Below are 144,179 nucleotides of genomic sequence, written 5' to 3' on the forward strand. Positions count from 1 at the left end.
GTCTTTAAAAATGGCACGTTCTAATAAGTATTACGGACAGTTTAAATAAAAAGAAATCTTATCAACAAAGATATGAATGTATTAAGAAAGCCATGCAGTGTAAGCACACAGCAAAGAGAGAAGCATTTGACAGTTTATGTGTACAGAACCAAAAGGTGTACATTGCACAGCTGACTTAAACTAGAACAAAAGCACAGGAAGCATTACTGTCTCTTGGAAATATATTTGTTAGCGGCGTCGTGCGGAATTCGACATTCCGTAGAATGCGTAGGTAATGGATACTATTTCTAAAATCGATTGACAAAGTATGAAATATTTAATGTATTATACATTGTGTAGGCAGTAGACTTTTCCACATTGGAGGTAAATAATGTAATACGCTTAATCCTGCCATTTTTTCCCATCCAGCACTGCGGTGGCGTTCGGATCTTTGCTTAATGGTTGTGAAGAGAGCGTAGTGTTGTACGACTTTCAACCATCACGCCACGGATTTCATCATAATAGTTGTCCAGCAAATAACATCCGCTGAAGTTCCACAGAAGCTCTCCCCTCATCCTTTCCCGCCGTTCTTTCATCACCATTCCGGATGGGAGTGTAGCTCCAAGACAGGAATCACGCCATGCCGGCACACGACAACGGTTCTGCGATGAATTATCTCAAGTAAGAGACAGTGCTGCTAAAACTTGTGTTTTCCTAACCAAAACCAATTAAAAAATTGTTAGTCAACGACGTGAAAAAAGCTAACACGACCACGAAGAAAGAACCACAGGATTATTGGCTTCTGAAACATTATGGTGTAACGATGGTCTAGAATGAGACTAAGTTGATCTATCCGTTTAAAGAAGGTACGAATGCTATTCAATTTTGCGTCGCAGCCTCCGAGTTATTGGACATACTTTAAAAAGTTCATTTGGCTATTGGTCATGGAGGGAGAGACAGAGTCTTGAAAGAACTTTCATAGAAGTGTACGAACAACACCCGTCGTCCTATTGAGCTCTACATTCACCTTTGCGAGCCTTGCCAGAAAAAGCAAACTGCTGTTAAAGAATGTGTTTGTGGTCAAGCCAATGGTTTTTTCGGGATTCAGTTCCCGTTGTCAGATCGATCTCATTGATTTTAAGTCCCATCCTGAAAGACAGTACAAGATAATAAAGATCTACCAAGATTATCTCAAAAAGTTTCTAATTCTCCATCTGAAATCAAAGACAGTGGAAGAAGTAGCCAACAACCTCATCGACATATGTACGTTGCTGTGTGCTCCAACAATTCTACAGTTAGAAAACGGCACGGAATTTGCAAACAATATGGTGAGCAGCCTAAAGGAGCATTGGCCCAACGTAAGCAGCGGAACTAACAAAGTCAAGAGAGCGTCGAAAAAGCAGATCGAGACATTGAAAATCTTCTTTGTGTTTGAATGCGAGATGAAAAAACTAGCTGCTGGAATGACGGATTGCGGTGCGTCAAAGTTATGAGAAATAGATCTTTTCGTTCTGGGACCATGCGAAGCTCCATTCGGCTGAAAATCTAGAGTAGGTCTCTTGATGTATTCCCTGCCTGCCGACATTTTACAAGACGTAGAGACTGAGGAGGAACTGGAAAAAATAATAAATAGCGTACAAACAACACAACAGCAGAAAGGAAGACGAGATGAATCAATGCAAGAGGCAGATCTCTCTGCAGAAGCCGTAGATGAGAATCTACCCCATGACGGACGAAACCAAAATAGTGATGAAGCCATGATTATCAAAGAGCCTTCCATTTCTGTGGTTACCGAAAATCCTTCTTTTTCTGATATCTGATGGCCCAAATATGGACACCCTCCAAAAAACGATAACGGCAACGAAGTAGAAGGTTATGGGGTTAGCAATTTGCAGGGTGTTTGCTTCAGTATTAAGAAATCTGTCCAAAGTCAAACGGAATCGATTCAGACAAAAAGAAATGCAAAGGGATTCTCACAAAAATTTCCCCCTGTGTCTTTGGGTGCCACTGCGCGAGTTCCGTTTGCCTACGTCGACAAAGGCCTGGGTGCCTCACGCAGTCTGTTGGCAGTTGTTATGAACGGGACGGACGATGGCGTTTACCGACTTGGAACAGCAGAAGGACTCTCGAAGCAGCTCTACGCAGTATCGGAATTCACCGTATGTCCAAAGAACTGAATGATAATTGAAGATGTTCCTGACCACGGAGTACCTCTCTGATCTGCAGGTACTTCTCAGTCCACAGCAAGGATTCGTCAGGTGTATGTGTAACACGAAATGCCAAAATATTGGGTGCCTTAGTGTGAAAAATAAAATTAATTACAATTCAAAATGTCACTCTAGGTTCCCCTGATGCAACAAGTACCTCATACCAGTTCTGCTTTTATTGTTTTTCCCTAAGAATATCCTGTGCTTTATTTCGTAGTTTTGTTCCTTCAGATTGAGATGCTTATTCATTAATAAAGGCTTCTCATCTAGTACCCTTTTAACACTTTGCGTAAACGGTATTGGTCATTGCGTAAACTGCCCAGGAATTGTGTAGAACTCCCAAGAAAAGTAAGTAACATTTTCCCAAAAAACTTTTATTTCACGGTCTACCTAAAATCATCAGGCATTCTACACATTACCTAGGCATGCTATAGAACACCGGGATGAAACACAATGCCGGTAACGTATACATTCCTTGCTCACAACAGTCTCCAGGTGGAGACATGATTACATTTTAGCCTTGGAGGTGCATGTGAGATCCCCCTGTGGCTATTGCCTACCGCAGTGAAGGATTCCAGTGGGAGGAGCCGTTCTCAGCCTGGTTTTGATAGGCCTGTCCTCCCCTAACTCTCCTAAATGGGTAGTGGTCGGGGCTAACTGGACGGATCTGCAAGGACGGTAAGTTCCCGTGACGGCTTGTGTTTGCCAACAGACATCGCAAAAAGCTTCTAAGAGTCCTCGCAATATCGGCAGCTTACAGAGGCACTACAAATGAGAGCAGAAAACGGTCAATCAGCATGTCTACATACTGTTCCCGATTGGCTGAAAGGGCTAAATGTAAAATAGTTTCATGGAGTGTTGAGGGGCTCGTTTCGGATACTGGAGTCAGTCATTCTCATTAATTAAAGAGGTTATTTTTCCTATGCGGAGGGCTTACGAACATTCAAATGTGTGGTGCCCTGCAAGGGCGTCGAATTCTACTTAATCGAACTCTAGACGGTAAATTTCCTGATCCGTAATAATATTGGGCATCTATGGGCGATACTGTCAAGGGAAATTCCCAATCGCACGTCTCTCCGATTTAGTGGTAAACTAGATCAGTGCATTGTCCGTCAAAACCTGCACACAGATCAAGCATGGAAACGGGAGAAGGTGTACTGAACTGTGAAAAGGTTGGTTCAAATGGCTCTGAGCACTATGGGACATAACATCTGAGGTCATCAGTCCCCTAGAACTTAGAACTGCTTAAACCTAACTAACCTAAAAACATCACACACATTCACGCCCGAGGCAGGATTCGAAGCTGCGACCGTAGCGGTCGCGCGGTTCCAGACTGAAGCACCTAGAACCGCTCGGTCACTCCTGCCGGCGAACTTTGAAAAGGAAGCAAAATAGAAACAATGAACAGTCCTTGGTCTAGATGTGCATTGTCGAGCGAATTGAACTGACCCCGGCTTGGCGGCTATGTGACCACGATGCTGGAATGCCAAGGGGAAATCTGTATTCAAACTTCCTCGTGCCCATTTCCATTCTTTTTCACAAAATTATAAAATTCCCGTCTGGTCACTGACGTGCCTATTCGCTAAATTCAGATTTGTGTGTGTGTGTGTGTCGTAGTGTACTGTCCGTTTGCAATAGTGAGGTGTAACAAAGGGACCTCCAGACATACGGACTTCCTAATAGTTCTGTACAAGTACAACGTGTTATGACTCTTGCGTTGCGTTTTGGAACTTTTGACTCTTGCTTTCTTTTGTCGCAACATAGTTCACACCCGTTTATTTGTTGTTTTCATTTTTATGAGGAGGCCAAACGGCAGCTTGCTTGCTCGCAGTATCAGATTTGCTTGTGATAGTAATATAATATATTGTTTCCACATGACTCATACACACAGTGTAGAAGGAGAATAGACACGTCAATTACCGGACAGAAAGTTCATAATTCTGTGAACAAAAAAAAAACAAAAACAAAAATGGTCACAAGGGAGTTGAATGCAGATCTCCTCTTCGCAGTCCAGCAACGTGACGACACAACCACCACGCCGTGGCTCTTGCAATTCGCTCGATGTACACATCTTAAGCTTGGATCGCTCACTGTTCCTAGTTCGTTTCTATTTTGCTTCTTTTTTCACAGTTCAGTACACCTTCTTTCTGTTTTCATGCATGATCTGTGTCCAGATTTTGACGGGCTATCCACTGGGCATTTTACCACTGAATTTGGGGGGGGGGGGGAGTGGGTTGCGATGGGGAGTTTCCTTTGTCAGAGGCTGCGCAGTAATACTGAGAACTTCAGAAACTTTTGAGATATATTCCACTGTCCGAAAATATTGTACCATCTGCAGGTGGACAGTACTGACAAAATCCTTGTTTGTCTGTGACATGCTACAGGCTCTGCATAGTTCTTTGTTTACTGTTCGTTGTTGTATTTATAATGAGTTCGAAACAACATGAAAGGGCATTATTATTAAAGGACATGGAAATTTATAAATCATTGCCAGCATTGTGAGATATTTCTGGAGATAAGTACCAAGAGAATGAATCGTATGATTTGTTGCTCACACTTTGTAGCGAATGGCCACGAAAGACGATGGTTTAAAGAGAAATAATTGATGCAGAGTTGTGCATAAAAATACAATGTTGTTGTGGTGGTCTTCTGTCCTGACACTGGTTTGGTGCAGCTCTCCATGCACTCTATCCTGTGCAAGCTTCTTCATCTCCCAGTACCTACTGCAACCTACATCCTTCTGAATCTACTTCATCTCTTGGTCTCCCTCTACGATTTTTACTCTCCACGCTGCCCTCCAGTAATAAATTGGTGATCACTTGATGCCCCAGAACATGTCCTACCAACCGATCCCTTCTTCTAGTCAAGTTGTGCCACAATCTCCTCTTCTTCCCAATCCTATTCAATACCTCCTCGTCAGTTATGTATCTACGCCATCTAATCTTCAGCATTATTCTGTAGCACCACATTTCGAAAGCTTCTATTCTCTTCTCGTGCAAACTATTTATCGTCCACGTTTCACTTCCATACATGGCTACACTCCATACAAATACTTTCAGAAACGACTTCCTGACACCTAAATCTATACTCGATGTTAACTGTTAACAAATTACTCTTATTCAGAAACGCTTTCCTTGCCATTGCCAGTCTACATTTTATATCCTCCCTCCTTCGACCATCATCAGTTATTTTGCTTGCCAAATAGAAAAACTCCTTTACTACTTTAAGTGTCTCATTTCCTAATCTAATTCCCTCAGCATAACCAGACTTAATTCGACTACATTCCATTATCCGAAAATGCCTATAGATGGATACTTCTGTGTAAGGTAACAAGAGTTTCTAGTTTCTGTTGGACCATGAACAGGTACACACAAAGTTATGATAATTTTCTTTTTTTTCGTACGTGAGCTTTGACGCCGCTTAAACAAATTTTTCGTCAACCATCGTTTCGGACTTGTTCCAAAGTAGAGCAATTATAATAGCAGCAGTGTTTGTCGTCGACATTCCGATCGTATTACTGAGCAGCCTATACAGAACTTCAGTGTTATTGCACAAGGTCGCACAATGTTATTCATCGTCTAGAGAGCGCTTTAGGCTCTTTTCAGTTCATCTCGGCGTGTGTAGAAAGAGGCCTCAGAACAGAGTGCGTAACCATGAGCTTCCTGGGAGTGCTGCTGGATGAAAGTAACGTAATTGTCTAGGGTTTGTAAATACCAATAAATGTCATTTGTTTCCGTGCAAATTTGAGCGTGGTGTTTTTGTAAAACTTTTTCGCTATTGACTTTCAACAGTATTCCCATGTGGTTGTTTGTGATGGTGGTTATAAGAGGGAGTGCTAGTAACCAGTAGGGGTGCACGCATTCCATTCTAGTACCTAGATCTCAAAACCTTACCTGAATGTAGTTAAATAGCTGCACGTATTCCATAAATTGACTTTGGAGTATTGGGATGCTTAACCCCGCCTCTCAGGTGCAAGCGATGCCCTTATTAAGACTGACTGAGAGTATATCTGTGCAAGGATTTATCCGGAACCAGCAGTATACGGTTCCGATTAAATCTGCGGAGCTGCAAATTGTGTAATTTGTGCCGTGCGCCCCAGTTTTCCAAGAATGCAGGGATGGCTGCCTTGGCCGGGAGGGTGATTTCATGCGACGCTACGAAAGCTTTGAGGAACGTTTTAATATCATCCAGCCAAATACGCCTAAAGCTTCATACAATATGACTAGTCGTGTGTGTGCTGATCAGTACTACTCATAGAGTGTCTTTTCACTCTAAGCACCTCACAATGTATCAAGGTCGACTCTATGCTTACAAGGACTCGTAATGGAAGGGTGTGTAGGGCACGACTTGGACTTCAACACATGCAAATAGGAAGGCACGACACTGCACCGTTTTCAAGAAAATCGAGTTTGAAAATTTTAGGAGAGCTTATATACCCTACATGGTCACTACGATTCACGTCGAGCAAATTGGCGTTTAGTTTAAGAACCGCGAGGTTGCAGCTACATTTTTATGAGACATTTGCACAAATACTCGGTGATACACTTCGATACGCGTGGTACGCCACGAAACTGTGTGGCTACCGACAACCGTTTATGACGGTAGATCGAGTTTGTTTTGCAACAGAAACACTGAAAAAAAAAAAGAACATGCATATCTAAAATTCAGCACTTATTACATGTGCTGTATAACCTAATTATTATTGTTTTCCATGTTTCTACGATTAGTATCATCCTGATTCGTGCAGTTCTTCATTGGTTATGAAATACACTTGTCACAAATGTAGATACAATAACGTAATTACGAGTAAAATGACGATACTCATTTGAAAGTTCTCGTGTACCCTTTTCTTATTTTCAGTGATCTTAACAATTTTTTTCTTCTTTTTTCAGGATAGAGATTACGAAAATGGTTGATGGAACAATAAATACTGATAATTTGCACAGTCATGACAAATCCGCTGTTACAGTTAAATGGGAATAAAGAACAAGCTACCGGCAGCGAGACTGGATCCAGAGACCTCGCGCTTATAAAACTAAGCCGTTTTTCGGTCGGCTACGGAGTTCTTGAACATAAGCGACCTTGAAAACTACATAAGCATGCATGACATTTTCGAACTCGATTTTCTCGAAAACGGTTGAGAGGTGTGTCTTCATGTTCACATATGTTCAAATGTGTGTGAAATCTTATGGGACTTAACTGCTAAGGTCATCAGTCCCTAAGCTTACACACTAATTAACCTAAACTATCCTAAGGACGAACACACACACCCATGCCCGAGGGAGGACTCGAACCTCCGCCGGGACCAGCCGCGCAGTCCAAGACTGCAGCGCCTTAAACCGCTCGGCTAATCCCGCGTGCTGTTCACATATGTTTAAGTCCTGGTCATGCCCTACATGTCTTTTCGATATGAATCAGATCGGTGGGCGGGACCTTGCAGCATGCAAAAGAACAAAAGTAGTTGTCTTGTATGCTGAGAAACCGAATCTGCTACAATCTGTATAGTATCTTCAAAGGGATGCCTTCGAATGCAGAATGTTAAACCGCTGTGCAAACTCCGCGGCACGGTCCTAGTAATTTTAAGGACCGTGCGCTCGCTGCCAAGAGCTTTTCGCGCCGCGCGGCCGGCGGGGTCAAAGTCCAAACGCTCGGCGCGCGGCCGTAACTTGCTGTTGCTAACTCTATGAGTTGCAGGGGGGTTGCCTGGCGCGTCATTCGCGCTGCTGCTGTCGCACAGGCAACTGCATTGAACGCTGCCAAGATGCGGTATAGAAGGCTACGACGTCGCGCAAGACAAACTATATACAAGACAATAGAAGACGTTGAAATGACAACATCTGCCGCCGACAAGAAGAAGAACACAGTGAAATCTGTTGCAGCACACGCTTTGTTGGATGGACCATCTGTTTCTTGTGGTTGCAGATCGAATTTCAGTATTGATGTTAATGATACATTTACGGTCTTTCACAGAGGAAGACCGCACTGCAGTTCCTTCTCTAAATCCTCGCGGAAACGAAAAAAATGGCTGACATCGAAATAAATGTCCAAGGAATAGAAAAGCAACTGAAATCACTCAACAGAGGAAAGTCCACTGGTCCTGACGGGATACCAATTCGATTCTACACAGAGTACGCGAAAGAACTTGCCCCCCTTCTAACAGCCGTGTACCGCAAGTGTCTAGAGGAACGGAGGGTTCCAAATGATTGGAAAAGAGCACAGGTAGTCCCAGTCTTCAAGAAGGGTCGTCGAGCAGATGCGCAAAACTATAGACCTATATCTCTGACGTCGATCTGTTGTAGAATTTTAGAACATGTTTTTTGCTCGAGTATCATGTCGTTTTTGGAAACCCAGAATCTGCTATGTAGGAATCAACATGGATTCCGGAAACAGCGATCGTGTGAGACCCAACTCGCGTTATTTGTTCATGAGACCCAGAAAATATTAGATAGAGGTTCCCAGGTAGATGCTATTTTTCTTGACTTTCGGAAGGCGTTCGATACAGTTCCGCACTGTCGCCTGACAAACAAAGTAAGAGCCTACGGAATATCAGACCAGCTGTGTGGCTGGATTGAAGAGTTTTTAGCAAACAGAACACAGCATGTTGTTATCAATGGAGAGACATCTACAGACGTTAAAGTAACCTCTGGCGTGCCACAGGGGAGTGTTATGGGACCATTGCTTTTCAAAATATATATAAATGACCTAGTAGATAGTGTCGGAAGTTCCATGCGGCTTTTCGCGGATGATGCTGTAGTATACAGAGAAGTTGCAGCATTAGAAAATTGTAGCGAAATGCAGGAAGATCTGCAGCGGATAGGCACTTGGTGCAGGGAGTGGCAACTGTCCCTTAACATAGACAAATGTAATGTATTGCGAATACATAGAAAGAAGGATCCTTTATTGTATGATTATATGATAGCGGAACAAACACTGGTAGCTGTTGTGTCTAGACCATACAGCCTAGACACAATGAGGTAGCTACGTGCACGCTAAACTAACGCAGACGGGCTTGAAGTTCTGGAACATGAGACTTATTAATGAATTAGAAGAAAAGTACGTAGATGTTACTTAACTTTTATTCTCTTGTTGGAATACATCTCTTGAATAGTAGTAAGCTATAAGCACTGATACAAATGGCGCCTTGCTAGGTAGTAGCTATGGACTAAGCTGAAGGCTATTCTATCTGTCTCTCGGCAAATGAGAGGAAGGCGTCGTACTTCTGGTCGCAAGCAATGTCGTCCGTACAACTGGGACGAGGTCTATTCCGTGTCTTGTGACCTGCCATGTGGTGGCGCTAGGTTTGCGATTACACAGTGGCGACACGCGGGTCCGACATGTACTAAGGACCGCGGCCGATTTAAGTTACCACCTAGCAATTGTGGTGTCTAGCGGTGACACCACATTCCTCCCCCGCAAATCGGCGAACGGTCGTGAGATAAGGCTTCCGCCCGCCGGGGGGAGGACCCCATGGTGACGTATGCGATGAGGTGGGGAGCCTAACAACAGGCGAGGCTGTGCCACCCGCACCCGGCCATTCGGTCCGAGGGGAGCTAGGAAACGCCTGCAAACCTAGTCCAGGGTGCACGTCAACATGAGGTGTATGCGCACGTAAGGAAACAAGAGGGGCCGAAGGGTCGACCTCCATGTGGTCGGAGCACCCGACGGGCGAAGACGACATCCGGTCCGGAGCGGGCAAGAGGTCCATGGCGGAGGACGGCTGGTCACGGGAAGCGAGCGGCGGCGCGTGACCCAGGGAGGCGCCAGGCGGCTGCAGCGAAGCGTCCGCTGCGGGCGGCGCCGGCGGCGGCGGCTGCGGCGGCGGCGCGACGCCATGAGGCAAAATGGAAGGCAGCGTCGGTAACACCTGGGGATGAGGCGAGCCAGTAGATGGGTCCCCAGGGCGCTGACCTGACGGCACCGTCGCTGAAAGCAGACGGGGAGCGGCAGAACCCAGGCGACGACAGAGGCGCAGCTGATTGAGATGCCGACGCACCTCACCAGAGGCCCCCAAAACCAAATACATCGCGCGGCCGAGGCAGCGAAGAATGCGCCCTGCGAGCCAACGCTGTGAACCGCGATAGTTGCGATAATAGACAACGTCGCCAAGAGCAAAAGCAGGAGTCTGCCGCTGCACAGGAACCTGATGCGGCGGATGCAGCAAAGACAGCAGGGTGCGATGAGATCGACCATGGAGCAATTCAGCCGGCGAGCGACCATCGCGGGGCTGAGAGCGATACGAAGACAAAAAGAGCAATTATGCGTCCTCCCGAGAATGCGACTCTTTCAATTTCAACATCTGTGACTTGAAAGTCCGGACCAATCGTTCAGCGGCACCGTTTGACTGAGGCGAAAACGGCGCGGACGTCAGATGTTGAATACCATTGGCCTTGCAGAATGACTGAAATTCTGCGGACATGAATTGTGGGCCATTGTCGGAAACAATAGTCTGCGGAAGACCCTCAATGCAAAAGATAGCAGACAAGGCTTGGATTGTGGCAGAAGACGTCGTGGAAGACATCCGGACAACAAAAGGAAAATTACTGAAAGCATCGACCACAACCAACCATCGAGCATTCCAGAATGGACCAGCAAAATCGATATGCAAGCGTTGCCAAGGGGAAGTGGCTTTCGGCCATGCAAAGAATTTCCGCGGCGGTGCGGAGTGTTGTTCGGCACACGCCACACAAGAGGAGCACATATTCGTAATCCCATCCTCGTCGCCAAATAATGTTGTGTCTAGACCATACAGCCTAGACACAATGAGGTAGCTAGGTGCACGCTAAACTAACGCAGACGGGCTTGAAGTTCTGGAACATGAGACTTATTAATGAATTAGAAGAAAAGTACGTAGATGTTACTTAACTTTTATTCTCTTGTTGGAATACATCTCTTGAATAGTAGTAAGCTATAAGCACTGATACAAATGGCGCCTTGCTAGGTAGTAGCTATGGACTAAGCTGAAGGCTATTCTATCTGTCTCTCGGCAAATGAGAGGAAGGCGTCGTACTTCTGGTCGCAAGCAATGTCGTCCGTACAACTGGGACGAGGTCTATTCCGTGTCTTGTGACCTGCCATGTGGTGGCGCTAGGTTTGCGATTACACAGTGGCGACACGCGGGTCCGACATGTACTAAGGACCGCGGCCGATTTAAGTTACCACCTAGCAATTGTGGTGTCTAGCGGTGACACCACAGTAGCAGTTACCTCTGTAAAATATCTGGGAGTATGCTTGCGGAACGATTTGAAGTGGAATGATCATATAAACTTAATTGTTGGTAAGGCGGGTACCAGGTTGAGATTCATTGGGAGAGTGCTTAGAAAATGTAGTCCATTAACAAAGGAGGTGGCTTACAAAACACTCGTTCGACCTATACTTGAGTATTGCTCATCAGTGTGGGATCCGTACCAGATCGGGTTGACGGAGGAGATAGAGAAGATCCAAGGAAGAGCGGCGCGTTTCGTCACAGGGTTATTTGGTAACCGTGATAGCGTTACGGAGATGTTTAATAAACTCAAGTGGCAGACTCTGCAAGAGAGGCGCTCTGCATCGCGGTGTAGCTTGCTCGCCAGGTTTCGAGAGGGTGCGTTTCTGGATGAGGTCTCGAGTATATTGCTTCCCCCTACTTATACCTCCCGAGGAGATCACGAATGTAAGATTAGAGAGATTAGAGCGCGCACGGAGGCTTTCAGACAGTCGTTCTTCCCGCGAACCATACGCGACTGGAACAGGAAAGGGAGGTAATGACAGTGGCACGTAAAGTGCCCTCCGCCACACACCGTTGGGTGGCTTGCGGAGTATGAATGTAGATGTAGATGTAGATGAGACATATGTATACTGTATTGTGCACTCAAGATTTTTTTTTTTTTTTGTGGTGTTGCTTTAAAACGCACATCTGAGATTATGTAAAAATGTCTGTGTAATCTTATGGGACTTAACTGCTAAGGTTATCAGTCCCTAAGCTTACACACCACTTAACCTAAATCATCCTAAGTACAAACACACACACCCATGCCCGTGGGAGGACTCAAACCTCCGTCGGGACCAGGCGCACAGTCCATGGCTGCAGCGCCTAAGACCGCGCGGCTAATCCCGCGCGTCTGAGATTGTGTAACAAGTGTCTAAAATGTTAAAAATACTTAAGAAACGACAGCTGTTTTCCTAAATCAAGTTGTTGCAACAGGTTGTTGTGAGAGTTACAGAACAAGGTAAAGGTTCCTTTGACATGTAATTACGTGTGTAATTAAAACCGTTACGAAACCGGAATACAAATTTAAAAATGAATTAACTAACTGAAAATCCTCTTCCTTAACAGAAAAATAGTTAATAGCGGAAATGCGTGAAAGGTTTCCATAGGATTGCAATCTAAGTACCGCGCTGCTAGTACAAGAAAGTAGTATAAGAAACCTCCACTTTCAGTATTTGGTCAGTGAATGTAAGAGTGATGACCACGCTAAAATCCCGAAGGTCTTTCTGAATCTGGCGAGTGACTAATGTCGCGCATTACATTCCGATCCCCCTCCGCAGTGCCTCGTGAAACGAGGGCGTGAGACGCTCTTTACGCCGATACGTCCGTCGAAGGGGGACTTCAGGGTCGGCGGTCTCCCTGCCACCATTCGTCAGGAGTTGGCTACGTAGAGGCATTGGCATTTGCTCTCTTCCGTCTCTCAGAATTGTAGTACACAAGTATGATGTCACATAATACACTTATTCGTTACAGTCACCTACTAACAACACACATACCGAAGACACAATTCTCATATACTGCGAGGACAAAGAAAACATTTTTCGACTGAACAGTTGAACATCTATGGGTCTCCCAGCCAGCAATGTCATACGTTTCTTTCTTCACTCCGCTGGTTATTCTGTGCGAAAAATATCTTCACCTACCAGTAATTCATCCGTCAGTATACCACAAAGCGGACAGGCAGTCTAAATATCGTTCCTGAAGAGTGAGTCTAGGTCAGCTGTGCTTCTCTAAACTCGCCCATCTCACGCCACATTTCATTTTCATTCGTAAATGACGGGTTAACAGAAGGACTGTCGATAACCATTCTTTTCAACATTATTTTTGCTTTTGTGGCTGTTATGTTAGATTAAGTTTGATGATTTTTGTGGAGAATTTAGAGAACGTACAACATAAATCTATTACAGAAACGAAGGGATATTATTGGGAATTTCTGATCTTACCTGTGATCGTCCATACACGAATGCCAAGAATATGTAAGTCTCGCCACCCCTTCCTTGGTCTAGTCGGTTCTTGGAAGTTGAGGTAATATTGAGCAAATTCAAGGTATAAGTGGTTTGGAAACCGGCAGATGTAATGTACATTTACAGGCAAACAAATGATTACGATTTCATAAAAATTGGATGGTTTATCCAAGAGAAAGTGCTGTACAAATTTAGCAAGCCAGCAAGCAGAGTTGATACATACATACATACAAACATACATTAATCCTTGTTCCATAGATCATGAATGAAACATTTCGTAATGATGTGGAATGTGTCACTTTAACATAAGTTTTCTTTACACAAAATATTTCATTATTTTTTTACAATAACTACTAAATATCTAAGAATTCATCTATTGAGTAGAAGGAGTTTTCATTCATAAATTCTTTTAATTTGCTTTTAAATGTTGGTTGGCTACCTGTCAGACTTTTAATACTATTTGGCAAATGACCAAAGATTTTTGTGGCAGCATAATTCACACCTTCCTGTCCCAAAGTGAGATTTAATCCAGAATAGTGAATATCATCCTTTCTTCTAGTGTTGTAGCTATGGGTTTCGCTGTTATTTTTGAAATGGGATGGGTCATTAATGACAAATTTCATAAGTAAATATATGTATTGAGAAGGTACTGTGAATAACCCGAGTTAATTAAATAACCTTGGGTGGGCTCCAGCTATTATTCTGAGTACACGCTTTTGTGCAATGAATACTTTCTCTCTTAATGACGAATTGCTCCAAATTATGGTGCTATATGAAAACAGTGAACGGAAACAGGCATAGTAGGCTTCAGCACATCTTCGATGTGTTTCTTCCAATTCAATTTCTCGTCAATGCACACGCCCAGAAATTTTGAGTATTCTACTTAATGAACAGACTTACGTTCATATTCTATATTTATCAATGGTGTTATGCCACTTACTGTACACAATTGTATAAACTGTGTTTTCTCAAAATTGAGTGAAAGTCCATTTGCAGAGAACCACTTAATAATTTTCTGAAAGACGTTATTTGCAATTTCCTCAGCTGATTATTGCTTCGTGGGTGTGATTACTATACTTGTTCCATCAGCAAAACGAACTAACTTTGCATCTTCATGAATATAGAGTGGCAAGTCGTTAATATACACTCCTGGAAATGGAAAAAAGAACACATTGACACCGGTGTGTCAGACCCACCATACTTGCTCCGGACACTGCGAGAGGGCTGTACAAGCAATGATCACACGCACGGCACAGCGGACACACCAGGAACCGCGGTGTTGGCCGTCGAATGGCGCTAGCTGCGCAGCATTTGTGCACCGCCGCCGTCAGTGTCAGCCAGTTTGCCGTGGCATACGGAGCTCCATCGCAGTCTTTAACACTGGTAGCATGCCGCGACAGCGTGGACGTGAACCGTATGTGCAGTTGACGGACTTTGAGCGAGGGCGTATAGTGGGCATGCGGGAGGCCGGGTGGACGTACCGCCGAATTGCTCAACACGTGGGGCGTGAGGTCTCCACAGTACATCGATGTTGTCGCCAGTGGTCGGCGGAAGGTGCACGTGCCCGTCGACCTGGGACCGGACCGCAGCGACGCACGGATGCACGCCAAGACCGTAGGATCCTACGCAGTGCCGTCGGGGACCGCACCGCCACTTCCCAGCAAATTAGGGACACTGTTGCTCCTGGGGTATCGGCGAGAACCATTCGCAACCGTCTCCATGAAGCTGGGCTACGGTCCCGCACACCGTTAGGCCGTCTTCCGCTCACGCCCCAACATCGTGCAGCCCGCCTCCAGTGGTGTCGCGACAGGCGTGAATGGAGGGACGAATGGAGACGTGTCGTCTTCAGCGATGAGAGTCGCTTCTGCCTTGGTGCCAATGATGGTCGTATGCGTGTTTGGCGCCGTGCAGGTGAGCGCCACAATCAGGACTGCATACGACCGAGGCACACAGGGCCAACACCCGGCATCATGTTGTGGGGAGAGATCTCCTACACTGGTCGCACACCACTGGTGATCGTCGAGGGGACACTGAATAGTGCACGGTACATCCAAACCGTCATCGAACCCATCGTTCTACCATTCCTAAACCGGCAAGGGAACTTGCTGTTCCAACAGGACAATGCACGTCCGCATGTATCCCGTGCCACCCAACGTGCCCTAGAAGGTGTAAGTCAACTACCCTGGCCAGCAAGATCTCCGGATCTGTCCCCCATTGAGCATGTTTGGGACTGGATGAAGCGTCGTCTCACGCGGTCTGCACGTCCAGCACGAACGCTGGTCCAACTGAGGCGCCAGGTGGAAATGGCATGGCAAGCCGTTCCACAGGACTACATCCAGCATCTCTACGATCGTCTCCATGGGAGAATAGCAGCCTGCATTGCTGCGAAAGGTGGATATACACTGTACTAGTGCCGACATTGTGCATGTTCTGTTGCCTGTGTGTATGTGCCTGTGGTTCTGTCAGTGTGATCATGTGATGTATCTGACCCCAGGAATGTGTCAATAAAGTTTCCCCTTCCTGGGACAATGAAATCACGGTGTTCTTATTTCAATTTCCAGGAGTGTATGTTAAGAACAATAAGGGACCCAAGACTGAATCTTGTGGTACACCATTCTTGATACCTCCCCTTTTAGAGGACTCTGCTAGTTTTTGTAGACTATCTGTATTGTTAATTTCAACCTTCTGCATTCTTCCAGTTGAGTAAGAATTAAACCATTTGTGCACTGTCCCACTCATACTACAATACTTAAGCTTACATAGAAGAATTTCATGATTCACACAATCAAAAGCCTTTGAGAGATCACAAAATGTCCCTATGGGTGACGTCCGGTTATTCATTTCATTTAATATGATCCACCCCTTGCCCTTACGCAAGCAGTTATTCGGCTTTTCATTGACTGATACAGTGGTTAGATGTCCTCCTAAGCCGGGTGCTGTAGCGAAGCGGTTCTAGGCGCTTCAGTCCGGAACCGCTCTGCTGCTACGGTCGCAGGTTCGAATCCTGCCTCCGGTATGGATGTGTGTGATGTCCTTAGGTTGGTTAGGTTTAAGTAGTTCTAAGTCTAGGAGACTGATGACCTCAGATGTTAAGTCTCATAGAGCCATTTCAACCATTTTCTGTCCTCCTAAGAGATACTGGGCCGAATTCGGTCCAACTGGAGCGTTAGATTGTCAAAATACCGAGGTGGCTGGAAGTCCTGCACATAATGGCGACGTACCGTTGTGCTGTGAGAGTACTGCGCATGATAACCGAAGGGGACCAATTGTGAAACGACATGACGCCCCAGACCATTTCTCCAAGCTGACAGGTCGTATAGTGGGCGACACTCAGTTTGCTATCTCAACACTGTCTGTGGCGTCTCGAGGCACGCCTCTGCTGATCATCGGGGGCTGGAATCTCATTGGTGTCTGGACATGTGCCGCACCGGACATTTGCCACGGTTTTACCTGCTCCGAAGGGTTCGGTCCCTTGTCTCCCCTACCCCTCCTCTTCCTCCTCCTCCTCCTCCTCCTCCTCCTCCTTCTCACCCCCCAGTTTGCTTTCGAGGTTCCTATCGTGACCATCAGTATGGAAGTTATTACAACGAACAAGGGCAAGCCTCCTGCTCATTAGAAAGGTTACGCGTATCTTAAACAGAGGGAATCTTTCGTCAATAAATTACCTCTTTGAAGTGGTGTGTCGATATCGATTCTGTTCTTGTTACCATAGCTGTCTCAGCGAGGTTACGCGTGGGGCCGTTAGCGCGCGCGGTCTCGTACTTGAGTAGTTTCAGACAGCGAAGCGCGAGACGGGAATTGAGCGGCTGTGTTTGAGCTATGGTGGGGGGATCGACAGTGTGTGGTAAGAATGGGAGTTGCTGGCGTTGTGCGCCGGTGCTGTACGCTTGTGTTATGGGAAGCTCAGTTATGCGACAGGTACGACACCTGCGGTATGCGAATGCTGATTTTCCTAGCCTGCTGCACTGCAACGGTATAACCACACCGTATGTTAAGTTTGGCCGGCATTCCCTACTGACAGACTTTTGGTGAGCTCTTTCTTTCCGGTTTAATGTTAATAGTGAGGAGCGGCTGAGTTCATTCCGACTGGTTATTCAAGTGTCGAGTTCGTCAGTAGTAGTGTCAATATCATACTCGAGATTAGATAGGCGTTTACTGACATTTACTTGTGGATTAAAGAACTGTTGAGGCACGCCAGGCAGTTATATTTGAAACTTTGTAAGACTTGGGTGATTTAAGGGGATTTAAGACCACCGTGCCAAGGTGCGTTCTGCTAAGCGGTTTGTTAAATAATATTGCGTGTGTTAATACCTGTTGTTATCTGTCATCTAAATTTGCTGCGTCATCATTTTGTAGTACATGGCAGTGAGCACTGTCAGCTATGTGGGACCAAAACAGACACCCTTGCCAGAAGCGTAAATTCGCGTTCTAGTAATAGCGTTTTCAAAATGTTCAAATGTGTGTGAATTCCTAGGGGACCAAATTGCTGGGGTCATCGGTCCCCAGCCTTACACACTACCTAAACTGACTTATGCTACGAACAACATATACACACCTATTCCCGAGGGAGGACTCGAACCTCCGGCACATCACATTCAACCTTGAGTACAGGACCCTTCTATACAGTGGCATTCCGAAACTCCCCCCACTAAACACATTTCAGCACTTAACGTATGCGCACTACAGCTAGTGTGTGTCAATTATAACCAGAAAAAAGTTAAACGGCCACAAGGTGAGATACCCCAGCGGACTCCCACTAGTCGCTCCCTCTATCTCTCTCTCTCTCTCTCTTTCTCTCTCTCTCTCAAAGATTAATTTGATACAAACGCCGTATTCCGAATGGTTCATTGACACTACACATGTACTGCATATTTGTTTTTCGGCTAGTGGCGTGAACTCATGTGTCTTTCCCATCCAAGCTCTATGACGTTGAGGATGTTCCATGGCGCACGAGGACTTTACTGTACAATTGTTGGCAGAATTCGCAAGACCCCTCGCCTTATCGTTAGGCTGAACTTCACAGCTTTACTGTCCATGATGCAGCAAATGGTCAAGGAGACATAGTGCTAACAAGACATAAAACTTATTCCATACCGTCCTGGCCTGTATATAAGAAGGGTAGAAGGACGGATCCTCAAAATTACAGACCAATATCCTTAACATCGGTTAGCTGCAGGATTCTCGAACATATTCTCAGTTCGAATATAATGAAATGTCTTGAGACAGAGAAGTTGCTGTCCATGCGTCTTTCTTGAGACAGAGAAGTTGCTGTCCATGCGTCAGCACGGCTTTAGAAAGCATCGCTCCTGCGAAACGCAACTCACCCTTTTTTCACATTATATCTTGCGAACCATGGATGAAGGGTATCAGACGGATACCATATTCCTTGACTTCCGGAAAGCGTTTGACTCGGTGCCCCACTGCAACTCCTAACTAAGGTACGAGCATATGGGATTGGTTCCCAAGTATGTGAGTGGTTCGAAGACTCCTTAAGTAATAGAACCCAGTACGTTGTCCTCGACGGTGAGTGTTCATCGGAGGTGAGGGAGTGCCCCAGGGAAGTGTGGTAGGTCTGCTGTTGTTTTCTATCTACATAAATGATCTTTTGGATAGGGTGGATAGCAATGTGCGGCTGTTTGCTGATGATGCTATGGTGTACAGGAAGGTGTCGCCGTTGAGTGACTGTAGGAGGATACAAGATAATTTGGACAGGATTTGTGATTGGTGTAAAAAATGGCAGCTAACTCTAAATATAGATAAATGTAAATTAATGCAGATGAATAGGAAAAAGAATCCTGTAATGTTTGAATACTCCATTAGTAGTGTAGCGCTTGACATAGTCACTTCGATTAAATATTTGGGCGTAACATTGCAGAGCGATATGGAGTGGGACAAGCGTGTAATGGCAGTTGTGGATAAGGCGGATAGTCTTCTTCGGTCCATTGGTAGAATTTTGGGAAGATGTGGTTCATCAGTAAAGGAGACCGCTTATAAAACACTAATACGAGCTGTTCTTGAGTACTGCTCGAGCGTTTGGGATTCCTATTAGGTCGGATTGAGGGAGGACATAGAAGCAATTCAGAGGCAGGCTGCTAGATTTGTTACTGGTAGGTTTGATCATCACGCGAGTGTTACGGAAATGCTTCAGGAACTCGAGTGGGAGTCTCTAGAGGAAAGGAGGCGTTCTTTTCGTGAATCGCTACTGAGGAAATTTAGAGAACCAGCATCTGAAGCTGACTGCAGTAAAATTTTACTGCAGCCAACTTAAATTTCGCGGAAGGACCACAACGATAAGATAAGAGAGATTAGGGCTCGTACAGAGGCATATAGGCAGTCATTTTCCCCCCGTTCTGTTTGGGAGTGGAGCAGGAAGAGAAGATACTAGTTGTGGTACGATGTACCCTCCGCCACGGATTGTGGAGTATGTATGTAGATGTAGATATTCGTGCTGTTTAAAAAAACAGTCATAGGTTGCACTAAGTTCTTTATTAACTCAGAAGTGTTTCGCTTGTCATGAAGGTATGATACTGAATAAAACATACTACAAGTTAACCTTTACGAAAAAAAAATTATAAGTTAATTAAATAAAATCTCCGCGATCGGGCATGAGTAGAGAACGAAGGAGAAGCCGAAAAATGGGGGTGACGATACTCATAGCTACCCGGCCGGTGTGGTCGAGCGGTTCTAGGCGCTTCAGTCTGGAACCGAGCGACCTCTACAGGATAGGGAAAATTAGTTTTGTGCGATATTCTGAGCAAAAGTTACAGCCAGGTGTGGGCCAGATTGCAGTGAATTACGCATATCAGCAGTTTCAAAGGCAAATAGATGCCACAGGGGCGTAGAATGCTGGAGAAGGCACACACAGCTGTTTGCATGGCGCAAGTCGCAGGCAGAAGGGGCCCACTGGCCAAGCTAGCGAGTTATGTGTACGTGACGTGTAACGGCGCGCTTGGCAAAACAGAGGCACACAGCCCAGAAGAAATAGGTGCTGTTTTCTAACAAGATTCATTCAAGTGTGGCAGCTACCTTGCAACGAGGGAAGGGACACCTGAGTCAGTAGTGACGCAGACCGCTGAGCCAACTCCCGGCATCCTGACGACGACGCAACTCCGCTGGTGTACAAGGCTGGCTCGACACAGCATTGCATTACACAGGCTGCTGGGTTGCTTCCTCAGCATTGCGGAGCCCTTTGACACAGACCAAGAGCAACGAGGGCCCTGTAGCTAAAAAAACAATAAATCATCTGCAAAGTTCTCGCTGAGTTTTAATACAGCACCTCCTGGCAACCATCCACTACATTTGGTCATCCAGATACATTCGGTGGCAGAAGTCGCCATTACACCCCCAAGGGAGATGCTTTTGATCTGATTGGAATCATACCACACAAACACACACACACACACACACACACACACACACACACACACACACACATATATATATATATATATATATATATATATATATATATATATATATATATATATATGATGAAGACAGCTTCTTGTGACCTTATATATTCGGACTCTGTTGTACCACACAATGGTGCAAACTGTTGCTTGCATGCTATGATTATATATCCATGTTACACGCTATCCACTGCGTTCATCCTTTTCTTAGCTTGTCCACCTAACTGATACCCCATGTGGTTGACTGTTGTTTTATTAATTGTGTGGCTGTAAGTGTGATTGAATCGCCCAAACTAGTCACTCATCGTTAGTGTTCTCCATTCCCAATCACACCCTGCGTACCTCAGTAAACCAATTATGAGATCAATTATTTTACTACAAATATGACACTTGTTTGCGTAATGAATGTATTAAATTCGTTCCAGATATTCCCACCAGATCCCTGGCTCTGAGAGAATAAATGTGAATTACAAAATAAATCGAAACCCTGATGGTCATGCAAATGATTTCAGATCACCCAAGCCATTGCTAGTCCTAGGCAAATCATACCCCCTGGCAGCCCTCCCCCACCCCCACCACCCCAGACGCTGAGGCGTCCTTACACTTTGAATGTGGAGACTGATACTGGCCAAAGCTCTGACTGAAAATAGGAATGCAATGTGTAGGAAAGCCTAAAGCCGTTTACGACACGTTCCCCCTGATTACTCTCCTCCATTGCATTATTCGTTGTGCTATTAATTGTGGTCCCATCACATACTGTGCTGATAGATGTGGTACTGTTAAATGTTATGATGTCAACTGCAGTAATTTGATTACTGGGAGCGATCAGTGTAATGTTAAGACGAGCCATTAATAAGAGAACGTTAAGTGTTCACCCTCACATATGAGCTTACAACCTTCCAAAGGCTGTTTCCTACCAAAGCGAAGTAAATCGTTGTATGACTCGCACACTACGACTATTTTGTGGCTCTCTGCATAGGACCTTTCAAATTCAAATGGCTCTGATCACAATGGGACTTAACTTCTGAGGTCATCAGTCCCCTAGAACTTAGAACTACTTAAACCTAACTAACCTAAGGACATCACACACATCCATGCCCGAAGCAGGATTCGAACTTGCGACCGTAGCGGTCACGCGGTTCCAAACTGAAGCGCTTAGAACCGCACGGCCACACCGGCCGGCCGCATAGCACCTTTGTCGGGTACTGCGTCTTTTGTGAAGCAGGCAGATATATATGATGTAATAATGATGTAATACTGTTTTCTGCAGCATCACTGTTTCACAACATGAATTCATTTGCCGCCACTCTGCCTCAACGCGTTACATAAACTTCATCCCCTCCATGATTCCCCATCGCTCCCTCCCTCCCTCGCTGCGCAGATCAGCCTAGCAACGTGATGACTTTCACTATAAAAGCAGGTTGACACAAATCTGGTTGTGATTTTCACAGGAACAAATAATAGAATAAGATCTTATTCTGTTATTTGCTCCTGTGAACTTGAACGCGCTATGCAGGTCTTGGAGTCAGTCAGGATCTTATTAATAGGCGATTATGTATTACACGTTTAGTTGTTATACAGCGCTAACGTACTAGAATGACAAATATTATAACAGGTATTGATGGCCATGTTTGAGAATCGTCTTTCTGAGAAAAGATTGTACCTGTCGTCTTCAGAAAACTGCGGCAGCTGTCCTCTCCCTCCGACGCTTCGCCGACACTAGCTGTGGGGTAACGACGCAACGTTGTGAAGACTTTTACTAACATTTATCTCATGTAAACGGCTGTTCAAAATCGGTTAGAATATTTATTCTTCTCAGATATTGGAACATATCGGACAATATAACGTAACCAAAGAAAACTGTTTTCTGCAGCATCACCGTTTCACAACATGAATTCATTTGCCGCCAATCTGCTTCCTTATCGCCCCCCTCCCTCCCTGCGCAGATCCGCCTAGCAACATGATGACCTCCACTATAAAAGCAGCAGCTCGTTTATCAGGGCATCAGAATCCTACTGGCCTGCTCTAGCGCAAGAGACCTCCTGCAAAACGCAGGGAGCGAAAAATCTGAAACTCAAATTTGCTGCTGACATTTCTTACATCTAGAGGTTAGTAGCATATGATGAAACACTTCTTAATTATATATTTACTACAACTAAATACAACGTTTTCTGAGGTGCGTCTTGTCTCTTCCTGCACTGATGTGTGAATAGCACGATCGGAAAAACTCCCCTGTATAGCTCGCGAAGGAATATTTTGAAATAATGCTTAGTATTTTGGCCACAGGCTTATCCTTGACAGTTTCGGCGAAAACGCGATGGGGGAAATAGTTTTTGTGCCACTAATAATGCAGTCATGGCCAGACGCTTTGTGAGAGAACGTGTGGTGGGAAATCGCTTAATAAGTATCTATATTATATCCTACGTGTCGTTTTAGATTCATTTTACCTTATAAATAATCTGTAACCTACATTAGACACATGATCACCGAATTTGGAAGGTTTTAAGCTTATTTAAATAAGATAACATATTCCAATGCATGAGAAATGGCTCGTCTAAAATAAAGCGTTTTAGATGCTTTATCTGTCAATGATTTACTCAGAGAGATGCAGGATTTAAATATTGAGCACTGTTCAGATAATACAGCAGCATCTTCTCTGTCAAATTTATACTCGAAAATGGGTCTATATTCGAAACACTACCTGTATAAAGGAATTACTGTAAGTGTTTACTGTTGCAGTAAACATTAATAAAATGAAGTACTCTGTAATCATAATAATGTTTCACAAAATGGCGACTGTGAAGTTATATGGAGAGGCATTTGACAACAGAACTTAACTGCTTGCTCGATTGCACATGATATCCAAATTTAAGTGAGGGTATAATGTTTGGCGTGGTCATTAGTGAGTGCAGTATCCAGATTTGAATCGTTATTTCAGACAGTGCTGGTAGTTCTCAAGGGCGCCCCATGAATGATTTCAGGGATCTGAAAATACATTCATATGTCCGCATAAATGAGACTGTGATATACTTATTACGAGGTAATTTGTTAAAGTTAATTTTAGTTACGTCACCCTGGGAAAGATGATTTGAGAGGTGAATAGCAGTAATGGGCAGTAACGTTGGTCAAGGAGCTTTCCATCATCTAAAATTTGAAAATATATATTGTTTCAAAATGCAGTTAAAACTATTTTATACATTTAAAATAACACAGGGTGTTTCAAAGACATACATGTATTCCAACATCAGGTGGTAGGTTACTGCAGTGACATGCCCGGAAGCCAATTCCCGTTGGGGGATAGGTCGTCTTGTGACTAATATTAAGCAATATTCGGTGGTTCAGTCTGTCTTACTGTTGCAGTTGATTTCACATGTTTGAATAGTTGTAATTTTCAGGACATTGTTAGTGGCGCTGATGTGAGTCAAAACAGTGCAGCAATCTGCTACCTCAGTCAATTGATGTTACACTGCAGATGCGTTACCTTAGCTGAACGACTTTGTTCTGTGCAGTTCGCACATACCGCACTGTAAACAGTTCAGTGGAGCACATTTGTTTTGTAAATAAAAACGTCTTTTCTTGGTATACTGCAATTTATTTCTCCCAGACGCGTTACGCCTTTTTTTACTCTAAGACATCTTTATGGGATCGAGAGCGATACAGTTTCGTTTTGATGTTGTTATTTTTACATTATCAAACAGTTCCCGTCGCGTTTTTATGTAAATAAGTAATTACTTAAGTTTGTTGGCATTGCGTTTCCTTCCATGTAGTCTGGAGATGGCACTGTGTAGTAGTTGCGTGTCTGTGTGTGTGTGAGTGCTGTTTGGCTGGCGAGGGGGAGGGGGGTGGGGATGGGCGGGGGGGCGGGAGGGGGGAGGGGGGGAAATGGTTGGTGATTTGAGTTGTAGAGTGTTGAATATGAATGTAATAGCTGTTAGAGAGTGTGGTTGAAAGCTTTGGTGGTCAGCTTATTTGAGTTTTGGTTTAAATGGTGTTTGGAGGGATTTATGGATAAGTGAGTGAATAGGTGTTGGGTAGTATTATTATTAATATTATGATAACAATCCTTTTTTGGAGAGTTATTCTATTGTTTCATCTACTTGTGTATACAATGAATTATTTTACATCTGTGCTTGATCATTCAGCAAAAAACTGCAGAAGCCTTAGAGTAGAAAAATGGTGAAACGCTTCTGGGAGAAACAAAATTGAGTACAGTAAGAAAAGGCAGTTTTTTTAACAAAATAAATAATTCTGGGCTTGCTGCGGAGGATGGCCACCCGAACAAACTTGTTAGTTCAGTGGAGGCCTTTTATTTCACGAAGGAAATGGCATAAGGGGTATTCTGATATAGGTTAGCTGATGACCCTAATCGCGAGGTCCGTGAACTGTATGCCGGATGACTCCTAGAACGCGCTAGGCTATTGGCAGAAATGTACAGCAGGTTATTCCAGCGACTTGCACACAGTGGGTCATTCGCACCATGGACAATGGGCCATGTTAAGCCCCCCAGATTACGGACGCCAGTGACGAAGGAGCAGGTATTTACGTATGCAGGAGGTAATCCTCGAGCAAGCGTGCGAAGAACGGTAGCTGCTGTACTGTCAGCCACACCATTGCATGATCTGGTCAGCACGAACATGTGCTTTATCCCTGTCATATGCACTGCGTCCAGTATCTCCGGCCACCTGTTCACAGTTTTGGCAGTGCCTTCTATAGCCGATTGCTGAAGATCCACAGTTTACAGCGCGCATTTTACTTACAGATAAGGACAGTTTCACAAGATATGCTACAGTTTCTAATAAATTAATCAAAAATTGCGTCAGAGGATTCCGCAATAAGAAATCACCCTAATGCACCTAACGGTCTTGTCAAAGATGGCGGAAGGGCTGACAGACGTTCAGGGCACTCTCTTACCCTTGAGGTGAGAAAACTGCCCCTAAACGAGGAAAAATCAGCAACGATCAACGGCGTGAGGATGCAGAAGGCAATGGAAACTATTGCATTAAAGACACTTAATGTGTATCCAGATATCTACAGGGCCTGTGACCCGTAATTGAAAAAGTGTATCATTATCTCTGGATTGGCAAAAGATTTCATACTGGTCCCCCATTCGGATCCCAGGGAGGGGACTGGCAAGAGGGACGTGAACATGAGCAAATTACTGAATAACTAATGAAAGCACAACGTTCGACGAGTCAGAGTGTGGAATATTATAGGTTTAAACGTGGTGGGAAACCTAGAAAATCTGAAAAGTGAAATGCTAAAACTCAATCTAGATTAGCTGCAGCCAGTGAACTGAAATGGCAAGAAGACAAGGACTTCTGGTCAGATGAGTATAGGGTAATACCAGCAGCTGCACAAAATAGTATAACAGGAGTAGTATTCGTTATGAATTGGAAAAAAGACAAAGGGTGAGTAAATGTGAACAATTCAGTGACTGAGTTGTTCTCTTCAGAATTGACAGCAAACCAACACCGACAGCGATAGTTCAGGTACACATGGCGAAGTCGTAACTCGAAGATAAAGTGATAAAGTATTTTTTGATATTGAAGGGTAATTCAGTACCTAAAGGGGGATGAAAGTCTATTAGTGCGTTTGTAGGGGAAGGAGTGGAAGAAAGGGTTATAAGAGAATATAGACTTTGTACTAGGAGTGAGACAGGACAATGGCCGGCTGGAGTGGCCGAGCGGCTCTACACGCTACAGTCTGGAACCGCGCGACGGCTACGTCGCAGATTCGAATCCTGCCTCGGGCATGGGTCTGTGTGATGACCTTAGGTTAGTTAGGTTTAAGTAGTTCCAAGTTCTAGTGGACTGATGACCTCATAAGTTAAGCCCCATAGTGCTCAGAGCCATTTGAACCATTTGAACAGGACTAAGACTAAGTCAGCGTAAAAAATCTGGTATTGACGAATACATAGTTCAAGAATCACAAGAGGACGAGGTATACTTGGAAAAGACAGGGAGATACGGGAGGATTTCAGTTAGAATACATCTTGGTCACCTAGAGATTCTGAAGTCAGATACTGGATTGTAAGGTGTACCCAGGAGCAGATATAGACTCAGTGATGAAGAGTAGGCTGAAGTTTAAGAAAGTAGGCAGGAAAAATCAGTGCCCAAAGAAGCGGGATATGAAACTAGTGAGGAATGAGGATACACGGTTAAATTTCTCTAGATACTGAAATAGGGAATAGCTCAGTAGGCAGTTCAGTTGAAGAGGCATGGATATCTCTATACAGCGCAATCACAGGAGCGTAAAAGAAGGTACAAAGAAGGTAACTGAGAAGAAACCATGGGTAAAACAAGGAACACTGCAGCTGATCGATGAAAGAAGGAAGTACGAAAACGAGCAGAAAAATTCAGAAATACAGAATACAAGTCACTTAGGAATGATATAAATAAGAAGTGTAGGAAAGCTAAGGCAAAATGACTGCAGGAAAAATGTGAAGAGATCGAAAAAGAAGTTATTGTCGAAATCACTGACTCAGCATATCCAAAAATCAAAAGTATCTTCGGTGAAATGAAACTCATTGGTGGTATCATTTAAGAGTGCAATGGAAATTTCACTGTTAAATGCAGAGGAGAGGGCACATAGGTGGAGAGAGTACACAGAGGGCATCTATGAGAGGTGTGACTTGTTTGATGACGTGATGGGAGAAGAAACAGGAGTCGATACAGAAGGAATAGGAGATTCAGTGTAAAGATCAGAATTTAAAAGAGCTTTGGAAGACTTAAGATCGAACAGGTCGAAGGAAAAGATAATATTTCGTCAAAATTTCTAAAATCATAGGAGTAATTCGCGAGTATTCACGTTGGTGTATGAGCCTGGCGACATACTATCTTACTTTCGGAAAAATATCATCCACACACAATTCTGAAGAGTTCAAGAAACGACAAGTGGGAAAATTATTGCACAATCCGCTTCACAGCTCAGGTATGCGAATTGCTGAAAAGAATAATACGTATAATAATGGAAAAGAAAATTGAAAATGTGTTGGATGAAGGTCACTTTGGCTTTAGGACGCGTCTAGGCTCCAGAGAGGCAATTCTGACGTTGTGGTTGATAATGGAAGCAACACTGTAGAAAAATGAAGGCACGTTCATAGGATTTGTCAGCCGGGAAAAAGCGTTCGATAATTTAAAATGGAGCAAGACGTTGGAACTTCTGAGAAATATCGGAGTTAACTGTAGGGAAAGGCGGTTACCATATTATATGTAAAAAAAACCAAGTGATAACAATGAGAGTGGGAGAGGAAGAACGAAGTGCTGGAATTGAAAAGGGAGTAAGACGGGGATGCGGTCTTTCCTCACTACTGTTCAATCTATACATCGAAGAAGCAATGACGGAAATAAAGTGTTCAAGAGTGGGACTGAAATTTAGGTGTAGCATTTCAGTGTTAGGATTCGGTGATAAAATTCCTGTACTCTGTGTAAGTAACGAAGAATTGCAGGACCTGCTAAATGGAATGAAGAGTTTAATGAGTACAGAATACGCACTGAGAGTAAATCGACGAAAGATGAAAGTAATGAAAAGTATCAGAAAAGAGAACAGCGTGAAACCTGACATCAAGGTTGGTGATGACGAAGTAGATGAATTTAGGGAATTTGCTACCTAGGAAGCAAAACAACTTTTGATGGTCGGAGAAAGAGGACATAAAAAGCAGGCTATCACTGGCAAATGGGGTATCTTGGCCAAGATAAGTCTAATAGTATCAAACATAGACCTTGATTTGAGGAAGAAGGTTCTGATAATGTACGTTTTGGGCACAGCTTGTTACAGCAGTGAAACATGGACTGTGAGAAAACTAGAAAAGGAGAGAATCATCCCTTAAAACATTACGGAATAATTTCCGTGGTACTAGAGGGAGCTGTAGGGTGTAAAAACTGTAGAAGAAGACAGAGACTGGACTACATCAAGTAAATAATTGAGGATGTCGGTTGCAAGTACTACTCTGAGATGAGAGTCTGGCACAGGAGAGGAATTCTTGGCGGCCGTATCAAACAAGTCAGAAGACTGATGTCTCAAGGGAAAAAATATCTGTAATTTACGAAGTTTCAGGTAGCAGAGAAAGCCGAAGTCTTTCCCTTCCGTCAACCCCGTGGACATAACATGAGGCACCCGGCGTTCACGATGGCATGTTCCTATTGTCTGTGAGTGACCGATGTTGGTTACTGCCTATCGTACCTATCACCATGTCAAGTACAGACGCGATGCTGCACTCAGTTGCGCCGGTACCTCTCACCACCCCTAACGCTTGTGACACTTTCAGTGGCAGATGTCCGAGTTCCTCGATAATTATTCCCTCCTGTTGCTTGCGGACCATGTTGTCTTTTCTTGATTTTCCTTCAACCTTAACAGTTCTTGCACTTCTGCTGTGTCGCAGCTCGGTGCAAGGGACGTCCTGTCGGATCCCTTCTCTGCAATCTTTTCCGCTTCGCTGACTTTCCGTTCTATTTCATTTACTTTCTGTTTGATTTGAGAAGTTCCTTTATCTGTTCCGCTACTTTCGTAATTGTTTGTCCTTGAGTCCCTAATGCACCTGAAACTTTGTTATTAAATTCTGTCTCTTTCGTCTGGAAATCCTCGTTTGTTTTTTGTGGTTCTTTTATGTCTTTAGTTTTCTGATCCACGTGTTCCTGTGTCGCCTCAGTAAACGCATGTAATGTCGCCTCTATCTACCTAGCAAGTTCCTCTTATGACATTTCGTGCTTCCTGTTGTGTTGGCAGAAGATCCAACACCGTGTTACTAGTGGGGGCCGAAATGCACGCGTTTTAGCTCACGCAGGCTGGCGTGAGGAGGGAAGAACTATACTGACGTGAGGTCTGGAACATGACAAGGAATTAGAATTCAGAAACCGGACGTAATTAGTTTGAAACTTAACTTTAATCCATTAATGATAAACGTCGCTCTTGACGGTACTTGATTCACAATATTATCTATTCAGAATACATTCGTATTAACTGAATATGGCGCCATGCTAGGTCGTAGCAAATGACGTAGCTGAAGGCTATGTTAAACTGTCGTCTCTGCAAATGAGAGCGTATGTAGTCAGTGAACCATCGCTAGCAAAGTCGGCTGTACAACTCGGCCGAGTGCTAGGGAGTCTCTATAGACTAGACCTGCCGTGTGGCGGCACCTGGTCTACAATCACGGATAGTGGTGACACGCGGGTCCGACGTATACTAACGGACCGAGGCCGATTTAAAGGCTACCACCTAGCAAGTGTGGTGTCTGGCGGTGACACCACACATCCTACCACTTTTCTCGTCTCGTTCGTTCTGTAATCCGTAGTATGTTCACTGTGTTCTCGCGTCCGCATGTTACTCCTTCCACTGGAGAAATCATCACCGTTGGTTGGGGCAAATGTGTTTCCATGCCCTGTGTGTTTTCTACATTACCGCCTATCTCGTCACTCTCATCACTCATTGTCGCTGCCTGATCTCGATTTGCATGCAACAGGGTACCTTCCAAATTACTACTGTATTCCCCTTGAAACTGCTCCCCATTTATAGTCCTATCTGCAGTTTCGCCTGCTTCCTCATGAACCAAACCTCTGGGGGTTCCCATATTTCATGAGTATCTCGTCTGGCTTCTAGTACTCATTCGCTAAAAGAACCGATGCACCCGCCTATTCACATACAGTGCAGTGCGCAGGAACACTCAATCGGTTTATTACTGACATTGAAGAAGGAATACGAGAGAAGATGTGGACGGCACGCACAAGACGCTAGGAAAAATTTTCACAATAATGAAAAGCGATGCACTATTAACTAATGTAAAATGTAACCCCAAAAATTTAAACATATTCATAACAATTGCTTGTTCTTGTTCGTAATTCACCTGAGTAATCCACTCATATATTTATTTATTTGTGATTGAGACAAAATTGTATCTGATTATGAATGGAGGAAAGCAAGGTCGAATCCCGTACCCTGACAGAAAAGAAATGGCAGGGACGCCGATTTATGCCAAAAGCCGGGGAAGCTGTGAACACGATCTCTTCATACTGAATCTATTACCGCAAGTCATATAAAATGATACATTACTCTCATGAAGGTAATAAGCTGTTTGAAGAAATTAATTTCCGCACAGATCAGCGTTATTTGATAAGTTCCTGTACAATAATTTACCTTAATGATTGCTGAATGATAGAGTTGATCTGGTGAAATAATATTTATTCAAACCATATGCAAAAATCACTCAGGACTTAAAACAGTGGCGTTTATAAAACAATTTGAGAATGAATTTACATAAGTAGAGAAAAACAATGATAAGAAAATGAGTAGTCGTTAGGGTCACCACCAGTATCATATTCGAAAATGACAACGTTGGTGGCCAAACACATAGAGGGAATAAATTACGTTTTCAACCGTGATAGCATATCTATGTAATTACACAAACTAGGCATGAATACGAACAGAAACGCACAACAAAACAATAAATATACGACGCATCACAAAGAAACGCGAATAGGCGTGTGAGTTCCAAAGCCTTAATTCGCTTACGAAATAAAACATGAAAGCTTACGAAAATAATCCCTTTTGAAGCAAGAATCACCTCGCACAAAACCTTACATACCCATGCATGAAGCGCGTAGTTCAAACCAGAGAAACAAAAAGATCAGGAGCAAACCCCTCTAGCCCTTCCCCGTTTCCGAGGGTGGGGGTGTGCACTGCAAATGCGATCTTACCTTAACCGCTACTGACGTGGTACTTCGCGGTGCGCAGACCTGCGCCTGGCGCTAATTCTTCCTGAGCTGAGCTGATGTGACTGCGAATGCTGGATCTCATCATACTCTTGATTACAGGCTGACGATGCGCGTATGTTCAAAGTAAGACATCAAAGACTTGGCGGGGGTGCTGAAGTCAAGAAAAACACGTACAAGCGCAGAGTCCATAGTACCATCACCAAGTAGAAATTCGAATCAGAATACCCATACAAATCCCAATACCGACTCCGACTGCCTGTCTCAGCTTTTTATTTATTTATTTATTTATTGTTCCGTGGGACCAAATTAAGGAGAAATCTCCATGGTCATGGAACGAGTCAATACATTAAATTATAACACGATATTAGAAACAGATAAAATGAAATATAGAAAAAAAACATATTCAGGTGACAAGTCATAAGTTTAAATGAAGACAATCAACAATGTAACACTGGAATTTGCTTAATTTTTTAGCTCTTCCAGGAGCTCCTCGACAGAATAGAAGGAGTGAGCCATGAGGAAACTCTTCAGTTTAGACTTAAAAGAGTTTGGGCTACTGCTAAGATTTTTGAGTTCTTGTGGTAGCTTATTGAAAATGGATGCAGCAGAATACTGCACTCCTTTCTGCACAAGAGTCAAGGAACTGCATTCTACATGCAGATTTGATTTCTGCCTAGTATTAACTGAGTGAAAGCTGCTAACTCTTGGGAATAGGCTAATATTGCTAACAACAAACAGCTTTTGGTAGGTTTCCTTCAAACCTCGGAGAGGCACCTCGCACAATCTGTTCAAGCCTATAGGAGAAAAGGCCTAAATGCTCTTCCATTATTGATCTGGAAGTCCGTTTCTTGGCCCCCACCATAATGTTAAAATGTGACCGTGAATGAGATACGCGTATATGGAAACGCGAGACTAGTTTCGGCCTGTTCCCACGTACTGACCTGTTCATCGGTAATTCTGGGAACCCTGCTGGGTGTTTACACAGCGTTGATGATGAAGATGTTTGGTTTGTGGGGCACTCTACTGCGCGGTCATCAGCGCCCGTACGAGGTCCCAATTATTAAACAGTTCATTTTGTTTTCTCAGTCCAATCTAGTCGCTCTCACAAATGATGATGGTGATGATGAAATGATGAGGACGACACAAACACCCAGCCGCCGGGCAGAGAAAATCCTCAATCTGGCCGGCAATCGAACCCGCGACCCCGTGATCCAGAAAAGGACCAGCTAGCCTCTAGACCACGAGCTGCGGACTTCGCACAGCGTTCCCATGGGATGAGAAATATGCCGACACAGCAGTGGCTACTACAGACAGCAGGATAGCGGCATGTGGTCACCTGAGAGCTCCACCCAAAGGTTACTAACAAGCAGAGTTCTCACGCCTTCCATCAATGGTTTCCTGTTCTGCTATGGCGGACACCAGTCTTCCATTGTGCAGCTCATTGTCTGAGGACAAACACTGAAAGGCTCATTTGACTGTCCGCGCGGTCTGCTAGCGTACGAGCTGTAGGAGCTATCTTCTGAGTGACTGCCAGCTCTTACAAACCCTTTGAAATTTCCTACTGTTTTCGCCCGATGGAAAAGTTCACCTGGCCAAGACCAGATGCAGTGGGAATCAGAGCTACTACTCGAATGAAATGTTACGTTAGGTACAGAGAGGTGGTTAACCTACACTCTTACAAGCTACCACTAACCACTTATACGAGTATAATCAGAGTGCTGTTTGTTGTTGTGGTCTTCAGTCCTGAGACTGGTTTGATGCAGCTCTCCATGCTACTCTATCCTGTGCAAGCTTCTTCATCTCCCTGTACCTACTGCAGCCTACATCCTTCTGAATCTGCTTAGTGTATTCATCTCTTGGTCTCCCTCTACGATTTTTACCCTCCACGCTGCCCTCCAATACTAAATTGGTGATCCCTCGATGTCTCAGAACATGTCCTACCAACCGATGCCTTCTTCTAGTCAAGTTGTGCCACAAGCTCCTCTTCTCCCAATTCTAATCAATACCTCCTCATTAGTTATGTGATCTACCCATCTAATCTTCAGCATTATTCTGTAGCACCACATTTCGAAAGCTTCTATTCTCTTCTTGTCTAAACTATTTATCGTCCACGTTTCACTTCCATACATGGCTACACTGCATACAAACACTCTCAGAAACAACTTCCTGACATTTAAGTCTATACTCGATGTTAACAAATTTTTCTTCTTCAGAAACGCTTTCCTTGCCATTGCCAGTCTACATTTTATATCCTCTCTACTTCGACCATCATCAGTTATTTTGCTCCCCAAATAGCAAAACTCCTTTACTACTTTAAGTGTCTCATTTCCTAATCTAATTTCCTCAGCATCACCCGACTTAATTCAACTACATTCCATTATCATCGTTTTGCTTTTGTTGATGTTGATCTTATACCCTCCTTTCAAGACACTGTCCATTCCGTTCAACTGCTCTTCCAAGTCCTTTGCTGTCTCTGACAAAATTACAATGTCATCGGCGAACTCAAAGTTTTTATTTCTTCTCCATGAATTTTATTACCTACTCCGAGCTTTTCCTTTGTTTCCTTTATTGCTTGCTCAATATACAGTTTGAATAACATCGGTGATAGGCTACAACCCTGTCTCAATCCCTTCCCAACCACTGCTTCCCTTTCATACCCCTCGACTCGTATGACTGCCATCTGCTTTCCGTACAATTTGTAAATAGCCTTTCGCTTCCTGTATTTTACCCCTGCCACATTCAGAATTTGAAAGAGAGTATTCCAATCAACATTGTCAAAAGCTTTCTCTAAGTCTACGAATGCTAGAAACGTAGGTTTGTCTTTCTTTAATCTTTCTTCTAAGATAAGTCGTAAGGTCAGTTTTCCCTCGCGTGTTCCAATATTTCTACGGAATCCAAACTGATCTTCATCTAGGTCGGCTACTGTCAGATTTTTCATTCGTCTATAAAGCATTCGCGCTAGTATTTTGGAGCTGTGACTTATTAAATTTCACATCTGTCAACCCCTGCTTTCTTTGGGATTGGAATTATTATATTCTTCTTAAAGTTTGAGGGTATTTCGCCTGTCTCATACATCTTACTCACCAGATGGTAGAGTTTTGTCAGGACTGGCTCTCCCAAGGCTGTCAGTAGTTCTAATGGAATGTTCGGGGGCCTTGTTTCGACTCAGGTCTTTCAGTGCTTTGTCAGACTCTTCACGCAGTATCACATCTCCCATTTTATCTTTATCTACATCCTCTTCCATTTCCATAATATTGTCCTCAAGTACATCGCCCTTGTAGAGACCCTCTATATACTCCTTGCATCTTTCAGCTTTCGTTTCTTTGTTTAGAACTGGGTGTTCATCAAAGCTCTTGATATTCATGCAAGTGGTTGTCCTTTCTCCAAAGGTCTCTTTAATTTTCCTGTAGGCAGTATCTATCTTACCACTAGTGAGATAAGCCTCTACATCCTTACAATTGTCCTCTAGCCATCCCTGCTTAGCCATTTTGCACTTCCTGTCGATCTCATTTTCGAGACGTTTGTATTCCTTTTTGCCTGCTTCATTTACTGCATTTTTAAATTTTCTCCTTTCATCAATTAAATCAAATTTCTTCTGTTCCCCTTAGGGTTTCTACTAGCCGTCGTCTTTTTACCCATTTGAACTCTGCTGCCTTCACTATTGCGTCCCTCAAAGCAACCCATTCTTCTTCTGTATTTCTTTCCCCCATATCTGTGAATTGTTCCCTTATGCTCTCCCTGAGACTCTGTACAACCTCTGGTTTAGTCAGTTTATCCAGGTCCGATCTCCTTAAATTCCCACCGTTTATCAGTTTATTCAGTTTTAATCTACAGCTCATAACCAATAGATTGTGGTCAGAGTTCACATCTGCCCCTGGGGAAATGTCTTACAATTTAAAATCTGGTTCCTAAATCTCTGTCTTACCACTATATAATCTATCTGATACCTTTTAGTATCTCCAGGGTTCTTCCATGTATACAACCTTCTTTTATGATTCTTGAACCAAGTGTTAGCTATGATTAAGTTATGCTCTGCGCAAAATTCTACCAGGCGGCTTCCTCTTTCATTTCTTAGCCCCAATCCATATTCACCTACTATGTTTCCTTCTTTCCCTTTTCCTACTCTCAAATTCCAGTCACCCATGACTATTAAATTTTCGTCTCCCTTCACTATCTGAATAATTTCTTTTATTTCATCATACATTTCTTCAATTTCTTCGTCATCTGCAGAGCTAGTTGGCATATAAACTTGTACTACTGGGGTAGGGGTGGGCTTCGTATCTACCTTGGCCACAATAATGCGTTCACTATGCTGTTTGTAGTAGCTTACCCGCACTCCTATTTTTTATTCATTATTAAACCTACTCCTGCATTACCCGTATTTGATTTTGTATTTATAACCCTGTATTCACCTGACCAAAAGTCTTGTTCTTCCTGCCACCGAACTTCACTAATTCCCACCATATCTAACTTAAACCTATCAATTTCCCTTTTCAAATTTTCTAACCGACCTGCCCGATTAAGGGATCTGACATTCCACGCTCCGATCCGTAGAACGCCAGTTTTCTTTCTCCTGATAATGATGTCCTCTTGAGTAGTCCCCGCACGGAGATCCAAATGGGGGACTATTTTACCTCCGGAATATTTTACCGAAGAGGACGCCATCATCATTTAATCACACAGTAAAGCTGCATGCCCTTGGGAAATATTACGGCTGTAGTTTCCCTTTGCTTTCAGTCGTTCACAGTACCAGAACAGCAATGCCATTTTGGTTAGTGTTACAAAGCCAGACCAGTCAATCATCCAGACTGTTGCCCCTGCAACTAGTGAAAAGGCTGCTGCCCCTCTTCTGGAACCACACGTTTGTCTGGCCTCTCAACAGATACCTCTCCGTTGTGGTTGCACCTATGGTACGGCTATCTGTATCGTTGAGGCACGCAAGTCTACCCACCAACGGCAAGGTCCATGGTTCATGGGGGGGATCAGCGTGCTGTATCAGTCAAAAGTTGACAACTATAAACTGAATTTGGAAGTAAATGAAGCAAGAGAGTGTCGTATGCAAATAGGGCAAAATGTGAGGGGAAAAACCTAAAACATGCGACCACCTAACTTTTTTTTATTTATGTGCTCATCTGCCTCATCTGCTTCTCTGAAGATATTTCTTTCATTTCTTTAGTGTTGAATCCGAGGATTTTTGCAACAGATTGATTGGCAGTACTGTTGCCTAACTTTAGATCGTTACATCCTCTTCATTTCTGTTTAATATCTACGGCTGACATCATTTACACTTTGACCTATGCACTTTAGTTGTTGCCATTTTCTAGATTTTTTCCATTGCTCATATACTCCCTTCCACTATTGTAAGAAATATATGATTTGTGATCTTACTGCTCCCTTTGGCTATCAGGATGCGGCCTAACACCACGTTTCTAACGAATTATGTTTTTTCCTGTACTCAGTTCCCAGTGTCGAGGTCTGACAACCATGTACTGCCACACTCCAACAAATCATCCCCCGTTTTATCATAACTCTGTCGATTCCACCTAATGAACACTTGCAGTTACTGTGCCACATGGTTTTCATAAACATTTCTTGCAAACACTACAGGGTTCACTCATAATACATATGAAAGGTAGTAAGCTGTATTATACATTTATCAGTACATTATTTCTATAATTATCTTATCAAATTCTGAATAAGTTAATATTCACTGAAGAAGGGGGGGAATGTGCATTGCGGTATGGGTGCATGAACGTGTTTGATGTCTATTTGGTTATGAGTAGATATTTTGCAGAGAAACTAAGGTAACTTTCTGTTTAGTGTCATTAATGGCATCTCACAAAGCGTCTTATATGCTATGCATCACAAGTCTTTCCCAACACTTTTCCGCAGATGGTCATTTGTCTTGTGACAACGGCGTTGCCGCAGTAGGTACACCGGTTCCCGTCATATCACCGAAGCTAAGCGCTGTCGGGCGCGGCCGGCATTTGGATGGATGACCATCCGGGCCGTCATGCGCGGTTGCCAATTTTCTGGGTGCACTCAGCCTCGTGATGCCAACTGAGGAGCTATTCGACTGAATAGTAGGGGCTCCGGTCAGAGAAAACCATCATAACGACCAGGAGAGCGGTGTGCTGACCATACGCCCCTACTGTCCGCATCCTCAGGTGAGGATGAGATGGCGGCCTGAAGACGGAGTGCTTCATTAGTCTTGTACCAATGTTGAGCTAATTGGAACCATATTATTCTCCATAAAGAGTTGTCTGGCGTGGTAAGGTCCGAGCTTCGTAGTGGCCGTTTCAGTGGGTGCAGATGTTGATAAATCACACCCAATCCAGCGATTCTGAAATTTTTCATAAAGGGACTCAGGCACCCGAAGGAAAACGTGTGCTGCTGCTCTGTACTACTGTAGTCAAGAATGATATATGATGCCCTTGTTTTCGAGCTGAGGTATTAACCACGTCTGCAACATGTGCAAAGACAAATTTCCCATCACAAATCTTTCGAAAAATTATAGTCCAAAAAGGTATCGTGACGGCATTTTGGCCCAATTATGAGATGGGGAGTTTTCCCTTCTAACCTTTTCGTGTAATGATGATTTCCCTTAGATCAGAAAACTACTTTCCTCATGTGTGAACTACAATATATCGCACAAGTGAGGCGCGCAATTAGAAATAGCGCCACCAAGGTCTTCTTATTACTGCTTAAGGAAGTTATCAAATCATTCACAGACGCTATTTCATATCATTTCGTGTACATAAATCACACATTGTTGAACATTGTACTTGAAATTCAGCTCTTCTTTTGTCACATGAATCCCATTGTGATAGCTCAACTATTGAACTTTTTTCGAGATCGAAGTGTGATATCTCATCAATATGAAGAACAGTGTTAGAATACTAATTATAGCCATTTGGTTTCTCACGAAAGATACATTTCTGGCTCTGCACATAACCCTGGCTAGTTAAAACTGAGACACACACGCCGCTAAATGCTTCTCAACAGTGTATCTGTGTCTACTGATATCAAACAGCACCTATGGCATGTCAACTGAATCACTGCAATACTCAATCGAAACAATGTAAAACAGATACCTTCCACCACCTTCAAAGTAGACAGATGGATAAAACAGCTGTATATTTTCCAATAGTACGAAAGCAAGTGAGATGCGAAACTTCTTATATATATATATATATATATATATATATATATATATATATATATACTCCTGGAAATGGAAAAAAGAACACATTGACACCGGTGTGTCAGACCCACCATACTTGCTCCGGACACTGCGAGAGGGCTGTACAAGCAATGATCACACGCACGGCACAGCGGACACACCAGGAACCGTGGTGTTGGCCGTCGAATGGCGCTAGCTGCGCAGCATTTGTGCACCGCCGCCGTCAGTGTCAGCCAGTTTGCCGTGGCATACGGAGCTCCATCGCAGTCTTTAACACTGGTAGCATGCCGCGACAGCGTGGACGTGAACCGTATGTGCAGTTGACGGACTTTGAGCGAGGGCGTATAGTGGGCATGCGGGAGGCCGGGTGGACGTACCGCCGAATTGCTCAACACGTGGGGCGTGAGGTCTCCACAGTACATCGATGTTGTCGCCAGTGGTCGGCGGAAGGTGCACGTGCCCGTCGACCTGGGACCGGACCGCAGCGACGCACGGATGCACGCCAAGACCGTAGGATCCTACGCAGTGCCGTAGGGGACCGCACCGCCACTTCCCAGCAAATTAGGGACACTGTTGCTCCTGGGGTATCGGCGAGGACCATTCGCAACCGTCTCCATGAAGCTGGGCTACGGTCCCGCACACCGTTAGCCCGTCTTCCGCTCACGCCCCAACATCGTGCAGCCCGCCTCCAGTGGTGTCACGACAGGCGTGAATGGAGGGACGAATGGAGACGTGTCGTCTTCAGCGATGAGAGTCGCTTCTGCCTTGGTGCCAATGATGGTCGTATGCGTGTTTGGCGCCGTGCAGGTGAGCGCCAGAATCAGGACTGCATACGACCGAGGCACACAGGGCCAACACCCGGCATCATGGTGTGGGGAGCGATCTCCTACACTGGCCGTACACCACTGGTGATCGTCGAGGGGACACTGAACAGTGCACGGTACATCCAAACCGTCATCGAACCCACCATTCTACCATTCCTAGACCGGCAAGGGAACTTGCTGTTCCAACAGGACAATGCACGTCCGCATGTATCCCGTGCCACCCAACGTGCTCTAGAAGGTGTAAGTCAACTACCCTGGCCAGCAAGATCTCCGGATCTGTCCCCCATTGAGCATGTTTGGGACTGGATGAAGCGTCGTCTCACGCGGTCTGCACGTCCAGCACGAACGCTGGTCCAACTGAGGCGGCAGGTGGAAATGGCATGGCAAGCCGTTCCACAGGACTACATCCAGCATCTCTACGATCATCTCCATGGGAGAATAGCAGCCTGCATTGCTGCGAAAGGTGGATATACACTGTACTAGTGCCGACATTGTGCATGCTCTGTTGCCTGTGTCTATGTGCCTGTGGTTCTGTCAGTGTGATCATGTGCTGTATCTGACCCCAGGAATGTGTCAATAAAGTTTCCCCTTCCTGGGACAATGAATTCATGGTGTTCTTATTTAAATTTCCAGGAGTATATATATATATATATATATATATATATATATATATATGTGTGTGTGTGTGTGTGTGTGTGTGTGTGTGTGCGTCATAGTGATTATCTACGTAGGCTGTGATACAGTGTTGCATTCTGTCTACAGAACTGGTTCAGAGACGAGATAACATCATGGAGTCATCAACTGATACCCGAGTTCCTCCACCCTCATGGATAAATCACGATTTCATACAATCTGCCTTGAAGAATGCAGAACGAAAGAAAATTACCATCGATTCGATGAATGTCCAGTACGCAAATGCTGAAGGACTGGGCTATTCAAGTTTGATGTTCAGACTAACTGTCTTTCTGCGATATGAAGACAATGAAGAGACACAGAAGAAAACCCTAATAGTGAAAACACTTCTTGAATCTGGTGGATTGAAGGATCTAGTAGAAAAATTAGATATATTCAAGACCGAGGCAGAGATGTTGCATGATATAATACCACAGGTCCATGAGAAATTGTCAGCGCTGGAGAAAGAGGAGTTCCGGCCGCTGGCAGCCAGGTGCTACCAATGGGGTCGGCAGCCCGTGACTTTTCTCGTGTTGGAGGACCTGTCAGCGGCTGGCTTCAAACTGGCTCAGGCTGGCCAACCGCTAAACCTCAAACACTGTGCGGTCGTGCTGCGAGCATACGCCAGGCTGCATGCTGCTTCAGTCTATGTGCTCAACAAACAGCCCCATTACAAGGACAAATATAGTTTAAACCCGTTCACGGATGAAAGTACTTTGCAGTATCAGGCATCTCTAGCCACAAAGTATATAAATGGGTTAGCAAATGAGCTTGAAAAATGTCCTGGCTACGAACAATATTCAGAAAGATACAGGACATTTGCCAACCGCTACATGGATGTTACATATGAAAGGATGGAGCAGATCAAGAAGCAAACAAAGCTTCCAGTTCTGACCCACGGTGACTGCTGGAAGAACAACATGATGTTTAAGTACACGAATGAAGAAGTTTCAGAAGTACGGTTGGTTGACTTTCAGGTGAGGATGAACTTTTCTTGTTCAATAATATAACTCCTCATTTAATATTTTTGTTCAGTAATATAACTGCTCATCTAACGAACAATATTTTGTAATTTATTCGTAAAAGTGTCAGGGCAGAACACAACATAAAACACTTGGTTTGAAGTTTTGGCGAATATTGTTGTTGTATAGTAACTTACTCGATATGCAGTTGCCTACATGTATAGAGTTAATCCATTGAGTTCAGTATTTTCTAGATTGTTGGATATAAGGTCCGCCAGTTACGCAAAACCCCGTTATTTCAAAGTTCCCAAACATTTTTCAACACCTCTGTGCCATCGTCAGTGGGTTTCTGTTTTATTTAATCTGTAATGTGAACATTTTTACTAAATGATTACAAAATTACGGAAATATTTAATTCAAACAACTATTTGTTTCTGTTAGTTAATACCTTTACATTCGGTTTGCATGGTTTTGCAGGACCACTTGCGTATTATTTCGTACTGGTAGCTTGTCAACTGCAACCGAACGATGTTGATGAGAAATTGTGTTAGGAGTTAACCTATCATTTTATGCTTTAAGATGTAATTTAGTTCGTCGTGATATTTCGCGCAAATATTCGTTTTTACTTACGTTTTTGTATGGAAAACCCTTTTTCCTCAGCATTCTGGTGAAGTGCTCTAAAGCACACGTAATGTAACACATAATTCCAGAAATTTGGTCGTAAAAAGCACTTTACATTTCACCAAAACAGACTGTAATTGAGATTATTGTGTATCCCAGCTCAGTCAATGTTCATTTGTTCACCGGTGAGTCTGGCGCCAAGTTTCAATTTTGTTTATATTTTTCACGTTTATATTTTACACGTTTCAGGATACATCATCTTCTTGTATGATATTAAATGTTATCATAATTAATGAAATTACATTCGGTATTCTAAACGGCAGCTTCCAACAATGCCGCTTATTACAGTTCCGCTGCAATCATAATCTCCGCAATTGCTAAATCAGAAGTAAGCAAGCTTGTAGTACACGTAGTATTCCACATTATATCCACACAGTTTTTGTATCACGAGGCAGAGATAATCTCTCTCTATCTCTCTTTCTCGCAGTCCTAATGAGTCTTTGATCCATATGGACTATTGCTCAGTTACGCACAAACATTTGCGTCAAAAGACAGAAAGTAACAGAATATGTGTGATACTAAAATGCCATTTATGGAAGCAACAAATTTAAATGTCAATTAAATTTGGTTGCTACCAATTTAAAAGTTATTGTCGAATATTTTTAATTCACAGAAAATGAATGACTATTAACTGTGTTCATTGGAAACTAGACCAAAATTTGATACCTTAACCAACTGTACAGGGTTTCTCTATATTATGTTCAGGGTAGCTTGGATTCACAGAAAACTACCTCATTTGGTACAAGGTTGCTGACTTTCACATGTGGAGAGGCTAATATCTCACTCTACCACACTACCATGGAAGATCATACTAAATTCAGGTCTACTTATTAGGGAGCAGCATTGCAGAGCAAACCCCGGAATACAGACCTCAACATTAACCTATTCGCGATATATGGTTAAAATGGATAGTAAAATTTTGAAAATTACACTCAGAAAAGAGGAAATTGAAATAGCATGTAAAAATCACCATGGATGTTTTAAGACGTTACACTAATTTCGTTTGGTAAAGTGGTTGAATGTCCAGACTCCTAATTGGCATGAATAGACGGATTTGACGAAGCTTGATGGAGCTGGATGGAGTTTGTCGTCAGATGGATGGATGGATGCTGGAGGCTAAATGGAACTTTTGGAGGTTGATGTAGGACGAATCTTGCAGGAACCAGGAACCAGGTTGTACGAAACTGGGATGATCTCGAACCTCACGGCATCAAAGAGGACCAATAGGCCATGAAACTGTTTTAAACAATGGATCAGTCGGAGATCTTTATCTTAGATACTGCGAACGAATGGGCTAGTATCACATTTCTTCATCGGCTCCTTCATGAATTCAAGAGTTTCGGAAGAGGTATGGCCCATGTCAGTGTTCACTTCATAGCAATGGATTTTATGTATTTTTAAATAAGTCTTACTAAAGTAAATCACTGCTTATGATCATTTCATTACAAACGGGTGTTCTTCGGCTGTATGAAGTTGGTAGATCATCCAGTAACTTTTCTAACTTATACCAATAACTCGACGTATACTAATTTTTCATATGAGCCGATATTCAAGAAAGATAATTCTTCATATTAGGAGTCCTTCTCTCTATGCATCAATATCACATTATAATCCTTTGTAGAAAATTTTTGTATCTCCAAAATAAATATTCTACTGGGAAATGCTTCCGACGAAGACTATACATCACCTTGTCTTCTTATCACTTTTATTCTTTCATCATACATTTTTCACTTAAACTCCTATGCCTTATCAATTTCATTTCAGACCACGTCCGCATCTGAATTCACTTTAGAGCAGATAGATTCATTAATTCCATTTACGTTCGTGATCATCTGAAATCAAATAAATCACACAAACATATATATATATAAGGGATTTCATCTTCCTGAAAGTAAAATTCATTAAGATCAGAAATCATCAAATCAGTCCCAATCTACACCTTATATGCCAATCAAATTGCAACTGTACTAATTCGGAAGAATGAAGCAAAATTTAACTGTTCATTATCGATGATTCCTGCACTCCCTAAAATGTCACCATCATTAAAAATCTTAATATCTCCTTCGAGTAAGTTCAATCGATTCAGGTACATGCATGAATCTGTGTGGATAAAACATCCTACATTAAAACATAAATAATTAAAATTCAAGAGCACACAGCCATACAGATATATAAAGGGTGAAAAGTATTTAAACCGACAAACTCTGGGAGGTTGTAGGGGATATCAAAACAAAAATTTTTCCCTAGTTTCATTTTCTCCTATGAGGATTATTTAAACCGGTGGACGTTGTATTATGCTCTTGAGTTGTTAGAGGCAGTATTACGATCTTCAGCTGTTAGAGGGCGTATTACGCTCTTCAGTTGTAGGCAAGTGCTGTCCACCTGTGTAATAGCGTATTGTCTCTGTTTACTAACGGAGCGATACACCTGGAGTGAGTACACTGATATGGCTGGTGCGTACTACGTAGCGCACCACAACGGACTAGCTGCACAGCGGGTTTATCAACAACAATATCCTAATCGCCGTATCCCGCATCATATGACCTTTGCTGCAGTGAACCAACGTCTGCGTGACACTGGGTCATTTAGCAGATTACGTGGATAGGGACGCCGCCGCACGGTTAGAACGCTGCAATTTGAGGAAGCTGTCTTGCAGCATTTGGAGCGGGATCCTTCAACCAGCAATCGTGCCATTTCACGTAACATGGGGACGAATCAAACGAATGCAAGGTCCTTCGAGAGTAATTGTTACGTCCATTTCACTTACAGCGTGTCCAAAACCTGGAACCAGTTGATTATCCACCCAGAGCACAGTTTTCGCAGTGGTACCTGGAACAGTGTGAAATGCATCCTACATTCCCATCCTCTGTGTTGTTGGGATCTGTTTAATTGGGCCGTATCTGCTACCTAGGCCATTAAATGGCAGGCACTGTTACAATTTTCTCGCCAGAGCATTGCCAGAATTGCTGGAAGACATGCCGCTCCGTTCAAGACAACGCATGTGGTTCCAACATGACGGGGCCCCGGCAGATTTCAGTCGTCGTGTGAGTCGATTCCTGGACCGACGGCTCCCCGAAACGTGGATTGGCAGAGGTGGTCCTGTACCATGGCCTGCTCGATCCCCAGATATGTCCCCTCTGGACTTTTTTGTGTGGGGAGAGATGCGCAACCTTGTTTACGCAACTCCTGTTGCATCAGAAGAGGATCTGGTTGCCCGGATAGTAGCTGCAGCAGGAACAATTCAGGATACTCCTGGGGTTTTTGGCCGTGTCAGACAGAACATGATCCGACGGTGTAACCTTTGTTTACGTGTCAATGGAGGCATTTTTGAAAATCTACTGTAATTGAAATTGGGTTGTGTTAATGTGTTGTCTCTTGGTCATAAAATGGAAAAGTGTTTGTTGGTTTAAGTAATTTGCCGCCAGAGAAATCTTCCTTTACCGGTTTAAATACTCCTCATAGGAAAAAATGACATTAGGAAAAATATTTGTTTTGATGTCCCCTACTACCACCCAGAGTTTGTCGGTTTAAATACTTTTCACCCTGTATACACTCTTTCTAAAAATAATTAACTTGGTCGTCACTAAAAAAATTAATTAGTTACTAATTAGATAACCTACATTACTTCTCTAAAGTACTCACTATGTAGTATATCGTCTCTTACTAGTAACCTTGATCTAACTATAAGTGCGTCATAGTCCAACGCCTAACACAATTACTATAAATTTAATCATAGTCCACCACTCCTCACTATGTAATTCCTAATTACTATGAATTTAATCATCACAGCTCTTTTCACATGGTTAATCCGTTCACATGACATTTTTTAATATCCCTATGTTGATACAGTTATCTGATACGTAGAATTTCTAGATACGCCAATAAATACGTACCGGGGTTTGGAATCTTCACAATTACCAATGGTCTAGTCTATAATAACTGCCACTCCTTACTCTTTCTGGTAAGTAATGAAGATCACGGGTGTGCTCGCAGCAATACTTTTCGCCGATCCTGAATTTGCATCCGTTTGAGTTTTCTGTAATAAACCTCTTTGCACAGGGTTATGATACGTGAATTGGGATGGAAGTCATTACACCAAAGACGTTTTTCGTCGCGGCGAGATCTAATTACGAAATTTCAGTCACCAACTTTCTCTTCCAAATGCGAAAATATTTTGTTGGGCCCAACTTACGTAGGTAGGAATGATCATCAAAATAAAATAAGAGAAATCAGAGCTCGAACAGAAAGGTTTAGGTGTTCGTTTTTCCCGCGCGTTGATCGGGAGTGGAATAGTAGAGAGATAGTATGATTGTCGTTCGACGAACCCTCTGCCAAGCACTTAAATGTGAATTGCAGAGTAGTCATGTAGATGTAGATTTAGATGCAGGTCCTGGCCTTCTCGATGAGATTAACCACAGCTTGTCTAGTTTTCTCTTCCCAAGGTATGTCTGTATGTTCTACCTTCGGAATTTTATCTGTCCGTAAATTTCTTTCCTTTCTTCTAAACATCAGGTCATCAGGCGTGAAACTGGTTGAGTCGTGAGACAAGTTGTTCATAATTTCCTCTTCTGCAGGTTTCTTAAGACGCCAGGGAACCGGATATAAGCTGTGACAGTATGTCCTATGTAGCATAACGTCAATACGACAGACATATCTTTTAATAATTCCCAGTTTTCTTTAAAAGCAACCGAATGAGACAATTGGAGGCTTGATAACTGTTGCTACTATTCAGGAGTGAGGTGAATACATTACTTTAGTTTCTCGATTACTTGATCTGAAAATGCAGATGCTTTAATTGTGTTCAGGGAAAACTTTTTCGGCGTTCGTTTTTTGTGATGATGAAGCTTATGCGGGCCGCATGGTAATACCGCTCATGTACTCCCTCTTTCCTTATTAAGTCAACCTCCAATGAAGCACCGTCGATCCAAAATTTCGCTTACCCCGCTGAGAAGTCGGTGCCTCGGTCCCTCTCTGGTATGTTACTAATGCCCAGGATACAATCCACATCAATTTTTCAACAATCAGGGACGTGAATGTAATTGTTTCATTTCCCAATTTCAATTTCTAATCTTGAATCATGTTTAAGGCTCGTAAGATTCTGCAGTTCACCACTGGAATATTAGTAGTTTTTCTTTTCGCGACAGCTTTTCGAAAAAGGCGCTCGATATTACCTTAGCCGAATTTCCCGTGTCTAAAGCTACGGTGATTGACATCCCACGATTGTAAACACGATTTCTGACACTGGAATGGGAGAATTAAGCATGTCACACAGACATCCTCACATAATTACTCCGATAATTCCTTTCCATCGATGTATCGTAGCGCCAGCAACTGCAGGTCGTAGACATTGTTAGATCCCTGAACGCGTCACTGGGACTCGAGGCAGTCACGATTAGTTTGTTGGACGAACTTCACAGCCACTACTTGCGTCGTCTGTTACCTCCGTCATTATTGGTGTCTCTGTGGTGTCTCCGCCAGACACCACACTTGCTAGGTGGTAGCCTTTAAATCGGCCGCGGTCCGTTAGTATACGTACGACCAGCGTGTCGCCACTATCAGTGATTGCAGACCGAGCGGCGCCACACGGCAGGTCTAGTCTAGAGAGACTCCCTAGCACTCGCCCCAGTTGTACAGCCGACTTTGCTAGCGATGGTTCACTGACTACATACGGTCTCATTTGCAGAGACGACAGTTTAGCATAGCCTTCAGCTACGTCATTTTCAACGACCTAGCAAGGCGCCATAATCTTCAAGAATGTATTCTGAAAAGATAATATTGTGAATCAGGTACCGTCAAGAGCGACGTTCATCATTAATGGATTAAAGTTAAGTATCAAACTAATTACGTCCGCTTTCTGAATTATAATTCCTTGTCATGTTCCATACCTCACGTCAGTATAGTACTTCCCTCCTCACGCCAGCCTGCGTGAGCTAAAACGCGTGCATTTCGGCCTCCATTAGTAACACGTTGTTGGCTCTTCTGCCAACACAACAGTCTACATGTGCCAATCTCCTGGTGTGGTGCAGACTGCGGCTGATTATGTCTTTGCTGTTGCCGGAAGGTATTGTTCTAAAACTGCCTAGTTGACAGTTGGTGGTTGCTAGGTTGGACTGGATTATACCTCCGATCGTCTCTATTAAATTTGTTTCGGGCCCGTCGGAAGTCACAACCGTTTCCAGTGTTGATATTCCAACTATTGTTCGGATTACCATTTGGTACATTGCCTGGATTTGCTTTATCCATTTGGTTGGCCCTTTGCACATTATAACCATTTATGTGGCCAGTTGGTGAGTGATAGACACCAGTGTTCGCATTATTATACTCGTTATTCGATCTTGACGTGGACTTCATGGCTTCCTGCATCAGGTTGATCGAATTTAACACAAATACAAATTACTTCAAATTTTCGTCTGAAACATTAACCAGGTGATTTCTGACACAGGCCGATAATCTAGCTTTTAATATTCTCAATACATTCTGTTGTGTTAACACATCGTCCTAGTAGCGACAGTTATTAAGAAACTTATCGAAGTACTTTCTTAATGTCCCTTGCTTAAATGAGAATTGTTCAGGGTAAGATACTTGTTGATGCGACGGGTAGAATACTTCTTGATGCGACTTTTGTTGAGTTCCGCGAGACCAATATTTTACTGAGAATGTCGGTTCATATTTATTGTAAGTTCGACAGATTCACATGCGTCGGTTGCCTATAGGGCTCCGTCTTGAATACAACCTGATACATAGCTTATCTTTTGTGCGTCAGTCCAGTTCCTTGGCAGAGCTACCCTGAAGATTCGCACGAACACTACGGGATTTATCGTCCTCCTATAGGTATTAAATACCTGAAATTGCCGATACTCGGGCATTTTCTTTTCGATATTAGGTGTAGAATACATGTACTGGCCTGTAGCGTCTTATTGTGGCCAGAATAGGGGGCTGTATTATGGCGAATACACGTTTTTTCCGAAACTGGATGCTTCGCCTATACTTTGTTGTCGTGGGGCTTGATATATCTTGCTGCTACAGTTCACAGCCACTCGAAGCTATTCTAGCTTTCCTTTGGTCACCTTAATAGATTTCTCGACTTGTTCCTTCTAATCCTTTCTTAAAGAAATTCATCCGAGCATAAGGATGAGACAGCAGATTTTACACCATCTGTTATTGCCTGATTCAGTTGCTGTTTCTTCGCTTTTTCCCAGTTCTCGATCTCCTCCTCTTAAGTACCTCAAAAATTACACTACTTGCCATTAAAATTGCTACACCAAGAAGAAATGCAGATGAGAAACGGGTATTCATTGGACAAATGTATTATACTAGAACTGGTATACGATTATCTTTTCACGCAATTTGAGTGCATAGATCCTGAGAAATCAGTACCCACAACAATCACCTGTGGCCGTAATAACGACCTTGATACGCTTGGGCATTGAGTCAAACAGAGCTTGAATGGCATGTACAGGTACAGCTGCCCATGTAGCTTCAACACGATACCACAGTTCTTCAAGAGTAATGACTGGCGTATTGTGACGAGCCAGTTACTTGGCCACCGTTGACCAGATGTTTTCAATTGGTGAGAGATCTGGAGAATGTGCTGGTCAGCGCATCAGTTGAACATTTTCTGTATCCAGAAAGGCCTGTACAGGACCTGCAACATGCGGTCGTGCATTATCCTGCTGAAATGTAGGGTTTCGCAGGAATCGAATGAAGGGTAGAGCCACGGGTCGTAACACATTTCAAATGTGACGACCACGATTGAAAGTGCCGTCAGTGCGAACAAGAGCTGACCGAGACGTGTTACCAATGGCACCCTATACCATCACGCCGGGTGATACGCCAGTATGGCGATGACGAATATACGCTTCCAATGTGCGTTCACCGCGATGTCGCAAAACACGGTTGCGACCATCATGATGAGGCCGGCCGAAGTGGCCGTGCGGTTAAAGGCGCTGCAGCCTGGAACCGCAAGACCGCTACGGTCGCAGGTTCGAATCCTGCCTCGGGCATGGATGTTTGTGATGTCCTTAGGTTAGTTAGGTTTAATTAGTTCTAAGTTCTAGGGGACTAATGACCTCAGCAGTTGAGTCCCATAGTGCTCAGAGCCATTTGAACCATTTGAACCATCATGATGCTGTAAACAGAACCTGGATTCATCCAAAAAAATGACGTTTTGCCATTCATGCACCCAGGTTCGTCTTTGAGTACACCATCGCAGGCGCTCCTGTCTGTGATGCAGCGTCAAGGGTAGCCGCAGCCATGGTCTCCGAGCCGATAGTCCATCTGCTGTAAACGTCGTCGAACTGTTCATGCAGATGATTGTTGTCTTGCAAACGTCCCCATCTGTTGACTCAGGGATCGAGACGTGGCTGCACGATCCGTTACAGCCATGCAAATAAGATGGCTGTCATCTCGACTGCTGGTGATACGAGGCCGTTGGGATCCAACACGGCGTTCTGTATTACCCTCCTGAACCCACCGATCCCATATTCAGCTAACAGTCATTGGATATCGACCAAGCGAGCAGCAATGTCGCGATACGATAAACCGCAATCTCGATAGGCTACAATCCGACCTTTATCATAGTCGGAAACGTTATGGGACGCATTTCTCCTCCTTACACGAGGCATCATAAAACGTTTCACCAGGCAACGCCTGTCAACCGTTGTTTGTGTATGAGAAATCGGTTGGAAACTTTCCTCATGTCAGCACGTTGTATGTGTCGCCACCGGCGCCAACCTTGTGTGAATGCTCTGAAGAGCTAATCATTTGCATACCACAGTATCTTCTCCCTGTCGGTTAAATTTCGCGTTTGTAGGACGTCATATTCGCGGTGTAGCAGTTTTAATGGCCAGTAGTGTACTTTTTGATTTCACCTTCCTGTTCTGAGGAAACATCTTTCACTGTTTTTCTGAGGCTAGCCACCGTTTCTTCTACCTAATTCTGTCGATTCATAATTTCATTCAGACAATCACCTATCTTTTCGATCTCTATCGGAAATTTGTCTTGAGCCTGTTGCAACTCTAATAACTCATTCGACATGGCCTCGTGCTTTCCGATAAGATCAGGCATCTTTTCTTGCATTTAGTTCTGATTCTGCACGATCAGTGGTATTAAGTCAACCTGTGTCTAGATTTCAGACTGTGCCTGCGGCATGTGATCGACTATAGTTTTCATATCTTTTTGCGCTTGTACCATTGTCGACTATACAAGACGTACAAGACATATTAACAAATAGCATACTAAGCTTTTGCATAATTGGAGAGAAGGGATCAATCGCAGGAGCCGGGCATTTAGCTAGATCCTGCACAGCAGCTGACTGCATTTAGCTTTCTTGTTCCGCTCGCATTTTAAACTGCGCGAATGAAAACCATGAGATGTTGCCATCTGTTTCGTAAACTTTACTTGTATTACTAACACAGACAATAAACTTAGTCACTATTTTACACGCACTTCACAAACTACCGCTACAGAAATTTGTCTGCAGAATGATGGCGAAAATGGAAAAATATCCTTTACATAGAAGAGCATGAGGGTCCTTGCCACTTCTACTCACCACAAGACTCAAGTTGATAGCATAAAAGACGATGAAAGGTAACTGGTTAGGCGTCCTGCCTTCATATTTATCTTCCGTCGAATTTCTGGTCTGTAATTCGCATGTGTTGGACCTGCGTAATCTGTAGTACTCGTTCCGTTGTGGTATGGATTAATTTTGTATTTGACGTAACGAATTCCTCTTTTGCAGAAATATTTTTCTTGCTCTTTTATATCGTCTCTCTTTCGACCGACGTTAGTTATTTTGCAGTCCAATAGTGTTACTTTGCTGCCTCAATAGCAAAATTCATTTACCATTTTTGGTGTCTCATTCGCCGATCTAATTCCCACAGCATCGTTTGAATTTATTCGAGAACACTCCATTATTCTAGTTCCACTTTTATAAACTTGCAGCTTATAATCTCTTCTCAATACGCTATTCATTCCGTTAACTTCTCTCTAAGTCATTAGCCGTCTCTGACAGAATGTCATTGGCCAACCGCCGAGTCCTTTTTTCTTCTCCCTGGACTTTAATTACCCTCCAAATTCCTTCTTAGCTTCTTCCACATGTCGCTCAGTTTACAGATTGAATGACATTGGGGATAGGCTAGAACCCTGTGTGACGCCCATCTGAACTTTTGTTTAGTTTTACAGCTCTAATATGTTTTCTGTGCAAATTGTGCTACCTCCATAATCCCTGTGTTTCAGCCCACATAGTCAAAAGCTTTCTCCAAATCTGCAAGTGATATAATGGTAGGTCTCCCTTTATTCAATGTCTTCAAAGATAAGCTGTAGTGTCAGTACCGCCTCGCGTGCTCCTGCAGTTCTTGGGAACCCGAATTGATCCACCCTAAAGTCAGCCTCTACCAGTGCATTCTTTCTACTGTAAATACTTCTCGCCAGTATTTCGCAACCGCGACTTATGAAACTGATAGCCGGCAACTACAGTTTTTTTGTATTAAATTCTTCTTGCAATCTGAGGGTATTTCCACTGTCTCCCACATCTAGCACACGAAATGGAATGGTTTTGGGACTGGCTCTTCCAAGCGTATCAGCAGTTCAGACGGAATGTCATCTACTTCAGGAGCCTTGTTCCGAGTTAGGTCTCTCAGTGCTTTGTCAAATTCTTCTCGGAGTCTCATACCTCATCTTCACCTACTACCTTTTCCCTTTGTACATAATTGCCCTCATTTCCATTACTTAGACCCTCTACATATTCCATGTGTCTTTCAACTTTCGCTTCTTTGCTTAGCACTGATTTCCCACACAAGCTTTTAATACCCGTACAAGTTTCTCTTCTTACTCAAAAGGTATTTTTAATATTTTTGTAGGTGGTCACTACCTTTCACCTCATTGTACATGATTCTATAGACTTGCGTTTGTCCTATATCCCTTCCTGCTTAGCCATTTTGCATTTTCTGTGAGTCTTACTTTTAGTCGCCTCCATACCCTTTCGTCTGCTTCATTTCCATTTTTTTTTTTTTTTTTTTTTTTACATTTCTCCTTACATCAGTTACTTTTAGTATAGATGCGATACGCAAGGATTTTTAATTATTTTTACCTATTTAATTCTATGCTGCCTTCTCTATTTCATCTCTCAAAGCTACCCATTCGTTCCCTACTGCATTCCTTTCTCCTTTTCAGTCGGTCTTTGTCCTATGTTCACTTCTATACGCTCATCAAACGCTGGTTGTTTCAACTTATCAAGGCCCCCCGTCCTGAATTTCCTATCCTTCTGCAAATTATTTAGTTTTAATCTATAGTTGGTAACCAGGTAATTATGGTCAGAGACTACATCTGCCGCTTGAAATGTTCACAGTTTATAATCTGGTTCTGAAATTTCTGTCTTAGCAACAAATAATCTGATTGTGTAAGGTGGCTACAATTTTGCACCGTACAAGCACTCATCCACATACTTTGCCGTGATCTACAACCACATTATGTATTATTTGATAGGTAGCACATCATATATATGAATATATAAAGGAGACTGACATTGTCACTTACGTCTTGTAAATAAGTGTTAACGCTTATTGCATGAAAGGTGACAGAGTGGCATTATTATAAAAACGGCGTAATGAATGATTGCCTATACTAGTAGAGGTTCGAACGACAGTGGAAATGAAATGTCAGACGGAACTCAAGTCCTGGGTGGAACGCCCACAAAGGTGTGTTGGTCCTGCTTAAACGCAGCAAATAACAAGACGGACATTATAGCACCTAAGTGCTGGAGTACAATAGAGTCGCGACGGGCCGGTTGGATTATACATACTTTGAGACGTTATCTGAACTCCGTCCTTGTGGCTGGGAGTTCGAGTTTCTCGTCTGTAGAACACTCAGAGGAGAATACAGTATTAGAGTATATTAGTCAGAGGACCGCCTTCTGCCAACCTAGTGTCTGAAAGAGTTTATTTGTGGTTGGAATTCTTCCATCATCGGGGTCGAGTACGAGAACCATCACTTCGACGCACCGGACGCAGTACATACGGTGATATCGCAAATTGCTTCGGCTGTGATCATGCTGTGATCACGTTAGTTTATTTCCACTGAGGTCCCACACCACCATCTTTGAAAGTAGTGTCTTCTAGTGTTTGGTAAGTAGATGATGTTAGTCATTTCGCATTATTGATAATAATAAGGAGCAGATTTGAGCAATTGATTGGTAATTTTACTTGGGAAATGTAAACTGTGTAATATAAAGGTTTTTTCTAATCTACAACAAATTTATAAGCAGGAACAAAGTTTGTCATTTACTAGAATTAGTTGCGTATATCATTCATTTATGTTTAGATGGTAATTTATAGAATTCAGAGATTCTAATATCTGAAACTTCCTGGCAGATTAAAACTGTGTGCCCGACCGAGATTCGAACTCGGGACCCTTGCCTTTCGCGGGCAAGTGCTCTACCAACTGAGCTACCGAAGCACGACTCATGCCCGCTACTCACAGCTTTACTTCTGCCAGTACCACGTCTCCTACCTTCCAAACTTTACAGAAGCTCTCCTGCGAACATTGCAGAAGTAAAGCTGTGAGTTACGTACATTGCATAGGGTGAAGCAACACAGGGGGAATGCTACTAAGTACCACATTTAGGTTTCTAAAGTGTGCAGATATGTACGTGATTTGGTTATCGTTTTGTTTTTGATGTTCAGTAAAGTTGGGTGGTGGGTTCGAAGTTTAAAGGGACCAAACTGCATGGTCATCGGTCCCTTGTTCCATTGCACCAAGTACATGGGTTAAAATTGAAAACATACGATGATTGACATCACAGGAGTTCGAGAGGGAGAAAAGAAACACCAGGGACAACAGAAGACAAGAAGAGCACAGACATACAAGAAACAGGCAGAAGAGCTTAAAACAGTAGAGCAGATGACCCGGGCTGGCTGATCATGAGGATAAAAAAGGATGAACCAGCCACTCTGCAACATATTAAAATCTCTAACTTAAAATGACGAGGATAGAAAGCACGGGCAGACAAAAAACAGGAAATAAAACTTAAGCTGAGGAATAAAAATCAGTGTCACGTATAAAATGTAGAACCAAGTTAGCTGTGGAGGTATCGTCTCCTAAAATGGAAGGAAGGGAGTCAGGGAGATTAAAATTACTTCTTAGAGCGGCGAGATGTCTCCTAAAACAGAAGTAGATTCCATCTTAGAACGGCGAGATTTGGACAGTCCACCAAAAGGTGGGCCACTGTCAAACGTGAGCCACAGCGACAACATGGTGGGGCCGCACGCCAGAGAAAATGGCCATGCGTCAGCCAATTGTGGCCGAATCGAAAGCGGCAGAGGACCACAGATCCCTGCGAGAAGCCTGCAGAAAAGACTTTCACTCATTTGTGCTCTGCTTGACGGCGTGGAGTTTATTGGGCGTAACTAAGCTGCGCCATTCAGCATCCCAAATCCCGAGAACTTTGCGGCGTAACACCGATCGGAGGTCAGGTTCAGATATGCCAATCTCCAGAAGCGGCTTACCAGTGGCCTGTTTGGCCAGGCTGTCAACAAGCTCATTTCCCGGGATTCCGATATGCCCCAGGGTCCATAGAAAGACTACTGATCAACCAGATCATTCGAGAGAATAAACCGACTCCTGTATGGAAACTACCAGAGGATGGCGTGGGTAGCAGTGATCAATGGCCTGTAAATCACTCAGCGAATCACTGCATACCATGTAGGACACACTGGGGCAGGAACGAATATGTTCAAGGGCACGAGAGATGGCCACCAGCTCGACAGTCAAGACACTGCAGCCATCCGGCAAGGAGCACTGTTCGACATGGGCCGAGTGAGCATAGGCAGCGCCGACGCGGCCATCAACCAGCGAGCCGTCAGTATAGATGGCTTCAGAACCCTGGGATTTGTCAAGGATGGATAAGAAGTGACTGCAGAGTGCCTCAGGGGAAACAGAGTCCTTACGAAAGCGTGATAGATCCACTCATAGTTCCGGCCGAGGCATACACCATGGAGGCATTTGTTTATGGACCCGCATGAGACGCTGGAAAGGTAAGGACTCGAGTTCCAACAGTAGGGAACGAACACATACAGCGATCGTTATCCCTGACTGGGGCCACTGTTCCGGGAGATGAACCACAGTGCTCGGGAACAAAAGATGGTAATTCGGATGCTGAGGACAGCTATGGATGTGCACTGCATAGTGGGCGAACAGTTGGTGGCACCTGATGTTCCATGGAGGGACTCCAGCCTCCACCAGGAGACTGGCCACTGGACTTGTTCGAAAAGCGCCAGACGCTACACGGACCCTGCAGTGGTGCACAGGATCAAGTACCTTTAATGCCGAGGGTGCTGACGAACCGTACACTACACTCCCATAGTCGAGTCATGACTGAACTAGGGCTTTGTAGAGCGCAGCAATGTAGAGCGATCTGCCCCCAAAGTGGTGTTGCTCAGGCAGCGGAGGGTGTTAAGATGCCGCCAGCACTTTCGCTTAAGCTGACGAATGTGTGGGAGCCATGTTGGTCGGGCGTCGAAAACCAGTCCTAAAAAGGGATACGTTTCGACTACCCATAGTAGATGTCTATTAACACAAAAGGAAGCGTCAGGGTGGACAGTCCGTCGCTGACAGAAGTGCAGAACACAGGTCTTGTCGGCAGAGAAGTGAAACCCAAAGTCGAGAGCCCATGACTGCACTTTCTGAATGGCTCCCAGTAGTCGGCGTTCAGCAACACCAACGGTTGAGGAACTGAAATAAAGGCAGAAATCGTCAGTGTATAAGGAGGGCTGCTGCTAGGCCACTTATAGCGACCAAAAACAGTGGAACGCTCAATACAGTGCCCTGCAGAATCCCATTCTCTTTGATATGGGAGGAGCTAAAGGAGACTCCTACTTGAACTCGGAAGGTGGGAGGGAGAGAAAGTTCCATATAAAAATCGGGAGCAAGCCACGGAGGCCCCACTCGTCCAGTGTGGAAAGGACGTGGTTGTTCAAGGTCATGTCATAGGCCTTCCATAACCCAAATAACACGGCAATCAGATGTTGGCGCCTGGAAAATGCCGTGTGGACTGCAGACTCAAGGCACACCAAATTATCCACATTGAGCGGCCTTAGTGGAAACCGTCCTGGGATGGAGCCAGAAGGCCCTGAGACTCCAGGAGCTAACACAACCTCCGGATCACCATTCATTCAAGTAGTTCGCAGAGAATGTTGGTGAGGCTAAGGGGGCGGTTGCTGTCCACCTCCAGTGGGTTCTTCCCAGCTTTCAAAACGGGGATTACGATGTTCCCCGCCATTGCGGTGGGAACTCACCCTCAACCAAGATACGGTTGTAAAGGTCAAGGAGGCATCACTGGCAGTCCACTGAGAGGTGTTTGAGCATCTGACAGTGGATGCAAAAGGCCCGGAAGCTGTATCAGGGCAAGTGGCTAGAGCACTTTGGAATTCCCTGTCACTGAACAGAACGTTGTACAATTCAGGCTGGCGCGTTCGAAATGAAAGGCTCCGACGTTCCAACTGCTCTTTCAGGAAGCGGAAGGCCAGTGGGTAATTCGCAGAAGCGGAACTCTGCACAAAATAATCTGCTAAGCGGAGTCAATACAGACTGCTCCATTCAGTGAAAGCACAGGTATGCTGACAAGGGTCCGATAGCTGTAGAGGCGCCTAATCTTGGCCCAAACCTGTGATGGAGAGATACGGAGGCCAGTGGTGGAGATATATCTTTCCCAGCACTCCTGATAGTTTTGGTGAATGATGCAGTGGGTCCTTGCATGGAGCCATTTAAAGGCGATGAGGTGTTCCAATGAGGGATGTCTCTTGTGACGCTGGAGCACCCGCCTGCAATCTTTAATCGCCTCAGCGATCTCATGCGACCACCAAGGCACAGTCCTCCGCCGAGGGGACCCAGAAGAAAGGGAATGGCAGATTCTGCTGCAGAACTGAAGCCAGTGGTGACCGAGTGAACCACCGCATCAATGTCGTCATTAGAAAGAGGCCCAATACTGGAAATGGAGGAGAACAAGTCCCAATCAGCCTTATTCATAGCACATCTGCAGGAGCGACCAGAAGAGTGACGCTGTGGCAGTGACAGAAAGATCGGAAAGTGGTTACTACCACACAAGTCGTCATGCACACTCCATTGGATAGACGGTACGAGGCTAGGGCTGCAGATCGAAAGGTCGATGGCTGAGTATGTACCATGCACCACACTGAAATGTGTGAAGGCACCATCGTTTAAAAGGGAAAGGTCGAGCTGTGCCAATACATGCTCAATGATGCTGCCTCAGCCTGTTGCCTCTGATCCAACCCACAGAGGGTTATGAGCGTTGAACTCGCCCAGTAACAGAAAAGGTGGTGGCAATTGGGCTATCAGTGGAGCCAGGTCATGCTATTGGACATCACCATCCGATGGAAGATACAGACTGCAGACAATGACAGCCTGAGGCGTCCACACCCGAACAGCATCAGCCTCTAAAGGTGTTGGTAGAGGGACAGACTCGCTGTGAAGGGAGTGAAGAATGTAGATGCATATATCACCAGATACCCTTTTGTAAGCTGTCTGGTTCCTATAATAACCCAGATGGCCTCAGAGAGTGGGGGTTCACATTGGCAGAAACCAAGTTTCTTGAAGAGCAATGCAGAGGAAAGGGTGAAGGCTGAGAAGGTGTCGGAGCTCAGCAAGATGGTGGAAGAACCGTTGCAGTTCCACTGGACGATGACATTGTCCATGGCTGAGAAAGGCGTGAAGGGACTGTGGAGGCAGATTACGCTCCTGGGTAGCCTGATGACAACGCCAGAGTACCTGTGCAAGTTCCATTGATTGTGTCTGAGGGACCAGCAAGATCTAGGTCCTCAGTCGACGCCAGAATCTCAACCTCATCCTCATATGCAGAGCTTGAAGGTTGTGGTGGGGGTGAGTTCCACCTCAAGTTCCTCGGCCTTAGAGGTGTTCCACTTGGACTTCTTGGGTTTCACTGCCTGGGAGGGCTTCACCGATTCAGTCTCCGGGATGGAGGAGGATCGCAAAGCCCTACGAACAGCTGCTTGTGGGCAGTTATGCCACTCTTGGGCATCAGGCTTCCTGCTCGTGGAAACCTGGGAAGGGAAGAACCCAAGGGACCCCTCGTGAGCGAGAGGAGCTGAAGAAATGGGACACTTCTCCGGCTTAGATGCGGGGATGGACGTCCCTGATGGGTGTGGGGGTGTTGCTCCTGAGGTAAGTGGCGCAGGAGCAACAGGGTGGGTAGTGCCCTCCATGGGCAAGGGGTCATGTGGCGTTCTGGCTGGAATTCGCTAAACTGATGGGGTTAGCAAGGTTGTTGTAGTGGTGACATAAGTCATTTTCACAGGATGTAGTCAGTCATATTTCCTCTTAGCCTCAGTATAGGTCAGTTGGTCCAGGGTCTTGTATTTCATAATTTTTCGCTCTATCTGCAAGATCCTGCAGGCTGGCGAGCAAGGTGAATGATGCTCTCCGCAGTTGACACATATGGGAGGTGGGGCACATGGAGTATTGGGATGTTATGGGCGTCTGCAGTCTCAACATTTGAGGCTGGAAGTACAGAGGGAAGACATATGGCTGAACTTCCAGAACTTAAAGCACCACATCGGGGGAGGGATATAGGGCTCGACAGCAAAGTGGTAGACCATCACCTTAACCTTCTCCGGTAATGTATCACCCTCAAAGGCCAAGATGAAGGCAGTGGTAGCAATCTGGGGGTCATATTTCTCAGCGTTAAATTGAGCCCGAGAGCACTTAGAGATTACTGGCTGCTGGCCACCAGCGAGAGATGGTGTACCACGCTTCATTGTGGGTCATCCGCTCTGATGCCACCCACTCCGACCAAGGGTCCTCCCCACGGGCGCCACCCAGCCTCAGCAAGGGCCACATGGCGTTATGGCCATTGCCGGGAGTCCCGATACGCCAGGGAGATAGGTATCTACTCCTTGGCATACGTAGGGAGTTAATGGCGTAGGCATCAGCAGAGCGATCCCTATGTTGTCAGGGGGCTACAACCAACAGGATACATGGCGGCCCCACTACAATGGACTGGCTACCGCGCTGGATATTTGGTGAAAGGAAGTCCATGGTCGTCGTCTCCGAAAAAACCAACACTGCACAGTGCATTGTGGGAATCGCACCCAGGAAGGCATCCCCGCCCAAGAGATGGAGAGTTAGCAGGACAGCAATGCGACGACGAGAAATCTGGCAAAAGGTCTCAATGCACGATGGACAGAATGCGCCATGTAAGGTACCCTTATCCAATTGGATCGCTCTTCAGAAGAATTTGGAAATATGGAGGTCAAACCCGCTGTGGGACCAGCACATACAGGCCGAAACGTTTGAGACTGCTTCTAGTCGCCTCTTACGACAGGCAGGAATACCGCGGACCTATTCTAACCCCCGAACCCACGGGGGGTGAGTAAAGTCGAACTTATCTTTTCCTTCAGTTACGTTCCCCCTTAAATGAAGTCAATAAAATTTTGCAGATATTCAGATAGCGAGTAGTATAGTAGAACCTATGTTAGACCAGGACTAGTCTGCACTTAAATAACCTTGACAAGTGCATTTGGGCTAGAAATTTCATAGCTCTACTACCCATAATGACGCAAACCACACCTCCTTATCAATCACGTCACCACCATCATTTGACAAACTATGTCTTCCTACTCTATGACATTGTCACATTCCAAGAAGCCACACCTTGTTTCTTGGAACAGTGGCGGCCATTACAATGAAACAACCAATCACAGTCTACTATTACCATGGCCATTAAAATGAATCAGCCAATGGGAATACAGCCCTAGACTAACCATTTTGACCAAGCTCAAAAGTACGTGAGCCATAACGCTAGGCAAATTGTTCCAACCTTGTTGTAACATTGGTAGCTACATTTTTTGCTACAACATGAGCTGATTGAGTTTTTGTTGCAACATGGAGCTATTTATTGCAATATTTACTATAACATTGGCAAAGTATCAACCATGCATTTGGGATAATGGAGGTCACCTATTGCACTGTATATGTTACTGGCGTTACGTTGCACTTTTAATAACAGCATCCTGTGTCTCATTAGCTGACACCTCCAGTAGCTGATACCTTCAGCATCGGACACACCCCATAGCTGCACGCCAGTGGTTGACACTCACACACACACACACACACACACACACACACACACACACACACACACACATTGTCAGCTACTGGTGGAACAACCCTGTTTGAAGATCCGGGGAAAGACACACTGTCAAGCTGTGATATATACAGCGTCACATTATGTCACCTACTTTGCCATGTTCTGGTTTTAGTATACTACTTCAGTAATTAATGCATATTTGATTGTGTCAATAATTATTGTATGGCTTGCTTAGTACTTTATTTTCCACTTTGCATTAGGACAAGTTAGCATTATCATAAGAAGCTTACAAATATTTTGTACTGCATGATAAGGTTAACATCCTACCATAGAATGTTTGACTGTCTGTGTTAGTGGGATGCACGTGTTTCTTATCTATATGAATGTTTATTACTACTGTTCAGTATGCTATTGCATAGAAGTACCACTTAGTTTTCATTGTGAAAGCATGATGACAAATATTTTGCAGAACAACATTGAGTTAATACCCAAGCATGGAGTCACTACAACGTGTGCCTGTCTATGAAGCTGCGTAGTTAAAAGCCTAGAAACCCTCTTTTCTTACCTATAAAATGTGTATTACTACTGTTCAGTGTGCTGTTTGGGAAAATGTATCAACAGCTCTACCTTCTCAGAGGTTTCTGTTAGAGGTTTGCATGTGGCGTTTATGCTCTCTCGAATTACTTGCTGCCTGTAGTTCTACGAAAGTTCGACAGATATTTGCACAGCCACTCTTTCTGTGTGTAGAAACTGCAGTCCACCTCCCTGACGCTCACTCGAGGGTATCATGCTCGAAAAGCCTGACCATCTAATTTAGCTACTCGATCGCTGCTCAGTCACCCACTGTAGGATCATGGTACGCGAATGTGACACTAAGAAGAGTGTGAAAGCGAAAATTAATTCGAAAGAATATGCACAGAATGCGGAAGGTAATGGTCGTAGCAGTGATGGGCAGAGATTTTCAATAGATACTGATGAACTAGTGATGTGAATACGATACAGACAAGCTTCAGGCCGGAAACGGGGACTATGTGGAACAGCTTGTTTAGAATGCTACGTGTATAGTTATATACACTAAGGAAACATCAAGGATATGATGACGAAGAAAGATGTCTCTAAAAAAATTATTGGTTATGATAACAACGTTGAAACAGAACTCATGACGTTTACAGAGCCATTAAAAGAAGCAACAAAAGTGATCGAAGGCGAGATTTATCCTACTTTCAGTTTGTATGGTAATGTTGCATAAACCCCTACTAACACAGTGCCTGAAGATACAAAGGCACGTTTAAATTACTGTAGATCAGTTTTCTTGTCTAAACGTACTGTGTTCCAGAAAATGAAAAGTATACTTAATTGCAGAACGACTGTTTCACTGTCATTGGTATTTGACAGCAAAGTTCAACTGTCGCATTATCGTCTATTAACTATAGATACTAAGAGCACCAAAAGTGCGCTATTACCGTCTCGTAGAGGGGAGAGTCTATTCGGACATTGGCCTGAACAGTAGCATTCCTGTGGCCACCCTTCAGATTATTAAAAGTGATGTCAGTCTGTGCTAATAATGAGATATTAAATACTGTGCTTCAAATTTGTGATGAAATATCTGTTCCAGATAGGCTAGAAGAAAATTATAGCATGACAGCTATCTTATCCTGTTTTTGTGATATCTGCAAATATTTATTTTGCGTAATTGAGAGAATGTCAGCTACATTCACCAGTCAAAAAATCTATTCCCTGTTTTAGTGTGTTTTGACTGTGGACCATGTCATGCACAATCAACTGATGTGGTTGACTAGCGCTGATCCCAATTGGATAGGCCGGCCTGGGTGGCCGAGCGGTTCTAGGCGCTACAGTCTGGAACCGCGCGACCGCTACGGTCGCAGGTTCGAATCCTGCCCCGGGCATGGATGTGTGTGCTGTCCTTAGGTTAGTTACGTTTAAGTAGTTCTAAGTTCTAGGGGACTGCTGACCTCAGAAGTTAAGTCCGATATTGCTCAGAGTCATTTGAACCAAATGGATAGTGGTTAGGACGACAATCCACTTGAGAGGTGGAAGCGTAACAGTAGTCTATATCTCAAGCTGTCTAATTTAATGAGAACAACGTTTTCTTTTGTAGCCTCAAAAGCAGCTAGCGATAGGTATTTCAGTCTGCGGAGAACCTTAATTTGGACAGACGGAGCAGACTTGATCTGAAACGAGTAGACGATATCCTGTCAGTTCTTGTAGTTACGACGGTTACTGAGAATGATTAGGGGACAATTCTAATTTCTTATGTGGTAAGAGTCGCATATGTAATTTTGTATCAATAAAGGAGATAGTCTTATAAACAAAACAGCAAGATGCTCTCTTGGACCACTAAAATAAGGCAATGTAACACATTAATTAAGCGGGAGACACTAGCAATGGGGGGGGGGGGGGGGGGGGAGGGCAAACGGAGAAATTGGAAATCAAGGAGTGGAAATTTTTGAGGAAGATCATGAGTCCAAAATAATAAATAAGTTTTTTGTAGAAATGAAGCCCTCTATGCAAAGTCGGAGAGACTCTCGGAAACTATGAAGAAAAGTAGGATCGATTTCTATGGACACATACTCCGAATGAATCCCGACAGACTGACTAAACAAATCTTTGACTTCTTTAAAGAAAAAAAAAGAAAGCTAGCCCAATTGGTTTAAGGGAGTGGAAAAGGATTTGAGAGAGCTCCAGATTACCGAAGTCATATTAAGAATGGTACAGCCAAGACCGTGACCAAAGACAGAACTAAGAGGTTCCAAGTTAAGGTCAACATCAGGAAACCGTTACAGATATCAGAGGAGAAAAGAAATAAGAGATGAGATAGAATGAAGAAGTATTGGGAGAGAAACAGAGCACAAGCTTTTAAGAAGTGATTGATCTGACATACCCAAAAGATAGATGACTCGAAGTGAAAAGAAATGCAAAACACACATGGACACTATTGCTTATCTAAATTACAGCTTACACAGCACTTGTCGACAAGAATTAGCTCAATAATATGGGCACTGATAATATCATATACTTGCACTGATAACATCTTATGCTTGCAAAACGATGTTTTAATCACATCTCCATTTATTCATACATGTTGTCATGCTTGCAATGCATTTAGCATAGGAATATGATTAAAGTGACAACCTCCAACAAATTCTTTTTGTTGGTATGATAAGTGAACATTGTCTATATGAATAACATAAACTAGAAGTCTGCAAATGGGACAGTCTGCTCGCTCAAATTCGCTCTAGCACACTACAGCCGGGCTTGGCGAGTGTGAATACTCTGAGGGGGCAGGCTCTGGTTTAACGAGGTTCTGTGGTTTGGGGATGGTGGAGGTAAACCCAGTTGGTCCAGGTATTAGGGCGTTGGAAGGCACTACACTTACTGGTAATATCCAGGGGCCATCAAAATTAGCGGTGATTTATTGGTTTTGACGAAAAGTCTCGTTTCTGTTTGTCTCATTGTGTATATCTTCCAGTTTCCTTCAGTACTGTATTGTAGCAGTCCAAGTTTCAGCAAGCTATGTTACTTGTCAGTGACACATCATGAAAAAGTTACTGTTGTCCTTACATTTTGGACACCAGTGTAGCAGAATATACGAGGGTCAGTCAAAAAGTAATGCCTCCTATTTTTTTTTCTACGTTTAATTGTCAGGAAATTTAAATGCAATTACATAGGTTGAAAACCACAACATTGAGGATCATTTTGTCATTTTTCAATGTAATCTCCGCCCATCTCTACAGTTTTGGTCCATCTTTGAACAAGGGCATGTATCCCAGCACGGTAAAAATCACAGCTCTGCTTCCTAAGCCATTGACGCACGGATGTTTTGACGGCCTCCTCATCTTCAAAATGAATCCCACGATGAGCTTCTTTTAGTGGCCCGAACAGATGGAAGTCTGATGGTGCCAGGTCAGGGCTGTATGGGGGATGAGGCAAAACTTCCCATCCAATTTTGACAATCTCGTCAGAGGTGTGACGACTGGTGTGTGGTCTTGCATTGTCATGCAAAAGAAGAACATCTGCCATTGATTTTGTTGGGCGAACTCGCTGAAGACGTGCTTTAAGTTTTTTGAGGGTTGTGACGTATTGAACAGAATTTATTGTGCATCCCTGCTCCAAAAAATCAACCAGAATCACACCCTCTGTATCCCAGAAAACTGTTGCCATAACTTTCCCTGCCGATCGCACAGTTTTGAATTTTTTTCTTCCTCGGCGAGCTTGTGTGACGCCACTCCATTGACTGCCTCTTTGATTCGGGTTCAAAAAAATGCACCCATGTTTCGTCCCCGGTCACAATTTTTTTCAGAAACTCATCTCCCTCCAAACGGAAGCGCTGCAAGTGTTGGGAGGCTATTGTTTTCCTTGCCTCTTTATTCTGATCGGTTAACATTCTTGGAACCCACCGTGCACAAACTTTTGAGTACCCCAATTGTTTAATAATCGTGATCACACTGCCTTTACTAAGAGAAATAATGCGACACACTTCATCTGCAGTCACCCGACGGTCACCACGAATGATGTCATCAACTTGCTGAATGTTGTGTGGAGTCACTGCACTCACCGGCCTGCCGCTCCGCTTTTCGTCAGTCAACGGTGTTTGCCCTTCAGCTTCCTTACAACGACGAACCCATCGTCTAACAGTGCTGACATCCACTGTCACAACACCATACACCTTCTTCAGTCTTTCATGAATGCGTATGGGCGTTTCACCTTCTGCATTCAAGAATTCAATCACACAACGCTGTCTCAAACGAACATCGATGTCGGCCATCTTACAAACTTCTGCTGTGCTGCCACCTGTTGACACAGAAAGTTACTACTGCAGTGGATTGCAGAAGAAGGTTTGAGGAATGGCGCCAAATTCAAATTTTTCACTTAACTTAATTTCTTTAAGTAGAAAAAAAATGGGAGGCATTACTTTTTGACCGACCCTCGTAGTTGCAACTAAGCCATCATGTAACGGAAAGAAGTGACAGATACACAACGAGCAATCTTCTGTCATAACCTGAAATGTACCTATCTACAACTACAGTCACACTTTGCTGATTAGTGTAAAAGGTATGCCATGAGGTACTTTTTACACTACCGCTTACAATAAACTGTATTTCTCGTACAATTCAGGGGCACATCGCAGTTATCATAGGATGCATTCGCACTGTTGTTTTCCTCAGAATCTGTCGCAAAACAGCTCAGCGCAACTTCCGTGCTTACTTTTATTTTCAGCAGGCGTTCAAAACAATGTTTTTCTATGGTAAGAGCAGCAGGACACCTTCTGAACACACTACCATACAGTTGTCGTATTCCGGCTGCCGGTATTCTTGAAATCACAAGCTCAATACCGTCTTCTAACTTTTATAATGTATGGGCATTGGTTGCGCACACATTTACTCTTAACCTTCCCATAGATTAAAAAAAATCACATGGATTTCGTTCTGGGAAACGAGGAGGGCAGTCAACTATTCTACCACCAAAAACATTGCGTAATACTATCATAGACGCGTTCTGGGCATTGTGTTGTGTGAAATAAACTAAGGTATATACAGTAGTTGTTATTTCCCCAAAAACGGTTGCAGCAGATTACTCATACAAGTATGAGAAGTTTTTATTACGTCCGACATAATTGATACCCGGAACCTAAATTGGAAAAATATTTATTTACACGCTTATGATGAATGTGAACAGTTTTGAGCCTTTAGCGAAATATTAACAATAACATAAAAAAATACTTTTTGGTTTTCCAAAACTAATCAGTTAACATTTCTTCAGAATGCTTACTGTGGCAGGAAGAGATATTCTTGGACAATGTAGTAAGTAATACAGTCTACCAAAACGTCAGTAATAGGAAAATAAAGCATCAAGCCCCTTGCTGGCTGATGTAAGCCGTAGAACAAAAGTTCTGACGAGCACATTCATTGTGAATGGTAAGTCTGTGCCAAGCGCAAGTTAATGAAAAAGTTAATGTTCCTAGCTACAGCCACTGAAACGATGACGAAGGCGCGCTGAACTTGTAAGCCTGGTCCCCAACGGCGCTACGTCTTGGTTGAAGAGCGGTGGTGGTTGGCAGACTTGACGACGACAGCGGCGGCAACTCTGATGAAGTTCATCGGTTCCGGACTGGTGATGTCACTGCCTTCTCCTGCCCTGGCCCGAGCTTAAACCCTCGATGTGCAGAGTAGTACATCTTCATGACTGGCTGGGCCGCGCAAGCACCACATAGTCTTGATCGGCGCACGCCAATGCTAGCTATACGAGATGGATTAGATTTTGTCAAGGTCACTGGCCTGGTCCGGTCTCTGACTTCTTGGCCCTGCCGCAGTTCGAATGAAGCTACGGGCGTTTGAATGTGTAGCCGGTAGAAAATTTTTTTGGAAACTTTGTGGTAAGTTCGTATGGCACCAAACTGCTGAGGTCATCCGTCCCTAGGCTTACACACTACTTAATCTAAGTTATGCTAAAGACAACTCACATACCCCTGCTTGAGGGAGGACTCGAACCTCCGACGAGGGGAGCCGTGTGAACCATGACAAGGCGCCTAAGACCGCGCGGCTACCCCGTATCGCTGGCCGACAAAAATTTGGCCGCCAGAGCCCCGCGGCAGACGCGCCGCAGCGGTTATGGTTTGACAGGAAGTTCGGTCCAGTACGTGGTGCTGTAGTAAATGCGCATCTCTTTCCCGTTTCCACATCATGCAGAGCCTCCTGCTGCAATTGACGAGGGTTTTCAGAACTCTGCGAGTTCCCATATCCCCACAAATGAAATCATGCTGCATCAGAAAAGAGAGAGGATTTAAGGCTGGCGTGGCCAGTAATGGAACAGCTGTTGAGCAGCGGTCAGTCGAATGCACTTGTAAGGTCTCAGTTCGAATTTGCACACAGCTCTGGGACAGGTGCCACGGATACGTCAGCCTGAAATGCTAAATGGCAAAACTACGTACGCCGATGTCTTTCTGTGGCCACTTCTAACTCGTCTATACTCTTGGTTAAAAGATTTGATTTTTTTTAGACCTTTAACACGGATCCAGTCTCATGAATCTTTTCATTTACCTTTATATTATACAGTGATTACTAATGCATAAATGCAAGACGACATTCCACGTGAGACTGTATTCTGACGTAGCTCAACAGAAGGTGTCTTCTGTTGGTGCTTTATGTTATCTCCTGCAGTGATCAGAGCCTTCTTACGAGAATACTGGGTCCCGTGCAACACTGGAAAGGTGTGAAACATCGAATCGTTAGTTTGCTCTAGTCGCGGGGGAGGCAAAAGTGATTACTTGATAGTTGTGGAATTTAGTTTTCATAGTCTACTCGGGAAAATGAGTAGGAGACTCCGAAGTGTTAGGGGTTGATTATGATTACATGCTGTGAGGCTTTATTTTGGTACGATAAAAATGTGACATTTTAATGTTTCTGTTGTTATGTCTTTGGGGGTAATGAGTCCTGACAGCTACGGATGGCACAGCACTCCGTGTTCTAGTCGTCTAGCGTATGGCAACGTTCTCTCTGAATTAGATGTAGCTTTGGGTGTTTATATACAGACAGAGTTGCACAGTGCTGCAGTCATTAGCTTTATCGCTTCACATCAGTCTGTTGTCCACACTTTCTGCTATCGAGGTTGCGAGTGCGTATCTGTGTCTTTTTTTTTTTTTTCTTTATTGTATTTCAATTCCCCATCGGGGCGGGCTGGCAGCAGCATATGCGCTGCTCTTCAGCCGAAAGACATAGAAAAAAACAATAGCAGACATTTAAAAAAAGCAAAGGAGAGAATAAGGTGAACATAGATATAAAAAATGGGGAACATCATGGAAGGCAATAGACAAAAAAAAAAACGGGATGACTGTAAAATGGAGATAAAAAAAAACTGTTTAAAAGTACCACACACAAAAAGCCACACACTGCGACGATTAAAAGAACACGAGGCACAGTATGACTGGAGCATAGAGGTATCGACGGATGGCGTAGCACAGAACGTAACACTGACGGCGAACCTCAAGGCAGTACACAATTAAAATCACACCTCTTGATGCACAGGAAAAAACAGCACGAAGCACAACGCTGATGTGGCACACTGATGATGATCAATACAGAGGATCTGCCAGGTGCTAGGAGATGAGGGAGACCTGAAGAAGGGAGGGAGGGGAAGAGATGGGGGAGATGAGCGGGGGGCGCGCTGAAGAGGGCCAGGTAGGGAGGGACGTGGGAAGGGGAAAGTGGCAAGTATGGGGTGCAGGGTCTCATGGGAGGGGGGGAGGGAGGAAAATCCGCTCTGGGAGAAGGAGGGAAGAGGAAAAAAGGGGGCCCTGGGGAGGGGGGGGGGAACAAGGCCAGGTTACAGTTGGAAGGAAGGGTAGATGTCACGGCGAAGTTCGTCATCCGGCAGGGGGAGGCGTTGGAAATTGCCCTGATGAAGGAGATGGAGGGTGTGGAGGTGGAGAGAGGGAGGGATACAGCGATAGAGGCGCAGCAATGGGCGGGGGGTGGAGAGGAAAGAGGAAACCAGAGGGTGGGGGGGATCAAGCCTGCGAACAATGTAAAGGATGTGGAGATGTTGGAGGAACAGGAGGAGGTGGGGGAAGGAATCAGTTCATACAGGAGCCGTGTGGGGGAAGGAAGGCGGATACGGAAGGCAAGGCGGAGCGCATGGCGTTCAAGGATTTGGAGGGCCTTGTAAAACCGGGTCGGGGCGGAGATCCAGGTAACGCTGGCATAACAGAGGATAGGACAGATGAGGGATTTGTAGGTGTGGAGGATGGTAGAAGGATGCAATCCCCATGTCCGGCCAGACAGGAGTTTCAGAAGGCGGAGGCGGGAATGGGCTTTCTGCTGGATGGTCTGGAGATGAGGGGTCCAGGTGAGGTGTCGGTCGAGGGTGAGGCCAAGGTATTTCAGGGTTGGGGTGAGGTGGATAGGACGACCATAAAGGGTGAGGTAGAAATCATGGAGGCGAAAGGAGCGAGTGGTGCGGCCTATGATGATTGCCTGGATTTTGGAAGGGTCGTATCTGTTTCTCTCTGGACCTCATTTTAAATTGTTAGCACCATGATGGAAGAACAGTGTCGCGAGTCTGGGTCGGTTTCTTCCAAATATCTCACGAAATAAGCGTCAAACGAAAAAACTACAAAGAACGAAACTTGTCTAGCTTGAAGGGGGAAACCAGATGGCGCTATGATTGCCCCGCTAGATGGTGCTGCCATAGGTCAAACGGATATCAACTGCGTTTTTTTTTTAAATAAGAACCCCCATTTTTATTACATATTCATGTAGTACGTAAAGAAATATGAATTTTATCGTTGGACACTTTTTTCGAGCTGTGATATATGGCACTGTAATAGTCACAACCATATCGCTCACAATTTTAGACGAACAGATGGTAACAGGTAGTTTTTTAAAATTAAAGTACACAACGTAGGTACGTTTGAACATTTTATTTCGGTTGTTCCGACGTGATACATGTACCTTTGTGAACTTATCATTTCTGAGAACGCATGCTGTTACAGCGTGATTACCTGTAAATACTAAATTAATGCAATAAATGCTCAAAATGATATCCGTCAACCTCAATGCATTTCGCAATACGTGTAACGACATCCCTCTCAACAGCGAGTAGTTCGCCTTCCGTAATGTTCGCACATGCATTGACAATGCGCTGACGCATGTTGTCAGGCGTTGTCGGTGGATCACGATGGCAAATATCCTTCAACTTTCCCCACAGAAAGAAATCCGGGGACGTCAAATCCTGTGAACGTACGGGCCATAAGTACATCGCCATTCTGTCATGCAGTGAATCATCTTGTAGTAACATCGGTAGAGCATTACGTAGGAAATAAGCATACATTGCACCATTTAGATTGCCATCGATAAACTGGGGGCCAATTATCCTTCCTCTCATAAAGCCGCACCATACGTTAACCCGCCAAGGTCGCTGATGTTCCACTTGTCGCAGCCATCGTGGATTGTCCGTAGCCCAATAGTGCATATTATGCTGGTTTACGTTACCGCTGTTGGTGAATGACGCTTCGTCGCTAAATAGAACGCGTGCCAAAAATCTGTCATCGTCCCGTAATTTCTCTTGTGCCCAGTGGCAAAACTGTTTACGACGTTCAAAGTCGTCGCCAAGCAATTCCTGGTGCATAGAAATATGGTACGGGTGCAATCGATGTTGATGTAGCATTCTCAACACCGACGTTTTTGAGACTCCCGATTCTCGTGCAGTTTTTATGCTACTGAAGTGCGGATTAGCCACGAAGGCAGCTAAAACACCTACTTGGGCATCATCATTTGTTGCAGGTCGTGGCTGGCGTTTCACATGTGGCTGAACACTTCCTGTTTTCTTAAATAACGTTACTGTCCGGCGAACGGTCCGGACACTTGGATGATGTCGTCCAGGATACCGAGCAGCATACATAGCACACGCCCGTTGGGCATTTTGATCACAATAGCCATACATCAACACGATATCGACCCTTTCCGCAATTGGTAAACGGTCCATTTTAACACGGGTAATGTATCACGATGCAAATACCGTCCGCACTGCCGGATGTTACGTGATACCACGTACTTATACGTTTGTGACTTACTGCGGCCGGTCGGAGTGGCCGAGCGGTTCTAGGCGCTACATCTGGAACCGCGCGACCGCTACGGTCGCAGGTTCGAATCCTGCCTCGGGCATGGATGTGTGTGATGTCCTTAGGTTAGTTAGGTTTAAGTAGTTCTAAGTTCTAGGGGAGTGATGACCTCAGAAGTTAAGTCCCATAGTGCTCAGAACCATTTGAACCATTTGAACTCTTACTGCAGCATCTATCATAAACGGAAAAAAGTGGTCCAACTAAAACATTCATATTTCTTTACTTACTACACGAATATGTAATAAAAAATAGGGGGTTCCTATTTAAAAAACGCAGTTGATATCCTTTTAACCTATGGCAGCGCCATCTAGTGGGCCAACCATAGCGACATCTGGTTCCCCCTTCAAGCTATACGAGTTTCGTTCTTTGTAGTTTTTTCGTTTGATGCTTATTTCATGAGATATTTGGCCCGGTCACTATGAATGGACCGCCCTATATATCACTCGACAAGATCTCTGGAAGCGAATTCCATCATACAGGTTAGAGTAGCGGCATGATACACAGTTATAATACGTCATAAAATTGCGTCACGACCTCTGCAGGGAAAGGGGAACGCAAAGTACGTTAGTTCTGCGGTGAATGACGAAACAGTTTTCATTCACGACAAATGGCTTGGGGTACACTTGCTAGTAGTCTGTATCCACTCCACGTTTCTTCTTCCAGACCTGACAAATCCTTCTGTTTGGCAGGGCAGAACACTAGGTTCCCACTAACACTCTACATCTACATCTACATTTATACTCCGCAAGCCACCCAACGGTGTGTGACGGAGGGTACTTTACGTGCCTGTGTCATTACCTCCCTTTCCAGTTCCAGTCGCGTATGGTTCGCGGGAAGAACGACTGTCTGAAAGCCTCCGTGCGCGCTCGAATCTCTCTAATTTTACATTCATGATCTCCTCGGGAGGTATAAGTAGGGGGAAGCAATATATTCGATACCTCATCCGGAAACGCACCCTCTCGAAACCTGGACAGCAAGCTACACCGCGATGCAGAGCGCCTTTCTTGCAAAGTCTGCCACTTGAGTTTGCTAAATATCTCCGTAACGCTATCACGCCGCTCTTCTTAGGATCTCCTCCATCTCCTCTCTCAACCCGACCTGGTACGGATCCCACACTGATGAGCAATATTCCACTGTAACTACTCCCTCTGTCACTTGTTTGCCTATAGATGTTAAGTCCCATACTGCTCAGAGCCATCTAAACCATTTGAACTTGTTTGCCTATAAACGGGCTTCGAGCTGCTCGGTGATCTCCCACAGCTCTTCATTTGAAATCAGCTTTCACTGTTTGATATTAATAATTTACAGTAGCTGAAGTCGAAACGTAGTTCCAAAACTTCTACGCTCTGTACTTGTGAGAGTCGACGTACTCCGTAGAAATTTACCTAATAGCTGACTGTTTGGTGGCATTACAGCTTTCATCAGTAACCAGCCCGGCCTCGGATCTGCTGTCCTTCCTGTACTCGAGCGCCAGCGAAGACGTCCACCGGCACCACATGGAGGACCTGCTGCGCGAGTACCACAGCACGCTGGTGGGCCTGCTGCAGGGTCTGGGACTGGAACAGCAGGCGGAGGCCTTCACCTTCGAGGAGCTGAAGAAGGAAATGGACCACTGCTTAGTAATCGCCGTTTTCTTGAGTTCCTTGAGTGGAATGGCCCTAACTTCCGAGAAACACGGTGCAGAGTATGCAAAAGCATTTAACGATCCTGAGAACTTAAATGACGCTGTCCATAAGTCATTTAGAAATCCGTATACATTGTCCTACTTGAAATACCTTGCGCCACTTTTCGTTAACAAAGGCATTTTATGATCATATTGAAAACTCTTGGTCTCTTTTTAAAAGCATAGGATCTAGTCGTCGACATCTCTGAAAGAGATGCCATAAGAAATAATCGTCGAATCGTCGTCACTTACAAAAGGCAACTTCACTAGCGACCAACACAATTCGCTAACATATTTGAATAACGTAATTACAGTACGTCACCGCTAGTAAACTTCGCTAAGATGTCTGTGTATCCGATTTACATTCTCTCGAAGTCTATATGTGACAGAGCGTTTCCTATAGTTCATACTTAACAAGTGACTGCCAATTTTCGTAGGATAAAGTGAAACTAGTGTATATCTGCACTGCTTCACGACGACCTTGATCTTTTCTACTTACAATAAAACTAAAACAAATAAAAGATGATTAATAGAAATAATTTCTATGGATTGTATTTACAGCATGTATCTTCACTGCTTCCAGATGAGATTCATCTTTTCTACTTACAACACAATTAACACTAATGAACGTGTACTAATAGAAATATTTAGTGCGGATTGTACTTACAGAAATGTAACGAATGCTTGATCCTTTTGTTATCCCATTTTTAAGCAAATGACAATAAAGGTGAGCGTTTCAACCGAAACACTTACATGGAGACACAGTGTATGTGAGGTCAACTGACAAACTCCAGAGGTTACTGAGACAAGTCTGCTGAGTTGTACGACATACGGAATGTATGGGCTCCGTTAGTAAACAGTTTCCTTTCACGAGAGACTGAAAGAAACCAGCGGCACAATATTTATTGCACATATCATTGTGGTTACCTTACACTATGAACTAGTAATAATTAGTGTCCTTAAATCTGTCCAACTTTAGGTGGCTTCGAGACATTACACCTTCTATATTTGGATGACACTTGATGTACGGTACAGATTTTTGTATATTGCTCCTGTTTTCGGTGTGATTTTCGTGTCGCAGTTCTACCGCGTACAAAAGATAAAATGCTGAATCTCCCCTTTCACATGCATGGGGAAAGCCTTATTCACAAATATACATATTGTAAATTCTTAAAAATTTGATACAGCGGGCGAATGTACAAATGAATCACAAATATTGTTCGAGTATTTGTAATAGTCCATGGTTCGTTACTAAACGGTTTGTCATGACCATTCATGTAATTTTCTGAACAGCTATTTTCTGTAAACACTTCTGCACGGCAACAGAACAGAAAATTCAATATCTTCCCAAGAGTATTGCAATGGTAGCATGCGAATGTCCGCTTGGGATTCTTGCATTATTGCATTCTTGCATTCTTTTTGGTCAGCTTGGTACTAATCTGCCACTCTATGTAGGGCTTCCCAGGGGAGGGAACACAAGTAATATGTGAGTAGTTTGTGTTTGGTAGTAATATTAATGTATCGTATCCAATACTTACACTATCATCAAATTCCTTCACAACGTGAGTCTGGCGTTGGTAGGCTTCTACCAGGGATGTTCAATAAGCGATGCAACACACTTTTTTCTGCAAGAAAATTGTTCCTATTCAAGATTCCAATACACCATTCATTACCCATTCTTTTGGTTTCAAAATTCTATTCTTAAATACAGTCTCTTTCAATGCGACAGCCTTACTCCACCTTACTGTGTCAGGTCTGGAAGAAGAAACATGGAGTGGATACAGCCCTACTCCACCTTACTGGTCCAGCATACCCGGGTGGTACCACTCTACTGTTCGACGTCGGAGTCGACATTTTGCTACCTCAATAAGCTCCCCATCATCCACCTACTGCTTCCTGTGGAGTGTATCCCGCACCGGGCCAAAGAGATGCAAGACGAAAGGTGTGAGATCTGGACTGCAGGCACACGACTTTCAGCACCCCAACTGGTGGACGAGTGTGTCAGAACTACCAGCAGAGACGTCCAGTTGAACAGCGAGGTGATTGACTGTAATCCGTCAATCATGTCATTTTAGAGTATCCCTGAATTCCAACACTGAAGGAGTCAGTGGCCGCAGGGACGAAGAAGATCAGACACAATTGCGCGAACTTTAATTCACCAACAACCGTGAAAGTGAGCTGTCATTTAATTTAATTTTGACTACCACTTTCAGCATTCCGCTAAGCCATCATAAGGCACCATATGCATCGCTAAAAAACAAGCGATATAGTCTTACAGTGCCATATATTCTTGGACGTCGTGAATTGAACACCGCATCTCAAGTGCGTCATTCGGAGACCTGATTAGAATCAAGTATCAAGTACGTGGAAAGACCTGGTGGGATATATATATATATATATATATATATATATATATATATATACAGGATGGTCAGAAAATGTGTGAAATGCTTGTAGGGATGTTACAGGGCAGGTTGTACTGAGACATGAATGTTAAGAAAGAAATTCGATACGTTGCTCCGTTTCCGAGTTATTTAGCATTGAAGTTAGCCAATCGGGGCGTCGCGCGCTCACATTCAAGCGGCCTGCCAGGGGCGGTGTTGCCCAACGAGTGCTTTGACTCCTTAGCTGAAACTTGAATTTACGCGCGCGACGCCCCGATTATCTAACTTCAATGCTAAATAACTCGGAAACGGAGCAACGTATCGAATTTCTTTCTCAACATTTATGTCTCAGTACAACCTGCCTTGTAACATCCCTTCAAGCATTGCACACATTTTCTGACGACCCTATATATATATATATATATATATATATATCACAGAGATACCATATTTTAAAATCCAAAACATTTACAGATACAGATTTTGCTTTGCTCCTACAAGTAATGTACTGGTTATGAACTCCAGAGTACAACTGAAATCATACGCACTGCGTTCATTTTGTAGCATCAGCAGCCTATGAGATGAGAATAGGTAGAAATAGTGTGTGGGAATGGAGATGATAGCAATGCGAGTGCAGAGGCTCGTGGCCGAAAATTAAGGAAATATGAAACGGATTACCTGAAATAACACGAAACTTTCAAGAGTTCAAAAAGAAGAATCCATCACCGTTTGACTGAAAAAGGGGAAAAGAATACAAAAGGTACATCTGAAAGACAAAAAAGTGAAGGCAGAGGAGGATCAAATAGGAAAAAGACGATTCGTATTGGAACGTCTCCTATAAAAGATATTGAATTTAACTGACAAAAGTAGAAAATATAAAAATGTAGTAAGTGACCTAAGCTAAAGAATACAAACGTCTGAAATAAAAGATTGACAGAAACTGGCTGCCAAGAATGGCTAAAGGTTAAACACAAGGCTGTAGAGGCGGGTATGTTTAGATGAAAGATAGACTGACACCTATAGGAGAATTAAAGAAATCTTTGGAGAAAAGAGAAGCACCTGTATAAAATAATACCTTAGGTAGCAAGCCAATACTAAACAAAGAAGACGAAGTTGAAAGATGGAACCGCTGTACAGAAGCAACGAACTTGAAGACAATGCTATAGAAAGGAAAAAGGAAGTAGTTGAAGGTGAGGTGGGAAGAATTTGATAAACCACTGAAAACTGTAAGTATAAACCACGCTACGGGAATTGATACTGTTATGATCTGTAACAAAACTACATTGACACATGCTGCACGCCCAAGTGTAAACATATTCTTCTTGACTGTCAGGAGGTGGATCTCATTTGTACATGTAAACCGTGTTCTGCGTGTCAGAAGTTGTCTGTTATATTTACAAACGACTGTTTGTGGTCATTTTTATGTCATTCAGTATGAGTTATTATTATCCATGAGCCTCTGCACTGCCATAACTAGCATCTTCATTCCCACACAATATATCTTCCTAATCTCATCTCACCCTACTGTTGGTCCTACAAAATAAATTCAATGGATATTGGTATGATTTCACTAATAGCCCATTTCTACTTTTGACACCATCATTGTTGGTATGCATACCATATCTTCACCAAATGTGCATGTGGTAACAGTAATTATTGCCATAACAGGTGGAGGTCAATAAAGAGGGAATTCTCAAAGTTTCTACAATTCCTTTCAAGAAATAAAACATCAGAACATTAGTAGGTGCAGTCATGTCATGTCGAAAGTTCCAAGAGGAATTCCGTGAATGAGGCTGCTGTACACAGATAAGTTCCAACGTTAGAAAACTGTGACGAAAAACAGGAAGATCTGCAGAGGATCGACTCTTGGTGCAAGAAGTGGAAATAGACCCTGACTGCAAACAAATGCGATTACACGAACAGAAAAATTTCAGAACAATCACAGGAAGCAGTTACTTCCATAAATACCTGATGGTGTGCGCACAAAGCAATTTGAAATGGATCTCTCAAGTAAAATTCCTTGCCGCAATGGTAACACCGGTTCCCGTCAGATAACCCAAGTTAAGCACTGTCGGGCTGGTGTAGCACTTGGATGGGTGACCATTCGGTCTGCCGAGCGCTGTTGGCAAGCAGGGTGTTGTCAGCCCTTTTGAGGCAAACTGAGGAGCTACTTGATTGATAAGTAACGGCTCCGGTATCGTAAACTGACATATGGCTGGGAGAGCGGTGTGCTGACCACATGCCCCTCCACATCCATATCCAGTGACGCCTGTGGTCTGAGTGTGACACGGCGGCCGCTCGGTACCGTTGGGCCTTCCAAGGCCTGTTCGGACGGAGTTTGGAGAAATAAAATTAATCGCAAGTAAGCCAATGCCGGACTGATATTCACTGGAAGAATACACAGGAAAGGCAATCTATCAACAAAGAAAGTAGCTTACAAAATCAAAGACCAGTACGTGAATGTTGTTCGTACGTCTGGGTTATGTACCAGATAGGGTTGATAAAGGAAATGGAAAAGATCGAAAGAAGGGCAACACCTTTCATTTCAGGATCATTTAGTAAACGCGAAAACATCACGGAGATGCTCAGCAAACTCCAGTGGTAGACACTGCAAGCGAGGTGCTCTGCATCATGGTATGGTCCACTGCTAAGTTTCCAAGAGTGTATATTCATAGAAGTGTCAAACAACATATAAGTTGCACCTACGTACATGACTGAAAAAAAAAGAAGGTAAACTCAGAGAGATATGAGCCCCACACAGAGGCATACCAATGATTGTTCTTCCTGCAAACTATATGCGATTGCAACACAAAAAAGGGGGAGTGATACTGGTACACAAAGTATCCTTAGTCACACAGCGTAAGGTCTCTTGCGGCGTATAGATATACAGTTTATGTAGAAATATCATACATATAGGTAAAACGCTCACAGAGTCATCTCATATTAGTTCAGGTAACTACATTTATAACTGCATACATTAAACTACGTCCCTCCCCCCTAGATACCACCTTAACCAAGCTTCAGTTACGCTCCTAAATTCAACAACTGAATGACCCCCAAAACTACTGACTAACGCCTTTTATGGTTCATGACATGGCACATAACATGGATCATAATAAATAAAATCGAAGTTAACAAAATCTGCAAAATATGTGTGAAATTGATAATTATTGTAACACTGTCATTTGTTTACATCAGCAATAGATTATATTGGATCATAGTGTTACCTATAATATTTCTTTATCCACCACATCACAGACACTATATTTACTATCAGTGTTATACATAATCAAATATTTCAGGATTGATTATCTGTAAAACGCCATCCATGTTAAACACCTGATGAGTCGCATGATCTCACGCCTTGGTAATCTCCTTTTATCCTCGCATAAGATAAAAGTGTAAAACAATGGTTAACATCCTGAAACTCAGTCAAATTTTAATTTTTCATTATACAGGAATATAAATATGTAATACTCACTAAACCATATCAAAATTATTAATAGTAGGTATATGTATATACAGCAAAGATGGACCAGGAAGCACATATCAAAACCTGGACCAAGAAGCACACAGCAAGAACATCAAAAGATCAAATCATACATTACTATTCGGTACATAACTAAGTAAATCAAGCAGCTAAGGGAAAAAGACATCATTATTACACCAGTAACTTCAAGTAATGGTAATACTTATCATAAAAACACTAAGACAATACTTATCATAAAAACATTATCAGCTCACTCACATGTGTGGTCACCAATGGACAACTACATACTCATACGTTCACAGCCTGATATTTTGATCTTCCTTTTCTATTGAAAAATCACAACATGAAATTCAAAAAACAGTCAAACATTGTCTACTTAACTATTGAGAATAGTCGCAAAACCTCATCATTACTCATTATGTCATATCATACATATTTACATATCTTTAAATTGTCTTTCATTTTTAAAATCATCATGTAGGGCACTTGCCTTACTTCAAACGCGAGGTGGTTTAGCTATTTATTAATACTCATCTTCAAGTGCTCCTCATATTGTGGTCTCCATAATCTACATAGTGGCTGGTGGTGGCGAACTTTCAAGTCATGCAAAAGTTCATATAATCTCATAATGCGACCTCAACTGAAATGAAAGAGATTAAATGATCGTGTGATACTGAGGGCCGGGAGGCTCCATCCAGGGAAGCTCGGCCGCTAAGTTGTGAGTCTTATTTCAGGTGACGCCATATTGGGTGAGTTGCGTGCTGGTGATGATGAGATGATGATGAGGACAACACAACACCCCGTCTACTGGCAGAAAAAACTACACGGTAGGCAAACACATAACCACTCATCTAAGCAGGTGGAACCTCAACTGAAAAAGGTGTGTAAAAATCAAATTTCCATTACAGTCGAAATGGGACAATATGTTACCTGATCAAGAGAGGCTACCCCATTCCCTATCTTGTTTCCCTAAATCTACTGTCATACCTACGACCCCCCACAAATTCCTCTCTTGTGACAACCTCTTCATCTCAGAGTAGCACTTGATATATACGTCCCCAATTATTTGGTATATATATTCCAAACTCTGTTTTCTTCCACAGTTTTTTCTCTCTACAGCTCCCTCTAGTACCGTGTAAGTCATGCCCTGATGTACCATCATCTTGTCCCTTCTTCTTGTCTGTGTTTTCCACATATAGTAACTTTGACGTTTGGAAGATTACCCACGTGAACCGTTTCACATGTCAAGACATGACAGTGAGCAGAGCGCTTGGAGCAACAGCAAAAACGCTGTGCCAAGGCACAAAGACACATTTGATTATGAACACTTCCTCACTGTACGAAAGTTCAATGTTTTCCGAGATTTCACTAACAAAATTCATCCTATCACGTGACCTGTTCAGTCTATGTATGCGTTACCAGCAAATTGACCCCCTGAACACAAGCAAGAATTCATGTGTGAATACCTAGAAAATGGACCAGCAGTCAGAATGTGATCAATTATAAGAGACTGTCAATCAAAAAAGGGCTTACCAGAAATTTTTAACCAAAGCAGGATAGATCCAAACACAGTATAATCATATGGAACAGCTTCGAGCAATCGTAATTCTAAAGTCCACTACAGTATTTCGAGGACATGATACTGTGGAACCAATACCTGTATAATCTGCTCAGCCCACCCGAGTTTATTAGAATTTGCCTCACGAAATTACCTACCCATTTACGACAAAAACGAATTTTTGAGACTATTGCAAGAGTTGGAATTAAACAACGATCATGCTCTAACAGGAAAATCAGCTAATCATAAATTTGGTAATTATGACTGCTCATACTCACGACATGACGATAGCAATAAGCGTAGATCATATAATAAATTTCATGGTAAAAAGAATCAATAACACGATCATAGGCATCATCCTTAAGATACGCAAGTCTCGTACAAAGACAACTAAACAGACAGGTGCAGTTTCAGAAACCATGATTCAATTTCTTATTCCGGAAATAAACATCGTTTTGAAAAGAGTCATAATTATAACAAAAATAAAGATCATGGACATTCATGTACTCAGCAATGTAGTCGGTCAGGTCAAAACGACACCTGGCATAACATGGCAATTCCGGCAACAACAAATATCAGAGTACCAGTCAGGAGAACAAGTCTATATGACAGAACCCTGGTACGTTGTTACGACGACGGCAGGTAGAAATAGTCGAACTTAGATCACTGGCACCTAATGACAGACAGCGACAGGGTAGAAGGAATAAACAATGACTCTAACTCCTGGCAGCTGAAGGGAAATGACAGCGAACAGATGACTCTGCTGCCGTAACTATTAACGTTATGCAGCTCAAAGATACTAGGGACATTCTGCTCAAGGAAAACGAATTTGGACCAAAACAAATTGTACACCCCGTAATCAATATTTGCATTACTAATAATAATTTTACCGCAGTTTTGGACTCAGGTAGCACATATGTATTATCAGCGAGTGAGCATATAATAAATTTACAAAAACAATACTTTGCCTAACACTACGACTTAGGAAAATTAAAAATATAAGGTTCCATTTCGGAAAAACTGTTGATGTTCAACATGAGACCTTTCTGGAATTTACTTCTCGGAGACACAGTTTTGCTACTCAAATAATTTTAGGTGTCAAGTTCTTTAATCATTACAAAGCAGTAATGAACTTTAATGATGCAGAAATTAATCTAACAATTTTGGATCAACATGCAGCTTTAAAATTTGAAGATTGTTTAATTTCACAAGAAAAAGAGACCAACCGCCAATGTTTCCTGTGAAATGGCTCTTTACCGCGCTCACCCAATTCATATGACAATAGAACAGCTCATCATTGTACAAACAACGACGGTTATTATCAGGTTATCAATTTAATTACATTAATTCAGCAAATGATAGAGGAAGCAGAGAACTGTGTTGAACAAAACGGGAAAGAACATAGCGAAATTTTACAAGAAAATGCAGTAGGTTTACCCAATCAAAGGATTTAAATACCAGTTTCAGCTCACAGAGCACAACAAATTCTGTGTAAGACCTTATATAATACCGGTTCATTACCGATGGATGATGAAAGCTGACAAACAGTCAATGTTAGAAAACGGTGTTATTGAGCCACCTGTCAGCTCCTACAACAACCCATTGCACGTCATTGAAAAAAGAGACGGTTCAATAATGTTGGCCTCGGACTCGCATCAGATCAATACTATCATTCTTCTGGAAACAAACAGACAACAGACACTTAACGAATTGTTGCAAAAATTTCTATAGCATACAAGTACTCCCCGTTGGTGGGGAGGCTTGCGTGCCTCAGCGATACAGATAGCAGTACCGTAGGTGCAACCACAACGGAGGGTTATCTGTTGAGAGGCCAGACAAAAGTGTGGTTCCTGAAGAGGGGCAGCAGCCTTTTCTGTAGTTGCAGGGGCAACAGTCTGGATGATTGACTGATCTGGCCTTGTAACACTAAACAAAGCGGCCTTGCTGTGCTGGTACTGCGAACGACTGAAAGCAAGGGGAAACTACAGCCGTAAATTTTCCCGAGGGCATGCAGCTTTACTGTATGGTTAAATGATGATGGCGTCCTCTTGGGTAAAATATTCCGGAGGTAAAATAGTCCCCCATTCGTATCTCCAGGCGGGGACTACTCAAGAGGACGTCGTTATCTGGAGAAAGGAAACTGGCGTTCTACGGATCGGAGCGTGGAATATCAGATCCCTTAATCGGTCAGGTAGGTTAGAAAATTTAAAAAGGGAAATGGATAGGTTAAAGTTAGATATAGTGGGAATTAGCGAAGTTCGGTGGCAGGGGGAACAAAACTTTTGGTCAGGTGAATACAAAATCAAATAGGGGTAATGCACGAGTAGGTTTAATAATGAATAAAAATTAGGAGTGCGGGTAAGCTACTACAAACAGCATAGTGAACGCATTATTGTGGCCAAGATAGATACGAAGCCCACGCCTACCACAGTAGTACAAGTTTATACGCCAACTAGCTCTGCAGATGACGAAGAAATTGAAGAAATGTATGAGGAGATAAAGGAAATTATTCAGATAGTGAAGGGAGACAAAAATTTAATAGTCATGGGTGACTGGAATTCGATAGTAGGAAAAGGAATAGAAGGAAAAGTAGTAGGTGAATATGGATTGGGGCTAAGAAATGAAAGAGGAAGCCACCTGGTAGAATTTTGCGCAGAGCATAACTCAGTCATAGCTAACACTTGGTTCAAGAATCATAAAAGAAGGTTGTATGTATGGAAGAGCCCTGGAGATACTAACAGGTTTCAGATAGATTATATAATGGTAAGGCAGAGATTTGGGAACCAGATTTTAAATTGTAAGATATTTCCAGTTGCAGATGTGGATTCTGACCACAATCTATTGGTTATGAACTGCAGATTAAAACTGAAGAAAGTACAAAAAGGTGGGAATTTAAGGAGATGGGACCTGGATAAACTGAATGAATAAGAGGTTGTACAGAGTTTCAGGGAGAGCATTAGGGAACACTTGATAAGAATGGGGGACAGAAATACAGTAGAAGAAGAATGGGTAGCTTTGAGGGATGAAGTAGTGAAGGCAGCAGAGGATCAAGTAGGTAAAAAGACGAGGGCTAGTAGAAATCCTTGGGTGACAGAAGAAATATTGAATTTAATTGATGAAAGGAGAAAATATAAAAATGCAGTAAATGAAGCGGACAAAAAGGAATACAAACGTCTCAAAATAGAGATTGACAGGAAGTGTAAAATGGCTAAGCAGGCATCGCTAGAGGACAAATGTAAGTATATAGAGGCTTATTTCACTAGGGGTGAGATAGATACTGCCTATAGGAAAATTAAAGAGACCTTTTGAGAAAAGAGAACAACTTGTATAAATATCAAGAGCTCACAGATGGAAACCCAGTGCTAAGCAAAGAAGGGAAAGCAGAAAAGTGGAAGGAGTATATAGAGGGTCTATACAAGTGCGAGGTACTTGAGGGCAACATTAGGGAAATGGAAGAGGATGTAGATGAAGATGAAATGGGAGATATGATACTGCGTGAAGAGTTTGACAGAGCACTGAAGGACCTAAGTCGAAACAAGACCCCGGGAGTAAACAACATTCCATTAGACCTACTGACAAAACTCTACCACCTGGTGAGCAAGATGTATGAGACAGGCGAACTGCCCTCAGACTTCAAATAGAATATAATAATTCCAATCCCGAAGAAAGCAGGGGTTGACAGATGTGAAAATTACCGATCTATCAGTTTAATAAGTCACGGCTGCAAAATACTATCGCGCATTCTTTACAGACGAATGGAAAATCTGGTAGAAGCCGACCTCAGGGAAGATCAGTTCGGATTCCGTAGAAATATTGGAACACGTGAGGTAATACTGACCCTACGACTTATCTTAGAAGCTAGATTAAGAAAAGGCAGCCCTACGTTTCTAGCACTTGTAGACTTAGAGAAAGCTTTTGACAATGTTGACTGGAATACTCTCTTTCAAATTCTGAAGGTGGCAGGGGTAAAATACAGGGAGCGAAAGGCTATTTACAATTTGTACAGAAACCAGATTGCAGTTATACGAGTCGAGGGACATGAATGGGAAGCAGTGGTTGGGGAGGGAGTGAGACAGGGTTGCAGCCTCTCCCCGATGTTATTCAATCTGTATATTGAAAACGCAGTAAAGGAAACAAAAACAAAATTCGGAGTAGGTATTAAAATTCATGGAGAAGAAATAAAAACTTTAAGGTTCGGCGATGACATTATAATTTTGTCAGGGACAGCGAAGGACTTGGAAGAGCAGTTGAACGGAATGGACAGTGTCTTGAAAGGAGTATATAAGTTGAACATCAACAAAAGCAAAACGAGGATAATGGAATGTAGTTCAGTTAACTCGGGTGATGCTGAGGGGATTAGGGAATGAGACACTTAAAGTAGCAAAGGAGTTTTGCTATTTGGGGAGCAGAATAACTAATGATGGTCGAAGTGGAGAGGATATAAAATGTAGACTGGCAACGGCAAGCAAAGCGTATCTGAAGAAGAGAAATTTGTTAACTTCGAGTATAGATTTAAGGTCAGGAAGTCGTTTCTGAGAGTATTTGTATGGAGTGTAGCCATGTATGTAAGTGAAACATGGACGATAACCCGTTTGGACAAGAAGAGAATAGAAGCTTTTGAAATGTGGTGCTACAGAAGAATGCTGAAGATAAGGTGGGTAGATCACATAAATAATGAGGAGGTATTGAATAGAATTGGGGAGAAGAGGAGTTTGTGGCACAACTTGACTAAAAGAAGGGATCGGTTGGTAGGACATGTTCTAAGGCATCAAGGGATCACCAATTTATTATAGGAGGGCAGCGTGGAGGGTAAAAATCGTAGAGGGAGACCAAGAGATGAATACACTAAGCAGATTCAGAATGGTGTACGCTGCAGTAAGTATTGGGAGATGAAGCAGCTTGCAGAGGATAGAGTAGCATGGAGAGCTGCATCAAACCAGTCTCAGGACTGAAGACCACAACAACAACAACAACACGTACTGTCATAATCTTTCTACGCTTTGGGACTTGTTACCAGTTCCGTAAATTTGCCTTTTGGTTCAAACATTTCATTAACAGCAATTATTCGTGGACTAAACACTATCCTTCCAGACAACTAAGGAGACATCATCACGTCGATGATATTGCGATAGCAGCACCAGCTTAGTCTACACATAACAAAATCTTAGAAAATTTGTTACACATTTTCAAAGATTCAGGTTTGACAGTTAACTTAGAAAAATCACATTTTTGTAAGAAGAGTGTAAAATTTTTAGGCCATATCATTTCACGAGAAGGTATTGCCACTGGCCCGAAATAGTAGAAGCAATCAGAGCAATCCTGCCAGCTAAGACTAAATGGCAAATCAGAAGTTTTTAGAAGTAATAAATTTTTACCATAGATTTTTTAAAATTGAAAATTTTGACTCCACCAACATTATGTTCTCCGACAGGCAGGAACACTATTTGGCACAGAAACTATAAATCACCATTAGATTTCGATGTGCTGAAAGAGAGACTGCTCACTGCACGTACTTTAGCTCATCCTGGTCTCTCAAAAGGATTTCTGCTCTTCAGACTCTTCCAAAAATAGGACTTCGAGTTTATATATCCCAAAAGCAGACCGAGAATGGAATCATTGTCCAAAACATTATTGTATTTGCCAGTAGAGTGTTAAGAAAATCAGAAAGGAATTACCCAGTCACCAACTTAGAAGTCTTATCTGGGTGTTTACGAATTTTAGTTACTATTTACTTGGAAAGCACACAAAAGTTTATTCATACCACAAAGCCAAACAGTTTAACCATATATGTTAAACCATGAAAGATTACGTCGATGGGAACTGACATTGCAGGAATAAAATTTCACTATCAGTTATATTTCAGGAAAAGATAACATCATTGTCGATGCTTTATCTCGTCCCCCAACTGGTTTAGCTGATAATAACAGAGATACTTAACAGGACACAAATTTTAGCTTACTTTGTCACAATAAGTAGTTTTCGAAATTCTTATCTCAAAGTCATTACTTGATACAACAGAAGAACAAAATAAAGATCCCATTTGAAATTATGTTAAAGAAAAATGGAAAGACAGGAGAAACGTAGCTATCAGACACTTTTACTTGGTCAGAAACGGTAGTCGACGGTTTGGCTTTTTGACAGCGTTTACACTTCGCAAGTACTTTCCGTATTCTTTTCTCCATGTTGTTAAAGTACCACGTGGTCTGCAGTTTGTGGAAACACTTCCGTGGTCCGACATGCAGGTAGGTTAAGTGTGTGCCATATTAACTTATTGACAAATTACCCTGGAATACATACTACCCAAAGTGTACCATTTACAGTGCTGCGTTTAAAGAGCCTACCATTTCTGACTGTCTGCAGAGTTGCGTAATTTGAATTTGCCGCTGAGACAATTGTTAAGATAGCGGCAGACAATTGATAGAGAACTCTGAAAATCAAAACTTTGAAAATCTGACAGTATGCAGTAATGACAACACTGGTACTGACAGGGAAAAGATCGCAGATAATCTAACGGCAAATTTTAATGCACCAGAAGGAAGACCAAATTTTGGTAATCAACCGATATTACCAGAGCAATATGTGACACCATGGAACAATAATAGTGGAATAGAGTGTACTTGTAATAAAGTAACCACACCACCTGCGAATGATAGCAATTCCATGCACTTTGATGCATGAAGAAAGCCTGATTAAGAAGAAAGCAAGAAAAACATACATCCAGTAGTTTTCATCCGAAACTTCAAAAGTGTTCTTCCATAAACATGGTCGGAAGAACAGAAAACACAGTTTGTGGTTTCACATATTTCTGGTGATGCGTCGCTATGGGCATTAAATGCAGCAGAAACTTGCAAGACTTTCCACGACTTTGAGAAGGCGTTCCTTGATCAATTCTGGTCAGCGTCTACTCAAGAGCGACTCCGTAAATTTGTTTACAATACAGAAGTGTACAATCCGAAGTCAGGTTCCTTAAGAAAGTACTTTGAAAAATATATTAACATGACCAGGTACTGGGATGAGCCAGTAACCACCAGAGACTTATTGCGAGTGTTAAAAGCTAGATTACCCATACATTTTAGAGAAAAATTATTTAATGTTACAGACACCGATCTGAAAGAATTTCTGTCTGTAATTGATTCTCTGGATCTAGTGCAAGAAAACGCCAGAAAAAATTCTGACGTGATCAGCAATAATAATAGTCCTAATAGAAAAAATTCATGGAATGGAAATAATGGAAATAGGGGCGAAGGTAGTCCAAAGAAAAATAATAAAAAGCTTATAGTAACGGAAAATACAATAATAATAATAGTAGGAGGAATTCATACAACCAAAATTTTGGTTATCCTAATAATAATAACAGTAATTATCAAGAGGCCGAAGAACACCAAAAACCGAATGGTAATCAGAGGCCGTACCACAATGAAAACCCAAACAATAACAACAGCAACCGAAAGAAACGAAATGACAACAGGTCAGACAGTCCATATAAAGACAAGCCTAAAAATATGCGTGGTGACAGTGAATATTGGCGACAGCCAGGGCCAAGTCATTGGCTGCCGCAGCAAAAATCTATCAATTCAGGTCAGCCAATAAATTATGTACAGGCCATACCTATACCAAGCAATCAATATCCACCGTGGTGGGATCCAAGCAGGCTTCCTCCCACTGAAAACTCACAAAATGTTACAACAGTGGAGGTACCTTCGGAAACAAAACAAAACACTCAGAAGTCAACAAACTAATTTCGGTCCCTGTAGGCCTTCGCCAGGTGACCGAGGCCAACAATGAAGGCAATAGGTCGACAGAACAAAAAATAAACATGATACGGTATCAGGATGGCAACAGGATCGAAGATGAGCTATATCAGGAACCTGCTGTCTCTGATAAGCCACAAAGGGAAAATATCCAAGCAAGTGTCACCGGTGCTGTAAATGGTGTAACAACTACTATTCTGCTTGACACAGGTGCGAATGTATCAGTTATGAACACGCAGTTTTTCAAAAAGGTATCGGAGATAAGGAGATTGCCGATTTTGCCGGTTGCAAATTGTAAGGTTATAGGGGCATTGGGAAAAAAAGGCACAGAGTATAAAATACCAGACACAGGTGGAAGTTTCCTTGGGAAATGATCGCTTATTATGCACGTTCCTACTAATGGATAACTTGTCAGTACCGGTGCTTCTGGGTCTTGAGTTCCTTCGGGAAAGAGAAGCTGCAATTGATCTCGCCCGTGGGACATGTGCACTTAAGTACCAACAGCGACCCATAACATTAATGCTGAATCGGGAGTTCGGTGCGAACCTTCCGCTCATGCGAAAAATGAATCTATCTGTCAGCAAACAGAAGTTGTTAGTGTTGGATCATAAGCACCCACAGATGTGTCACAAAAATCGTTATAACGATGTACCCATGAGTGACATCGTCACAACAATAGAAGAGAAAGTACAGGAGGCAACTTGCATTAATGCTTCAGAAGCTAGACTATTAACAGAATTATTGTCCGGATACCTCGAAGTATTCACTGAACGCCCTGGAATTATAAAAGATTACTAGTATAATATGAAAGTATATCCGCACAAGACCTATTGCAGAACATCTTACTCAGTCCCCAGGACTAAGAAAAACGAAGTGAATGTACAAAGGACCAATCAGAAGTGCAAGTGCACTAACCCATAACTGTAAATATAATGTTTATGGTAACATAATTAGCAGTAATAATTTGATAATATTATGTAGGTATTAGTTTATAAGCTTTTATGTGAAGTATTACACTGTAATGTTCTTGAATTATTTGAACTAGGAGTAGAGAATCCCCATAATAAATAACTTGATAAACACTTGAGTGTTATTGCATTAAATGTGAGGAATTTTACCTTTCTATACGTAGGATAGAAATAAATAAAATGCTTAAATAATATATTTGTTCGTGTGTAAGAATGGATACAACAAAAATATTTTCATAAGATTGAGTCATGTAGTCCCACACACGTAGCGAGTGTTGGTGGTGTGTGAGCTGTGTGAATGAAAAATAAATAAATGAATAAATAAAAAGTAAAATAAACTGCTTTCACCACTAGTGAAGCGAAATCTGAATGTGTATTGATTTACGTATTCGGTTTCATTTCAAAGTCATTTAAAATGACATTCCGGTTAGATAAACCGAACATGGACATCTGTCCCAAAAACATGGTAAATAACAATCCCAATAAAAAAGTAAAAAATAGAAATATATAAATATATGTATCTGTAATAAAAATAAAAATGTACTGTTCACTGGACAGTTCAGTAATGATCTCATGGTCAAGATAATGTAGCAGATTTTGAAAGTTTTATATTGTCTCATGTTCATGTGACAGTGTGAAATTTTAAATTTTGTTATTAAGTCATGGTAATATGAACTTATGTGCAAGTGTAACAGACCTCATTATTTGAAAAGTGTCATTTTCATATAGATTGTCTGTTAAGTACTCTGGAAAACTACTGACAGCAATCAGAACAGTGAAACGTGTTTCGCAGGAACTAGTGGACGCGTGAAGAACTGTGATTTACATTGTGAATAATGATGAACAGTGATAAAAACTGTGATCACGTAACCTTATGAACGCTCTTGGAGTGTCAAAGTTAGCAGCAACGCTATAAACGTTGAGTACTGTTGACTGTATTAATAATAAATGTGAACTAATGACCTTTAGTAGTTTGATATGAAGCGTCTCCGCGTGCCAAATTTAATGTGAAAGACTGTACAGCCAGCCGCGTGGCAAAACAATAATGCAACGTTGGCTACGCAGCGCGTCGCGAAAATATTTACATTCCGCTTAAGTAAACGAAGCACACTACGGACACTTTTATGATGAACGGTGCAGTGTTCAAAATGTGCATATTGTGATAAACTTACATGTGAATCACTACATTGTGTTGAACAGTGTCAAAATACAGAACATACTCCAAAAACAGTCTAATTCCATTCGTGTGAATGCAAGTGAAATGGACACTAATAGACTTTTCCACAGGATGAGAATAGTAATTATCTTGTCACTGATGCTTATATTTTGACATTTCATGTACCCGTCTTAAACTGAGGGACGTGTGAAAGGAGAAACAAGACCTGCTGCAGCGCGACTTCTAGCCAGCAGCAGATCCAAACCACGATGCAGCCGACGGCAACCGACGCCCCACGGTCTTAGCCGGGGGCGGTCCAGCAGCAGCCGCTATCTGTCTGCGGTCCTACGGCTCGGCAGGGGGGCGGTCTTACGTCAGCAGCAAATTCTTATGACATTCGATAATTGAGTGATTTTGGAAATTATGATATACCACCATGAAAAAACATTCATTATCTCAGATGCTTACAACAGAGTCATAAATTTGCATTTTCCAGCTTTTTTTTTTTTTACATTCATTTCAAGCGTGACTGTTAAAAGTAGGTGTCTGTATTTTCTTGTTGCCCCTTCGACGGTTTTATTCCCGGTCCAGTGAACCCAAATGGGGGGGGGGGGGGATAAGTTAAACCGGGAAGTATCCGCAGAAATTTCCGATATAATACAGTCACTAAAATCTTTTAAAGTACTCGATTCAACTATAATTTTGTCATGTCTAAAACAACATTTGCATCTTGAGAGTAACAAATCTACGTGGATTACGTGGACTGATAAAAAAATATACAATAGATAAACTTTTTATTTTTCTCAGCCCAAGGGGCATTGTAACATCCACGTGATGGCTACAGTGCGACGAGAGGAAATTATGCCTCTAACAGTTATAAACATTATCTATTCGACGTATGAAAAAACAGTGAAAACTTATAAATATTAATTATTTATATAATATTCTATGATATAATTGGACATATCGATGTGTATCATACAAAGACTAATAAATATTAATTATTTATATAATATTCTATGATATAATTGGACATATCGATGTGTATCATACAAAGACAATGATAATTGCAATTGCAACATCCACGAACTTCTGTTCGGACTTGCTTTCGGATTTCCGAGGGAATGTCCTCCTGCATTGTTGCCACAGCGGTAGCCAAGGCTTTGAATTGGTTGACTAGTCCATCTACTTCAGTTTCAAGACTATTGACCTGAACTGGAATGTTTGTTAACGGTTCAATAGTGGTTTTTACTGCATCGATCTCCTGTTTTAAATGGGTAGTAATAGCATTATCACGATCGACCAACACTTGATTTATCCTACGGACAATTTCTTTATCTTTTTCAAGAAAAATATTGTTTATATCTTCCATGAATTTCTTTTCCTTTTCTTGGTCCCTGAGCTCCTGTTGCAGTTTTTCTATAAGCTTTTCCTGTCTACGTTTTTCCTTTTCCTGCTGACGTTGTCTTTCACGCTCCTGCTCTTTAACAGTAAACTTTTCAAATAATGCTGTTAGCATATCCTGTATGGACATAGCTTGAGCATTACTAACTTCTGCCCCTTGCCCAGAAGAAATATTGTCATAATTCCTAACTGGTTGAATGCAGGGGTGTCAGTTTGTTTTGGCAACTCCTCGGTTTTACTATCACTCGGGGCATCAGTTTCTAAATTATCATTCATAATTAAATTTTCTAATAATTGGACAGAAATATGGGTAGATTGTTCTACCTGAGAGTCTGATGTCATCTCTGCATCAGTATGCTCATTCGGTTTATTTCTCTTTTGTTCAACCATTCTATCACCAATATAGCACAACAAATATATAAATCGCTAACAAGCACCAATTGACACAAAAAATCTTATAACTAACACATATACACAAATAACACTTAAAAATATTATTCTCGCAGCCAGAATATTCAATTATTACTACTTATGGCTGGAGGTACCAATTTTAATTTAAAATTGCAAACTCAGTGAATTTTGTTAATGTGCAGCTATGTAATAACAGAGCATGAACATCTGTTCCTACCTGTGTAAGGATGGTGCACTGCACCGCTTATATGAAATTACTGTCGCACCAGCGCTGAAATTGATTCGTACAGCAGTTCGGTAGGAAGATGTCAATGCTCATGGAACAAGTAAATAAACAATGATTAATAGTTTGTTTTGGCACCCCGTACATGTAATAGATCACAATTTCAATTATTAGAATGAATAAATGTGCATTGGTGGCCCCACGTTGAGCGCCTGTGTGGCGTTCGCTGTGTTATTCAGTGGTTTTGGTATTTAATTTGTAAATGAAAATCATAATCTTATTTTATTACACTGAGTAGTTACTACATAATTTTTTATCCCGGCTAAACATTTGGTCAAGTTGCTAAAGAACTCCAAGTTAACGTCGTGTTAAAGTGTTGTCTGTAAGTTGTGTAAGTGTCACTAAATCACAGTTCATACAACAGATTCTATACAACTATTGATTAAGATGGAAGCAGTTATTTTCAGCAAAATGATAATTAAAACCACCGAATATCAGCCGCGCGCAACACCGACTTATGTTACCTGAAACAATATTCTTCGCAACTCGTGCGTAATTAATTTCGGCTCCATACATCAGCTGTAAAAGTTCGTTATAACGATCGTGCTATGAGCACTATTTTTAAGGAACCAATATGATTCGAATTATTTTCATTCAAATGAGTTCGGGACCACCGGTGCACATTTATTTTTACACACTTGTATTACGTTCGGCATTTATGTCTGCAGAGTTGCGTAATTTGAATTTGCCGCTGAGACAATTGTTAAGATGGCGGCAGACAATTGATAGAAACTTTCTATTGTTAAAGCAAATAAGTATATTAAAAGCTTATTAAACTTTATAGAAACTCTACTTTCGTATTGTACACTATTTAGACTTCATCAAGCAAACATTTGATTAGTTTCTAAGGAAAACACAGACAAAAACGCGATACAAATCGCTATCATCAATGGCTGCGCTCGTTGCAGCGGAAAGAAATACTTAACACAGATAATGCTTACTGAGAGAGGAATTAAAGTTACCAATAACTATTCACTCATGTTTATAATAATAATGAACTCTATTTTCAAGTAATAATTAACAAATAATTACAATTTCTTAACAGACCTCAGTTCGATATGCGTCCGCAACTTACAAAAGGCAACCAACAAAACGTAAAAACAAAGGAAGACAAACGCAGATCATAAAAGAAAATTATCATTGTCTTTGTATGATACAAATCGATATGTCCAATTATATCATAGAATATTATATAAATAATTAATATTTATGAGTTTTCACTGTTTTTTCATACGTCGAATAGATAATGTTTATAACTGTTAGAGGCATGATTTCCTCTCGTCGCACTCTAGCCAAACATTTATCACGTGGATGTTACAAAAGACAGGAGAAACGTAGTTATCAGACATTTTTACTTGGTCAGAAACGGTAGGCTCTTTAAATGCAGCACTGTAAATGGTACACTTTGGGTAGTATGTATTCCAGAGTAATTTGTCAATAAGTTAATATGGCACACACTTAACCTACCTGCATGTCGGACCACGGAAGTGTTTCCACAAACTGCAGACCACGTGGTACTTTCACAACATGGAGAAAAGAATACGGAAAGTACTTGCGAAGGGTAAAAAGCTGTCAAAAAGCCAAACCGTCCACCATCTCACATTTTGCTCCACTATTTCCAATCATACCATCGAAGCAAAAAGAATAAGCAGCGGTACATTTACTGGGACCACTACTTAGATCCAGAAATGGTTGTCCCTAACAGTGGCGTTGACGTCTAAATTTCTATCATTCAGCCTTTTGCGTAAGGCTGCATCTAAAACAGTGTCTAAAGTTTTCAAGAAGAACTTTTTTACTCTATGTTGGACATGTTGACAAGGTCATATCAGATAACGGTCCTCAGTTTCGACTCAGTCTTAGGTTATGTACGTTAAAGAGATACAAGTTCCAGCCAGTATTTACTTCATTAAGTTCTCCACATTCAAACCCATCAGTACATTTAATAAATGAGATTAACATGCTGTGCTGACTCTATTGCCACTGACAACGCAGAAACTGGGACGGCTATATCACTTTATTTGAAGATATCTTAAATGAGCTTCATCATGACTCAACTTCTTTGCCACTAATTTTGTTATAGAATCAACAGCCCCTAGACAAAATCAAAGAACTGATAGAGTTTCTTCACACCAGAAAATTATGGCACAAAGATATCGTACAACCAGCTGAAACAAATATTACAAATACATCTGGAAAACGCTGGAAATCTCATAAGGTCAAGGCACAAGTCAGGAAATTCCACGTAGGACAAAAAGTTTTGGTCAAATGCAATCCAATATCAAGTAAAGGTAAGTCTCTTAGTCAGAAATTCTTCCTTCTCTACAACCAACCCTACAGAATTAAAAGAAAAGCGCACGATAATGCAATCGAAGTTGAAATACTACATATGCGGAAATCCGAAGGACTGCACCACGTATCACACATAAAGCCTCTGGCCCGAAATAGTAGAGGCAATCAGAGCAATCCTACCAGCTAATACTAAATGGAAAATCAGAGGCTTTTTAGGAGTAGTAAATTTTTACCGTAGACCTTTTAAATTGAAAATTTTGACTCTACCACGCTTTGGGACTTGTTACCAGTTCTGTAAGTTGCTATGTTGGCAATACCTGATCTGTAGATATTGACATGTATGGAATTTTATGTAACTCATGCGGCATAAAATGAAATTTTGTTTCCTACTAAGTTGGTACGTGATAAAAAAGGATATTGAGAGGATTCGATGTAATTCCATAAAGTATGTAACGTACCAGTGCTAAACATTATTCAAGTTTCTTGGTTTTTAGTGACGAATGGAAGTATTATTATAAGTGTTATTCTTAATAAGCGTGTAACGATGTAGTGTTTCTTATCTGCCAATACTCGAAGACTATGTGGAGACGAAGCGTTGTACTGGAAAAGAAATGAAGTTTTATCAGGTATGGGGTTATTTGTGCATTGAAGCCATTGGTGCTGTATTGTGATGATGATGTACGATGAAGTTTATGATGAGTAGTAAGCGGCCGAAGTGGCCGTGCGGTTAAAGGCGCTGCAGTCTGGAACCGCAAGACCGCTACGGTCGCAGGTTCGAATCCTGCTTCGGGCATGGATGTTTGTGATGTCCTTAGGTTAGTTAGGTTTAACTAGTTCTAAGTTCTAGGGGACTAATGACCTCAGCAGTTGAGTCCCATAGTGCTCAGAGCCATTTGAACCATTTGATGAGTAGTACGATGATATATGTCGATACTTGAGGTAATAATGAATAGGAACAGGTTAGGGAATCTGTTTTCTGTTGACGATTGTTGTTGGAAGAATGGTTCATTTAGAAAGCTGTGAGCTAAGAAGTGAGTAATGTTGACGTCATATGAAATGCTAGCTATGCTTGAATGATAAGAAATGAGTTACACACTCTACATGAAAATTTTTATTTGAACACCTGACAGATTTGCTGTGTGAGATAGTAAAATGTTACATGGGATACGGTTTGCCACTTAGTTCTTTTTACTTACCAGCAGTTCTACATTTCTTATGAATGATACAGGATTTGGGATGGACATCATTAAAGCAAAGGCGTTTTTCGTTGCGGAGGAATTTTTTCACGAAATTCCGATCACTAACTTTCTCCTTCGAATCCGAAAATATTTTGTTGACGCCTACCTACAGAGGGAGAAACGATCATCATGGGAAAACAAGGGAAATAAGAGCTCGTACGGAAAGATACAGGTGTTCATTCTTTCCGCGAGATGTACGCGACTAGAATAATAGAGGGTTGTTAAGGTAGTTCAATGAACCCTCTTCCAGCCACTTAGATGTGATTTGTAGAGTATCTTTTGTGTTGGCAGAAGAGCCAACACCGTGTTACGAGTGGAGGCCGAAATGCACGCATTTTAGCTCACGCAGGCTGGCGTGAGGAGGGAAGAACTATACTGACTTGAGGTCTGGAACATGACAAGGAATTAGAATTCAGAAAGCGGACGTAATTAGTTTGATACTTAACTTTAATCCATTAATGATGAACGTCGCTTTTGACGGTACATGATTCACAATATTATCTGTTCACGATACATTCATAATAACTGAATATTGCGCCTTGCTAGGTCGTAAGAATGACGTAGCTGAAGGCTATGTTAAACTATCGTGTCTGCAAATGAGAGCGTATGTAGACAGTGAACCATCGCTATCAAAGTCGGCTTTACAACTGGGGCGAGTACTAGGGAGTCTCTCTAGACTAGACCTGCCGTGTGGCGGCGCTCGGTCTGCAATTCACTGATAGTGGCGACACGCGGGTCCGACGTATACTAACGGACCGCGGCCGATTTAAAGGCTACCACATTGCAAGTGTGATGTCTGGCGGTGACACCACAGTATCCATGTAGATATGTGCATGACAGCAGCATTTCTTGGAAATTTTCTTTATATAGTTTTGTAAACTTAAAAATAGTTTCACCACATTGTACCAAACCTTAACCTTTTCTGTTCACCAGACCTCTTGGAAGTTCATGATGAAACATTTTACTGAAAAAAGTTTACATTCTGAAAGGTCTTTGGGAGAGACTTACTCAAAACTATGAGAAATGAGAGAGGAAACCTGTCACAAAGAGAAAAGACCTAAATTCTAATTATTACTGACAGTATTTATCAGCAAACACTTTTAACTTAGTATATAAGACGTATTTAGTTTAAGCAATTCCGTGGTACATATGGATGCGGGAGAATTTTATTGACATTGACAAATACTTGACCAGTTGAAATTTCATGTCACTAGAGCAAAGTATCGCATGTGACATGTGTGGAATAGTCGACTAACGGCAGTAACAGCGGTATCTCTGAACTTGTATACCTTTGATTCAGTTTTAGAGCGGAGAATAGACGAGTGTTGGACTTGGCGTAAGCAGGCGGAAGTATTAGTATAGTGCATACTGGAGGGGGAGTTTGCTGAAGAAAATTATTACGAATTAAGAATGTGATGGAAGGACTTACAGATGCAGCACTTAATAAATAGATTAGTGTTTTCATTTTGACTTAGAAGGGTTCCTTTTTAGCATGAGAAGATCGTCCCAATCTTTCCCGCTGCATTTAGTTTTACTTTGGCATACTTTAGGAGCTGCGATTTGCTCACGCAGTGCTGTTGTCGTTGATTATGCTGTAAGTTTTCAGATGAGATTCTTTACATATTTTGTTGGTTGTTTCATTTCCCATCTCACGTTTCCATTGCACAAATTCTAAGCATTTTCTTTGTAATTCAGATTTTTAATAGGCCAGTGAACAGTGTGTATTTCATAGTGATGCTACGTAATTTCAGTGTTTCAATTTTTTTGGGCAGTGCATAGATTGATTTTGCCAGTGGTTTTTGAGAGTAAAATTTTGATTTCTTTTTCTGCACAGTGAACGATGGTTAGTTTTGTCTTTATGCAAAAGTGTGCACTGAGACACACTATTCACAATATCAATTCCAGTCCAACCTGTTCTTAAGAGAGAACAGTACATTCAGTTTTGAGTAAAAAAAGCAATCAAAAATTTAGTGCTTATGGATTAACTAAAGACCGAGTCGGCGCAAATAACTTTGAACGTCTTTCACACACATATGTCGTGTGAAATATTGTAGCACTCTTGCACCCTCAATATGGAGATATGGGAACTCTACCTGAGAAAACAATGTAGACATCCTAGACAGGATTTGTCTTTAAAATGGAAATTCGTTGCAATTTCAGTCAGTTACATCTGTTCATGTACACGCATTCAACTGCAACGGCAAACGATTTCGAAAACAGATATAAGATTGCCAGTGTCATCAAAAAGTTGAGGAAACCATCCTTGTAATTATATCAAGTTCAGAATGAATTCTCCAACCCTCATGTTTTCTTTAAGTGAGACTGGGAAACTCGACTGCGCTTGTCAGAATTTGTCCCTTTCAAACAGCAGTTTTCTTCTTAAATGCATCCCCCAAATCATAAATAATTTGTGTCTCACCTTGCAGTGTCTTACTGTGAGTAGTGTGCAGTCAAGTCCACTTAAAATACGAGGTCTGCAATCCATTCCGGATGTTCTAATTTTCGTTTCTGCACTCCTTTTTCCTTCATAAATTCGAAATCCAAAATTCTTCCCAGGTACGCCCCTTAACTTAACCAACTTAGGCCTACTTTGTAGTAAGATATAAAGTCTCCATACTCTTTGTTACGTTCCATCAAAAACTGTTGCAGCTGACAGTGGAATAACGTGTGCAGCTTCAGAAATTTTGCTGTTTGTACAAATTATTTCTTCACGTGCTCCATGCCTGCAGATTCGGCATTAACTTCTTGTTCATTTACAGAACAATAAATCCATTTACCAACTGTTTTAATTTTGTGCTCTTTTGTCGGCAACTACAGCTTTCAATTCTTTCTGCGCGTTACTGTAATGTCGTTCCATAGAAAATCTGCAGTCCCCGTCGCTTATGCTACTGCAAGGTAGATATTGAGAATTCTAGTTTCTCTTGTGCCATTCCCATTCATTTTAAGAGGTCGGTGTCGCCAGACCGCAAGACTGCCTCTTACTGTGCAAACAGCCACTGAGCATGAGAACATCCTCTATACCGCGAAAAACCGCGAAGGTTAAACAGCAATGACAACACGATTCTACCGAATAGAAGATAGTTGTGTCGACAGGAAAATGCCATACCACAATATTCAACTAAATGTAAGACTGTGGGGTTCAAATGGCTCTGAGCCCTACCTAAGGACATCACACACACCCGTGTCCGAGGTAGGATTCGAACCTGCGACCGTAGGGGTCGCGCGGTTCCAGACTGTAGTGCCTAGAACCGCTCGGCCAACCCCGGCCTGTGACTATGGTGGGTACTGAGAAGAAGGACCGAGCAAAGCCAAGGCAGGCCGAGCAACGCACACACGTGGTCTATACACCTGGCTCGAAGGGGCTGTGAGGTGTATTTATATCTAGAATCTAACATAAAGTTCGAGCTCTTCCATGAGTAGCTTATCAGCTCCGCAACTCCCGCGGATATATCTATTCCTTCGTAGTTATTTCGTCCAGGGTTACAAATTCATATTAAGTCTGTGGTTATTTCAATGGCTTAAAAAACTAAGAGAAACTCTCCTCAATGTTTATTGTTACTAGCCGCCAAATCGTACCACCTTCCATAAAAACTACAATAGGAGTCGTAATATGTACTATTTTAATTATATAAGTAAAAGAAAATGAAATAAATGATCTTGTGTGTTTTGAATATAAATAACATTTAAAAGAAACGCTCAACACAAAATTTACTATTTATTTTTGCCATTATTCTAAGACTATGAAAATGGCGCCATTTAGGCCACTGGTTTCCTAGGTTTCCTAAAATGCATCACAGGTTGCCGGAATCGCACTCATTCCTAGAATTATACAAAATTTCACAGAATATGGACTGCAAAAAACCTTAAAAAATGTTCTAAATGCTGCATTATTGTTATCGAAACCTGTAAAATATATATATCATTGTTCAGTTTCAGTGATTAATTCACACACAAAACTCAAAGATTCTGCACTTTACCATATCCTCCACAACACCTCCTTCAGGAGAGAAAAAACAGTGTCGAGGAACGAATGGTGTTTTCGTTGCTTTTCTGCTTCTTCCTGTTGAGGTTCGAGGCTCACCAACTTATATCAACACTTACTTTGCAATTTGAAGAGAGTTTTTCCGCCTGGTCTCTTGTATTCTTGTAACGGTGCATGGGGGCTTAATTAAATGTAATGAAAATGATTTTGATTTCTTGCTTTAGCAGCTGTCTGTCCGATTACGAAGTCTCGTAAACGGTTGGCCCTGACTCGTATTATTACGCAATCTGACTGCATTGAACAATAACAATGAATGAAATGGAAATTTTCATTAACACAATTAATTAATTAAGTCCCCAGCAACTATAAAACCAACGCAACAACAAGCACAAGAGTAACTGTTCTGTGTGTGGGAGTGTGACTCAACGTACGCATCTGGCACGGTTCTTCTTCAACAACACAAGAATTTTTAAATAACATTTATACTGAATTAATTAAAGGAAATAAAAATACCATAATTACTCAAGAGAACCACAATTACACTCTAATCCAAGAACACAAGCCAGATGCTTTGTTGACTGAACCTGTAATGACGCATTATTTAAAACATGGAAATAATGAAAAATAAATCAAGTTTCGTTACCTTCATATATTGATGACAAGCACTCAAATTATTACAATATATCTCCACACCGACTCGCTATTACAACATCTCAACAAGAATTTTTCAGTATCACATCTCAGCAAGCACTCCCTACTAGCACATCTCAACACGAACTGACTACTACGAGTCCTGGACAAGCACTGACTACTACGACATCTCAATAATCACTCTGCCAGTGGAGGCGGGCGAACAATGCTCTCTAGCGATCTCTGGCGCTGTGGCTCAGTGTAGCCACCTTTCATATGCCCTTCCTCCACGGCTAGAATTTGATGGTATTTTTGCCAGCATTGGTGGTGAAAATACCACCAAATTCGTCAAAAAAATACAGACAAAAATAAAAGATAATATTAATACGTAAATACCATATAACTAGATAAAATTTTGGCTTTGCACTGACCTTTCAATAACCTATTATATAGAATACAGTAAGCAATACAAATTCTTTCATGCATGTGACTTTACATAATAGTTTACACAAGTATTATGTGGTTAAACAGTTCAATCAATAGCGTCAGCAATGACGAATATGTGCAGGTAAGAGTCTCAAAACTTTCCACAAACAGTAATACACAAAAAAATCAGTTTATACAAATATTCACATAAACGCTATCCATAGCCCATGAATAAGCAGTTGACAGTTCCAGCAATAGCACCCAGCAATGGTCAACAGGTGCAAAAACCAATAAGTAACATTTTTTCAATAGAAGCAGTCCATCAGTGGCACCCAGCAATGTTGAGTAGGTGCAGACACCAACAAGTAACACCATTTCAGTAGAAGCAGTCCATTAGTGGCACCCAGCAATGTTGAGTAGGTGCACACAGCAACAGGTGACTTCATTTCAGTAGAAGCAGTCCATTAGTGGCACCAGCAATGTTGATCAGGTGCAGACATCAACAGGTGACATCTTTTCAGTAGAAGCAGTCCATCAGTGGCACCCAGCAATGTTGAGTAGGTGCAGACATCAACAGGTGACATCATTTCGGTAGAAGCAGTCCATCAGTGGCACCCGCAATGTTGAGTAGGTGCAGACACCAACAAGTAACACCATTTCAGTAGAAGCAGTCCATGAGTGGCACCAGCAAAGCTGAGCAGGTACACACAGCAACAAGTCACATTTCTCAGCAGAAGCAGTTCCATAAAATACACTGTCACTGATCACACTGTTCTTCAGGGTTTATAAGCAGAAATTAAACATGTCCTAGTGGCACCAATATTGTAGAAAAGGTACAAGTAACAGTCCATAATTTTTTTACAATCACTGATCACACAGTTCATCAGCAGAAATTAAACATGTCCTTGTGGCACCAATCATGTAGAAAAAGTGCAAGTAACAGTCCATACTATTCACCATAACTACTGAGACAGTTCAGTCATGAACAATAGTTTGAATGCACATACAATTTCTTTAACAAAATATAATCAATGCTCTTACACTAAACATACAAATCATAATAAACACACAAATGATATCAGTTAATTGTCACATTAACTATTACAGTACACAATAACAGTTAACCTATATTATTTATGGGTGTCAGTGCAAGCCACTACCAACAAATAAAATAATATTTAGGAGATAGGTGGGTAGGATTAGGAAAGGAAAACGCACAAAACACATCCACTCATCTTTCATCCTCATTAAGTGCTACTGTGTAATTGAATAGTGTTAACTGTGTAAATGTAACTCTGTCCAAGATTTGATGTTCATCATGTGTACCAAGCAGTAGTGGCAGCAATGTATAACAGTCAATAATAGTTAGTCAACGTCATAGTCATCATGTCAAGACCAATGTTTGCCAAGCCAGATCAAATTGTACTGTTGCTGAACAACTGTCAGTGAGCCAAGATATGCAAATACTTCCTCTCTTCAAAAAAAAATGTATACTGCTTATTGATTTAACAAAGTGTGTGTGTAGGCAATCTTCTTTCTACTTGAGTGTTCTAGTCTGCCATCTTCATCCTCCTTGTTCCATATGGACCAACAAAAAAAAAATATGCTCCTCACTTACTTTACCTCTTATCCACCAAACTCCAATAATCATCACTTAATCTTAATACTTCAATAATACGTCGATACATATAAACCTCAGCACCAATATCATTTCACTTCCATAACAACTCTTTCCTCTAGTCAGTCTCCTCGAACAAGTACAGATAAAATCCTAGTGCAACTTCAATTCAGCATCCCATGCAATCCGAAGACACATTGTCCACACACAACCTCTGTGTATTCCATCTGACCCAAATTTTCTACTCATTATAAATTATAAGATACATTTTGGTTCCTTGTCCATCATTAAATAAAAGAAATGCATACATGACCTCTAACAGACTTAGTTCGAATAACTCTCAGTAATTAAGTACGATTACGGAGTGTGAATAATCATAATATTTCACAGTGTGTACACCACTTCAAGAATCATGGCAGAAGCAATCATGTGGAGTATTCCTTGTGTCAAGTGTCACTTCCTATTTCAATTGCTCACGAAAAATGCAGTGTAATACTGTCAATGGTCTAAACCTAGTTTTGGTCTGTCATGTCGTTAGCTTCCTTCCTATTAGCATAAATTTATACAGCTTCCATAAAACCTCAGCTCATGTGACTTCTATGACTTTCTTTTACTAATGTCGTTCGTCGAATTATAGCAGTTCATTTTCTTATCTTAAAAATATAAGGCACTGAGCGTAAGCAAAACATGCAATAGCGAGTAAATATACCAGTAGAGAACAGAATGTAAACAAGTGGATGCAGCACAATCCCTACAACGAGGCTCTGCCAAGTGAACAATCTATAATTAATACCACAGTGTAACCTAAACTCTATATTTGTACACAGTATATCAGCATTTCTATATACTAGATTGAAGAGTAGTTATGACAACAAAACAGAAATGTGTAAATATGCAATCCATACGCACAGCAGCAAACATGCCTTACACAATAAACAGGTCATTAGAATCACATCGACATAAGCAAATAAATGTTCATATGTAATCTTAATAAGTAAACATGAAGGCGCAAGCAGATAAATCACAAAGTATAACTTACATATCTAACCACATCAGCACAATTAATCAGGTGACAATTATAATTTAAATTAATAAGCACAGCAGGCACATAATAAAAAAATATGACATCAGTGAAAAAGCATAGCAGCCAAGCGATGCCTAATATACACAAATAACAACCCTGTTCATTAGTCAATCACTGTCAAAATCAGTTAATGTGCGCAAGCATGTCGCTTCACAAGTAAATTCATAGAACATGAAATTAGCACAAAGTATGAGTCACGTAATCGCGAGCAGCAAATTACGTCTAAAGTACGTACCTAAGTGGAATTATGTTACCTGAAAAATAAACTCAATTAATCGTTACTTTTTTTTTTTACTTCCCTTTTTTTTTTTTTTTTTTTTTTTTGAAATTACATTCTTCCTGAAATTTTCTCCATAGCAAGTCCTCTTAACGTCGGACACGCACAGAATTTACCTGAAGGTCTTAAATACTTTATACAACCGTATCCTGAAAAATACTGAACGTTAATAACATAATTTTTGAAATCACCATAGCTTTATACAGAATTTAGTCGGAGAAATTAAACTGTGTATTTGTTTACGGCTGTCAGTGCATTCGCACTGAGCGCTCGATCAGCTGTAGGCGCGTGACGTAGGAAGTGATTGTTTGCGGTCAACGACTGCCTTGTGCGGCGCGCAGACTGACTGTTGCTTTGAGTATGTGCCGCCGCCAAACACAGCGCGGTATCCTTGTACTCTCCCCATGTTTACGTATAGCTATTAGTTTCTCACAAGTATGTCATTCCACAAAAATTTTAACGTTTGATATATGATGTATTCCTTTAGAGCGTCGAGATTTAAGAGTTTCTACTTCAACAGTGTTATCATGAATAATTTTGCGAATTCTATATGGACCGTTATAAAGCAGAAAAAATTTGCGACATAAGCCTTTTCCTTTATGAGATAAACGATGGGACTTAATTAACACCTTTTGACCAACTGACAAGATTTTTAAACGACCAGGACGCTTAGCTGATTTCTCTCTTCTAGCAGCCGCAGATGCAATATTTTGTAGAGCCAGGTTGACAACTTCAGAATGCCGCAGTTTCCGTGAAGGCGGAAAAGGAACTATTTCAGAAATGCGATTTATCGGTGCTTTATTTTTTAATATCAATAGAGGCGGTAAAGAAGTTGAGTCATTTGGAAGTTCATTCAGAATGTTTTGAAAAATATGAAGATACTGATCCCAAGTTCTGTGATTCTGATGACAATAAAGACGGCACAATTTATTGATTTCCTTCATCCATCTCTCTGAAGCATTAGATTGAGGGTGAAAAAGTGAAATGAAGATTGGTTTAATTTTACGACGCCGTAGAGTACGAAGCCAAATTTTAGAGCGAAACTGTGATCCATTATCTGATATAACCTTGTCAACATGACCAACTTCTTTAAGAAAATGTTTGATGAAAGCGTTAGATACTGAACGAGCTGTTGCTTTGCGTAACGGTGTAAAACACACATATTTTGATGTCAGTTCCACTGCTACGAAAATGTACGCAAAACCATTAGTAGAACGAACCACTGGACCGAACAAATCGACTGCAGCCATGTCCTTTAATTTCGCTGGAATGATAGGAAACAACGGTGCTCTGTGAGAAATAGTTGGCGGCTTAGCCATTTGACATAATTTGCATTTGGCAAGAACGGATCGAATACGTTTTTCCATATTACTGAAGTAGCAATTTTCTCGTAATTTATGAAAGCATTTTCTGGGACCAAAGTGTGCATAACTGAAATGCGTATACCAAATCAATTTATTGACCCACTCATCAGGAATACAAACTAACCAAACAGAGTTGTCGACCGATTTCCGTCTAAAAAGAATGTCATTGCGAACTAAATAATGCTGTCTAATCGCTACGCTTTCCTTTCTCCTCCACTTCTCCTTAATGTCCTTCCAGATTGGATCCTTATTTTGCTCCTTAGCGATGTCCTGGAGCGAAGACGAAATAAAGTTCTCAAACGCAACACCTTGAATATACATCAAACAATAATGGTTTTCTTTGCAGTCCTCTTCAGCACTTTGTTTCAAACCCATAGGTGCACGTGATAAAGCATCAGCAACAATATTTGAAGATCCCTGTATGTAAACAATGCTAAAATCAAATTCCTGTAGATACAACGCCCATCGTGACAATCTGCCATGAGTTAATTTTGTCGACATAAGAAATTCCAGAGCTCGATGATCGGTGTAAACCTTAGTATGTCTGCCAAACAAAAATGTGCGAAATTTTGTGAAAGCCCAAACAACAGCCAAAGCTTCAAGTTCCGTAATCGAATAATTCTTTTCGGATTTAGAGAGAACACGACTTCCAAATGCAATAGTCTTCTGTACTACAACGCCGTTTTCTTCTATCTCTTGAAATAAATGTGCACCTAGGCCTTTGTATGATGAGTCCGTCGCCAAACAAAAATCTTTAGATAAATCCGGATGTGAAAGAAGTGGAGCAGCAACTAAAGCATCACGAAGTTGTTCAAATTCTGATTGAGCTTCCTCATCCCAACACCAATTAGATTTCTTTCCAGATAGTTCACATAAACGAGGTGTGGCCAAATTGTCCAATCTAACAAAGCGTCTAAGAAAATTACAGACACCAAGGAAACTACGAACATCACGTTTTGTGGTAGGAACAGCATAATTACGAATAGCATCTAGTTTCTCTGGATCGGGAAGAATACCTTCTGTAGAAATAATGTGACCGAGAAATTTCACCTGAGAACGACCAAATTCTGATTTTTCCAAGTTCACTGTCATGCCAACTCGTGCAAAAATACGTAATAATGAATCCAAAATTTTGTTATGCTCACTCCAAGAACGTTTAGCAATAAGAATATCGTCAACATATGAAGTAATATTGTCACGAAGATAAGCAGGTAAAATTTCATTTAAGCTACGAATGAATGCTGCTGAAGATACAGTAAGTCCAAATGGTAATTTCCGAAACTGGTAACAGTTACCGAAGGCTAAAAAGGCAGTATATTTTCTACAATCAGGGTGGAGTTCTATTTGCCAAAAACTTGCGCGCATATCAATCGTGGATAAAACTTTAATTCCATGGAAATGTTGAAGAAGTTCATCTAAATTTTGTGGACGGTCAGTTTCAGGAATAATAATATTATTTATCTGTCTGGAATCCAGAACCAAACGAATTGATCCATCCTTTTTAAGAACAACGTGTAATGGGCTGGTATAAGGACTGACTGCTGGCTCAACAATGCCCTGATCTAACATGTATTGAAGTTCATTCTTAACCCTGTCTCTGTAAGCCAAAGGAATAGCATACGTTCTTCCTCGAAATGGTGTGTGTTCTTTAACTTTAAATAAATATTGTAAGCCTTGTATAGTTCCTGTGTGATGACTAAACACTGTAGCATGTGAAGTCAAAATATGGTGCAGCTCTTCTCTTGCAACGTCATCTGGCACTTCAGCTTTTTTAACCTTTTCATTAATTAATTCTTCGCTACTAATTATATCCTCCATCGCGTCTCTGTATCTATTGTCATTGTCATGAATAAACACACTGTCGTCATAATGCTCAACGAAAGCATCAGAAGTAAGAAACCTTAAACATTTTGTATCTGATTCAGATCTTGCTAAACACTCGAAAAATTTCAAACATTTCGGCATTCCGGCAACAGTCAAATTCACACTTCCTTCTTTAAAGTTCAAAATTGCCTTATGTGCGTTAAGAAACTCCATACCTAATATAATCTGTGTACTGAGTAATGGAACAATAATAAAATTAGCAGAAAATTCGTATCCTTGACAAATGAAATTTAGGTTGGTCTGTTGTTTAACTTCCACACCTTTTCCAGAAATCGCTCCTCGAATTGTAGTTTTAGAAATAGGTAACACAGGACAGGCAATAGTTCTTTCACATATACGAAAAACCGATTCACTAATGACGTTCAATGGGCTCCCAGAATCTAAAACTGCAGTGAACTTATTCTTACCCACACATACTTCAATAACAGGATGTAAAAATGCGTCTACATTATTTTCCTTTTCATCTAGCAAAATGTCTCTCATGTCTTCCAGGCGTACGTAGTGTAAAGTCGTAGTGTCATTACTTTCTGAACCGTCTATATTGCTGCCAGAAGCCGAAGCTGCTAGTCATTGTCGATTGTTTGCGTCACGTCTTTGATTATTCCCGACATTTCGCGGATCAATTTCTACTATTTCCACTTGTCTCTCTGAATTTCTGTCACGCGGAGGATGCCAATTAGGTCCTTCCTGTCTGTTAGATGCAAATTCTTGGTTGTGTCTGTTATTAAAATTTCTGTTTTCCTGTCTGTCTGCATAATTACTTCTTGTATAATTTCGACTGTCACTTCTGAAATTATTGTTAGACCTACTACCCTGGTTATTTCTGTAGTAAGAGTTTCTATTATTGTATGAATAATTTCTGTCTTGATGATACCGATTACTGTTTCCGTATGATTGATCATTCCGGTACGAATTACCGTTATTATAATTGTCTGTGTAATTTCTGTTAGAACGTCTGTTATTGTCATAAGGCTGGTATCTATTGTCCTGTCTGTTACGTCTGTCATTCTCAAAATTACCCATATAACGCCCGTTCCGATCACTATCCCTTTTCTCTGAAAATCTATCGTAATTACTGTTACTGAAAAAGTTACAAGAAGTCCCGTCGTCGTTGTCATACTCAAGTTCTTGTAACAAAGTCTTGAAAGTCTCAATGTCGTCTTTACATCTTCCAGCTAAAGCAATTTGTCTTATGGATTGTGGCAGCTTAGTTAAACAAATGCGAATTAATTCAGTCGGGCTATAAGGGTTGGAAAGGAACTGATTCTTTCGAATCATGTCTTCAAAATATTCCGCTGGCGTGCGGAACTCAGACTGTTTGAAATTACGCTGCATAATAAGACTGTGTTTGACTCTGTCTTGCGTGTTTTCGGACCAATATGCCGATAGAAATGCATGATAAAAATCATTTAGGTTATTACAATCTCTAATGAGTGCGCGCATCCGCGTCGCCGGTTCGTTTTCTAAATATCCACACATAAATTCCAGTTTGTGACTTAATGGCCAATTTGGTGGGAGTGCATACATAAATTGATCTAACCATGCACATGGATGTATGTCATTTTTAGAATTGCGGAAGATCTTAAATTTCCGAACAGTCAAAAAGTGTTTATAGTCAAAGTTTTCGCCTCGTGGCGACAAAGACCTACCGCGTCTGTCCCAGTTTGAATGTCGATTATTGTCAAGTTCGCGCGCCTGGCGCTCTCTTGTTGCGTCCCGTAAATGAAACAAATTATCTTCTTCAAAGCCCTCTGCTATCTGTGATTCTAAATTTCTTCTGCTGTCTTTTCCTACGATTTCACCTTCGATTTGTTTGACTTGCTTTCGTAATGCCTCTACTTCCCTTTTAACGCGTTCATTAAACTTTCCCTGATTTTCAACATGCTTATTTATGTTCTGGTACTCTTCGGTTTCTGCAAATGGTAATGGAGCTGTATCATCTGAATCTCTATCCCCATTTAAACTAAGATTTGTCAATTTATCTGAAATCTCCTCAACTCTTTCCGATAAGTCACCTAATTGCTCTTTCTGTTTATTTACGTCTTCCGTAAGTGTCGCAACTCGGGTTTCAGTATTGTCACATTTAGTAGTTAACTGTTCACACTGTTGCGTTAAGTTATTTATTCTGTCATTTGGTACGGATTCCTCGATTCTCTCAAATATTTCTTCCTTATCGTGTGCACGTTGTAAATTTAACTCTGAAAATTTTTGTACTATCACGCGATCTCTTTCTTCCTGTTCTCGATCCTGTTCCCTTTGTCTAATCTCTACTGCAATTAATCTACTATTGTGAGAATTCAAAATCGGTTGTACTTCTTCTCTGATTTCTTTCTTTAACTAATCTTTCATATTTTTGAAACATGTCCCTATTCGTGAGTCTAACCGTGTTTCCATTGTTTCCATCTCTGTTTTAATTGTTCCTATTTGTGATCCCACTGTTTTTAATTCAGATCGTAACTGTGTTTCCATTGTTCCCATATCAGTTTTTAATTCAGATCCCAAAGTTCCCATCTCGGTTTTTAATTCAGATCCTTGTGAGTCTAACCGTGTTCCTATCTCTGTTTTAATTGTTTCCATTCGTGTTTCCATTGTTCCCATCTGTGTTACCATTGTTCCCATTTGTGATCCCAGATTTAATATTGCACCCATCAACTGCTCCATAGTAGCCGGTTCGCAATTCTTTTCGCCCCTAACATTTCCCGCAAAACCAGTTTCCTTCGTCATAGCTGTAAAGCTATCTGTGTTCGATACTATTTCAGAATCTTCTATCGTTAATCTCATATTCTGTAAATTTTCTGATTGAGAAAAATTTTGAAATGGTTCCGGACTATTTTCCCGACTTATTACATTGTTTTACACTTCATTATTCATCACACTGTTTTCCTCTGTTGGCGAGTTCGCCATGTTAACAATTTCGTCATTCTCACTATTCATCATTTTTGCCTTTTTCATTGATCGCGTAATCATTTACAAAATATACAAAACTCGTCACTATATGAAAATTGCACACAATGACACTTTATCTCCAACAATCATTCACTCGAAATGTTTCCCTCAAACACGATTAACGAACAATTGAAATAATTGCACTAAATCGTCAAACGCGTATACAAGGCAATAAAAATTAAATTTTGAAAAATACCATTAGAAGAATGCTAATTACCAAATCTACACATGCAATATAGACTACAATTACTAAACTACAAATTACTACAACAATACTACTGTCTACACAATCAGAAGAATTCCAAGGGACGATCCGAAGCAGCGGTCGCCACGTGCATGGGGGCTTAATTAAATGTAATGAAAATGATTTTGATTTCTTGCTTTAGCAGCTGTCTGTCCGATTACGAAGTCTCGTAAACGGTTGGCCCTGACTCGTATTATTACGCAATCTGACTGCATTGAACAATAACAATGAATGAAATGGAAATTTTCATTAACACAATTAATTAATTAAGTCCCCAGCAACTATAAAACCAACGCAACAACAAGCACAAGAGTAACTGTTCTGTGTGTGGGAGTGTGACTCAACGTACGCATCTGGCACGGTTCTTCTTCAACAACACAAGAATTTTTAAATAACATTTATACTGAATTAATTAAAGGAAATAAAAATACCATAATTACTCAAGAGAACCACAATTACACTCTAATCCAAGAACACAAGCCAGATGCTTTGTTGACTGAACCTGTAATGACGCATTATTTAAAACATGGAAATAATGAAAAATAAATCAAGTTTCGTTACCTTCATATATTGATGACAAGCACTCAAATTATTACAATATATCTCCACACCGACTCGCTATTACAACATCTCAACAAGAATTTTTCAGTATCACATCTCAGCAAGCACTCCCTACTAGCACATCTCAACACGAACTGACTACTACGAGTCCTGGACAAGCACTGACTACTACGACATCTCAATAATCACTCTGCCAGTGGAGGCGGGCGAACAATGCTCTCTAGCGATCTCTGGCGCTGTGGCTCAGTGTAGCCACCTTTCAACGGCTAGAAGTCAACAGTTCATCTTTCTGACCACGTTTCTTTAGTCATTTTCCTTATTTGTTACCCAGTTTGAGTTAAGACAAGATTTCTGGTAGGGCTAACTTGTAGTAGCTGTGGTACTTTCTATTTGCTGAGTTGTAGAGGCATCTCTTCAGGATTCTCTAGGTAGCTTTTCGGTGAATGGATAACGGATGACACAAACTCAGCATCTAAAACTACGTTTCTAACTACGGACCCGTTTCCAGTAGCTCTGAAACCAATCATTGCACTGCTCAAGTGCTTCGGAAAGTAGAGAAAAATCCTTGAACTCAGTCACAGCTGACTCATTATGCTAGAGTACAGAATCATTGAGCCCACCAGATATTGTCAGTAATGCGAACTAAGTATTTTGAGTACTGTATTTTCAGTTTCTATCGCCAGGATACTGATCCAAGATCTGTATCCGAAGTAAGTAAAGAGGCTTTACTACTGTAACGTAATATGAGGGAACGTTAAGACATGGATTTCATTGGATAAGTAGTATTTTGTTTTTACAATTGCAGTGGTAGCTTTGTATTGTGATAGTCTGTAATACTTAGATAGCAGATAACAATAAACATTCCATTTTTTTTCGAAATATGTTGTCGCACTTCTCACATTATTTGACAGGAGCCTATAGATACTACCTGTGAACGAAAGAGTGAGTGAATAGTCTAATTAAAACCATCCAGCTTGTTCACTCTCTCGCTTTTGTAATCATGCAGGAAGAATGCTACGCCTATTGGTGCAATGCGAATTACTCTTGTACAATAGCTTTTCAGTTTACCTACACAGTCAATAGATGTCTTGGTGCACCTCTTTCTGAAAAGATTACTATAATCGGTTCCGCGTGAGTGCAGTGTTTTCCGATTCACTACAGATTCCTTAAGTCACCAGCAAAACTGAACAAAAATCGCTAACAATCTGGATAATGAAAAGAAAATTAAGTTTAATTACATTGTATTTCATCATTTCAGTTAACTAGCAGACATTCTTTTGTTACATATTCTCGTAAGGTCTTCAGTGCTCAGTGCTTGGTCCTTAAAACATTACAACAAAAGTTTTTCGTATCTATAATCCCACAGGAGAAAGTTCATTTCATTCCCCCATCCAAGAAAAACGAGAACATTCTTATGAACAGGAAATTATCACATTACCATATCAGAGTCAATGATTTTTATAGCTACATTAAGCCGCTGATTTATAAAAAGAAAAGAAAAAAATACCTCGCTGGCGTTGCTAAGTTTTTCTCACTCACTCGTATATGTTTATCTCATCGAGAGCTCATGTCCTCTCCATAATCCCAATAGAAGGCAATACTTTCGTCTGTCTCAGTTGTCTCTGTTGCCATCTGTATCGTTTGTGACATCAAAAAACGAAATAATAACTATTTTAGCCGGCCGTTGTGACCAAGCGGTTCTAAGACCTTCAGTCCGAAACCACGCTGCTGCTACGGTCGCAGGTTTGAATCCCGCCTCGGGCATGGGTGTGTGTATGTCCTTAGGTTAGTTAGGTTTAAGTAGTTCTAAGTTTAGGAGATTGATGACCTCAGATGTTAAGTTCCTTAGTGCTCAGAGCCATTTGAACCTATTTTAACAACTACTTCCTCTTCGCCTACATCATTTACGACATCTGACTCAAATAACATTCCATTTGTTTGCTATGAGAAATTATCTGCATTTCATGGGATGCGAAAAACACAGTATTTGTGAACGAAATTCGCGAGAAAGTAGGGCATACATACGTGAGAAAGTATTACATTACACTAAATGCAGATATTTTATGAGGACACATGATGTTAAATATATTCATATTACTTAAATATATTATCCTGTGACACAGTTATCAATATTACAAGAAAAATAAAGATTCCCCCTTCTTACATATGCAGGAACTGTTTTCTTCGCAAAATTTTACATTTAAACCCCGGTCAAGCAGCAGGCAGGTCATTTATTCCATTAATATTAGGCTCCAACATCTGATATTTTTACTAATCAATCTGGTAACTGCGAATATCATTCTTACATTAAATGTATTATTACTCTCAGTGAAGCACTTCATGGGACCGATGACCTTCTCATTTTGGTACCCTCCTTCCAGACAACCAAAATAAACCACTTCACAGCAGTTTTAATCGCAGTGGTTGGTGCTTTCCACGTGTCAAGCAGAAGGGCGTGAATTTTTATTATCGTTAGTGAATGTTTTACCATTTAATGGAACTCAAGCCAACAGGCAACAATATTTAATGGAGAGGGTATGACTCGTCACATTTACATTCATACTACCATTAATATTTGGTGTAGCCTTAATCACCTTTTCCCTAATAGAACAGCGTTGAACCCTATTCTCTAAGCCTCCAGGTCTCTCCATACAAAACCAATCACTAATAGCATATTCATTATGTCTTTCACAACTTAACCACGTAAATCGCTTCCGCTTGGCTCTTCACATAGCTCATGAATCGTTTCTTCCGTTTCCTCTCCATAATACAACGATCCACTCTACATAACTTACACAATAACTAAATTAATAGCACAGCTCCCTCGCTCAATGACAGTTGCCTTCTACCCTCTTAATAATACTTCCAGATTCTGTCACACCGCACTATAGCACATGCCTTCATGGACTCATAAAAACGAAATATTTCCTTCACCCAAAATGAACCTACATATTAATTTACAGATTTTGTCACCTATCAACAAGAATGTTTTCTGTTACCCCTTATCTTTTCATGACTCTTCATAGTTTCCAAAAACAAGATTTCCACCAAAAAATAGTCCTTCTTAAATCTTTCTGCTTTATATATCTAAATAAAATCCTTTAGTATTTCAGTTATTACTTTATTTCTTCCCATTACTTCTTACGATAACTGGGGAGCATATAGAATTCACTCTACCAAAAAATGTTTTGAAATTCATCCTTTATTACTATACAGCGTAAGAAAATCACTATCCGCTATTAAAGCTAAATAATAAGCAACACCAAAAATTAAGCATATTGTAAAATAATACTGATCATACCCTCTGTAAACGTTTTCTACATCTACGCTCTGTCTTCCATTTTACTTTAGCATGTCTCTTTCCACATTCTTGAAAGGCAACAATCTCATTACCTTAACTTCTTTCTTTCCTGCTCCCCATATTCAAGGTACTCATTTCTACAGACAATTAAAACATTTACATGCACCAAAATGGGTATACTCAGTGTAAAAATACTTAATTGAAGAATGTGTATATTTGGCTGGCATACATTGTTTCCACTGATAGATGCCACACCCTTGATTATTGAACACTGCTTCTTCGTGAAATTTGAGTTTATCCTTCATAATTCGTTCTTGTTGTACATGTAACATTCTTCTTAACTGCTCTCTAGTATTTAAATGTAAAGAATATGGATATTTACAAAACTTTATTTTCGCTTTCAGTTTTTGTTCGCCTTTATACCCTGGGATAATTTCAGGCCTTGCTGAAAACACCTTTCACATTGGGTTTAAACTTCTTCCAGTCTCAGTTGCTGTATTGGTTCTAAGTTTTTACATCCCTCAAACATGATTGGCAATTCGTCGTTTATAGTTACATCATTATAGTCTGTTCTTCTTTCCTATTTGCTACATAAGTTTGCTGACTAGATTCTGCTGTAGTGGTCTGCCATACATTTTTCTCTGGATTCTCCCCTTCCAAATCCACTTGATTTCCCAAAAATCTACTTTTCTCCGATTTCTCTCATAACACATACTCATTTTCCATACATCCAATAAAGGCATTTACCTGATTTCCGTAAGACACTCAGTTATCACCAATGTTTTTATTGTTCGTCATTCTGTTACATACATTGTTTGCTGGAAATTCATCCCTCGTTAGGCTTCTCCTTTACCATCCTATTGTTAACTCAAGTCACCTCTTGCAAACTCATATCTTTGACACATAAGATAATCGCCTCCCCATGCTTATTCATTATTTCTCAACATGTGCTGTCTATTTAACATTTATCACTTCCAGGGTACATCGCTAATGTCTGTGTCACTGACTCGTTCACTTAACAATGGTTCCGATAAGTCTGGCTGCTCCTTTAACTGTTCTTAATTCTGCCCCTTCTTGACATCTTACTACACTGTATTGGGTGCAGGATTGTCAACAGAACTGGTTCCTGTCTCACGTAGACTCTCACAAGTTCTCACACCTCCGATAGCAACAGGTTCTCTCCAAGGCCTATTAGTGTCTCCTGGCACATTTCTTAATTCCTCCTGCCAATATTGCTATCACCATGATTAATATTAGGACTCTGGTTTTGATACCCATCATATCTTTGCTTTCTCTCCCAGTTTGTTAGTATTTTGCTGGTTGTGTACCATCGAAATGTGGTGCTACAGAAGAATGCTGAAGAGAAGATGGGTAGATCACGTAACTATTGAGGAGGTATTGAATAGGATTGGGGAGAAGAGAAGTTTGTGGCACAACTTGACTAGAAGAAGGGATCGGTTGGTAGGACATGTTTTGAGGCATCAAGGGATCACAAATTTAGCATTGGAGGGCAGCGTGGAGGGTAAAAATCGTAGAGGGAGACCAAGAGATCAATACACTAAGCAGATTCAGAAGGATGTAGGTTGCAGTAGGTACTGGGAGATGAAGAAGCTTGCACAGGATAGAGTAGCATGGAGAGCTGCATCAAACCAGTCTCAGGACTGAAGTCCACAACAACAACGTGTACCATCCATCCATAATTGGATAAACGGGTACATCCTTCCAGACTGTTCTCCTCCTTTGACCATGTACTCATTTTATGATCACTCTGTTCTCCCTTATTATTATGCCTCGACAAATTTAAATAATCAAGTTTGGAACTATTCCAATTTATACCTATCAACTTTCCTATACGGACTGTGGGTAACCTAGTGACAAACACCTAAATCATGTTCGTTTATAAATACTTTCAGCTAAATTTTTTGCTTGAGTGAGTTGTCCTTCCATGAAATTCATACTACCTCCCCGCATTTTTCTGTAAACGCCTGGACGCAGTCTCTTTGGTGCACCTTCTGACCAAAATTTGGAATAAATTCTCTTACATACTTCTCGTATGACTCCAGTATACATTTAACATTCCCCACTGCAAAGCACTTCCCTCTAAATAATTTATCACAAAATACATCTTTCATCGACTGCTCCACGCTACTGTAAGGTTTCTTGAAACGCTTTCAGAAAAATTATGGCGTAGCTTCTCCTCTTCTGGCTCAAAGGTCGGAAATTTGTGGTTTAAGTCCCTACCCATTTCAAACCTATATTCTTCTCAAAATAGATTCCCACTAACACTCACTTCTGCTTCAGAAGCAGCACTACTTCACAAACTTACTGTTCTTTGATTTCGCATTAAACATCCCATGTAATTTTTAATTTTCAAAATAGTCCCTAATTGTGTAATCCTGTCTCGTAACAGGTTGTCATTTTCCCAAACACGTAAAAAGGCGAGCTCTCATCGTTACTCTGAACGTTCTTCACCTTGCTACTCCTCCCAGAAAAATTCACACTTGTCACACTCACACTATCCACGGATAAATCACAATTTATCAAATTCGTTACTGCCGAGTTCTATCTACCACGTCAAAAGATGTTGCAAGGTTCGCTTGAACTCTTCTTGACCTTTCTGCAATTCTGTAGCTAAGCATCTATCAATTTTTTGTTCTTTTCCTCCACTTTTTCTGTCAAATCCCATTTTACATCATCTAATACCATATTATTACTTGCTAACGGACGATAAAAACCCTTATCTTAACCATCGCCAGTAGCCATTTTGTTGAAATTGAAAAGTCGCTCACAGATACAGAAATTAACTTAATTAAATAAAATTAATATTTATGAGTTTATTTTCGTTCTGTCGTTGCAACTACGAGAAAATGCCCGTTTTTTTCCAGCAGACGAGTTCCGCTTTATTGAGGTAAAGCATCACCAGTGGTCTGTAGTTAAAGATATTTACAACCGGAATCCGAATTGCTTCTAAGATCTAAAAACTGTTTGATAACAATACGTTGCTTTTTACTTATGGTGATTTCCACTTGTTTCTCGCTTACATCAGGAAATATCTTTAGTTAAAGACCTCTGATTATGCTTTACCTGAGTAAAACGAAACGCGTCTGGAGAAAAATTAGGCACTTTCTTGTAGCTGCAACGGCAGACCGGAAATACCCTTATGAATTGTAAAGCAACTACGGACAATACTACCACGTAAATGAAAAATTAATGTATTCATTTCCGCCAAAACTTTAACATAATTGGCACGCTACTTGAAAAATATTAGTTTTATGTTGATACTTTGAGTGTCTCAAAGTTAAGGAAAGAAATAAACGTTGAGGTTTCTGAACTTGAAAATTACTACAGTCACTACAGAAGACCCATAAATACACCAATAATGTTTATCTTCCAACACAACACTCCATCACTAAGATCAGTGAGTCACATAGAAAAAGAATTCTAATTTTTCGACAAGCACTTTACCTTAGACCGTAGATGGTTGCTGTAGTCTCTCTCACAAAAACGGTCATTAGTTAATCTCCACCAGACAGTACCTCTCTTTCTCTGCCAACAACCACGTTATCTGAGGCTCCCTTTAATTCTCAGTACAGATGCATTCAAAGTCTCTTTGTCTCCTCTCGTTATCACCTTCACTTGCAAACAGGCCACTCACGGCAGTATGGTATTCTCTAAACCTTTCTGCCTAAGACAAGTAATAAAATAAAAGTTTTTGTTTTCGGCACCAGATTGCAAACTGCTCTATTATTCTTCCTGATTCGTGTAGTAGGAAACACGTCTTTTCTCCGAAGGGTAGCCAAAAACGCACGCTCCGGACTTCGTCCGTGTGTCGAACGAAGTATTTTGAGTATTGTATTTTTAATTTTGATCGCCAGGATAATGAGCCAGGACTTGTATCCAGCGTTAGTGCAGATTTTTCGTTAATTGGATATATGGTATTTCTTTTTCACCATTGCAGTAGCGTGATGGTTTGTAATCCTGACAAAGCAGATTAAAAATAAATATTCCAATTCTTTGAAAATGTGTTGTTGCACTTCCCGCGTTACACCCTGAGAGGCAAACGACATACGAAAGAGCAACTGAATAGGTGTAATCGATACCATCTAGGTACTTTATACTTTGTTATCATACAGGAAGAATGTTACGCCAACAGCTACAACGTGAATTCATTTTGTTTAAATTTGCCGCCTCGCGAAAAACTGCCTACCTGAAACTGCGACATTTCTTTTGTGCGAAAATCTAATGTTGAACAAAGAGCCTTCCGTCAGAATCTGTTGTTTAGTTACCGATAGAGTGGTAGTAATTGGCCTCTGGCAGAAAAAAATCGGTGAATTGAACGGAATTATATCGCATTTGTTGGAATACTCATTACATTTCCATGATTTCGTACCCGAATCTACTCGCGTTGCTATAGAAATATATAGCTTGCAAAACTTACGATTCGGAAGAGAAACTTGCTATACCAATGGTTGGACATTCCATAATCGCATTTCTGGAATGGAATTCACGCAATAGAAGGATATGCTACAAAACGCTTTGATCTGAAAGTAGATTGTATCGAGAAAAAAGTACGTTTTTGTCCTAAGGAACGAAATCTCTCAGAACGACGGCGAGAATTTTTACTTTTTCCTAGTTTCTGCTGTAAAATCGTTGCTCGCTAGGAAAAAGCTGTAAGTGTGTGGAATATTGAAGTACAGAGTAAACTGCAGATAACGTGGAAGCTTAATTGCTTGTAATTATGGCCTCGATATCTGTTGAAATACCAGACTGTATTGTATCATGCAAATAGATATTGTTTTTTTTCGAGTCGTGCGCTTATCGGTCGAAGATTGCAATCGTTCTCTTGCGTGTTGTCTTTTTATAGATCTACATCCGGCTATGTGTCGATGTTATTATCAGCCTGTGGTTTCAAGTATTATCTCTTCTCTACTGAAGTCACAGAGAGCAGTTTATCGTTTATCTTTCACTTACCTTGATTACTGCTGTGGCATCTGTTATACAAGGCGGTCATTGACGAAGATAAAACTATAACAGTGACAGCCAGTAAGTATCGGGGATCAAATCGGCAGTTATGTAACTGCCACATGACAGGTATGCATTAGATTCACAGTTAACGCACACTTTTTTTCAGTATTACTCATTCACTAGCTCACAAATAAACTGCTCAAAAAAGCGTCATCTTCATGATTCGCATAGCCCATTTTGATCGTTTTGATCGAAAACTGCATTCTCTACTCTTCTTCGAGCACAGGGAATCGCTACGGACAGTCACCTGCGTTGTGGAGGTGGAAGTAAAGCTATATTCTCACTGCAGTTCAGCAGGCCGCGCCGTGGCTCAGGTCGTTAAGGGGACAACGCCAGCCGTGCCCACTGTCTGACAAGGGGACCTTCCGGTCTCATAAATTCAGTTCGGATTGAGACTTCGCAGGTTAGCAGTATACCTGAAGGGTGTCCACTCATGCAAGTGTTGAAGCGGACTATCCAGAAAATTCAGAGAAAAAGGGCTCTAAAGTTTTAAACGTAGCTCTTACACACCTCACGTACGGGTCATAGGTGGAAACGCAGCACGTAAGTAAAGTAACTCAAACAGTAATGTGCTAGACTGTCATGTAGCCGATCTGGGTTCGGTCTCTCCTACCTGGCGGTAAGGTATCATTTCTTAATTGTTTTAAAAAGTATAACAACTGTAAATAAAGTTAACGAGATAAACAAATATCAATTAAATGTTAAATAATTTTACTTTGGTTATGCAATGGCTGTCACTGTTACTTAAAATGTGAATTAAACTCATCAGTATTTTATTTTTAATAAGTTGAATAACTTCGAACGCAGTTTTAATGGAGGTGAATTAATTACCGCTGTCACAAAATTCTGGGTAGAGTTTCAATCATATAAAATTCTTTACAACATGTTCTTTTGTGAATTTTGTATTTTATATGTAAGCACCAAAATGATAATTGTCACAAAAACATTGAAAACAAAAAAAAAATACTTTGGCATCTTGCACAATTTATGAGGGAAAATTGTTTCCAGGAACCATGGTTTTTAAAAGATATGTTGAGAAACTTACTTCGTTGACATTCCTGAAAACTTCTCTTTCATCAGAAAGCCTGAAAGCATACCACGCATATAGGATCCCTCCCTTAAAGTCTGGCGATGGCAGCTGATGATCGATTCTTGATCGTATTTTTATACAGTCTTCACGAGAATTTATTTCTCTGTTATTTGCAATATGATAAGCGCAATTTTGTATCCACTTTATCAGATTTTTTACTTGTCTATAAAATTATACGTCACATGCTTGAACAGGCGGGGTACAATTCGAAGGAATTACTTTAATTGATAAGTTTGGTGATTTCTCGTCATCCTGAAAGATTTCGTCGTATAATTCAAGCTTTGCTTGTCCACTCCAAGAGTCAATAACTAACAGAAACCGTTCCTGACCCACATAAAACTTCAAACACCTGTTGAAAACGTCGGTATACGGATCTGTCATTAGCGCCCCAGATTTGAAAGACGTTGTTACAATGTCTTTATAATTTTGCTCATATTCTTTTAACGTTTCTTGAACTCATGGACCGAAGGTACCGACTGCCTCTCGCAATGAAACAAACAGTTGAGGTAGGATGTTTCCAGACAAGAGTGAGAGAGCATATTGAGCGGTATATGAATGCGTCACTTTATAATCCTGTTGTACATCGACTAATACTGTCATCCTGGAAAGAAAAAAAGAACCAAAATTGAAGTATTTTGTCAGAGAATCGTAAAAATAGAGGAAAAAATGAACTTTTAAATACCCTGCAATAAATATCTGTCTGATCAGTGTTGATAACAAAATATTTGTTGAAACTCAGTATCAATTTTAAACGTCTGGGTTCGAAAGGTGACTACAGCAGCTAAAGTTTCTTCGATCGTCGCTATTTCTTTTCGTGAAACAAGTCCTGTCGCTTTTCGCTGACGAATTACGTGCTTATTTTTTAATCTATGAACCCAGCTGTTAGAAACTTTATATTCAAAATCTATAAGCTGTTGTGCTGCTGCTAAAGGCCACTGTTGTAAATTCCGTGTAGTCACCTGCTGATAATTCTCTCGGCCTTTAATAAAACGAAGTCCAGTAAGTGATCACTGCGTACTTCTCAAATTGCCTCCTTTTTTATTTATACTTCCAGTTGAGATAAATATCCCTTCCTTCTTAACCGGCTGCATCCTTTTTTCTGTAATATTTGTAATTTCGATGTGAGATGAGCCACTGCGATACAAACCACGCCAATTTTTTAATTCAAAGAAAGACGGATACTTCATTTGACTTCTTTTCTACTGGTTCATATTCGTACATTTTGAAAGGTGGTACCTTTGCAGTTTCCATTTTCGTGAGCATCTTCAGAATCAGTCACAAGTATTTTTTCAGCCAACGTGTCCGTAATAAGTCTGTAAATTCTTCACCCATCAACATTGCTTCACGAGAAATTGTAGCTGAAGACTCAGATACAATCAAATTAATTGCAGCATGCAAGCTTTCATAATAAACAACCGCATCTTTTAATATCACCTCCGACACTTCTCTGTATAGTGAATCTGCAGCTTCTGATACTTTCGCGGTGTATTCATGACGGACGTTTTTAATTCACTATATTGTAAAGATTTCGATAATATCAGGGAATGAACTGGCAATGTAGCAGGTAAGGCCCGTCGCTCGATTAGTTCCGTGCCGGCCTTGACACTTCCTAACCATCTGCCTGTTTTTATGTACAGTAGGACAACAGCCATGCTCTTTTTCCACGAAGACACCGGTTCCTTGACTTTACGACGAATATTTATAACCTTTCCACATCTTATAATATACCCGGTTTTGTAATAACTTGTAATGACAGTAATTAACGCTTGACAGTAATTAACGCTTGAGTTTACCTCCATTAAGAATGCATTTGAAGTTATTCAACTTTTTAAAAATTAAGTATTCACGAGTATAATTAGCATTTTAAGTAACCTGCGACGGTCACTTCTTAAATGAAATAAAATTATGTTTTATTTAATTGATAATACTTTATGTCATTAACTTTATTTAAAAGTCTTTATAATGTTTAAAACAGTGAATAAAACAAAATCGTGTGCAGAGATAGGATGGAACCCTGATAGGCCGTATGACGTTCTAGCACGCTACCGACATTTCTCTTTTTTTTTTTTTTAACGTGTCAAGTTGGTTTATTTGCCACCACAGAGTAAAAACAATGCCAGGTATTACGAAACTTTCAGTAATGTAAACTAAACCGCGGCCAGAATATAACTGATTACAGTATTAATATTAAATCATTCATATATTAATTTCGCCTCTATGAATGATCTTAACGTCTCATGGCACGTGAAGGCTTCGGGCTCCTCCTTGCGATAATGACCGTTCCCCAGGTGAAGATTCAATCCGGTGAACGCGAATTCCCATACCGCCCTAAGAACAACCGTCAGCTTATTGTCAATTGCCCTTAGAGCTACAGCTTTAAAAATGTTTCCTCCTGGCCGGATTCGAACCGGTCACCTATGGATTTCTGCTTACAGAATCTCTAGGAGCCCACCTAAATTCTTCGAGTCTTTAGTGCGAGTTTTCCTTTCTGAGTAATCTGTCATTTTCGTTCGTAATTACTTGCAGTGTCACCTGACCAGCGTGTGAGGGATGATATTTTAGGGTTCTGCTGAGGCCTTCATGGCTACCGTAACGGCCTCGGGGGCCCACGAAGTGCTATTTCACCTGTTTTCTGCAGTGCTCCTTCTGACCGCATATGAGGTGCGTATGAGGTACGCTTAAAACTGTACAGTCCTTTTTCTCGGAATTTTCTGGATAGTGCGCTTAAAGGCTTCTATCGGTGGACACCCTTGCGGTACCTTCGAAGTTTCATCTCGAACTGAATTCCCGAGACCAGAAAGTCCTCTTGAGAGTGCCTCGAAGCTAAGATTGTTCCGCATTGTCTTTATCAGGACAAAGAATTGTCTGCGTGGAAAAGCTACCTGAGATTTGGTATGCACCACAGCTACGTATTTCGAACATGCATATGCGACCATAGACGCAAAACACTGAATACCTTCCTCACAGTGGTCGCCTGCGGCCGAAATCCCCACGTAACGACGGATACCTAGAAATTACGGCTTGTGGGTACCGCGAGGAGAGTGCAACAGAACTGCGCTTTGGTTTTTCGAAAGAAACTTGGAGATGTGTGTAGGCCCAGGCTGTACAAAACGTCTTCAGACGTTCAGTTTGGCTTCTAGGAATCCATTACGTACAATAGCACAGCCACCCCAACACTGTGGTACACGAAGAAGATGGACAAAGAAACACATGAAATCGAACCTGTGTCAACTACATCCAGTTCACTTCACTTGCAAGTTCAGATTTTGTTTGAAGCCTGATGATAGCCGTAGAAAGAGTAAAAACGGCCAGGTAGCAATAGATGTGTCAGGTATACAGTGGCACAGGTACAGAAGGACGGTGTGTCAAACCACATAGGCGCCGGTATTATGTGTGAATGTCGAACGTGTCTCTTCGTTGTAGATACGAATTTGAGGCTTGTACGGAAGTGATCCACTAAGGCCAAAATTACAACGTCCCGTTGGGCGGTGCGTTGGTTTTTAGGGTTAAATCAAAAGAATGAGTGAACACAATCACAATATTCTACACTTATAACACCGATATATAATTTTTTTGCTGAAGTATATGTTAATATTTGTAATTTAAATACTTTGTTTTAATAACTAAGGATATTGCTTCGCTGTATGTGTAAATTTAGGTAGAAGTCTGTTGACATTTCATTGTATTTATGTGTGTCTTACTGTGAAACTTTTAAACTCTGGGGATAAGCCAAAGGAAGTGTTATTTGCACCGACTAGAACGATAATAGCAGTGCTTCTGCGTTTTAAAATCTTTGGCTAGGGAGTTGTTAATGGAGCGCGCGGAGAGAGAGAGAGACAGGTTCCAGCGCTTGTAGTGTGCTGGAGAGTGGTGTTAACGCTCGCGCAGTAGAGAGTACCATTTTCGGTGGCATCATGTACGTGCGCCGGCCAGATGACTAGTAGCAGCAGTACGGACAGTGGATGGGCGGAAGAGGCTGTATTAATTACGATTGCCCGTTCCTGTAATTAGCCGTGGCTCCAAAATATGCTACCGTCTTCAACAACAGCAGCACTTCCAGCAACACAGTTTCGTCGTCGGCCCCGAGTTTCGTCGTATGCACAGCAGTGAAGTAAGACTGTTCATTGGTAGAAAGTATTTACGGCTAACCCAGCAGCACAACTGAATGTGATTTGATTGATAAAATTTATTTAAATAATAATCAGTTAAACTCAAAAAAAGGGCTCAGTTGTTCAGACAATAATATGAAATCCAATTTGCTAAATAAGTAATCGCAAAGTAAAAAGTGCTTGCCTTTTTTTCTAAATTTCTTTGATAACGTTATATTGAGGTCACTGAAAGTCATTGTTCACATAACGAAGTTCAATACTAATATACAGTTTAAGTGGATAATTTCAAATCATTACTCGATTGCCATTTTCAAAATTTAATGCTAAACATAACGTAAGAATGATTTCTCAGTTTTCTTTATCATTACATACTCACCTAGAATTACTGCCAAAAAAACATGACAACTTTCAGTTGCCACGTCAGTGTTTAATAATACATGTCTTTTCTTTCCCATCATCTTGTACAGGAATTTGGATGTAAATTGCTCTAGTGCGCTGGCGACCGTTAATTATTTCCTTTTCGTTCGTTAGTGTAACTGGTGGATTCATGACCATCGTACCCCTTTTCTTCCCAGTGTTGTTCGTGAGTGAATGCACAAAATAACTTTCATTTTTTATAGCCCTGTTCGGTTTAATTCCTTTTTATTGTTTAGTAGGCTTTCCCATCAGGAGGGTCGCCTGTACACTTTCGTCCTATTTTTCGGTAATACTTCTTCAGGAAAGATATCTTTATCCAATTAGTAAAAATCCATTAAGCATACATGCGATCCACGGTCATATTTTATATCGCAAGCAGTATAGGTCGATTGGTAAGGGTGAAGTTACACACTGAAGCGCCAGAGAAGCAGGTATAGGCATGCGTATTCAAATACAGAGATATGTAAACAGGCAGAATAAGGCGCTGCGGTCGGCAACGCCTATATAAGACACAAGTGTCTGGCGCAGTTGTTAGATCAGTTTCTGCTGCTACAATGTGAGGTTATCTAGATTTAAGTGGGTTTGAACGAGGTGTTACAGTCGGCGCACAAGTGATGGGACACAGCATCTCCACGGTAGCGATATAGTGGGGATTTTCCCGTACAACCATTTCACAAGTGTACCACGAATATAAGGAATCCGGTAAAACATCAAATATCCGACATCGCTGCAGCCGGAAAAAAATCCTGCATGAGCGGGACCAACGACGACCGAAGAGAATCGTTCAGTGTGAGAGGAGGGCAACCCTTCGGCAAATTGCTGCATATTTCAATGCTGGGATATCAACAAGCGTCAGCCTGCGAGCCATTCAACGAAGCTTCATTCATATGAGCTTTCTGTGCCAAAGGCACACTTGTATACCCTTGATGACTACATGATACAAAGGTCTACACCTCACTTTGGCCTGTCAACACCGAAATTGGGCTGTTGATGACTGGAAACATGTTGCCTGGTCGGCCGAGTCTCGGTTAAAATTGTATCGAGCGAATGAATGTGTATGGAGACAACCTCATGGACCCCGCATATCAGTAGTAGACTGTTAAAGCTAGTGGAGGCAGTGTAATGGTGTGGGGCGTGTGAATTTGGAGTGATATTGGACGCTGATAACTCTAATACGAATCTGACAGATGGCACATGTGTAAGCATCCTGTCTGACCACCTGCATCCATTTATGCCCATTTTGCATTCCGACGGACTTGGGCAACTCCTGTAGGACAATACGACACCCCACACGTACAGAATTACTACACAGTAGTTCCATAAACACTCTTCTGACTTTAAACACTTCCGATGGTCACCAAACTCCCCAGACATGAACATTATTGCCGAGCATATCTTGGATGTCTTACAACGTGCTGTTCAGAAGAGATCTTCACCCCCTCGAACTCTTACGGATTTGTAGATAGCCCTGCAGGATTCATAGTGTCAGTTCCCTCCAGCACTACTTCAGACATTAGTCGAGTCCATGCCACATCGTGTTGCGGCACTTCTGCGTGCTCGTGGGGCCCTACACGGTATTAGGCAGGTATACCAGTTTCGTTGGTTCCTCAGCGTATTATACTCAATGAAGTCTGGTTTCGCAGGACAGAGCAGATCAGGCTGTGGAAAGGGGCCAAGGTCAATTACTGTTAGTTATACAAGAACACACACACACTTTATTCCTCAAGCCAACGCATAGCTTTCTCTTTAAAACAACAAAGGTCAATTCACGGCTGAGGGCCCAAGTAACCTCTGCAGAAATGATTCCTTTTAAAATAGCAGGATTTAGAGTCAGGCCGAAGGCCTTACTTAAGTAAAATTGCAATATCTTCTCGGCTAAAGGCCTAAATAATATTTCATATCAGCTAAGGAAATTCTTTAAAAGCCAAGAATTTACAAATTTGGGCTAAGGCCGTAATAAGGAAAATTCAAATTAATTCTTCGCTGAAAGACTAATAAAAAATTTTGCTTAATAAAAGAGAGGCCTTAAACATAAGCTTTTACACAGTACAACAGAGAAACATCTTAAGAAAACTTGAAGCATCTTGTCGGCTGAAGGTCCAAACAATGACTCACGAGTAATTAAAGACCACCATAGGATAAACATTTACAGAGAACGGCTGAAGACCGTTTCAAGAGTTCAAAACAATTAAAGAGAAACCTTACAGACAAGAATTTAAATATTGAAGTCACAGATTCTGAAACAAACGTGGCTGAAGGCCTGAATACATAGCAACAAGATATTTAAAATATTTGTCATGAAGTTCGGCTAAAGACCATATACTAAACATAAAACAGAGAATATTAATACGCTGCTGAAGGCCTGGCACAGTACCTGAGTCCAAATAAAATGACAGTCACAAACAATAAACAGTGGTGTTCAGAAGTGTTCGAAGGGTCGGCCTAGGGAGGAAACTCTAACCACAGTTTAGGCGAGAGAGGCAGCCAAGTGTAGCACTAAACAATAGGTTGGCAACACGACCTAGGGATGGCTGAGGAACCAACCAACAGCCTAATCAATTCCCTTCCACCCGACACACTCGCTGCTCTATTTCAACCGACCGACTGACTACTCCAGTACACAGACAGCATTCATCTGCTCAGTGGAAATCACAGAAGCTACGCACGGTTCCACGTAAACACACTTGCACAAGAACTCGAACAATCGTAAAAGCAATCGCTGTTGATCAACAAGGACGAATCAATTCGACACACAGAGTGTTTCCACAAGCGTTCGACGTCTAAATACACGTCGTCCGATGAGACGACCGACCGAACGACCAACCCAGGTCGTCCCCACTCAAGTTACTTGTGTCGGCAACGGTCGTGCAAGTCTTGGCTGTTCGAAGCTGACTGCAGCTCAAACTCAACTCCATGTCCGTTCAGAACTCGGAGACACGACGACCCGGGCACACTGGCTCGGACCCATCCATGCAGAGGTAACTCTTTCCCACTGGCCACGACATCTCTGCGCAAGGAAGGAACCGACCCACTTCCAGCACGATGACCAATTGACGAGGCCCAGAAACGGTCAAAAGACAAAATACACGTCGCCCGATGAGACGGCCAACTGAACGACCATCCAACGGTCGTCCCGCTCCAATCTCTTTCCGTCAGACAGTTCATGTGTGTCGCCAGCGGTCGGCGACCACTGGCTGTCCGCACCTCATTGGCGCTCCGTCGCCGATTCACTGCTACTGCGTCCCGACTTCATTGCTGCTGCGCCCTGACCGAGCTCCCAACTCCACTCCAGACTCACGACGACCCAGAAATACTATCGGCCCTCGAGAGATGGTACGACAGTGCACTTATCGATAAACGCTGCTGCTGCCACTCACGGGCAAGTAAGGCACGAAGTTAGTGGCGCCAATAAATGGAATAAGAAAACAAGGCGGCAGTAACTTAAGAGAAGATGACAGACAATAAACTGGATGAACACGAGCCCAGCACGGCTCACTCAACTTTGGTACAGCGCGTACTTGTCGAAATCCTTATACAAGTCCATCGCAAAGCGGCCAGTTATGATGGTAGTTGCGACTTCACTATGATGGTCCTCGGCCGGTGCGTACTAGGGCACTCGATAACTAGACAAGAATTCAGCAAGAACTAGGCTATAACTGGCAAGGACTGCAGTCGGGCAGTCCCATATCACGTGACTTCAGGTCAGGAGGCGTGGCACTCGGGCGGTCAGCGGCTGGGTGGTGCCGGTCGCTGTCGGACATCAGCGGAACTTCCAGTGCCAGACGCTGTACACGGAACGATTGCACCATATGTGTTATTGACTGGCTATGATACCACATGTATAGCATCGGTACAGACCCTCCTACAGCCAGCATTTAGACGATGGGCCCGAGTTTCATCAGGAGTGCAGTGCACCACCTCAAGAACGTCATCGTCCCGGACAGCGGTTGTTGGTAGTGTGCTGCTGTATAATCACTGAACGTGAACATCTGTTCCTACCTGAGTTGATTGAGAGTAGTCAGTTAACTGAATGGACGGGCCTGCAGTGTCTCCTGACTTAAATCTGACTAAGAATGCCTGGAGCTAGCTGAAAATTTCACTGCGTCGTAGCAGGAAGTCTCGTCACACACCGGATGGCCCCAGGAGAGACGCCCTACATAAATGAGCTGGCTTGAATGACAACGTCTCCAACACCTTGCGGACAGCTAGCCGAGAAAGATATAAACATGGTACAGTACACGGGAGGAGCAAAACGCTACTGAATGGTAGCAGATTTTAATATCACAAATGTGTAAAGATGTATTCTTTCGAACTGACAGCCATTATTTTCTTTATTGTTTTGTTTCTAGTTCACAGTAAAGTTACTTCCTACAAGAGCTTCATAAGGCTTATTCTTTTTATTCTTATTTCCCTTAAACGTAAGTCCAGGCACGTTCACGGATATCCAGATGATGCAAAACATTTTTAACAGTTTAGCTGAAAATTTCTAACTCATCCAATTGAAATGCTCAATAACAAAAGACAGATATGTGTGTAAATAATCTTAATTTGAGTCCTAAAGCAACAACTGATTATTTACAGTGAAATAAAAAGTAGGTCGCAAATATCATTAAAAACTGTACTTTCTTTTATGTATGCTACATGCAGCGTGCAAACATCCCGTCAGCGTGAAGTATACTGCAGTGCAATAGAGCAGATTATCGACTTTGCGTTCTTAAACACGTAAATAGATACACGTAACACATATAGGGTGCAACGGGTATAATTTCGGATATTTTTATGTGTGGTATCTTAATGTGTGCTGACTTTAGTGTGTAGGTTGTCTCTTCTCTGTTTCGAACAGTCGCCTGACAAACACATCACAAACTTTATGACCTGATGTTTTCTGCACAGTCGTAACTGCACCACTAAGTGGACTAGGCCTTGCAGTGTAGACTAGACCTCTTGCGTCCATGCATCCATACTTTAACACCTAACCTACTCCCCGAGGCAAAATAAGTATTAATAGCTTTCTCTTTCCACATGTACTAGGAGGTATTAACCAACCTAAATACATAATGTTGTTCAGTATAATGTGCTCACTCACCAATAAAAGACTTGTTTGTTTTTCGGCCTCTTTCTTCCACAGCTGCATAGATACAAGTTGTATACGCAGTGGAGCCAGCTGGTTAATAGCTTGTTGGGCCATCTGTTCTACACTTCGTTGCTTGGCTTGTGGAGTTACGTGGTAGCGGATGTCTAAGAACTTGGCATGTAGTTCCTGTAGATGATGGGCCGACGATATGTGTATGCAGTGATGGCTTTTTATAGCTACACAGATGGATTCCATCTGATTCACATAAGGCGACACGGGTCATTTAACTGCAGAAAGACGACATAGCAGTCCGGGAAACCATCCGGCATGATGGGGTGCAGGTGATTCGCAGCTGTCAGCTTGTTTTGGATTAGGACGACAGGCCAATGCAAGCGAAGGAGAATGTCTCCTATAGTGCAATTTTGCTCCATCCAGCCTGTGTCCGTGGAATCCTGCACTTTCCGACCCGCCATTCACTTCGATGACGGCGTTTGTGGACATTACCATCGATCTGGTAAAACAAGAATTGTGAGTCATCTGCCCAGTTGACAAGTTTCCACTGTCCAATCCTGCTGATCTTGTGCTCACTGCAATCGTAACTGACGATGTCGTTTGGTCATCAGGGGAACAGATAGGGATCATCTGCTACGGAGCCCATGCAACAATGTGGGCTGAATGCTCCGCAGCACTTGTACCTGCACCAGCGCTGTGCTTCTTCGCCAGGGATTCCACAGATCGCAGCCCGTCCTACGTTACAGAGCAACCAATCCTCCGTACTCCATGTTCTGTGTAGGGTCCTGGACGTCCAACCATTTAGCGCCTAGTGGTAGTTTACTGCCCTTCTACAACTTTCAGTAGACGCTCACGAAAGTAGCTCGCGAATATTCGACCAGATTCGCCGTCTTAGAGATACCCGTTCACGGGCTTCAGGTAATAATAATCTGGCCTTTGTCAAAGACTCCTATTTCAGTGGATTTATCCGTTTCCGGCCCGTATCGTCGATAAAATGATTGCCCCATTCGTCTCTGCTCTGCTTATACAAATTCCTTATCCGTTAAATTCCCGCAACATCATCAGGCCTCATCATACCTCGCAAAAGGCAGTAGTCACAATGTTTTGGCTTACACGCAATCTTTTGCAGCTGTAATAAAAGAGTTATTGAGATTGGACGCGTTTCGCTTTATTCTAAAACAGCTTCCGAAGTCGGGTAGTCTTTCGTCTTACACGCGTATGTGTTGAGTTTTTGCACACAGCCCTTTCACTGCATTAAATATATTCACATTTCCGTGTTGGGAAGTATCTCCAATGGCGAGAGGACTGTGGGACTTCCCAGCACAGAAATGTGGATATATTTAACAAGTTTGTTTGTGTGGTCATCCTCCGCAACAAGCACATAAATGCTTGTGTTGTAAATAAAACTGCCTTTTCCTGCTGATAGTTACTTTATTTTTTCCATACGCGTTTCGCCTTCTCCTGTTCTAAGGCATCATCAGTGGGATCTATAACGATACGGTTTTGTTAGTTTTAGATTATTAAACAGTTCACTTCGCGCCTTTTTTGTAAAAAAAGTAATTACTTACGATTTTCTGATCTTTGCAAATAAAACTGCCTTTTCCTGCTGCTAGTTACTTTATTTTTTCCATACGTGTTTCGCCTTCTCCTGATTCATTGGAATCTATAACGATACAGTTTTGTTGGTTTTAGATTATCAAACAGTTGTCTTGGTGGCTTTTTTGCAAAAACAGCCAACCGTAAGTAATTACTTTTTTTTTACAAAAAAGTCGCGAAGTGAACAGTTTAATAATCTAAAACTAAGAAAACTGTATCGTTATAGATCCCACTTATGATGCCTTAGGAGAAGGCGAAACGCGTATGGAAAAAATAAAGTAGCTATCAGCAGGAAAAGGCAGTTTTATATGCAGAACAATTGGATATATTTAATGCAGTGAAAGTGCTGTGTGCAAAAATTCAGCACACACACGTGGAAGACCAAGAAGAAACATCAAGACATTTATTACAGTTGAAAAAAAGATGGAAATTAACCTATGAAGCCAATAAAAGTATCTGCACACATACCCGTTACAATCGATGTATTGCTATGCTTTGATGTTTTTGACTGGTATGTGTTTTCCAGGAAACAAGTGAAAAATAACTCAATTCCTCAGGTTCCGACCAAAATTTCGAGGGCTTTGTGTTGACTGTGACGTAAATACAGGAACTGGTTACCTGCCGCTTAAATATTCACAACCGATCTTTACAATCCGTCTACGTAAAACAAAGTCGTTACCTTGGAAATGAAGAAGGAAGGAAAATTATGATTTAAGCGACATCGAGGGAACTGGATACAGGCGACAAATTCGGTTTGGGGAAGGATGTAGAAAGAAATTGGCAATGTCTTTCTCAAAGACATCTCAACTTCGTCTTAGTTGCTTAATCGATTTGGAGAAACCACGGAAAACATCAAGTAGGATATCTGGACGTGGAATTACACTTAGCCAGCTCTCGAAAGTAGCTACAGTGTCCTAACGTTGCACAACATCGCTCGGTGAGAATATTAATGATCATTGTACTGAAGTAACTGTGGAGATTAGTATTGTCTTCACCAGTGCCGTGTTAGCGGTACCCAGGCACAGGACCCACCCATTCTTCATGTACTTCACAATTCTAATCACTTCTTGTGTTGTTGCTGATGGACGCTGTCTGCTCGTCTATCTTCTTTCACAACTGATTGGTAGAATCTAATGCTGAATGTCGAAATACATTCTAGTACTGCTCTGCATGTTGTTTCATCCCTTCTGTACTGAAATCACCAGATTCTTTATTTCGAGTTCTCATTGTCTTGGATCCCTTGCTCATATGATTATTCTCTGTGTCAAATGCGGCTCTTTCTCATGATTAGTTCTCGGCGTTACTACAGCCTGCTGCCTTCCTTTCCTTTTTCTCTGACACAAAGTCTGTGACAAATATGATGACTACGGAGTCTAATGTCACAACAGATTTCTGTCAAACAGTAAACCTTACAAAACCCTTATCCGCACGGTACGTGACTAAGCGATGTTGCGCAGAGGTAACACACTGGACGTGCTTTCTGAAGGAAGGATGTTCAGATCTAAGTCCGCTGATTTCAAAGTAAGTTATTTTGCTTACCTCTTAAGGCGAATACTTGACTGGTGCTTAAAAAGAAAACAATCGATATTTGGTCCCACGAATTGGCAGACAATATTAATAGCCGCAACAGACTATTAGCAGGTGATAGCGTTATCTGTAAGGAGGTGCTATCTGTAAACAAATCGCAAATATTCAATTAGAACTTGATAAGATTTCAGTGTGGTCCAAAGACTGGCAGTTCGTATTAAACGTTCAGAAATGTAAAACTGTGAGATCCAGAAAACGCAGAGATGTTCTGTCGTGGAACAATAGTGAGTCACAACTGGAATCAGTCAACTCATCAAAATTCATCGCGTGTAACAATTTACAGGAGTATGAAACATAAGGTGTGTACCCGTAGTCTAAGGGTTTAGCCGGCACGGTAGCTCAGCGTGTTCGGTGAGAGGGTTACGCGCCCTCTGTAATAAAAAAACTGAGTTAATCGATCATCAACGAACTTAAACGGATGTCTTACGACGTCCGCCCCGAGCAGACACAACGAAAGAAAACGAACAAAAAAACAAAAAAAAAAAAAAAGGGTAGCGTCTTTGATTCATAATCAAAGCGTCTTCGGTCCCGGGTTCGACCGCTGCCACTGCCTAAATTTTGATAAATAATCAGCATTGGCGGCCGAAGACTTCCGGCATAAGAAGTCAACCTCATTCTGCCAACGGCCTTCTCAAAGATGGCGGAGGAGCGGATAGAGGATCAGGGCACTCTTTTGTCCTAGGGGTGGGAAATTGCCCCTAAAGGCGGAAGAATCAGCAATGATCAACGACATGAGGATGCAGAAGGCAATGGAAACCACTGCATTAAAGACACGTGACGTGTATCCACAGGACATGTGACCTGTAATTGAAGAAGTGTCATGATGATATCTCCATTGGCAAAAGATTCCGGAATAGTCCCCCATTCGGATCTCCGGGAGGGGACTGCCAAGGGGGAGGTTACCATGAGAAAAAGATTGAATAATCAACGAAAGGATAACGTTCTACGAGTCGGGGCGTGGAATGTCAGAAGCTTGAACGTGGTAGGGAAACTAGAAAATCTGAAAAGGGAAATGCAAAGGCTCAATCTAGATATAGTAGGGGTCAGTGAAGTAAAGTGGAAGGAAGACAAGGATTTCTGGTCAGATGAGTATCTGGAAATATCAACAGCAGCAAAAAATAGTATAACAGGTGTAGGATTCGTTATGAATAGGAAGGTAGGGCAGAGGGTGTGTTACTGTGAACAGTTCAGTGACCGGGTTGTTCTAATCAGAATCGACAGCAGACCAACACCGACAACGATAGTTCAGGTATACATGCCGACGTCGCAAGCTGAAGATGAACAGATAGAGAAAGTGTATGAGGATATTGAAAGGGTAATGCAATATGTAAAGGGGGACGAAAATCTAATAGTCATGGGTGACTGGAATGCAGTTGTAGGGGAATGAATAGAAGAAAAGGTTACAGTAGAATATGGGCTTGGGACAAGGAATGAAAGAGGAGAAAGACTAATTGAGTTCTGTACCAAGTTTCAGCTAGTAATAGCGAATACCCTGTTCAAGAATCACAAGAGGAGGAGGTATACTTGGAAAAGGCCGGGAGATACGGGAAATTTTCAATTAGATTACATTAAGGTCAGACAGAGATTCCGAAATCAGATACTGGATTGTAAGGCGTACCCAGGAGCAGATATAGACTCAGATCACAATATAGTAGTGATGAAGAGTAGGCTGAAGTTCAAGACATTAGTCAGGAAGAATCAATACGCAAACAACTGGGATACGGAAGTACTAAGGAATGACGAGATACGTCTGAAGTTCTCTAACGCTATAGATACAGCAATAAGGAATAGCGCAGTAGGCAGTACAGTTGAAGAGGAATGGACATCTCTAAAAAGGGCCATCACAGAAGTTGGGAAGGAAAACATAGATACAAAGAAGGTAGCTGCGAAGAAACCATGGGTAACAGAAGAAATACTTCAGTTGATTGATGAAAGGAGGATACAGGAAAGTCAAAACATCCTTTGGTGACATTAAAAGAAACGGTGGTAACATTAAGAGTGCAACGGGAATTCCACTCTTAAATGCAGAGGAGAGAGCAGATAGTTGGAAAGAATACATTGTAAGCCTCTATGAGGGTGAAGATTTGTCTGTGATAGAAGAAGAAACAGGAGTCGATTTAGAAGAGATAGGGGATCCAGTATTAGAATCGGAATTTAAAAGAGCTTTGGAGGACTTACGGTCAAATAAGGCAGAAGGGATAGGTAACATTCCATCAGACTTTCTAAAATCATTGGGGGAAGTGGCAACAAAACGACTATTCACGTGGGTGTGTAGAATATATGAGTCTGGCGATATACCATCTGACTTACGGAAAAGCATCATCCACACAATTCCGAAGACGGTAAGAGCTGACAAGTGCGAGAATTATTGCACAATCAGCTTAACACCTCATGCATCGAAGCTGCTTACAAGAATAATATACAGAAGAATGGAAAAGAAAATTGAGAATGCGCTAGGTGACGATCAGTTTGGCTTTAGGAAAAGTAAAGGGATGAGAGAGGCAATTCTGACGTTACGGCTAATAATGGAAGCAAGGCTAAAGAAAAAATCAAGACACTTTCATAGGATTTGTCGACCTGGAAAAAGCGTTCGACAATATATGCAAGCTGTTCGAGATTCTGAAAAAAGTAGGGGTAAGCTATAGGGAGAAACGGGTCATATACAATATGTACAACAACCAAGAGGGAATAATAAGAGTGGACGATCAAGAACGAAGTGCTCGTATTAAGAAGGGTGTAAGACAAGGCTGTAGCCTTTCGCCCCTACTCTTCAATCTGTACATCGAGGAAGCAATGATGGAAATAAAAGAAAGGTTCAGGAGTGGAATTAAAATACAAGGTGAAAGGATATCAATGATAAGATTCGCTGATGACATTGCTATCCTGAGTGAAAGTGAAGAAGAATTAAATGATCTGCTGAACGGAATGAACAGTCTAATGAGTACACAGCATGGTTTGAGAGTAAATCGGAGAAAGACGAAGGTAATGAGAAGTAGTAGAAATGAGAACAGCGAGCAACTTAACATCAGGATTGATGGTCACGAAGTCAATGAAGTTAAAAAATTCTGCTACCTAGGCAGTAAAATGACCAATGACAGACGGAGCAAGGAGGACATCAAAAGCAGACTCGCTATGGCAAAAAAGGCATTTCTGGCCAAGAGAAGTCTAATAATATCACATGCCAGCCTTAATTTGAGGAAGAAATTTCTGAGTATGTACGTCTGGAGTACAGCATTGTATGGTAGTGAAACATGGACTGTGGGAAAACCGGAATAGAAGAGAATCGAAGCATTTGAGATGTGGTGCTCTAGACGAATGTTGAAAATTAGGTGGACTGATAAGGTAAGGAATGAGGAGGTTCTACGCAGAATCGGAGAGGAAAGGAATATGTGGAAAACACTGATGAGGAGAAGGGACAGGATGATAGGACATCTGCTAAGACATGAGGGAATGACTTCCATGGTACTAGAGGGTAAAAACTGTAGAGGAAGACAGAGATTGGAATACGTCCAGCAAATAATTGAGGACGTAGGTTGCAAGTGCTACTCTGAGATGAAGAGGTTAGCACAGGAAAGGAATTCGTGGCAGGGCGCATCAAACAAGTCAGTAGACTGATGACCAAAAAAGAAATATAATGAACACTAAGGCTCAGTCATAGGTAAGGCAGGTGGCAATCTTAGTTTCACTTACTGGATAGTGGAAAAAAACCCTGTGAGTCTGCAAAGGAGATTTGCTTACAAATCACTTGCGTGTACCATGTTTGAATATCGCTCAGGTGTGTGCCATCTGAACGCAGACACAGAAGGACGGCAAGATACCACACAGGTATGTTTGACGTACGGGAGAGATACCGAAAAAAGATGAATAGGTGCCAATTATCCCGCGAAAACTCACTTAGAAGGTTTCAAGAATCAGTATTAAGCGAAAAATATAGAATCACACTTCAGCCCCCAACGTATCGCATTTGCAATGAACGTGAAGACAAGAGTACACTAATTACAGCACGTACTCTAGACGCGATTAGCTGGAAGAGCTCCTACCGTGTGGTGTCATGTTAAGAATCCTTTACCCTGCACTTCATAGCGCTTTGCGTACGTTGATATGCAATTTTTGCTCGTACGCTCTTACTAATGTCGAAGTTGCCGACGGAACATAAAATCTCAATTCTCCTTCATTCCTTTCTTCTTCACAAATTGACCAAACGAACGACTGAAAAAGACTTTTGGAGCGTAACAGGAAATATCAAACAAGGTAATCATCGATATTGCAGAACTTACTGCGTGCAACAAACATTATACATTTTCTAGTACCTAAGTAGCACAAATTCGGTGCCAATTATGTGGAATGTGTGTGCGTTTCGGCGACTCCTATAGCGTCTTTTCATTTTACTGCAACAGTTCTACTTTATATGTACTCAGCTGTAAAAGGTTCTCGTAACCTAACGAACTGAATATATTCCACATAACATAATATTGCGCATTCCGGGCAACAACAGGTTATCTTTTCGCAGAATACACGTTTAAGCATGTCACAATGTTAGCTAAGTCATATCAGCTGCGTTCATGCGATTATCTGTTTGTGATAAAACCAGACCATTAGCAACTACGTAGGCTCGCTCTTGAGTTTGCGTGTAACCCCATTCCTATGTTGAAACTATAAAGTTACAGCGTTTTACGACAATAATCAGCATTCGAAAGTGTTGACCCTTGGCATAATGAAGGCTCACCAAACAACAAGTTAAACTCCTCTCTCCTCAGACGTAAGCGCATGGCCATCGTATATTTTTGCTTGTATCAGACACCAATGTCCGTCCTCTTCTGTCGCAACAACACGCTTAATTGAGTCAGACTTCATGGATACTACGCAACGTGTTTGACACATTATTGCAGGCGGTCTCTCTGGTTTTCAGTGGGGTTCATCTACTTGGACTTTGAGGATCATTCAAGACGTGTAATTGCAGATCAACTTAGTTGTTGTCAGTAACCTCCACAAGTTGTGTAGCGAAGTTAGTTCGTGTCGCTGCACTATTCTATCCGTGTACCGCTAATGACTTTACCGCCACGGTTATTTTGCGACAGGCATCTGAAAGGAATTAATATGTTGCTCCAAAGCTTTTGGGATGTTCGTTCTTGGGATTTAAAGAGTAAGTCTCTCCGTGATTTACTACGCTTGTCTTATAATATGACACTGCAGCTGGGTGAAACATGACTCTGCCCTTCTTCGCATCTTACTTATCTATGTAACGTATCTGGAGCGAGCCTCGGACCGACGAGGAATGCTCAAAACTCAGTCTACGTTTTCTTAGTTAATTGTTCCGTGAATAAATTTCCTTTTATCAGGATTCTTCCACTGTTTCTTAGCCTGGCATATTCTTTAGTAGAGGTTGCTCCGGAAGAATACTTCCAGATATACTAAAGTTGTGACTGTTTTCAGTAGTCATTCTGCTCCACCCATGTAAGGGAACAATAATGGGATTTTCTATTTAACTACAGTGCGTTATATTTATTTAGGTTCTACACGGACTGCCAGGCTTCATAAAATGCCGATCCTCCGTGGGTCTTCCACCACTCCGCTACGGTTTCCTGTCGTTCTGATTTGTCTGTATTTTATGTAACAGCTCTGTGAACAGTTTCTTGGAACTTCTGACGCTATTCCTTTGATCACTTCTATATATATCGTGAATTTTATCGGCGCTTGGAGGACGACCGAATCTACATCCACATGCGGAGAGTGCTACCCGTTAATAACGGCTTACGAAAACATTACAAAATGTAGTACTGCGAACAGAATAGAAACTGACTATCCTGTTCAGTAGAACTGCTGGTCATCCACTGAAACCGGTCAACATTTACAGTATTCTACGGTCCAACAATGGATTAAGGAAACTTTTCAACAATTGTTGGATTCTCACACATTTACCATGGATCAACAGAGAAACACTAAGACATTTACGGTATGGTGCCTATGTAGTTCAAGAATTACTATTTTCAAATGGTTCAAATGGCTCTGAGCACTATGGGACTCAACTGCTGTGGTTATCAGTCCCCTAGAACTTAGAACTACTTAAACCTAACTAACCTAAGGACATCACACACATCCATGCCCGAGGCAGGATTCGAACCTGCGACTGTAGCAGTCGCACGGTTCCGGACTGCGCGCCTAGAACCGCGAGACCACCGCGGCCGGCAATTACTATTTTCAATGAATTTTTGAGTAACTGCAGAAAAGCGAAGAGCTCATACATTATAAAGAAACTACCAAGCGAATTTAATGTTTCTTCGCCACAGTAATGCTACATAAGACCACACTATGCAAACTAAAGTCTCCCTGATCTGTTCGAAGCGTCTGTATACGCCACACAATAGGAAATTTGAGAGTAAGACGGCAGATTGTCGTGTGAAAGTGCAAGTAGGTAACACCGAGCGAACTTCAAAGACTATGTAGACAGTCGGGCGTCAAATCAAAATCACACATAAGTAGCCAGGTGGTTCCGTTTTCTATTTTTTGTTCTTCAGCTTATGTTATATTTAGTCGAGAAAGCATCAGGAGAACTTAGCCCAAGAGAACTAAGGATTACTATAGTAGGAAGAAGTCGGGACGATATCTCTCGTGTTACTAAACAACGTCCTATTTTGTTGTAGCTACCACTAGTAACTACCTTGTCCCAAAATTTCTGTCAGTCAACTCTATATTTATGAAAAAACTATAGTAAATAGTTACTGTGGTAGACTCAAAATTGTAGGAATTACAGTAGAACCCATTACCGTTTGTCGTCAAGTTCGTAAAGAACTATGTACACCGATGAGCCAAAACACTGTGACCAATGGTCAGTAAGCACGTTGCCGCCGAGATATGAGTCACCTGTGTTGTGGACTAGGGGCGTCCACTTTGATGAAAATCTCGCTGCCGCTAAAAAGGACTAATATAGGTGTCTTGGTAGGAAAGATTCGTGGGTTCTAGGACTGCACACACACAATGAAAGTAACACAGAATAAATAGTAAAATATCAGTATATTACTCTACTTTAGTAACGCTGGTTGCAGCAATTGTAGGATGAAGGTGTAGCCTATCTGTGCTACGCTGTCTACAGCTCCATGAACACAAACTAAAAACGTCCTGTGAACTAAAGTTGGAAGAAAACTACTCTTCTGTCTTGATGTACTATTTGAAGAACAGTTCCACACTAAAAGTACTCATTTCAATCTCTAGACAGGCGACCTCTGCCCAAAACCCATAATTCTATTCACTGTTCTGTTTCTACTGAAGACTAGCCACAGTCTGTCTGTCGATCACAGTTTCTGTTTCACTCGACGACTTGAAGATCTGATGGCGTGACGAACGACCTGAAGGAACAACCTAGCAAGACCCGGACTGTCAAGTTCTGCTAATTCACGGCTGTTTACGAGCGCGCATCTCTTCCAGGAAGCGCTGCCGCTCCAGGGGCGTGATTATGGCGAGCAGCATGACAGGTTAGCGCGCAGCGAAGTTGCTATTGTGCATAGACGTCTACGGTACTTCTGACTCCAACTGTCTCAGACTCTCCTTGTGTGGCATCTCAGAATACCACAACCTGCATCCGTTCGTGATTGATCGCTTCCTTGGCAGCGGTGGCATTTTTCATCTGGATAACCGTGTGAAAAGAGGAGATTGGTGCTACAGTGGTTTGAGAAAGTGGGAGCACGCTAGTGAGCTAACACTGATGTCTTGGCAACAAGTTTCGTCTGATCTAAACTCGACCACATCCGTGGCGCTGTCGTTAGCCAGATCCACGGCCACAAAACACTGGTTCAAATGGCTCTGAGCACTATGGGACTTAACATCTGAGGTCATCAGTCCTTTAGACTTAGAAGTACTTAAACCTAACTAATTTAAGGACATCACACACATCCATGCCCGAGGCAGGATTCGAACCTGCGACCGTTGCAGCAGCGCAGCTCCGGACTGTAGCGCCTAGAACCGCTCGGTCAAAAAGGTCGGCTAAACCACTGGTCCATAGTTTACGGGAACTGACTGACCTGTGTGTAGACATCTGGCGTGACATTCCCCTGGAAACCTATGAAGGGTTGTAGAATGCATGCCAAACAGAATCGCTATTGTATAGCGTTCCAAAGATGTATCAACTCTGTACTAACCAGTTCGGCACATCAGTGTAAATTATAAACGAAAACAACGATCTTCTTCGCGGAACCGAAATTACAAGAGCGGTATTAATGTAAACGGGAAGTTGTGTGTAACGTTTACTGTGCTACAATGTACGGCATTCGATAAACTTGAGATTAAACAGTTTTACGCATAAATATTACACACAGTGTAATTACTTATAAATCATTATTAATTACACGTTTTCTATTGAGGCACTGACAACCATAAGGCTCAAAGGACAGATACAAAGTTCTAAGAAAAATATATGTTTCTAAAAATCAATTTTGTAGACTAACCCACAGTGTCATAAGTCTGATTTGTTTTTTAACCAAGTCTCAACAGCCTATACTTCCTATGTTATGAAATATTAATAAATATTTAGGATTATGTTTGTTATTTATGTCAATTCACAGTATTTCCCTGTATAGGCTAGTGAGAATACTGTGTTTCGACAGTTTTAAAGTACTAAGGTAGCTTAGAAACTGGAATCAGAATATAAAGAACAGATACTGAATGTAACACATTCACAGTTATGGCCTACTACCACACTGTCTTCGTTATCATCATTTTGATCAAGCATAGCCGCGCGAGGTGGCCGCGTAGTTTGAGGCGTCGTGTCATGGATTGCGCTGCCCCTTTGCCGGATGTTCGAGTCATCCCTCGTTCATAGGTGTGTGTCTTGTTCTTAGCATAAGTTAGTTTAAGTAATATGTAAGTCTAGGGACCGATGTCCTAAGCATTTTGGTCCCTTAGGAATTCACACACATTTGAACATTTTTTGATCAAGCATAGTCTGTGGCTTGGGAGTCAGAATAAACTGCCAATATACCTCTGAAGTATTACTATTATGTACATAATGCAGGTACTACATTATGTTGGCAACCAACGCGGAGAAACAATATTATGCTTTGTGTTGTGAGTCCATATGAAAATGAATATCACAGAAATCCTTGAGACAGATTTTCATAAGTGTTCGTGTATTCATTGTGGATCAGTAATATACTCGTAGATAAAGCTGATTCGTCATAAGATCCACAGATCTCAGGAACATACATATACGCTACAATCTCAATATCGAGGACGATGTGGTCTAGGCGCTTACTGTTCTCAACGACTCAGTTCGTTACTTTGATAATAGTTGTCACTGAGAATCTAGATGAGGCAAGAAATGTATGGCTAGTGCGAGAACACGGACACAATCTTCCAGTCACTGGAAGTGTACATTTAGGCAGAAATGATTTTCAGCAATCTGCTAATGGTGAACTTCATTTGCTTGTTTAGAACACTCAATATAATGGGCACCATCGACGAGATTCATATCCAACTGAATGTTAGGAGCCATTTAACAAATGGGGCAAAGTTTTTCACAGTGACGGTTGTTCGCTTTGATGACGACTGTGCTACGTGTTCAGTACCTGCTCGACTGCAACCATGATTAAAAACCTGAAGAAACGCCGTTTACCTTATCCGCAACAATGATTACACTGCCCATAGTTGCTGGTTCCTGAGTGATAAAACTGACTGAGACTGTGGTACTTGTTACTGACTGTGCAGATCACATTTAGTCTTCAGAATGGTCAACGTTAAAGGATATGACAGGGAGCTCATTTGAATCAAAAACGTAATGTAGACATATGCCCTATTGTGAATGGTGTCCGAAATAGAACATATCTGATGTACTTTTGTTTTTGGAGTAGAGCCGCGCACGATGCGACATTCATTCACAACCTCTTTAAGGTGGAGGACGTTCCTTTGGCTGTGCGAGCTGCGATGTACTTCCAGCATGACGAGAATTTTACCAGATATGAGACAGAACGTCCACCACTCTTATCCAATCACAAGATCGGGCGTGGTCACCAGGCATTACGCCATTAGGCCATTAGATTTTCGTTAATGGAGCTGGATGACGCCTGAGGCATACAAACGATAGGTGAATAGGCTAGAAGAATTACTTTGTCACATCATGGACGCTGCCGCCCTCATTAGAGAACGCGCAGACACATACAGACAAGCAACACATATCCTCAGAAGAGTTGTCAAATGCACTGAAGTTGACAGTGGAATATTTAAACACTTGTTGTGAACTGTGCAACAGCTACAGCGCGAAATGTATAATAATGCTTAGAGGCGAATGTATTAAAAACACTTATTTTTCAGTTGATACTTTGTAAAATGCATGTTGTAACGTCTGGTAACTGTTGTAACTTCCCCGGAGAATTTTGAAAAGACAATAAATAATCAAATGTTAATGGGAATAGAGCCAAGTGTAACCTTCCCACAAAAATGAAAGAAAATATTTAAAATGTGGATATTGATCGTGCTAAGTGTAACCTCCCGTAATTATTATAAAATGATATAAATTGAATGAAAATGCAATTAGAGCCAAATGTTAGCTTCCCACAGTAGTAAAACTCAATGATAATAACAATGCGCAAAAATATTAAGTCCCCACAAAATTAACGTTAAGATCAACCTGATAAATTGATTCTGGGAGGAAAAGCAAAGGAAATATTGTTTCAATAGTAATGATAATTTTCTTAAAAGAATTGTTTTGAGAACAAAATTATTATTTGGGCAATTCTTGAACAAATTAATTACAGTTAACATACATTACATTATCAGATGTGCGCA

At 41.8% G+C, this 144,179-nt stretch overlaps 1 protein-coding gene across 1 annotated transcript; it reads left to right on the top strand.

The window, feature by feature from the left end:
- The first annotated feature begins 22,815 nt into the window (after nt 1–22,815).
- On the top strand, nt 22,816–73,958 carry LOC126234558 (uncharacterized). Its single transcript, XM_049943261.1, has 3 exons — nt 22,816–22,911; nt 40,279–41,165; nt 73,000–73,958. The coding sequence occupies exons 2-3, from the start codon at nt 40,305–40,307 to the stop codon at nt 73,393–73,395; spliced, it is 1,257 nt and encodes a 418-aa protein (XP_049799218.1). The 5' UTR covers nt 22,816–22,911; nt 40,279–40,304; the 3' UTR covers nt 73,396–73,958.
- The last annotated feature ends 70,221 nt before the right edge of the window (nt 73,959–144,179 follow it).

This window comes from Schistocerca nitens, chromosome 2 (assembly GCF_023898315.1).
Source record: "Schistocerca nitens isolate TAMUIC-IGC-003100 chromosome 2, iqSchNite1.1, whole genome shotgun sequence".
Taxonomy (NCBI): domain Eukaryota; kingdom Metazoa; phylum Arthropoda; class Insecta; order Orthoptera; family Acrididae; genus Schistocerca; species Schistocerca nitens.

Bases quoted from the DNA above. Each gene is read 5' to 3' on its own strand.
- LOC126234558 (XM_049943261.1), top strand. From the start codon at position 40,305: ATGGAGTCATCAACTGATACCCGAGTTCCTCCACCCTCATGGATAAAT. The intron at 41,166-72,999 runs GTGAGGATGAAC...GTGGCATTACAG, and splicing joins TACGGTTGGTTGACTTTCAG to CTTTCATCAGTAACCAGCCC.